The 144,179-nt window shown below is 39.3% G+C and overlaps 1 long non-coding RNA gene across 2 annotated transcripts; it reads left to right on the plus strand.

The window, feature by feature from the left end:
* Positions 1 to 8,232: 8,232 nt before the first annotated feature.
* On the plus strand, positions 8,233 to 64,835 carry LOC123327569. Of its 2 annotated transcripts, XR_006550444.2 has the most exons (4): positions 8,233 to 8,290; positions 8,387 to 8,445; positions 59,601 to 59,683; positions 63,499 to 64,835. It is a non-coding gene; the product is annotated as an uncharacterized LOC123327569 (long non-coding RNA). The 2 variants fall into 2 exon arrangements; XR_006550443.2 differs by lacking the exons at positions 8,233 to 8,290; positions 8,387 to 8,445 and adding an exon at positions 57,747 to 58,069.
* Positions 64,836 to 144,179: the final 79,344 nt, after the last annotated feature.

Genomic DNA, 144,179 nt, shown 5'->3' on the forward strand with positions numbered 1-144,179 from the left:
CAACATAACAATGTAATATGAATATTATCTACAAGATAAGTCTTTTCCTGCCTTTTAAAACTGGCATTGTTGAAGGCAGTATGTAGATACCATTGAGATGGCAAACTCCCTCTCATTAAGTAGCTCTCACCAGAGAAAAGTCTTGAAATGATGCCTGAGGGATAAAGTTGAATAGCAGGATCCTGTTTTCAGGCCTGTATTTTTCTTTTTTCAGACCTAGAACTCAGCTGAGGGGTTCATCACCTGCTTTGGTTAGACTTATTCTTCTGACATCCTTCTAAAAGGAGCTCCAGAATCTCCATCTTCCTCCATCTCTAGGCACCTTCTTTAGTAGTCTGGCACTCAAGAGCTACATGAGTCTGGTCGTTGGCAGGCTGGGTCCCTGTTGCTGCCTTTGAGAAGGCAATGGCAACTCACTCCAGTAGTCTTGTCTGGAAAATCCCATGGCCAGAGAAGCCTGGTAGGCTGCAGTCCATGGGGTCGCTAAGAGTCGGGCACGACTGAAAAACTTCACTTTCTCTTTTCACTTTCATGCATTGGAGAAGGAAATGGCAACCCACTCCAGTGTTCTTGCCTGGAGAATCCCAGGGACTGAGGAGCCTAGTGGGCTGCCATCTATGGGGTCACAGAGAGTAGGACACGACTGAAGCGACTTAGCAGTAGCAACAGTGTGGCAGCCACTTGCTGGTAAGAGGGCAACTTCAGCATCCAGGGGAAGTTCCCCTAAAATTCTGACCCACTGTTGGTCAGAACAAGGAACTCCACTTAGTTTAACATTTATTTAACATGCACACCTTCTGGATTCCTTGAAGCTTTTTGCTAGGTTTTGTTGTTTTGCATTTTAGAATGATATTCAAGAGCAAGTGCTTTATTGGGGGAAGAAAAGGAGAGGAGAGATTCTGAGCGCACAGGGTATCTGAAAGAGCAAGGCGGGCCAGGGAAGAGAGGAAAGGTTGGAGAGCCTTTGTTTACTTCAAAATTTTGCTGAACGCCTTGCCCTGACAGCAGGGGCGATAGATATGCAGGTAGGTCCTGCATTGCTGCTCGCAAATCACACCAGCATTGCAATAGTGGCCTTCTACTATCTGTGCACCCACCTTTGTTGTCTGACACAGGGGAATGACACAAATGGTAGGAATGTCCAGCCAAATAAGAGAGTTTATTACACATGGGAGTTAAGAACGAGTTTTGGGCAGGTGGTACCTGGTGGCACCAGAGAAAAGATGCCTTAGGTGGCTTCCCTTTCACTCATGCATTCAGAACAAACTTACTGAACTTGGAACATGACCAAAATGTCCTTAACGTTGCCCTCAGCCTGATTAAACTTCAGACAGATTTCTTTCTTCCTGACTATAAGGTCACCGTCACCTTATAGAGCATTTACTTTAGAAAACTTGCAATCGTAAATTCTTTGCCTATTTGAGATGTAAATGTCTTCCTAGCCTCTTGACTGTTTTACAGTCCAGGACCACCTTTGTCAAGGACCTGTGAGCCATCCTTTGAAATATTGATGTAATCAGCAAGAAAGATGGCACCCAGATCTCCTAATTTCCTTGGGAGTGTAGGAATCGCCTAAACTTGATAAACAGAAGTGTCAATTAGCAAACACAGCTTAATCACAATGACCAACCTCCCTCCTACATCCTTTAGTACTTTTCCAGTAGCACACCCCAGCACTTAAAAACCCCCTTGCTTTTTGTTTCTAAGGAAGTTAAGTTGTCTCTCTCCTCTAGTGCAAGAGACTTGACCCCTATTGCAATAGTGAATAAAATATTCTTCCTTGCCAGTAAACTCTATTCTCTGCAATTTTTCTCTGATATGTAGAAACTTGAACAGTATTTTATCTGAACTGAGTCTGAATAGCCATTGACCAAGAGGACAGGATAACTTTATCACAGTACACTGTTATTTGGGCTCATTACTAGGGGTTTTACACATAAAACATTTCATGTGCTATTCAGCTCAGTTCAGTCCCTCAGTCGTGTCTGACTCTTTGCGACCCCATGAATCACAGCACACCAGGTCTCCCAGTCCATCACCAACTCCCAGAGTTCACTCAAACTCATGTCCATTGAGTCGGTGAGGCCATCCAGCCATCTCATCCTCTGTCGTCCCCTTCTCCTCTTGCCCCCAATCCCTCCCAGCATCAGAGTCTTTTCCAATGAGTCAACTCTTCGCATGAGGTGGCCAAAGTACTGGAGTTTCAGCTTCAGCATCATTCCTTCCAAAGAAATCCCAGGGCTGATCTCCTTCAGAATGGACTGGTTGGATCTCCTTGCAGTCCAAGGGACTCTCAACAGTCTTCTCCAACACCACAATTCAAACCAATTCTTCAGCACTCAGCTTTCTTCACAGTCCAACTCTCACATACACACATGACCACTGGAAAAACCATAGCCTTGACTAGACGGACCTTAGTTGGTAAAGTAATATCTCTGCTTTTGAATATGCTATTTAGGTTGGTCATAACTTTCCTTCCAAGGAGTAAGCGTCTTTTAATATCATGGCTGTAGTCACCATCTGCAGTGATTCTGGAGCCCCCCAAAATAAAGTCTGACACTGTTTCCACTGTTTCCCCATCTATCTGGCATGAAGTGATGGGACCAGATACCATCATCTTAGTTTTCTGAATGTTGAACTTTAAGCCAACTTTTTCACTCTCTACTTTCACTTTCATCAAGAGGCTTTTTAGTTCCTCTTCACTTTCTGCCATAAGGGTGGTGTGATCTGCATATCTGAGGTTATTGATATTTCTCCTGGCAATCTTGATTCCAGCTTGTGCTTCTTCCAGCCCAAGGCTTCTCATGATGTACTCTACATATAAGTTAAATAAGCAGGGTGACAATATACAACCTTGACGTACTCCTTTTCCTATTTGGAACTAGTCTGTCGTTCCATGTCCAGTTCTAACTGTTGCTTCCTGACCTGCATATAGGTTTCTCAAGAGGCAGGTCAGGTGGTCTGGTATTCCCATCTCTTTCAGAATTTTTCACAGTTTATTGTGATCCACACAGTCAAAGGCTTTGTCATAGTCAATAAAGCAGAAATAGATGTTTTTCTGGAACTCTCTCGCTTTTTTGATGATCCAGCAGATGTTGGCAATTTGATCTCTGATCCCTCTGCCTTTTCTAAAGCCAGCTTGAACATCTGGAAGTTCACGATTCATGTACTGCTGAAGCCTGGCTTGCAGAATTTTGAGCATTACTTTACTAGCGTGTGAGATGAGTGCAATTGTACGATAGTTTGAATATTCTTTAGCATTGCCTTTCTTTGTGATTGGAATGAAAACTGACCTTTTCCAGTCCTGTGGCCACTGCTGAATTTTCCAAATTTGCTGACATATTGAGTGCAGCACTTTCACAGCATCATCTTTCAGGATTTGAGATAGTGCAACTGGAATTCCATCACCTCCACTAGCTTTGTTCGTAGTGATGCTTTCTAAGGCCCACTTGACTTCACATGCCAGGATGTCTGGCTCTAGGTCAGTGATCACACCATCGTGATTATCTGGAGCAGCGGCTGCGCTTTGCTGGAGCAGCCATAAGGAGATACCCCACGTCCAAGATAAGAGAAACCCAAGTAAGACAGTAGGTGTTGTAATAAATTCTGAATCAAAGCCAGAATGCTTCTCATTTTTCTTTGCCATATACATACATTTGGGCTACCTTATATGCATATATGTATGCATGCATGAAAGCATGCTCAGTTGCTTCAGTCATATCTGACTCTTTGTGACCCTGTGGATTGTAGCCCTCCAGTCTCCTCAGTCCATGGGATTCTCCAGGCAAGAATACTGTACTGGGTTGCCATGCCCACCTCCAGGGATTGTCCTGACCCAGAGATCGAACCTGCTTCTTCTGCATTGCAGGTGGATTCTTTGCCCAGTGAGCCACCTGGAAAGCCCATATCTATGTATACACACACACAATTGTATATGTACACAAACACACACAATTAGTAATAGCTGTCATTTTTTGTAGGCCTATATTGTGCCAGGCACTCTGTACTTTGTATATGCAGTACTTTACAAGCATCTCCTTATTTAATCTGTACAGCATTTCTATGACTTAGGTACCATTATTTATTTCACAGTAGAGAAGCTGAGGCTGAGAGAGTTAAGTAACAACCTCAAATTGCTGTCAGTGGGATTTGAACACAGTCCATCAATCTACAAATCATGGCATCAAGGTTTTAATGGTTGCCCTTCAAGGGGTCACTGAGTTATCTCATTAGGATTCTGGCCCAGAGGAAAACTTTTGGCAAAGTAATGTCTCTGCTTTTTAATATGCTGTCTAGGTAGGTCATAACTTTTCTTCCAAGGGGCTAGTGTCTTTTAATTTCATGGCTGCAGTCACCATCTGCAGTAATTTTGGAGCCCCCCCCAAAATAAATTCTGTCACTGTTTCCATTGTTTCCCCATCTATTTGCCATGAAGTAATAGGACCAGATGCCATGATCTTAGTTTTCTGAAGGTTGAGTTTTAAGCCAGCTTTTTCACTCTCCTCTTTAACTTTCATCAAGAGGCTCTTTAGTTCTTCACTTCCTGCTCTAAGTGTGGTGTCATCTGCATATCTAAGGTTATTGATATTTTTCCCGGTAATCTTGATTCCAGCTTGTGCTTCATCCAGCCCAGCGTCTCTCATGATGTACTCTACATATAAGTTAAATAAGCAGGGTGACAATATACAGCCTTAACATATTCCTTTCCTGACTTGGAATCAGCCTGTTGCTCTGTGTCCAGTTCTAACTGTTGCTTCCTGACCTGCATACAGATTTCTCAGGAGGCAGGCCAGGTGGTCAGGTATTCCCATCTCTTGAAGAATTTTCCGCAGTTTGTTGTGATCCACACAGTCAAAGGCCTTGGCATAGTTAACAAAGCAGAATTAGATGTTTTTTTGGAACTCTTTTGCTTTTTTGATGATCCAGCAGATGTTGGCAATTTGATCTCTGGTTTCTCTGCCTTTTCTGAATCCAGCTTGAACATCTGGAAGTTCATGGTTCATGTAAGGGAACCCCATCTCAAAGTATGCCCCAGCCCCCCATTCCCCTCTACCAGTCACCTGAATTTCTGCTTTGTGGTCTGGCCCAATCTCTTGGAGCAGCCATTCTGATCTTCATTTCAGGGTTGCTTTGACAAGGACAGTGGCATTCTCCCCTGGTGCTTCGAGCACACACTATGTATTCCCTCAGTGGACTTTGAGGATAGTAGCAATTTCCTCTCTGACTCGTGCCTAGGAGCAGGCTCCAACATTTTCTCTGTCATTCTTTCAATGGTCTGTTTTCTTATCCGCACTTGGGTGATGAATACAACTCAAACAATGCACTGTGATATCACCAGCCCACAAGTGATGATGTCAGAAGGCACAGCAGTAACCAGAGCATCAAGAAGCTGACAGCAATGGTTTCTATTTATTTCAAAATATCAGCAATGCCAGAGAAATAAGTCCCTGTTAAGAAAACCTAAGTCTTTCTAGTTTCTCATTTTTTAATGAGATTGAAGGAAAAAGGTTTAGCTGGAACTAACTTCAGCACTGTTTGTATCAGTATCTGTGCTTAAAAGAATCACAAAATTTCCATACATCTCACCCTCTCCTCCCCTCCAAAAAATATTTTTTTAAAAAAATCACAAAATTTCAGAAGCATCGCACTGCCTAGAAAAAGTATCTCAAATTATAAATGGTTGTTACCAAAAATTCAAGTCCATGTGCCTTGATGCACAATGAGGCCAAACAATACCGAAACATCAGACTTTGGAACAGAGGTTTATTGATGGCCATGCAAGGAGATGGGTGCCTCATGCCTTAAAAACCCAAAACTCCCTGAAAGCTTTCAGCAAAACCCTTTTCTAGGAAAGGTGAGGGAGGGGTGTGGTTAGGTGTTGCAGACTTCTTGGTGTCAGATTCTTTGTTCTTGAGATCAGGTCATGGTCAGGTAATGATGTTCTTTTAATTCTCTACCAAATGAATGCTATTCTTTGTTCTGACAAGAAAGGGCAAGGTCCCAAGGCAAAGCTTTTACCCTCCAAGGTCTTGGTTCTGGCTAAAAGGAGGTAGATCTCAGTTGGCAGCTTCCTCAGGACCATGTCTCCAGACTCTGCCCAGGTGTCATCACTGAGGGAGCCAGGCATCCAACCCAGCTGGCCCTCAGGCTCCTCAGACTGCCCAAACAGGGGCAAGGGGGTGCGGCTGGTGGAACCAGGTACAGTAGACTTGACCCAGGCAGATGGCCACTGCTCTTAGGTCACAGAGACGGGTTGGGGAGAGGTTCACCGCTGCCTGAAGGCCTAGGCCAAGGCCAGTGGATGGCCATGGAAGGGGTTCTGGAGTCCCACAGGACAGAGCCCCAAGCCTATTCCCTGAGTCCCCCAGTTTATCCACTGGCCTAAAGCGAGGGAGAGGGCTGGGATCTGCCTCTTACCTCACTCTCTACCTGAGGACCACTACACCACACACTGTTGCCTGAATCCGTCACTAACTGCCCCCGATTGACAGTTGGTTGCTTGTGGGCGGGGCCCTGCCTTGCCGACCAATGGCTGAGCAGGACCACAAACAGTTGCTCACTAATAGCTGATTGCTCCTGGGTGGGAACCACTGTGGTGCTGACCAATGGCTGAGCAGGACCACTAAGGGCAGCTCACTGACAAGCTGGTTGCTTGTGGGTGGGACCCACTGTGGTGCTGACCAATGGCTGAACAGGGCCAGTAACAGTGGTTCATTGACAGCTGGTTGCTTACAGACAGGGCCCATTGTGGCACCAGCAGCAGGGAGAGCTGGGGGCATTGCCTGGTCGTAGTGTGGGAATGAAGCTCAGCGATGTCTGTGTGCTAAGGGCCGCACTCCCCTGTGCTCTGTCACAGGGCTATGAATGTCTCCACACACTGAGGCAGGTGGTAAGTCATGTTTTTACTTCACAAACCACCCCACTCATGTGGAACACAGTGAGATTTTATTCTGTGAACCTATGGAAAGCACCTTGCATGTTTGTGAATCAGGGCCATTTGGATTGAGGGGACCAATGGTGAGGTCATGAAAAGGTTTTGCCTCCAAGTTTTCTCCTTCCTCCCTGTTGCAGTGGCTGTCCTCTCAGTTCAGTTCAGTCACTCAGTCATCTCCTACTCTTTGTGACCCCATGAACTGCAGCACGCCAGGCCTCCCTGTCCATCACCAACTCCTGGAGTTTACTCAAACTGATGTCCATCATGTCGCAAACCTCCATCCATAGTTCTTCAGGCACTCGGTAAGATCTAATCCCTTTAATCTATTTCTCACTTCCACTGTATAATCATGATTTGATTTAGGTTGTACCTGAATGATCTAGTGGTTTTCCTATTTTCTTCAATTTAAGTCTGAATTTGGTAATAAGGAGTTCATGATCTGAGCTACAGTCAGTTCTTGGTCTTGTTTTTGCTGACTGTATAGAGCTTCTCCATCTTTGGTTGCAAAGAATATGATCAATCTGATTTTGGTATTAACCATCTGGTGATGTCCATGTGTAGAGTCTTCTCTTGTGTTGTTGGAAGAGGGTGTTTGCTATGGCTAGAAAGGGGAATGGCAGAGAAGGGAATGGCAAGCCACTTCAGTATTCTTGCCTTGAGAACCCTATGAACAGTATGAAAAGGCAAAAAGGTAGGACTTTGAAAGATGAACTCCCCAGGTCTGTAGGTGCCCAGTATGCTACTGGAGATCAGTGGAGAAATAACGCCAGAAAGAATGAAAAGACGGAGGCAAAGCAAAAACAACACCCATTGTGGATGTGACTGGTGATGGAAGTAAAGTCTGGTGCTGTAAAGAGCAATATTGCATAGGAACCTGTAATGTTAGGGCCATGAATCAAGGCAAATTGGAAGTCGTCAAACAGGAGATGGCAAAAGTGAACATCAACATTTTAGGAATCAGCAAACTAAAATGGACTGGAATGGGTGAATTTAACTTAGATGACCATTATATCTACTATTGTGGGCAAGAATCCCTTATAAGAAATGGAGTAGCCATCATGGTCAACAAAAGAGTCTGAAATGCAGTACTTGGATGCAATTTCAAAAACGACAGAATGATCTCTGTTTGTTTCCAAGACAAACCATTCAATATCACAGTAATCCAAGTCTATGCCCTGACCAGTAATGCTGAAGAAGCTGACGTTGAATGGTTCTATGAAGCCTACAAGACCTTCTAGAACTAACACCCCCAAAAGATGTCCTTTTCATTACAGGGGACTGGAATGCAAACGTAGGAAGTCAAGAGATACCTGGAGTAACAGGCAAATTTGGCCTTGGAGTACGGAATGAAGCAAGGTAAAGGCTTTCCTCTCACTAGGCCTGTATGTAACACATTCAGCACTTGCCTCAGATTTAATGTAAGAATTCTATTTCTATTTATTATTGTTCCAGATATTTTTCAGTGCTGAAGAAATTTTTTGCAAAAATCAACATATATTATCCTAGACAAGGTAAGTTAAAGTACCTAAAAGTAATAATTTTCCCGAATTGTAAACACTTTGTGGAAAATTTGAAGTGTAGGAAATTACTGATAATCCCATTAACCCAGAAGCAACCATTTCTAGCTTTTTTTTTTTTTTTCTTTAAGTCTTTCATTCTGAAGCTCTGTTGTTTGCAAATTAAAAGACATGGCCCCTGCCTGATAGGAACTTACAACTTTAAAGGTAATACAAATGAGAAAAATTTAGACAAAATAAGATAAAAAGCAGATTACATATAAAATAAAGATGATGCTAGGAGATAGAAACACCAATTTTTCTATAAACATATCTGTTCAATTTTTATACTAATATAAGAAGCTTGTAAGAATCCATATACAGAGCCAATTTAAGAAAACAGGTGAGTTTTTCTCTGAAACTAGTTAATTAGTGGCTCTAAAACAATAAGTGAATGAGCATCATGAAAACAGTTAATGAGTAAATTGGGGATTAAGTAGGAGCCTAGCAGGGCTTTCCAGGTGGCTCAGTGGTAAAGGATCCACCTGCCAATGCAGGAAACAAAGAGATGTGGGTTCAATCCCTGGGTCAGGAGGGTTCCCTGAGTAGGAAATGGCAACCTGCTCTAGTATTCTTGCCTGGGACATCCCATGGATAGAGGAGCCTGGGGGCTACAGTCTATGGGGTCACAAAGAGTTGGTCACAACTGAGTGACTGAGGACACACACAAACACACAGGAGCCTAGGAAGTCAGAAAACAAATCTAAGATATTTAGTACATATTGTATCTTTGATAGGCTCACTGATTTCTGCAGTGTCACTGAGACCTACACTGCCTGGAATCAGCCACTTTCTGCCTTATCTGCTATTTACATTTGCAAGCAAGCTGCTTCTCCTTTCTAGTGTTTCCTCATTTAAAAAAACAGGAAAGATAGTTTGTTGTGAGTATTAAGTGAGATAATTCATATTAATGTATTTAATACAGTCCCTGGTATGTAATAAGTGCTCAAGAAATATTAAGCCTTGTTAAAGGCACTGTAAGGAAGTGGATGAAAGATCAAATTCTGATCAGATTGCCTTGTCACTCTTGTGGCTTTTTTCTACTTGCTTGTAGGATCAAATCATCAACAGCAATCTCTATTTAACAACTTTTTGTCCTAAGAGTTTGAGAATGAACCAGTTTTTTCTTTGAATTGTTTTAAGATAATCATGAATTTATCAAAGTAACCATTCATGATTTGCTTCTGGGAAGTCCAGAGTTTTCTAAGGAAGACTTTTACATCATAAAGCCTCTGATAAAGTAGTAGTTATTTATTATTAATGAAATCACATGCATTTTCACCATTAAGATGGAAAACCCCCCAAAAGAATTCTTTATCTTAGAAACAATAATGTTGACAATAATGTTGGATACATTTGAAGTCCATTACAACTTGGCATTTTGCAGCCCTCAGAGATGCCCCTATGGTGAGATGATGGAGAAAAGAAGCAGATTGAACGTTAACATGTGTTACACTCCATAAATATTATATATTTATGGAAAAGTAAAAAACCTTTTACCCACTATTCAGTGTTTAGCACGAGATTAGGATAATTTTTTAAAACATACATTTTATTTTATTTTTAACTTTTATTCTTATTGGAATACAGTTGATTAACAATGTTGTATCAGTTTTCAATGTACAGCAGAGTGATTCAGTTATATGATACATATACGTGTATCTATTCTTTTGAAAATTCTTTTCCCATTTAGGTTATTACAGAGTACTGAGCAGGTTTCCCAGTGCTATAGACAGTAGGCCCTTTTTGGTTATCTATTTTAAATATAGTGGTGTGTACATGTCAATCCCAAACTTCCAATTTATCCCTCCCCATACCTTTCCCCTATTAATGATAGGTTTGTTGTCTAAGTCTGTGAGTCTGAAAAACATACATTTTAAAAACTAACATTTATTGTTTTCATATTATAAAATTAAACTACATTTATTCTAGAAAATTTAGAAAGTAGGAACAAGAAAAATTTTTAACATTTTTATATACTTATGCCAGGTTTTATATAAATGGGTATTAATGTATTTATCATTATAATATGAAGCTTTTAACTTCTAAATTCATAAAGAACCAATAAGTCAACTGACTTACTTTGGTTTGCTGGGCACTGGCTTTTATCAGAAGATCCTGTTGTGTATGTTGGAGGAGACTAGTTGTTCAAAATTACTGTTTGATTTCTTTTGAGTTTTTGCAGCATAGGATCTTGTTACAGTGTGGTCTGGGAGCCCATAGCATCAGCATCAACTGGGAGCATATTAGAAATGATGAATTTTCAGCTTTACCCCAGACCTAGTGAATCCCAACTGTATAATATGATTCCTGGGTGATTTGTATGCACACTAAATTTTGAGTAACATTAGTATAGGAACTACTTGACAAAGTATTCAATATTTTTTTTCCTCTAACAAGACAGTCATTTAAAGCCTGATTAGTCCTTATTCCCAGAACAACATCTTCTCCAACCAGACGATGAGCTGCTTCCTGGGTTCTCATTTCCACAAAACCAGTGTTGGAATGAGTCTAGTAAGAGATCCACCAAACAGCCTGCAGGAAAAGTTTTGCTAGCTCTCCCAGTCAGGAGATGAAAGACACAGAATGAACCTGGGACACACCAACATGCCAATAAAACTCCACAAATTTGAAGTCTTTGTTGTGCAGCATTTTATAACTTTATCAAAGCCCTCTTCCTGGACTCAGTGTTGAATGACCAGTAAATGGTGTTGAATCAGTTGATAAACCGATTAATGAAGTTTATCAATACCATTTTCATCAAAAGAGATTTTGATGCAGTGGTCTATTGACCTGGAGAACTGAATCTGGCTTAAAGACCAAAGAGAAAGAGAACACTCCAAAACAACACAACCTGTCAGTTGAGAAGCTTTTAAGACGGGAGTAAATGTGTGCTTTCTCACCCTCCTATTCCTTATTTGCTGGAATAGGAATGCATCGACAAAGCAGAGCTATGGCAATTTCCTGGTAGGCATAACTAATAATAATAGCCTACATTATTACTGTGGTAATATGTAGTTTTTACATATTACTACAGTAATAATGTAGGCTATTACTATAGCAGTGCTTCTCAGACTTTAATGTGCATATAAATTACTTGAAGATTTTGTTAAAATGAGGATATTGATTCCTAGTAGGTCCAGGCTGGGGCCTGAATTTGCCATTCTAACAAATTTGCAGGTGGTACTAATATTGCTGGTCCATAAAATGTATTTTGAGTAGCAAGTTCTTACCATGATCTCTTTTGAGAGTCACAGAAATTCTGGGAGGTAGGTAGAGCAAGCATTTTTTTTCCTCCTCTTCATCAGAATATTGGCTCTTTGAGGGTGAGGATTTGGATATGTTGCTCATTGCTATATCCCAAGTGCCTATAATAGTAGGCACACAGTACATTTTTATTGGACGGATGAATGGCTGAATCTTAATTTTATAGAAGAATTTAAATAATGCTTTAACCAAAGTCACATTCTATTAAGTGGTGAAGCTGGCATTTGAGGCTAAAAATCTACTCAAATCTGAGTTCAGTAAAAAATGAACCTGTTTAGTGAATTGACTTTGTTTTTGGTAACAGAAAATTTTTTTAAAGGAACTTTAAAAATTGAAGTATAAAGGAATGGCCAAATCATAAGTGTGTAATTAATTAATTTATGCAGAGGAGCATTCAGAACCATCTCTCAGATCAAGGAATTACCAGTTCACCAGGAATGTGCCTCCCACTTCCCTCCAGTCATGATCCTCTCCTTTAGACGTGGGTGCTGTTATGACTTCTATCACCACAGAATAGTTTGAACTTGATAGAAGTAATATTTTATAAGAGATACTATTTAGTGTTTGCTTCTTTCACTCAATATTATATTTGTGTTCTTGAAGATAGCAATGATTTACTCATTTTCATTTTATAGTATTCCATTGTGTGTATTGTGTTTGTTCCACAAATATACCAGAATTTGTCATATAGTTCACTGTTGATGGGCATTAGAGTTGATTCCTGTTTTAGGCTAATATGAATAGTGCTGCTACAGATATTTTTGTACATAATTTTTGGTGAACATATGTACATATTTCTATTGGATGTATTAGTATATTAGAAATGCAACATTTCTGATTTGGAGTCCATCAGTTCTTCTTTCTTTTATTTATTTGGTTGCACTGGGTCTTAGTTGTAGCACACAGGATCTTCGTGCATCATGAGGGGTTGTTTTGTTGTATGGCGTGGGCTTCGTTGCTCCACAGCATGTGGGATCTTAGTTTTGCAACCAGGGATTGAACCTGTGTCCCCTGCATTACAAGGTGGATTCTTAACCATTGGACCAGCAGGGGAGTGCCTATTTCATTTCTGGTAGACATCACCAATTTTTCAAAGAGACTATATCAATTAATTGTTTTGTTTTTTTTCTGTGATTTTTTAAAATGGTGATTAAATTCAGAGGAAAGACTACTTTAAAAGTCATCATTAGTTTTCTCTTAGCTGTAAAAGGTTAGCATTCATGAAATAAGAACAGGTTATTTTTAAAAAAGAACAGTTAGAAATTGAAAATATGATAACAGAAATGAAAAGCTCAACAGAACAATGGAAATCTCTAAGAAATTTGAAGAAACAGAAAAAGATATGGAAAATATAAAATATTAAAAAAATAAAGGACCAATTTTAAATTAAAAAAATTAAAATTTTTAATTTAAAAAATTAAATTAAATTTAAAGGCTCAATACCTTTAATGTTTAAAGAGAGAAAAAGGAAAGAGGGAAAAGAGAAAGGAGGAAATCATTACTCAAATAGTCAGAGAAAAATTTCCTCAACATTGCTTTTTTCCTGTGTGTTTTTCTTGACCTCTGTGTTTCATGGCAAAGTCTTACCACGTTTATCTCTGACCTTGCTTGCCCATCACATTTAAGAGTGTGGCCCTGAAAGGACTGAGCCTGTGGTTGAGGATTACTACAAGCTTCACTGTACTTGTCGATCCAGTTGGACTATTATTTCTAGAAATAAACGTTAGAGTTTCCAGGTTGAAAGGATCCATAGATTTCCCAGCAGAGTTAAAAATAATTAAAAAAGACTCACTCCATGACCTATAATTTTTTACTTTCTCAAGTTCTACAAATTTCCAGAAAAAAGTCACACACAAAAGATAAAAATCAGATTACCAAGGAATTGTCAACAGCAACAACAGAGGCTAGAATATAATGAAACATTGCCTCCAAATTTTTGAGGAAAAGTGATTCCTAGAATTCTACACTCAGTGAAATTCATAAACAAATGTGAGGATGAAATAAAATCATTCAGATTTTTCGGACTCATGCTCTGAAAAATTTAATCTCCTATGAGCTTTTTCTCAGAGATATGATCTATTAAAATGAGAGAGTAAACTAAGAAAGAGAAAGACATAGGAAATAAGAAACAGGAGATTTAATATTAGAGATTGCAAAAGACTCTTCAGAATGAATGAAGGGAGAGCTAGGCATCGGGTATAGAGACAACAGGCATTAATGTCTAGAATTGTTAGAATAAATTTTATTCTAATTTTACCACTGATAGCTATTTAACTTTCTTTCTTTTTTTTTTTTTTTTTAGTGGGTAGTCTTTCCCTTCTCTAGGGGGTCTTCTCAATCCAGGGATCGAACCCAGGTCTCCCACATTGCAGGTGGATTCTTTACCATCTGAGCCACCAGGGAAGCCCAAGAATACTGGAGTGGGTAGCCTTTCCCTTCTCCAGGGGATCTTCCTCACCCAGGAATTGTACCGGGGTCTCCTGCATTGCAGGCAGATTCTTTACCAGCTGAGCCACCAGGGAAGCCCCCTTATATATATATAAATATATGCAAACGTCTTCAATAGAAGTTCACCCCAGCCCCGTCCCAGGTGGAGATGCTGAGAGTGTTGTCTTCCTCTATTTAACTTTCTTGAGGTTTATTTTGCATACATCTATTGGGCTTCCCTGGTGGCTCAGATGGTAAAGAATTTTCCTGCAATTTGGGAGACCTGGATTTGATCCCTGGGTTGGGAAGATCTCTTGGAGGAGGGCATATCAACCTATTCTAGTATTCTTGCCTGGAGAACCCCATGGACAGAGTAGCCTGATGGGCTACATACAGCCCATAGGGTTGCAAAGAGTCAGACACAGTTAAGCGACTAACACACACACATATGCAAATATATAAATGCATATATATATAATATACATTTTAATCTATAATTAGGGCTCCCCAGGTGGTTTATCAGTAAAGAATCCACCTGCCAATGCAGGAGATGCCAGAGATGCAGGTTTAATCCCTGGGTCAGGGAGATCCCCTGGAGAAGGAAATGGCAACCGGCTCCAGTATTCTTGCCTGGAGAATCCCATGGAGCCTGGTGGGCTACAGTCCATGGACTTGCAAAGAATCTGGCACAACTGAGTGAGCATGCACAATCCATGACTAAGATGTGTATTATTTTGGCCAGTTGTTCTTGTGTCTATTCCTAGTGAATCTTTTGCTGATATCCCGAGAATCTTATTTCAAAGCACCTTCAATCATTTCTCCTGTGTATGCAAAGATACTGGGAAACAGTGGAGAGGACAAAAGAGAGGAAGCAGGAAGAAGGAAAACTTGAATATTCCCACAAATGCATGATTAGTCTATGAATTAAGGAGAGTCTTTGTCCCTGGATAATTCAGGATGAACACACTTCCCCTTCACCCCGAGTGAGGGCAGCAAGTTTACTCTGGGAGGCTTATATGGTGACCAGTGCAGAAAAGGAATCCTGTAATACAATTAAAGACCCATAGCTGTTTAATTGACACAGATGTTCAGGTATGAGTCACTGGAAAATGATCGTCATTTTTACTGTGAAATGAGACTGGTCCAGGTGAGGCTACTCCCTCAAAGGAAAACCCAATGTGGTGCAATGTGCCCAGGTAAGGCAGTGGGTGTATTTTGAACACCAAATTGCCTCTGGCTCAAATTTCCTTAGGTTTAAGTCCCATATCTTGTTTGTAACCCCTCTGTTACTTGCTGCTGTTACTAAAAACTGTTCTCACATTTGAGTGAGCCTCCGAATAACGTGGAGGGCTTATTAAAACACAAATTCATGAGTCCTACCTCCAGATATTCTAGTTCAGTGAGAGACTCAGAATTTTCATATTTAACAAATTCTCATGTGAGTCACACTTTTTGTGGCACCAAGAACAGAATTTTGAGAGGTTCAGATAAGCAACAGATGAGTTCAATGGGAAAGAGGCAGTGTGTCAGGTGCTTCCAGCAATTGTTTTTGTTTTTATAATGAAATATAGCATCTGGTCCCATCACTTCATGGGAAATAGATGGGGAAACAGTGGAAACAGTGTCAAACTTTATTTTTTGGGGCTCCAAAATCACTGCAGATGGTGATTGCAGCCATGAAATTAAAAGACGCTTACTCCTTGGAAGGAAAGTTATGACCAACCTAGATAGCATGTTCAAAAGCAGAGACATTACTTTGCCAACAAAGTAATAGTCTAGTCAAGGCTATGGTTTTTCCAGTAGTCATATATGGATGTGAGAATTGGACTGTGAAGAAAGCTGAACACTGAAGAATTGATGCTTCTGAACTGTGGTGTTGGAGAAGACTCTTGAGAGTCCCTTGGACTGCAAGGAGATCCAACCAGTCCATTCTGAAGGAGATCAGCCCTGGGATTTCTTTGGAAGGAATGATGCTAAAGCTGAAACTCCAGTACTTTGGCCACCTCATGCAAAGAGTTGACTCATTGGAAAAGACTCTGATGCTGGGAGGGATTGGGGGCAGGAGGAGAAGGGGATGACAGAGGATGAGATGGCTGGATGGCATCACCAACTCGATGAACTTGAGTTTGAGTGAACTCTGGGAGTTGATGATGGACAGGGAGGCCTGGCGTGCTGCAATTCCTGGGTCTTAAAGAGTCGGACACAACTGAGCGACTGAACTGAACTGAGCCAATAAACAGAAGAGTGTACAAAATGTACTTAAGCAAATATGTATTTGTTCCATTTAAAGGATAATGTTTTAAAAAACCCAGGAACTCACCAGTCAGATCAAGGCATATAGCTTTCTAGCACATTGGAGCATCCTTGGGGTGACTTGGCTAGCTTTTATTTTGCTTGCTTTTTGCCATATATGTTCATGAGTGAGACGGGCCTGTAATTTTCTTTTGTGGGTGTTGTCTTTGTTGGCTTTTGTAATCTAGGTTGTGCTCATAAACAGAGCTTAGTATTTTTTCTCTTTTGTATTCTGGAATAGTTTGTGTTAAATTAGAATTCAATTATATTTAAGGACAAATTTTTATGCATTCAATAGCCAAATATTCCTGCCCTATATGAAGAAAAATATGTCATAGAAGCCAACATAAGTGACTAAAGTTCTGATTCAGTATCTTTTTTAAAAATTAATTTTTTATTGTTGTACACCTGGTTTACATTTGTGTTTTCTGCTGTACAGCAAAGTGAATTGCCACACATATACATATATGTACATCCACCATCTTCCAAACTCTATTCCTGTATAGATCATTCAGTTCAGTCACTCAGTAGTGTTCAACTCTTTGAGACTCTATGGACTGCAGCATGCCAGGCTTCCCTGTCCATCACTGACTCCCGGAGTGTACCCAAACTCAGGTCCATTGAGTTGGTGATGCCATCCAACCATCTCATCCTCTATCGTCCCTTTCTCTTCCTGCCTTCAATCTTTACCAGCATCAGGGTATTTTCAAATGAGTCAGCTCTTTGCATCAGGTGGCCAAAGTACTGGAGTCTCAGCTTCAACATCAGTCCTTCCAACGAACATTCAGGACTGATCTCCTTTAGGATGGATTGGTTTGATCACCTTGCCATCCAAGGGACTCTCAAGAGTCTTCTCCAACACCACAGTTCAAAAGCATCAAATCTTCAGTGCTCAGCTTTCTTTATAGTTCAACTCTCACATCCATACATGACTACTGGAAAGACCATAGCTTTGACTGGATGGATCTTTGTAGGCAAAGTAATGTCTCTGCTTTTTAATATGCTATCTAGGTTGGTCATAGCTTTTCTTCCAAGGAGTAAGCGTCTTTTAATTTCATGGCTGCAGTCATCATCTGCAATGATTTTGGAGCCCCTCAAAATAAAGTCTGTCACTGTTTCCATTGTTTCCCCACCTATTTGCCGTGAAGTGATGGGACCAGATGCCATGATCTTAGTTTTTTGAATGTTGAGTTTTAAGCCAGCTTTTTCATTTTCCTCTTTCACTTTCATCAGGAGGCTCTTTAGTTCTTCTTCTCTTTCTGCCATAAGAGTGGTGTCATATCTGAGGTTATTGATATTTTTCCTGACAATCTTGATTCCAGCTTGGGCTTAATCCAGCCTGGCATTTCTCATGATGTACTCTGCATATAAGTTAAATAAGCAGGGTGACAATATACAGCCTTGACGTACTCCTTTCCCTATTTGGAACCAGTCTGTTCCATGTCCAGTTCTAGCTGTTGCTTCCTGACCTGCCATATGGGTTTCTCAAGAGGCAGGTCAGGTGTTCTGGTATTCCCATCTTTTTAAGAATCTTCCACAGTTTATTGTGATCCACACAGTCAAAGGCTTTGGCATAGTCAATAAAGCAGATGTTTTTCTGGAACTCTCTTGCTTTTTTGATGATCCTGCAGGTGTTGACAATCTGATCTCTGGTTCTTCTGCCTTTTCTAAATCCAGCTTGAACATCTGGAAGTTCATGGATAATGTACTGTTGAAGCCTGGCTTGGAGAATTTTGAGCATTACTTTGCTAGCGTAGGAGATGAAAGCAATTGTACGGTAGTTTGAACATTCTTTGGCATTGTCTTTCTTTGGGATTGGAATGAAAACTGACCTTTTCCAGTCCTGTGGCCACTGCTGAGTTACAGAGCACCAAATAGAGTCCTGTGCTATACAGCAGATTCTTATTAGTTATCTCTTATATATAGTAGTGTGATTCAATATGTTTAATGATAATCAAACTATTAAATTTTCCCAGTTCTTTAATCAGATTTTGTAAGTTGATATATTTCTGAGATTTTTCTATTTCACCAAAGTTTTCGAAGGTATTTTCCTTTAAAATTTCCTCTTGGGGATGTAATTGATATATAACATTGTGTAAGTTTAAGGTATATAATGTATTTATTTGATACATTTATATATTGCAATATGATTCCCACTGTAGCTTTATAACACTTCTATCATGTCACATAATTACCATTTCTTTTTTGTGCTGAGAACTTTTAAAACTTGATCTTTTAGCCGTTTTGTATGTGTGCCTGCTATGTGTGCATGTTGCTTTAGTCTTGTATGACTCTGTGTGAGCCTATGGACTGTAGCATGCTAGGCTCCTCTGTCCATGGGATTCTCCAGGCAAGAATATTGGACTGGGTTGCCATGCCCTCCTCTGGGGGATCTTCCTGATCCAGGGATTGAACCTGCATCTCCTATGTCTCCTGCATTGGCAGGTGGGCTCTTTACCACTAGCACCACCTGTGAAGCCCCATAAAACAGTATTGTTGACTATAATCACCATGCTGTGTGCATCAGATCTGCAGAATTTATTCATCATCTAGTTGCAAGTTTGATTCTTAAACATCTTCCCAGTCCTTCCACCTCCCACTCCCTCCTAACCATCATTTTGCCATCCATTTCTACGACTTTGATTTTTCAAGATTCTACATATAAGTGATATGCAATATTGGTCTTTCTCTGTCTAGCTTATCTCACTTAGCATAATGTCAGCAAGCTTCATCCACGTTGCTGCAAGTGGCAGGATTTCTCTTTTTTTCATGGATGAATAATGTTCTGTTGTATACATATGTCCACCACAGTGTCTTCATCCATTTATCCACTGGCAGACACTTAAGTTGTTCCCATATCTTGGCTGTTATGAATAATACTGCAATAAACATGAGGGTGCAGGTATCTTTTCCATATTCTGTTTTCATTTTCTTTGTATATATACTGAGGAGTGGGATTCCTGGATTATATTATTTAGAAAGTTTTTAGCAACCTCCACACTGTTTTCTGTAGCGGCCAAATCGATTTACATCGCACCCACAGTGCACAGGAGTTCTCTTTTTTCACATTCTCGCCAACGCATCTCTTGTCACCTTGGTGACAGCTAGTCTGACAGGCTTTTGGAGGTCATGGAGAGGATGTGACCACCAGTTGACCCAGGAGCTGACTCGGGCAATCGGGGGCTCCTTCCCACCTCCAGGTCCTTGGAATGTATCCTCCACCCACTGTTCCCACAGCCTTGAGGAAGGCAGGCTTGAGAAAGCAAGGTGTGGTTGAGACACGTTTGGACAGTATACATGACTGAACCCAGGTAAGGCCTGTGTATAAACCGTAAGATGCTGTCTGGTGGGTGCAGAGATCTACTCGTCCTGCAGCCGCCCACAACTAGCCTCATGTGTGAGTTCCTTTGTTTACTACACCTGCCACTTTCCAATCTCGAGTGGTCTGCTTCCTTCTTAAGGCTCTCTTTGCTCTCTGTGTATAGGGGCCAGTTTAGGAGCCAACACAGGTGTGAGATGATATCTTGTGTTGGTTTTTCATTTCCCTGATGGTGAGTAATGTTGAACATCTTTTCATGTGCCTGTTGGCCTTTTGTATGTCTTCTTTGGAAAAACGTCTGTTCCGTTCCTCTACCCAGGTCGATACTTAGAACTTTAATTTTCATAACTTTCTTCTTTTCTAATACAGGCTTTTATTTTTTTATTTTATTTTTATTATTTTTTTAATTTTATTTTATTTTTAAACTTTACATAACTGTATTAGTTTTGCCAAATATCCAAATGAATCCGCCACAGGTATACATGTGTTCCCCATCCTGAACCCTCCTCCCTCCTCCCTCCCCATTCCATCCCTCTGGGTCGTCCCAGTGCACCAGCCCCAAGCATCCAGTATCCTGCATCGAACCTGGACTGGCAACTCGTAATACAGGCTTTTAAAATACCAATTTCTATCTAGTTTCTACTTTAGATGTCTTGCCCCAAGTTTTGTTTGTGGTGCTTTTATTGTTATTCAGTTATAATTTTTTCTATTTTCCAATTTAATTTGCTTTTTGATTCAAGAGCTGTTTAGAAGTTTATTGAATTTAAACATGAATATTTCCTGGATATCTTTCTACTAGTGATGTCAAGTTTAATAACATTGTGGTGTGGTCAGAGACTATGCTTTGAATGAAACCAATATTTTGGTTTGTTTTTGAAATTCGATTTAAGGATCAGTGTGGGTCAATCTTTGTGTTTCAAGTGTTCTTGAAAGGGAAGTATATTCTGTAGTTGGGGCTAATTGTTCTACTATGTATATATTTTAAATCTTAATTATGCTTTAAAATTTTATAATTAGGTAATTAAATACCTTGTATGTTCTTGCTGATTTTTTAATATTCTTTTTTCCTTTTTAAAATTTTTATTGAATTATAGTTGATTTATAATGTGTTAATTTCTTCTGTACAGCAAAGGAACTCAGTTATACATATATATTGTTGTTGTTGTTCAGTCACTCAGTCGTGTCTGACTCTTTGTGACCTCATGGACTGCAGCATGGCAGGCTTCCCTGTCCTTCATCATCTCCCGGGTCTTACTCAAACTCATGTCCCATTGAGTCGGTGATGTCGTCTGACCATCTCATCCTCTGTTGTCCCCTTCTCCTCCTGCCTTCAATCTTTCCCAGTACCAGGGTCTTTTCTAATGATACATATATATATATATATATTTATTCTTTTTCATGTTCTTTTCCAATATGACTTATTATAGATATTGAATATAGTTCCCTGCGCTACACAGTAGGTCCTTGTTGTTTATCCATCCTATATATAATAGCTGACATCTCCCAATCTCAAACTCCCAATCCTTCCTTCCCTCCCTCTCCTCCTTGGCAACCACAAGTACATATTCTCTATGTCTCTGAGTCTGTTTCTGTTTTGTAGATATGTTCATTTGTGTTATAAGTGACATCATCTAGTATTTGTCTTTCTCTTTCTGACTTTGCTTAGTATAACAATCTCTAGGTTCATCCATGTTGTTGCAAATGGCATCATTTCATTCTTTTTAATAGCTGAGTAATATTTCATTTTATGTATGTACACACACACACACACACACCAGATCTTCTCTATCCATTTATCTGTCGACGGACATTTAACTTGTTTCCATGTCTTGGCTATTGTAGATGGTGCTCTAGGAACATAGGGGTGCATGTGTCTTTTAGAATCATAGTTTTGTCTGTTTTTTTATATTCTTGGTCTATCAGATATAGAAATATTTATTACACTATCACTGTATGATATTGTACATATCTATTTTTTTTCTGCTATCTTTTCCTTAAGTATTCTGAGGCTGTGTCAAAAGTTGCATAAACGTTTTTTTTGTTACATGAAATGTACCTTTTGTCATTATGAAGTGACACTATCTCTAGTGAAGTTTTATGCCTTAGAGTTTATTTCATTTGATATTAATATAGTTGCATAATTACATAATTAATCTATATAGTTTGCTGATCCATTCCTGGCCCTGTACACTGTTCACCTCCTTCTCCCTTCCCTGCTGCTCCCTGGTCCCACCAGGTGTGACACTGAACAGCTGGAAGATGACTGTGGGGGTGAATGGTAACAGGAGTCCTTATTTGTCTTCCCCTCCTCCAGTCATTCTTCCCCACCCAGAGGAGTCAGAATAGGTATACAGGACAGGGGTAAAATTGCCCCATACATTCAACACAGGGATGACTATTCAGCTCTGGTAATTTTCTGGTTCCTTATTTCTGTGGTGATGTGTAAGGACTGAATCATGGTAGCCCCGTGGTGTTGACAATGGAGTCACATATGAAGAATTGTTACTCCAAAGGGCCATGGAGCCCTAAGGAAGGTCTTGAAGAATGCACATTAAGAAGCTTAGTTCCAAGTAACAAAGCTACCACGTGGAAATTAGATCTGGAGTTTTCCTGGAAGCGTTCCAGTGAGAAGATTACACTGGTAAGGACTGTCCTCTCATTTAGCTCATATATACCTATGGGTTCCTTTCCCTATTCCCCACTCCCCCCTGTGCTCCTAAATACAATCTGCCTCTCTGTTGATAGTGACATCTTATGTGGAAGGTAATGGGGACAGTTTAACAAGGTTGCAATCTTTTGACATTCCTCCCAGCAGGAGGTGGGGTCTGTGTCTCTTTTGCTAAAATCTGGCTGGCTTTGACCACATGAAGTGATGCTAGCTGACCTCTGAGGCTGGATCAAATAGGCCATGCAGCTTCCTCCTTGCTCATTGGAATGCTTGTCCTTTGAGCCCTGAGCCCTCATGTCATAATTCAGATTGCCCTGAGACCGCCAAGCTTGAGAGGACACATGTAGGCACTCTGGTTGACAGTCCCAGCTGAGCTTGTCTTTCACCAATCCCGGGACAAGTGCCAGACATTTGATTAAAGAAACCATATTGAAAATGGATTCTCCTGTCCCTCCATACCAGCCATACTTTTTGAGTCATCTCACAGCCTTTGGAGTCATCATAGCTGAGGCCCCAACCAAAACTGAGCAGAAATGAGTCATCCCTCTGTGTTCTGTTAAAGTTCCTGACCTCCAGAATGGGACAATGTAAGAGTATGTTTGTTGTTTTATACAGCTCACTATATTTCAGAGTCACAGGGCTTCCCCAGTGGCTCAGATGGTAAAGAACCCACATGCAATGCAAGAGACCTGGGTTCGACCCCTGGGTTGGGAAGATCCTCTGGAGTAGGGCATGGCAACCCACTCCAGTATTCTTGCCTGGAGAATCCCCATGGACAGAGGAGCCTGGTGGGCTATAGTCCATGGGGTCTCAAAGAGTTGGATACAAATGAGCAACTAAGCACATATTTCTGAGTGGTTTGTTATGCTGATAGATAACTGAAACAATAATGCCAACAAACAGGCAGTTGGGAGCTCAATTTTCTCAGTCTATCATTGAAGTGAAGTCGCTCAGTCGTGTCCGACTCTTTGTGACCCCATGGGCTGTAGCCTATCGGGCTCTTCCGTCTATGGGATTTTCCAGGCAAGAGTACTGGAGTGGGTTGCCATTTCCTTCTCCAGAGGATCTTCCTGACCCAGGGCTTGAACCCGGGTCTCCTGCAGTGTAGGTAGATGCTTTACCTTCTGAGCCACAAGGGAAGTCTCTATTTATTCACAGTTACTTACTTGCAAAGATCAGAAAATTAGGATTATATGGTTGGATATAGAAATGTGTACATAGTAACAACTGCCTTCACTTTGGTGCTTGGCTTAAGATCTTTGTAAATTAGTTGCCAGACTGAGCAGAATCAACCATTTTAAGGCATAAAATGTGTCAAGGCTTTTCACTTGAAACACTTGGAAGATTATTTCTCTCCATCAGTGGACAGGGAAGCCTGGCATGCTGCAGTTCATGGGGTCACAAAGAGTCGGACACAACTGAGTGACTGAACAACAACAAAAGGGCTCATTCGTCACAAGTAGATTTCCTCTACTTGTGGTTAAATGCCTCAGACGATAATCTGAGGAAATTTGGTGTCTCTAGCCTAATCCTGATTCTATTCTGAAAAACAAACAAAATAGCACTTCAAGTCTTCTTCCCTCTGACATGGACTATTTGTTTTAAAATGTGGCTCTGAGGCAGTTTGCACTGTCTTTTGAGGACATCCCAGGAGAAAGACAGCTTTATAGATTAGCTAAACATTATACCTGCCAGATTTCAGATGGTGCCAAAACTTTAGCCTTTTCTTTTTCTATTGAAGTACTGGAAAGTATTGTAATACTTCATTGAGAGTGATGGATGGGGTCTATTTAATGAGGACTTTAGTACTTTTATTTTATCCTCATTGCTTTGTAAAGTAGACCTTTATTTTTTATACTTTTTATGGATGAGTTTCCTCTTTATTACCATAAAACCCAGGTACCCAAATCCTTAACTAAACTCATTGGCAATGTTTATTCTACTTATGTATAAGCAAATAAAGGAAGGCACTCTGGTACAGCTCTCTGAACTTGGATTACATACAGAGTTTGGAAGTATTATAAGCACAGGGAAAATCTTAGAGTTTATTAACTAAGAGTTGATAAGAAAATTGGACAGTGAAAAGGCTGAGAGTATCCAGTTGACTCTATCTCTGACATGTCCCTTGAGTTTCTTTCAGCTTCACCATTTTCTTCTTAGACTGTTACAGAAAGCTGCTGCTGACTTTTTGTCCTTAACCTTGGCTCCCTACCAGCTGCTTTCCCTGCGGCAGTTACACTGGAGGGGTGCAGTCAGTCAATCAGTGAGTTCAGTCGCTCAGTTGTATCCAACTCTTTGCAACCCCATGGACTGCAGCACGCCATGTTTCCCTGGCCATCCTCTATTTTCCCCTTTTCTTCCTGCCTTCAATCTTTCCCAGTATCAAGGTCTTTTCCAGTGAGTCAGTTCTTCACATCAGGTGGCCCAAGTATTGGAGCTTCAGCTTCAGCAACAGTCCATCCTGGAGGGACACAGGCTACATCTTATTTGTGGTTGTCCATGCATTGCCTAGCACAGTGCCTATTTCATGGTTGGTGTACAACAAGTGTTGGAATAAATATTGAAAAATTATATTACTTCTATGAAATATTCAGTGGACCCACATGGCTTAAAAAATCGAGCCTACTTTCCTTGGCATGACACCAGCAGCAAATAGATAGACTCAGGCATCTGAGTGCCACTCAATGATCAGAATGGGAGTGTGATGGCAGTGAGAGGAGCTAAGTGCTGGGTTGCCAGAGGATTTAAATACAAATATGCCAGGAAAAAGTAATAAAATTTACATAAATGTGTACCTATATGTATATGTGTGTGTCTCTCTCTATATATATACACATACACATGCTGCTAAGTCGCTTCAGTCGTGTCTGACTCTGTGCAACCCCATGGACTGCAGCCTACCAGGCTTCTCCGTCCATGGGATTCTCCAGGCAAGAACACTGGAGTGGGTTGCCATTTCCTTCTCCAATGTATGAAAGTAGAAAGTGAAAGTGAAGTTGCTCAGTCGTGTTTGACTCTTAGCGACCCCATGGACTGCAGCCTACCAGGTTCCTCCGTCCATGGGATTTTCTGGGCAACAGTACTGGGGTGGGGTGCCATTGCCTTCTCCACACATACACATATACGTATATAAATGAGAAATGGAGAGTTCAGTGATAATAATTTGCTCTCTACATTGTATTTTGCACTAAATCAGGTGCCCCTTTTCATTTTTAATTTAGAAAACCTTACTATTCACCTCTAAATAAGTCTAAAGTAAAGTTAAAAAATTAAATACTTCTTACGGGTTTAAAACTCAATCTGTTACATTCACAGATTTTTTTCATGGCACTAAAAGCTATTGTACACATATTAAGGGCTTCAGAAGTGAATTTACAACCTGTATTAAAATGTACATTGCTTTATTTGTAGAAACACTTTTTTTTTTGTTTGTTTCAAGCTATTATGATTTTTGATAAAGCTGCCAGAATCTCTGTGTAAAAAAACACAGTGAAAAGGTAGAATCCTGTATTAGTAAGAGGGTGGTATTCGGTGACTCTCTGTGGCTTCCAAGGCCCTGAAGGGGCCTGTGCACCAGGGAGCTTTGCTCTCATGGCAGGTTTGAAGCAGACTTGACAGGGAGTCAGACCTAGAGAGCATGAGACAAGGGCTGTGTGAAAGTTTCACAGTTTGGTAAAAAACCAGAAACCACTTAACTAGAAATCTTTTCTCACTTGCTTTTCCTGACAGGAAAAGCAAATACTGAGAAACACTAGTTTGAGATACTAGGCAGTGCTAAGGGCTTAGGGGAGCCTCCCAGGCTCCTGTCTTTCTCTCTCTACAGGCGCCGCCCCACAACTCTCCACAGAACATGGAGAAATCCTTCTGAGAAATGCCTCAGGTCATGCTGTACTGTGCTTAGTTACTCAGTTGTGTCCAACTCTTCATGACCCCATGGACTGTTTCCCGCCAGGCTCCTCTGTCAAATGGAATTCTCCAGGCTAGAGTACTGGAGTGGGTAGCTGTTCGCCTCTCCAGGGAATTGTCCCGACCCAGGGATCGACCCATGTCTCCAGTATTTTAGGAGGGTTCTTTACCATCTGAGCCACCAGGGAAGCCCAAGAATACTGGAGTAGATAGCCTATCCCTTCTCCAGTGGATCTTCCCAACCCAGGAATAGAACTGGGGTCTCCTGAACTGCAGATGGATTCTTTACCAGCCGAGCTACCAGGGAAGCCCCCAGATCATGCTACCTCCCTACAAAAAGATCTGTGGATTAGGGTTTTGCATAACACCCACAGATAAAGGCCAAAGTCCTGGATTCTGGCCAAATTGAAAACTTATCTCATGCCACTCTTCTCTTTGAGCTTTTGGCTTCACCCATCCTGGAAGTTTCCTGGTTGTTTCTGGAAAACTCCAGTGCCATGCTGTTTTCAAGGCCTGTACACTTGCTGCTTTCTCTGTTGTTAACATGGTTCCCCCAGATATCCACATGGCTTGTTTCCTTGCTTACTTAGGTCTTTGCTCAAATGTCACTTTTTTAGAAGCCTTGTCTGACTACCTGATCCCCCATATTTAGCACTCAGTCCTTCCTGATAATAGTGTCTTAGGGATATGCCTACTTGCTGTCTACCCCACTGGAAAGTGAGTTCCTTGAGAGCAGAGACTTTGCCTGTTGTGAACACTGATGAAATCCCTGTGCTTGGAATAATGTTTGGTATGTAGCTGGTGCATAGTGAATATTTGTGGAATGGATGAATGAATGAGTATATGAGAGCAATACAAAGTAATAGGTTTGGTGGAATAAAGTCAGGCAAATGGGTTTATAAATATTTCTTGAGAACATTTCCTCATTATAGTAGATTTTCCTGATAGGAACAATTGATTTATCTGAGCTGAACTTTGTGGAGATAAAAGGAGAGAGGAAAGGAGAGAAAGGATAGGATAGAGGTGGAAGACAAAAAGGTGGCAGAAAGCTGAGCGCCGAAGAATTGATGCTTTTGAACTGTGGTGTTGGAGAAGACTCTTGAGAGTCCCTTGGACTCCAAGGAGATCCAACCAGTCCATCCTCAAGGAGGTCAGTCCTGGGTGTTCTTTGGAAGGAATGATGCTAAAGCTGGAACTCCAGTACTTTGGCCTCCTCATGTGAAGAGTTGACTCATTGGAAAAGACCCTGATGCTGGGAGGGATTGGGGGCAGGAGGAGAAGGGGACAACAGAGGATGAGATGGCTGGATGGCATCACTGGCCCAATGGACGTGAGTCTGAGAGAACTCCGGGAGTTGGTGATGGACAGGGAGGCCTGGTGTGCTGTGATTCATGGGGTTGCAGAGAACTGGACACGACTGAGCGACTGAACTGAACTGAACTGAACTGAAAGATTGGGATGAGTGGTGGTGTGGTTCTCTACTCCTGTAGCAGATTCAATCAAGCCTGAAATATTAATAGTCAGTGCCTTTGGTAGGAATTCATGGAAAGATTGTACTGAATAATTTTAAGGGTTTCACTGACCAATAATAAATATGTAAAACAGATTTTCAAGGAACTTGGTAAGTGGATAGTGAAGATACATTGATGTGGTCAATGTAGGAATTGAAAAATTAATCAAAAGCCCCAGAGGAACATTAAAGAACTGATAGTATCACCTCCTGAGGACATTGAATGCTGTAGGGCACTTAAGGCTTTTTCAAGGGTAATTTGAATTACACAAGATTTTCACTTTATGGGCTGAGCCACCTAACCCTGGAGCAAGATGTGACTCTGTTGTGAAGAGAGAAGGAAAGACCAGGATCTGATCTGGGTGTGCACTAAAATTGGTAAAGGCTGAAAATGGAGGATGTGTCACAATGGAAGTGGTTCTGTGTATCTATCTTTCTAGCTGCTAAGTGTTTAGGAAGGGCCTTGATTTTGACCAAACTCAAACTATTAGGAGTTGTGAAATCCAAGTACTTCTTTCTAGTTTATTGTCACCTCCCCATGACACAGAGTAGCAAGATTGGATATGGGCTGACAGTTTCCCTGTTTGTAATATAGGTGATGATTCATTAGGATTTTTCCAGTGAGCACAACATTAAATTAATGAAACTTCTTGTCTTGGTGCACGTCAAAGACATTGGAAACCATTACATGCTTTGCCTGTGATCGGTAGCCTTGGGACTGGCCTCTGCGAGGGTTTTACAAATCCACTCAATCATCTGTCCATTCTTCACATAACCTTACATGGCAGGGCTGAAGTAGAATGCACGTACAGTGGGGGTAGTGACGATAGGGGTGAAGAGGAGTTCAGAGGTCTAGATGATCCACAGTTACTTGTAAGCTTTGGTATACTCTGGGATACACAAGAATACTTTTTGAAAATGAGTTAGAAGTTGAGATCTGCATTACTGACATTTACTTTCATCTCCCTCTCCTTTTGTCTTGGTGGTTGGCTCACATTGACCTGTGTTTTAACCCTGAGAAATTGCTGAGTTGTTTTTTTTTTTTTTTTTTCCAAGAGGAGAATGGGAAATAGATAAGCAACTGTGATGTCATCAGGGTTTAGGAAGCTTCCTCAGTCATACAGAACTGTGTTATTGACCTGGGCCTGCTCTTTTTGCCTTTTACTGTAAGAGGTCCTAGCTGGTTCTGTTTGCTTATTTGTCTTCATGGAATCACTTTCTGAAGTGAAAAGATACAGCCTTTTGTTAACCTCTGAAGGGCACCCAATGAAATGAAAATAATAGCACAAGTTTAGGATTGAGGGTAGTCTTTGTGGGAAAATTATGAGATCGAATCTCTAATTTCCTCCATGATCTAGGTTTGTAAGGAAAATAGTTCTCTCACTTTATTTCTTCTGTTTCAAAGTCACTTTTATTGGTGTGGGGAATTGCAGATTTTATTGCTGGCACAAAGATGAACTATTTTGACAATCATCTTCTAAATTAAAATGGGTGATAAAGAAGTTCTGGTGGAGAAATATACAATGCAGCTTAATGATGGAAAAGACCCAGCCAGTTTTTAAAATACTGGGATTGAAATTTTATGGTTTCTGAAGATGACTCACTGCTTAGCTGTGTCATGAGTTTCATTTTGAAATGAAAGACACTATGCGGTTTTCATTTGAGGCTTCACGTTGATGCAAAAAGGAAATGAGCCCGTATTGGGAAGTTAACTTGAAATACATATAACTAATGATAAAAAAAAAACGTGTCAAACTGTTGTTCAGCCATCCTCCTCAACTGTTTTCTGGCATTACCAGGCTGTTCTACAATTATAAAATACCTGATGTCTTCTCCTCTTGTCTGAGAACTCCTAAAGGGCAGGAACCAGCTTAAGCAATAAAGCTGTTGAGTGAACAAGTGAACATCAGCTCTAAGGGAGTGAAAACCTCAGCTCAAATTTTTCCGGGTCATTGATGATGAGAAGGCTCTCTGACCTCTATGCATCCACACACTTGACTTATGCACAGCCTTGGTTAGAGAAGCTGTTTTACAGGGTTATTTTCACAATAATATTCACATTCCCACACTTGGATATTCTCTTGAAACCAATATGGGAAAAGGGGTGGTGAATATAGGAAGTGCGGGGGAAACAAAGCAAATGTGATAAAAAACAAATAAGCTTAATTATTTTAAAGTTGATTTAACTTATTTCAATTTACTTCCACATAGTCTGAAGAGGTACAGTATTCTGGACTCTTGTGATAACAAACTCTTGTGATGAGGAGGGAGGCAGAAAGAAGATGTCTTAGATAACCAAAGGAGTTGTGAGGTGTTACAATTTAATTTTAGATGTATGGGCTCTTAAGTCAGACCACGACTGAAGCTGGTTCTACTGTTATTAGCTCTGAGAACTTAGAGAAGTTAAGAAGTTAACTGAGCCTAATGCTCAGTTGCCTTTTTTTGCAAAATGGGAATAATAAAAAAAATATACTATAAGGTTATTATGAGGATTAAATGATACATTCATGTATATCATACATCCAACTTGGATTACCAGATCAATCAATATGAGCACTTAGTGATTAAACAGCAGAATGGAAAGAGCTAGGAAGATAGCTCTAGTAACTGAGTTTACTTTAAAGTTTCTGTAGGATACAGCATTTTGTTATGAGATGGCATTTATTACAGGTAGACCAATCAAAATCACCATGTACTTAATAGCCTTTGAAAATAAACATTGATATCAGCACTTGCTTTCCCCAGATTTACTGAAGTAAATTTATCTTGAAACTTCTCCTCTAAAGAACACAGATGAGAGTATGAACTGCTTCATTTCTGACAACCAAAAAAGCTGTCTTCATTGTCCAAGGAAGATATATTCCCTTTTTGGAGAATGGCAGTTTAGATTCTGGAAAAAATAGAATAAATGCTATAGAGAGTGGCTGAAGAAATTGTTGAAGTCTGGTAACGTTTCAAAACTGAATTTCCATTTTCTGACCTATGAAAACATTTCTCTTTCTTTTAAAATGTGGGACTCCAAACTTGTGGGGGAGAGTCTTTTTTCCTGTTTAGCAGTCTTATGTTTTATTGAGAATGAGGCCATTCCATATGAAATCTCTCATCTCCTGGAGGGTAGTCTCTGCTCCCTTTTTCTACTTCAGAAGGAGGTATCTTGTTCTTTTCCTTACCCAGAACACTGCTTTTGATTCCGTTACTGCTCCCCTCCACTCAGTTTGGCTCCATCCTTTAGGTACCATCTTTCTTCCATCTTTAATCTTTATTCCTCTGCCTACAAGTAGGGTGAGGGCCCTTCCTATCCTAAAATAACCCTCCTCCGACTCTGCTACTTGAGCAAACTACTACTTATCTTTCTTCCGCTCACCACCAAACTTCTAAAAGAGTTTGAATTCTGCTTTCACTTCTTACTCATGCATTCACTTCTTAACCCTTTGCAATATGGTTTCCACCTCTAGCCCTCTATGAAACTGCCTTCTGGAAGGTCACCTGATCGATCTTTCATATGCAACATAATAAGCATTTCTTAGTCCTCTTTCTCCTTGTCTTCTCTGCAGAAATTTCCCTTCTTGGAACATTCCCCTCCTATGGCCTCTATGATACTGTGATCTGCTGGTTCTTTAAACTTTCTGAGAACCTTTCTTTTGCCTCCGTCACCAGCTGCTCTTTCTTCCTACTTCTGCTCCATAATGAAGATATTCTCTTCTCCACAGGTAACTCCTCATCCTCTCACTGTGCTTTGCATGCTGATCTCTTAAATCTCTTTTCCCTTCATCTCAAAATCTCTCTCTCCTGATGATTTCAAAATCAGCAATTTCAAACTGTTGTTAGGATTCCCTTATTCAGACAATCAGCCAGGTTTCAAACTCAGCATATTTAAAACTAAAGTTATTTACTTATATTCATTAAACTCCAAACTCAGATTGTCTTTATTTTGTTTTTATTAATGACACCACTATTTTATTAATTTATTTTTTAATTGATGGAAAATTGCTTTACAATGTTGTGTTGGTTTCTGATGTACAACAACATGAATCAGTCATAATTATATATATATATATATATATATATATATATATATATGCTCCTTCCCTCTTAAGCCTCTCTCCCCTCCCTCCATCCCACCCCTCTCGGTCATCACAGAGTGCCAGGCTGTGCTCCCTGTGTTATACGGCAACTAATGACACCACTATTAATGTCTGATCTTTCAAAACTCCTCTCACTCTCTTCTTCCCTCTCCCATCCTCCTTCCCTCCCTTTCTTCCTTTCTTTTTTCTTTCTTATTTATCATCCTGCATGCCTAATACATTATTGGGTATTGAAGATCCCATAGGTTTTGTCGTACAGAGGGTAGGGAGAGCATCTATTTTGGAATTACATAAGTCTGGGTTCATGTCATGGTTTTACTACTTAATCCCCTTTTGGCCTTGAGCAAATTACTTAAGCTCTTGGAATCTTGGTATCCTTATTTGTAAAATGGGGAAAATAACATCGCCTCCATGGCCAGTTGAGAGCATTTGAAAAGAGCTGCACATTTTCTACTTCTTAATACATAGTAATTTAATTCTTTTCCCTGGGTCTGGTTCTCTTATACCCACTTTTCATTTCCATTAAATGCAATGACCCTTGTAGAAGTACTTCAAGAGGTTCCTGACAAGTAGGTGTTTATCACATGTTGTTTTTTTCCCTTTCCTACCTTCTGTTATATTTCCTCCATTCAGACCTACATTGTTACTTGTCTGAACAATTGATGGGGCTCCTCCATGACCCTGGCTCCTGCTGGACATCGGGACTCACGCTCCCCCCACACCACTGCTGGTAGGTTGACCTTCCTCGGGCTTCCTCAGATGAGGCCACCCTCTTGCTCAGAAACCTTTGCTGCTTCATTATTTTCCAGAAAATGAAATAGGAAAACACAAGGTCCAAGTTATTTTCACAGACCTATATGTCACAGTTTTTTTATACATGGTCTGCATGCCTTTAACCTGTCCTTACTTTTCTCTTCGGTTTCCTTTCCTCCTAGGTCTGGAATGACATCAAACCAGACCCTGTCTACCACACGTGCTTCTATTATGATCACCCAAACACTTTCCCTCATCACCCAAACACTTGGAAGTTCTCTCTCCTTTGACTCCACAAAGACTTTGCACTTCTCATCCTCAACTTATTTCCATTTTAGTGGTCATTTATTCATTTACACTTTCCAGCTTCTCCCTCCCTGAAAGCATAACTCTAAGACTGTAGCCAGTTACTGTATTTATGTTTTGAAGTAGCCGGTCTAGTGGATTCTCAGTATGTTTTGGCTTAATGAGAATAATAAACCTTTGCTATACAGACCCACTTGTGAAAGTCTTTTAGACAACAGAACCACTGTTTATGAGAGGAGAAAGAGAAATAGAGAAGAGGGATAATAATAAGAAAGAAGAATGAAAAAGAAAGGCAGTTCATTTGGGGGGAACAAAGCTGTCATTTTCTGATCGGGTCAGAAAAGTATGAAATGTAAAGAAATATAAGTCCCCTCAAAAGTCACAAAACTAGGATTGTGCTGACAGAGCAAGGGAGTTTTGAAAGCAGTCTTCATTCTAATCCCATTCTAATTCTTGGCATAGTATAATGATTAACATCCCTGACAGAAGATAGGCTGGCAAATTGCCCTGTATCTGAAAATAAAGGAAATGCCCTGGAAAGAATGAGATGTGGTAAAAAGAGGAAATGACAACATTGTAAAAAGTCTAGCTCTTAGTCATCGCAGGAGCACCCCAAATCTCTGCATTTGCTGAGTAGCCTGAGGGGATCCTAGCGTCCCTCTTGTCACTGTGTCAAAGGCAGTCGCTTTGACATAACCAGAGATAAAGCAACCTAGGTACATGGAGGTGGCCTAAAATTTTGGGACTGTAAGTATACAATATATAAGATTTTGGGGCTGAGTATACAAATGACACTCAATAAAAGCCTGTTAATTGATGTACCACAGTTTGTGACAGAACTTCTCAGTCATCTTAGGGTGACAGAACTCTGGGATCTGATCCAAGAATAAGGTAAAGTGAGTGAGTGAAGTCACTCAGTCGTGTCCGACTCTTTGCGACCCCATGGACTGTAGCCTACCAGGCTCCTCCCTCCATGGGATTCTCCAGGCAAGAGTACTGGAGCGGGTTGCCATTGCCTTCTCCAGGGGATCTTCCTGACCCAGGGATCGAACCCGAGTCTCCCGAATTCCAGGCAGATGCTTTAACCTCTGAGCCACCAGGGAAGCCCAGAGTAAGGTAAGCAGCTCAGAAAATGTTGGGGTTTGCCACATCAGTCAGTAACATCAGGACAAGTAGGACTGTCTTGGCTAGGATATGATAAAAAGTCATATGTTCTCTTGTTTTACAAGTTTAAATCATAGGTGAGAACTTGATGAATTTCAAGAAGGTCTTTGGGGAGCCAAATTTAGGACGATTTTAAAAGTTAAGATGAGAATTAGTTTTTCCCCGGCGAGGCTTTTCTTCTAGCTAAGAGAGTTTATGTCTGTGTGGTTGATAAACTTCCATTTCATCGTGAATTTTTCAAATACAAAGAATATTTAAAACCTATTTTTAAGTCTAATCTAGAATGTTAATTATCCCCTTGGATACATTTGGAAAATCAGCACAAGTCTCTGAGGAAGTGTGTTTTTGGTGAACTTTGCAGAGATTGCTTGAGCATTCAGAGTTTGTGATGTCTCAGGCCATGATCGTCACCCCTTCATTTGTGGGTCTTAGATTCGCCAGTCTTAGATATGCCAGTAACTTAGTGAAAATTTATTTATTCATCATTTTACCATCAAATACACCATTATAAGTATAGCAAGCAAAGACGAAGGAAAGGACCATATTATTAATATTGGGGTTTTTAATTCTAATGCAAGGTTAAAAAAAAAGATTGACTTCAGTTTCCCAAAACAGTCATTTATGCTTTTTGAGCCATGCTGCTGCTAAGTCGCTTCAGTCGTGTCTGACTCTGTGCGACCCCATAGACGGCAGCCCACCAGGCTTCCCCGTCCCTGGGATTCTCCAGGCAAGAACACTGGAGTGGATTGCCATTTCCTTCTCCATAGAAATGAGTTATTTGACATGATGATTTTTCACTTGCTTTCCTCTCTTCCTCTCCAGTTTCTACTGGTATGAAGGCTTCCCTTTCTCAGGATGTTCTAAAACTGCCTTTGAGGGAAACTTCAAGTTAGCCTTTTTGATTGTACTTTTTTCATTGAATTCTGGTGCTTGTCCTTAAAATTTGCAAGATTGGTTCTTAAAGAATTCTGCTAACATGATGGTCTCAGGCAGTGATTATTCCAGGATTTCTTGAATAAAGATAAGCAAAACTTCATTAAATTTCCAAAATACTAAGGAAGCCCCTTTAAATTCACATGTGAGAACAGCCTGTGACTGCTTTCTGCTGATTTACTACTCGTTTGACAGGATATTGCAATCACGCTTTCACCACCAGGTTCATGTGGGAACTCTTAGGAATGGCTCCATAACTGTCATTATCACATCTGTGGACAATTTCAGGTTTCTCTGAATTTCCCTCATTATCTTTTGAATTTTCACTGGTTTCAAATTTGCTCATCAAACTTCCTGTTTTTAACCACTGATCCATGCTCCCAGTTGAAAATATAATTTGAAACTATTCAGTTGAAAAAGTTAAGTATAACTTTACAACACAAAAAAATCCCCTCAGAATTTGGGGTTATTTTGTGTTATGGGAGAATTCACTGTTTGGAAAAAGACATAAACATGGATATATATTTATAAAAAAGTATTTAAATGTCATAATTGTAGTGGTAATTTAACTGGTCTATGGGAAGTGTGTGTGTAAGTGTGTGTATGCAGAAGTTAGAAAAGCCCCACTGACTCTAAACAGGACAAATGCATTAAAAAATATATCAACTGTAAAGACTGGACTTGCCCAGAGATTATGTAACCTGATAGACTACCACTGTTCTTCTCATTAGGTAGTGAAACTGCCATAAGCGTGATCTCATCTAAGACATGTTTTCAGCTTTCCTTACTGGAGGAGCCATACTTGTGTTACATGAAGTTGGCCAGTTTGATTGGAGCAGAGGTGGTAACTTGACTAGCCTGGACCAATCAAAGACTCTTTTCTATAATAAGGGAGTTGGGACGAAAACTTTCCAGTTTAATCTAATTCTATTTTCTTGTGGTCAGAATTCTAAGATGACTCCAATCTCTCTTTAGGTAGATGTAGTGCTAACCTGCAGCGACTTTGGAAAAGAGGTACTGTCTGGTAGTACCCAGTGATATCCTGAGTTATGCAGAACGATTGGCTCCTTTGAAAAATGAGCAGAGACCACTATGTATTTTTGAGTTCTTATATTTACTTTTTATGCTTTTCTGATTCTTCTCTCAGGCTTTTAGTTGTCATTTATTTTTGCAGTTTTGTTGCCTATAGAAGAAGAGAAAAATAGTTATGCTGTTACCCAGTTCTGCCCCTTCTGGGTCCATATTTTCTATACTGGCCCTTCTGAACTTTTTAGTTGAAGATGTACCACAAATACATCTGATCATTGGGAACATATTGATTTCCCAGCATATCTTGGCAGAGTTGTAGCCTTTTTCCTTTTGGTTCAGCTGTGATAATGTTGGACTTTTCCAACAGGAACTTTGGCAAAAACTAAAGATGGAGTAGGGTGGGAGTGGAAGGGTGAGATGGTGGGAGAGCATAGACATTAACGAGTTTGCATAGTTCACAGTTCTGATCTGTTTCTTATGTACAGCCAAGATCTAGTATGGTTAACATAGCAAATCATCTCTCTCCTAAAGAATTTGTGTTCAGTATATAAAGAGTACTTCTAACAAAAAGACAAATTATCCACTTATAAATGAGAAAAGGAATTGGATAAACATTTCGCCAAACGACATATAAATGGTCAATAAGCACATGAAAAGATGCTCAATATCATTAGTCATTCAGTTCAGTTCAGTCACTCAGTCGTGTCCGACTCTTTGCTACCCCATGAATTGCAGCATGCCAGGCCTCCCTGTCCATCACCAACTCCCAGAGTTCACTCAGACTCACGTCCATCGAGTCAGTGATGCCATCCAGCCATCTCATCCTCTGTCGTCCCCTTCTCCTCCTGCCCCCAATCCCTCCCAGCATCAGAGTCTTTTCCAATGAGTCAACTCTTCTCATGAGGTGGTTAGGGAAATGAAAATCAAAACCACAATGAGATACCACTTATTATCCAATAAGATGGCTAAATTAGAATAAAAAACAACCAGGCAATGACAAGTGTATGTGCACGTGTATGTGTGTGTGTGTGAACATGCATGTGTGTACTTTTTGCTGGACTGCTGTTTCTTCATAATATTCTGCATACTACTGGGCCACACTGAACTATATTAGCTATATTTGGGTTTTGCTGTTACAGCATTTTATAGTTTACTGTGATGTTTACCATATGTTATTGACCTCATTTAATCCTTGCAACTATTTAAGGTTGTCAGAGTAGATCATTATTTCCTCGTTTTTGAAGATAAAGAAGTTCAGGCTCAGAGATGAAGTGGATCCTGTAAATGGCGTATGTACTCAGTCGCTTCAGTCATGTCCAACTCTTTGCGACCCCATGGACTGTACCCACCAGGCTCCTCTGTCCATGGGATTCTCCAGGCAAGAGTACTGGAGTGGGTTGCCATGCCCTCCTCCAGGGGCTCGTCCTGACCCAGGGATCTAACCTACATTTCTCCATCTCCTGCTTTGGTAGGGAAGTTTTTTTTTGTTTGTTTGTTTTTGTTTTTTTACCACTAGCACCACCTAGGAAGCCTATAAATGGTTAAACTGGGTCTTGACTTCGGGTTGTTCTTATAGGATACCATGCTACTTCTCAAATAATACTGCCTTACATTTCATTGCAGTATTTAGATAACTTAAAAACAGTGCATTCTTCTATATTATTTCATTTTTTTCTTGGCTGTACTGCACAGCTTGTGGGGTCCTAGTTACTGGACTAGGGATCAAACCTGGGATCTCAGCAGTGAAAGTGCAGAGTCCTAACCACTGGACCACCCTATATTACTTCACTTTAAACTTTACAACCAACCAGTGACCTAAATAGGCCCTGTAACATATAAATGAATTATATTTATTTAAGATAGAAAAAAATGACACTCAGAATGATCATAAGTTGTATTTCAAGCATTGCCACTCAGCTTGGACAAATTGTTTAACTTTTCTTATTCTAAGCGTTGTGACATGTCAGTTGAAGGCTCATATTACATGATATCAAAGGTCCTTTTGAAGCCTACTACTTTATGATTTATCATTTAGAATGTCCCTCCATCAGTAATGTTAAGCTCTAAACAATTAAATTACTCATAAAGTCCATAGTATTTTAATAATTTCATTTAATTGGACAAAAAGATTCCAACACATCATAGTTAACCTTTTATGGTAAATACTGTATCGAGCTTTTTTTTTTAAGCAAAAAAGTTTCTGCTATACCAGCACTTTGCAACCTGGCTGTGGAAAAAAATACCCTTAATATTTACCTCAGCAGGAAGAGTGTATCAGAAGAAATTCTTTTATTTCCTATTTACTTGTTGTACTATATATCATTTGTTTTCATTTCTTTGTAATAATGCATTGATAATGTATTTAAAAGATATGTTAAAAATGCTTCTCATAGTTTCACATTTTCTTGGCACCTGAAAATAAAGTAGTGAATTAATTGTTTTCAGAATGCTTCTCAAGAATTCTGTGACCTTTAGTTCATGATAACTTAAAGGTAAATTTCAGCTCTTTCCAGGATATTGGTTTAGGAGAATTGGTGGGTGTGAATGTTACCTAACAGTTTCAAAGTTATCTGTATAATCTTTTGATAACAATCAATTAAGTTTCATAGTCTCTCAAAATTTCCTCTACAACCCAAGAAATTAGTGATCTTACGGAGCAGCTATAGCACTTTAAAAAAAGTCTCCATCCCCTCCACTTTTTAAAAATTATTTTTCTTTTTGTCCTGTTCAAATAGGCTATAAACACACAGATAATGCTTTCTGGTCATTGACCATATGGGAAATTATCATCTTTTCATTTCCCCCAAATTGAAAGAAGTTCACTGAAAGAGGAAGACTCTCAGTGATAGGCCAAGTTAAACACAGAAAATCAAGATATATGGGAAAATCTTGAGAAATGAGAGAGTCAGTTTCAGGACAGCTTAATTTCAGTCATGTTCCTTTTGATATTATTTTAAAGGCCACCAAGATTCCAGAATAGTTTCTCCCACCAAACAATAGTTCAGAGATAAAGCCCACCAGGAGGTATATGAGTACAGAGATTTATTTGAAAAGTATAATAAACTATTAAATGTGTTATACTAAATTTCCCACTCAGTCTTATACAGCCAAAAATTAACTTTAATTATTGCATAAGAAATGGCTGTTTAGAGATGTGTTTACAAACCAGTTGTACTTCATTTAATGAGTTAAAACCTAGTTAATCAAATCACATTATGAAATATTTATTCTAATTAGTCAGACCTCATTTATTGTATTTCATGAAATGTATCCATTTCTCTTTTCTAATGATTAGAAATAAAATTTTAAAACCTATAATTAAAAGTAAAATATGTGATAAGGTGAATAGTTTTAGAAGCTGTTTTAGATGAATTGTGAGCTAAAAGGTACGTAGCTGTAATGCAAGAATGTGTTGCAGTAGGACAGTCGAGGCAGACCAGAGTTTCACCGTATCAGGAAGCTTTGGGATATTTTATAACCTTTCGAAAGGTGGTTTTCCTGGATCTTTTCCATAGAACATATTTCACTGAAGGTTGAACATAGTTCTTCAAGTTTATAGGATCTTCAAATATACTATTTGGCATTTACTGATTCCTTAAATATATGAATATAGGATGCATTTTGCTAAACTATATTCTACATGTAATTCAATGTAATAGCACCATGATCTTTTCACCTTCATCTTTACTGAGGCATAATTGACAAAAATTGTGTATATTTAAGGTATATGACTTAATGTTTTGATATAGGTATACATTTTTAAATAACTGCTGCAATCAAGTAAATTAACATATCCATCACTTCTTTTAGTTACCATTCCTTTCCTTTCTTCCCTGCTTCCTCCCTCTCTGTCTTCCTATCTCCATCCTTCCCTTCCTTTTTATGGAGGGAATACTTAAGATCTACCCTTCTTAGCAAACTTCAAGTATACAGTGTGGTACCGGTAACCACGTTCACCTTGCTATACATAAGGCTTTTAGAACTTCATCTTGCATAACTGAAACCTTGTACCCTTTAACCAGCATCTCCTCTTTTCCCCCTCTCCTGAGCCCTGACAACCATCATTCTATTCTCTTCATCTATGAATGTGACGGTTTTAGATTTCACACACATACGAGGTAATGCAATATTTATCTTTCTTTGTCTGGTTTACATCACCTGGCATAATGTTCTCCAGGTTCATGCATGTTGTTTAAATGTCAGGATTTCGTTCCCCTTTAAGGCTGAATAATGTTCCATTGTGTATAATACAAACTCCACTTTTCTTTTCCACTTGCTTTATTCATTCACTCACAAATGGACATTTAGGTTCTTTCCGTATCTTGGCTATTGTGAATAATGCTACAATGAACATGGGAGAACGTATATTAATTTGAGATACTGATTTCATTTCCATTGTTTATATACAAAAAAGTAGGATTGCCAAATCATAGGGTAGTTCTATTTTTAATTTTTTGGGAAATATCTGTACTATTTTCCAAAATGGCTATACCAATTTACATTCTCCCCAGTAGTGTACAAGGTGTAGTCTCCTTTCTGTATATTCTTGCCAACATTTGTTATCTCTTGTCTCTTGATTAATAGCCATTCTAACAGGTATGAAAACTCTCACTTGTTTTCATTGTAAATAAATAAAAATGTTGTGGTTTTGATTTGTATTTCTCTGATGATTAGAGATACAGAGCACTTTTTCATGTACCTCTTGGCCATTGGTATGTCTTCTTTTGAGAAATGTCTTTTCAGGTTCTTTACCCATTAATTTTTTTTTTTTTTTTTTGGCTATTGAGTTGTATGAATTCCTCCTATGTTTGGATATTAACCCCTTATCGTAAATATTTTCTCCCATCAAATAAGTTGTGTTTTCATTTTGTTAATGGTTTCCTCTGGTGTTTAGAAGCCTTTCAGTTTTGATGCACATCTTTTTTGGTTTTGTTACCTGTGATTTTTGTGTCATATCCTAAATATCATTGCCCAGGTACAATGCCAAGAAGCTTTTCTTCTTCTAACAGTTTTATGGTTTCAGGTATTATACTTGTTTTTGACCCATTTTAAGTTTGGAGTGAAATAGGGGTCCGGTTTCATTGTTCTACGTGTGGATATTCAGTTTTCCCAGCACCATTTTTGAAATGACTAACATTTCCCCATTGTATATTCTTGACACCCTTGTTGAAGATTTATTGACTCTACAGAAGTGGCTTTATTTCCAGCTCTCTATTCTGCTCTGTTGGTCTATATATCTGTTTTTATGACCATACCATACTGTTTTGATTACTGTAGCTTTGTAGTATATTTGGAAATCAGGAAGTGTATGTCTACAGCTTTGTTCTTCTTGCTCAAGTTGGCTTTGGCTGCTTGAAGTCCTTTGTGGTTCCATATGAATTTTATAATTATTTTTATATTTCTGTAAAGAATGATGTTGATATTTTGATAGGGATGGCATTAAATCTGTAGTGGTTAGTATGAATATTTTAACAATGTTAACTATTCAAATTTGTGTGCATGCAATGTCTTCATTTATCTATGTCTTTTAAAATTTCCTTCATCAATATCTTATGATTTTGAGTGTACAAATCTTTCACTTCTTCAATTAAGTCTAATCCTAAGTATTTTGTTATTTTTATTCCTGTTATTAATGGGATTATTTTATCAATTTTCTTTTTGGATTGTTCATTGTCTGTGTATGGAAATGTGACTGGTTTTTGTATGTTGATTTTATATCCCACAGTTTTACTCGATTTATTAGTTCTATCCTCTTTATTGGGCTTCCCTCAGCTCAGTTGGTAAAGAATCTGCCTCCAATGCAGGAGACTTGGGTTTGATTTCTGGGTTGGGAAGATCCCCTGGAGAAGGAAATGGCAACCCACTCCAGTATTCTTGCCTGGAGAATCCTATGGACAGAGGAGCCTGGCAGGCTATAGTCCATGGGGTCTCGAAGAGTCAGACATGACTTAGTGACTAAACCACCACGACTATCCTTTTTATACTGAAATTTTAGTTTTCTACACATGATTATGTCATCTGTAAGTACAGATATTTTTACTTCTTCCTTTCTGATTTTGATGCCTTCTTTTTCTTATTTAATTGCTCTGGCCAGGACTTCCAGTTAATATGTTGAGAAGCAGTGAGAATGGGCATCCTTGCCTAACTAGACCTTGGAAAAACTTGCAGTATTCTCCAGCTTAATTTCATATCGATTACGGTGTTAGTGTGGGTTTTCATGTGTGGCCTCTATTATGCTGAGGTAAGTTCCTTTTATGGGCTTCCCTGGTGGCTCAGCTGGTCAAGAATCTGCCTGCAATTCCTGGGTTGGGAATTTCCCTTGGATAAGGGATAGGCAATCCAGTGTTCTTGGGCTTCCCTGCTGACTCAGATGGTAAGGAATTCGCCTACACTGCAGGAAACCTGGGTTTGATCCCTGGGTTGGGAAGAGCCCCTGGAGGTGGGCATGGCAACCCACTCCAGTATTCTTGCCTGGAAAATCCCCAGGGACAGAGGAGCCTGGTGGGCTACAGTCCATGGGTTCACAAAAAGTCAGACATGACTGAGCAACTAAGTACAGCACAGCAAATTCCTTTTATAACTATTTTGTTGAGAGTTTTAATCATGAAAGTGTGTTTAATTTATAGTTAAATGCTTTTTATGAGAAATGATCATGTGCTTTTTTTCTTTCACTTTGTTAATGTGGTATTATTCATCCATCAATGGACAATTGATTTGCAAATGTCAAACCATCCTTGCTTCCTAGTTTTAAGTCCCAGTTAATCATAGTTTATGACCCCTTTAATGTGCTGTTTAATTCAGTTTGCTAGTATCTTATGAGGGTTTTTTGCACATGTTTTTCAGGGGTATTGCCTCATAATTTTCTTATGGTATCTTTGTTTGGTTTTGGAATCAGAGTGATGCTGGTCTCATAAAATGAGCTTGGCAATCTTTTTATATTTTTTGGAAGAGTTTTAAAACATTCAGTATTAATTCTTTGAATGCTTGGTAGAATTCACCTATAAAACCATCAGGTCCTGGGCTTTTCTTTGTTGGAAGATTTTTGATTACTGATTCAGCCTCCTTATTTGCTATTGGTCTGTTCAAGCTTTCTATTTCTTCTTGATTCAGTTTTGGTAGGTTGTATATTTCTAGGAACTTGTTCGTTTCTTTTAGGTTATCCTCTTTATTAGTGTATAATTGTTCATATTAGTTCCTTTTTATCCTTTTCATTTCTAAGGCATCTATTGTAATGCCTCCTCTTTCATTTCTGATTTTATTTAGTTGAGCCTTTTCTCTTTTTTTTAGCATAACTAAGGGTTTCCTGATTTGTGTATCTTTTCAAAATGTCAGCTTTCAGTTTTGTTGATTTTTTTCTGTTGGTTTTCTATTATTTATCTGGTTTAATTCTGCTATAATCTTTATCAGATCCTTCCCTTTTATTATTGCTGTTGCAATATCACAAAAGCTTTGATATGTTTTCATTTTCATTGTCTCAAGATACTTCTAAAATTCTCTTTTGCTTTATTCTTTGACCCACTTGTAGTTCTATAGTGTGTTGTTTAGTTTTCACACATTTGTAAAATTTTTTTTGTCTAGATGGTATTGATTTATAGTTTCATCCTCTTATGGTCAGTAAAGGTACTTGAAATGATTTTGATCTTAAATTTGTTAAAACTTGCCTTTTGATCTAATGTTATTTATTCTGACTAATGTTCTGTGTTTGTTTGAGAACAATATGTAGTCTTCTGTTGTTGTGTTGGAAAGCTCCTTATATGTCTGTCAGGTTCATTTGGTCTACATTGTTGTTCAAGTTAGTTATTTCTTTATTGATCTTCTGTCTGTGTGTTCTATCCATTATTTTAAGTGAGTTGTTTAAATCCTATACTATTTCTGTATTGCTGTTAATTTCTCCTTTTAGATTTGTCAGTATTTGCTTTATGTATTTAACTGCTCCAATGTTGCATGCTTACGTATTTATAATAGCTATATCTTCCTATCGAATTGAGACTTTATCATTATATAATGGCCTTTGTCTCTAGAGATAGTTTTTGACTTAAATTTTATTTTCTCTGATTTAATAGCCACTTCTACTTTCTTTTTATTACTATTTGCATAAATATCTTTCTTCATCCCCTCACTTTAAGATATGTGTCTGAAATAGACTGTGTTAAGCCTCAAGTGAGTCTCTTATAGACAGTATGTCACTAGACTTTGTTTTTAATCCATTCAGGCACTTTATGCCTTTTGATTGGGGAACTACATCCATTTACATTTAAAGTAATTATTGATGGGTAAAGACATTATTTCCATTTTATTAATTGTTATGTAAGTTTTGCTGTTGTTTTTGCTTTTTCTTTTCCACTTGTCTTCTTTTGTTATTTGATGATTTTTGTAGTGATTCTTTTGACTCTTTTCTTTATCTATTATAGGGTTTTTTCTTTATGGTTACCTTGAGGCTAACATAAAATTTATTGCAATTATAAGCATCTCTTACATGTTGATAGCTTAATCACAAATAAAAACTGTATTTTTACTCTCTTCTCCCACACATTTTGTGTTCTTGTAGTCAGAGTTTGCTTCTTTTTGTATTGTGTATCCATTAAAAAATTTTATCTTTTACTGTTATATTAGGGTTAAAATTAATTTAGACACCACCATTACAGTTAACATTACAATGTTAAATTATTCTGTGAAATGGAAATCCATTCCAGTATCCTTTTCTGGGAAATCCCATGGGCAGAGGAGCCTGGCTGGCTACAGTTCATGGGATCACAGAAGAGTCAGATACAACTTACTGACTAAACAGTCCATTAATAAATTTTATCTTTTTACTGTTAGGGTAGAAACTATTTTAGGCACCATAATTACAACTAATATTACAATGTCAAATTATTCTGTATTTGTCATATCTTTACTTTTGTCAGTGAGATTTATGTTTTCATGTTGCTGTTTGGTGTGTTTCAATTTGAAGAACTCAAACATTTCTCGTGTAATCAGAGAGGCTGGGTGGTCATGAACACTCTCAATTTTTGTTTGTCTGAGAAAGACTTTATATCCTCTTCAATTTTTCAGCTTTACTGAGGTATAATTAACAAATAAAATTGTAAGACACTTAAAGTGTACATCGTGGTTTGATATATGTGTACGTTGTGGAATGATTTGTCTCTCCTAATTAGTGATCACTTATGTTGATGTCTATAGTCTATTATAGACTATATGGGCTAATTTGGTGGGGGAAGCTAAGTGAACTAAGTCAGACAAAGAGACAAAAGCTGTTTAATGTCACTCATATGTTGAACCTAAAAATACAACAAACTCATAGTTATTTTCAAAATAGTGAATATGACAGAAAAGAAGCAGACTCACAGATATAGAGGACAAACTAGTGATCACCAGTAGGGAGAGAGAAGTGGGGAGGGGCAATACAAGGGTAGGGAATAAGGGGTACCAGCTATTATGTATAAAATAGGCTACAAATATATATTGTACAATATGGGGAATATAGCAGTACTTTATAATAACTATAAATGAAGTATAACTTTAAAAGTTGTGAACTTGTAAACAATGCTACTGTAAACATTGGGCTGCATGTATCTTTTCAAATTACTGAGTCATATGGTAGTTCTATTTTTAGTTTTTTTAAAAAAGCCTCCATGCTGAGGGTGTGGAGAAAAAGGAACCCTCTTACACTGTTGGTGGGAATGCAAACTAGTACAACCATTATGGAGAACAGTGTGGAGATTCCTTAAAAAACTGGAAATAGACCTGCCATACGACCCAGCAATCCCACTGCTGGGCATACACACCGAGGACACCAGAATTGAAAGAGACATGTGTACCCCAATGTTCATTGCAGCATTGTTTATAATATCCAGGACATGGAAGCAACCTAGATGTCCATCAGCATATGAATGGATAAGAAAGCTTTGGTACATATACACAATGGAGTATTACTCAGCCATTAAAAAGAATGCATTTGAATCAGTTCTAATGAGGTGGATGAAACTGGAGCCTATTATACAGAGTGAAGTAAGCCAGAAAGAAAAACACCAATACAGTATACTAACACATATATATGGAATTTATAAAGATGGTAATGATGACCCTATATGTGAGAAAGCAAAAGAGACAAAGATAAAGAACAGACTTTTGAACTCTGTGAGAGAAGATGAGGGTGGGATGATTTGAAAGAATAGCACTGAAACTTGTATATTACTATAAATGAAATAGATCACCAGTCTAGGTACAATGCATGAGACAGGGCACTCAGGGCTGGTGCACTGGGATGACCCTGAGGGATGGGGTGGGAGGGAAGTGGGAGTGCGGTTCAGGATGGGGGACATATGCACACCCATGGCTGATTTGTGTCGATGTATGGTGAAAGCTACTACAGTATTGTAAAGTAATTAGCCTCCAATTAAAATAAATAAACTAAAAAAAAAAAGCCTCCATACTGTTTTCCACAGCAGCTTACACTCTTACTAACTTACACTCCCACTAACAGTATTTTAAGGTTCCCTTTTCTCACATCTTCACCAACATTTGTAGACTTTTTGATGATAGCTATTCTGAGAGGTGTGTGGTGATATCTCATTGTGGTTTTAATTTGCATTTCCCTGATTATTAGCAATATTGAGTATTTTTTCATGTGCCTGTTGGCCTCTGCATTTCATCTCTGGAAAAATGTCTATTCAATTAAAAAATCTGCCTATTTTCTAATCTGATTGTTTGTTTTTTGATGTTAAGTTGTATGAGCTGTTTATATATTTTGTATGTTAATCCCTTGTCGGTATAATTTGTAAATATTTTCTATCATTCAGTAGGTTATCTTTTCATTTTGTCAATGGTTTTCTTTGCTGTGCCAAAGCTTTTAAGTTTGATTAGGTCTCATTTGTTTATTTTTGCTATTCTTTCCTTCACTTTAGAAGACGAATCCAAAAATATTACCATGCTTTTTATCAAAGAATGTTCTGTCTATGTTTTCCTCTAGGAGTTTTATGGTTTCAGGTCATACATTTAGGTCTTTAATCCATTTTCATTATTTTTGTATATGGTGTCAGAGAATGTTTTAATTTCATTCTTTTACAGCTGTCCAGTTTTCCCAGCATCACTTATTAAAGAGACTGTCTTTTCTCAGTGGAATATTCTTGCCTCCTTTGTCATAGATTAATTGGCCATAAGTGCATGGATTTATTTCTGGGCTCTCTATTCCATTCCACTGCTCCATGTGTCTGTTTTATGCCCGTCCCATACTGATTACCTTAGTTCTGTAGTATAGCTTGAAGTCAGGAAGCGTGGTTCCTTCAGTTCTATTCTTCTTTTTCAAGATTGTTTTGGCTATGCAGGGTCTTTTGTGTTTTTCCATACAGATTTTAAAATTATTTGTTCTGTTTCAGTGAAAAATACCATTGGTATTTTGATAGGAATTGCACTGAATCCATAGATTGCCTTGGGTAATATAGTCATTTTCACAATATTGAGTCTTCCAATCCAAGAACATAGTATGTCTTTTCATCTGTTTTGTGTCATCTTTGATTGCTTGAATCAGTGTCTTATAGTTTTTGGAATGTAGGTCTTTTGACTCCTTAGGTAGATTTATTCCTAGGTAATTTTATTCTTTTTCATGCAATGATAAATGGTATTATTTCCTTAATTTATCTTTCTGATAGTTCATAGTTTATAAAAATGCAACAGATTTCTGTATATTATTTTTGTATCCTGCAATTTTACCAAATTCATTGATGGGTGCTAGTAGTTTTCTGGTGGCAACTTTAGGATTTTCTGTGTACAGTATCATGTCATAAACAGTGACAGATTTAGTTCTTCCTTTTCAATTTGGGTTCCTTTTATTTCTTCTTATTGCTATGGCTAGGCTGTCCAAAACTGTGTTGAATAAAAGTGGGGAGAGTAGCATCTTTCTCTTGTTTCTGATCTTAGAGGAAATGCTTTCAGCTTTTTGCCATTAAATATGATGTTAGCTGTGCTAAGGGCCTTTATTATGTTGAGATGTGTTCCCTGTCTGCCTGCTTTCTGAAGAGATTTTTGTTTTAATCATAAATGGGTGTTGAATTTTGTAAAAACCTTTCCCGAATCTATTGAGGTAATCATATGCTTTTTATTCTTCAATTTTTTAATGTAATGTATCACATTGATCAGATTTGTGGATATTGAAAAATCCTTGCCTCTCTGGAATAAATCTCACTTGCTCATGGTGTATGATTCTTTTAATGTATTATTTGGTTCCATTTGCTAGTATTTTATTGGGAGTTTTTGCCTCTATGTTCATCAGTGATATTGGCCTGTAATTTTCTTTTTTTGTGTGAGATCTTTGTTTAGTTTTGGTATCACAGTGATGCTGGCCTCAGAATGAATTTGAAAGTGTTCCTTCTTGTGAGGTTTTTTGGGATAGTTTGAGAAGAGTAGGTGTTCGGTAAAATTCACTTGTGAAGACATCTGGTCCTGGATTTCTGTTTGTTGGATGTTTTAAAATTACTGATTCAATTTCATTACTGGTAATTGATCTGTTCATATTTTCTATTTCTTCCTAGTTCAATCCTGGGAGATTATACCTTTATAAGAATTTGTCCATTACTTCTAGGTTGGCTAGGACCTATATTCCTAACTAAAGCCCTGTTTTACCTCATTCTAGAATTGCACCCTACTCCAGTACTCTTGCCTGGAAAATCCCATGGATGCAGGATCCTGGTAGGCTGCAGTCCATGGGGTCGCTGAGTCGGACACGACTGAGCAACTTCACTTTCACTCTTCACTTTCTTGCATTGGAGAAGGAAATGGCAACCCACTCCAGTGTTCTTACCTTGAGAATCCCAGGGACGGGGGAGCCTGGTGGGTTGCTGTCTATGGGGTCGCACAAAGTTGGACACGATTGAAGCGACTTAGCAGCAGCAGCAGCAGCTGTATTAGCAGTATGTCATAAATCTGAATAAAGAGTATAGCTGTTTTGATCAATCTCTTTGGGAAAACAATGGATCCAAGCATTTTCCCCCTCAATTTCATTAAACTGAATCACCATGAGAGGTTGATATTTCCATTATAACTGGATTTTGGGAGAAGAAATGATAGAAATTATATTTTTGATGCCACATTTTCTCAATAATCTTCCAAAATAATATTTTAAAATGTCCATGATTTTGTGACTTGACTTTCTTGGTTAAATAGTGGTGTTGATTTATTTATATATACATTCACTTCATTTCCCATCTATGTGGATTGCTTTGTAGATTAGCTTGTGTAGGGGGGATACTGTGGTGCAACATCTAGATTTTCCACTTCAAGACTGAGGCACTCCTTTTCTCATTTCCCTGAGTATTGGCTGCAGTCAGCTTTCACACAAGTCCTTATCTGGGGATTGCTTTCAGTCTAAGGGAGCTTCTTTGCCCAAGTCTATAATTACTGTTTGAAAGTAGCCTGCATCCAATGACTAAGTGTTATGAAAAATGTTCTAGGTTCCCTTGCTTTCATTTGTAACAACTCTGATGATTTATTATTGCACCTTAGGTCCCCATGGTATTTGGCAAGAACTCTGATGTTTCTTCCTTTCTTTTTAAATATATATATATATGAATGAATGAATGAATGTGAAGTCGCTCAGTCGTGTCCGACTCTTTGCAACCCCATGGACTGTAGCCTACCAGGCTCCTCTGTCCATGGGATTTTCCAGGCAATAGTATTGGAGTGGATTGGCATTTCCTTCTCCAAGGGATCTTACCGACCCAGGGATCGAACCCAGGTCTCTCACATTGTAGACAGATGCTTTACCATCTGAGCCACCAGGGAAGTCCATATATATATATATATATATATATAAATGAAGTATAGTTGACTTATAGTGTTTCAGGTGCACAGCAAGGTGATTCAGTTATACAAATACATATATATTTTTTCAAATTATTTTCCATCATCAGTTATTACAAGATAGTGACTACAGTTCTCTATGCTATACAGTAAACCTTTGTTGCTTGTTGCATATCTACATTTAAATTAGAAATCTAGCATTCTGTTCATACTAAGTCAAACAAATTGAATCAAAAAGTCATAATTTTTGTAGACAAAAATTCATATTTTCTAAAATAAATATTATACATGTGTATACAAAAGCTTTTCTACTATATTGGATAAAGACTTGAGAAAGAATATAAAAAAAAGAGATGGAGAAATTGGAGAACATAAATTAAATGAAATGGGAGCACTGAATATGAAAGAGAAAAAGTGAAAAAAAACTAGATAAAAGTAAAAGATCATCATATAGTTCAGTTGTTTTTAAACATGACTTCTCATTAGAAACATATCTGGAGCTCTAGAGAAAAAAGCAATACCTGAGCATTTGTATTTTTCAAAAAATTTCAAGATAATTCTGATATGCATCTGGATTTTAAAAAGTGATTACAGGTTTTTCTATTTGATCCTAGTTTGGTAATATATAGTTCTATTATTTTTTCTGTTGACCAATCATGATACAATGGTATTAAGTGAATAATAGTTACATAATCACAATAGTAAAAGATGTTTATCAGTTTTAAGAATCCATTAGTGAAGTGAAGTCACTCAGTTGTGTCCGACTCTTTGCTGCTCCAAGGACTGTAACCTACCAGGTTCCTCCATTCATGGGATTTTCCAGGCAAGAGTGCTGGAGTGGAGTGCCATTTCCTTCTCCAGGGGATCTTCCCGACCCAGGAATCAAAGCCGGGTCTCCCGCATTGCAGACAGACGCTTTACCGTCTGAGCCACCAGAGAAGCCCTTCATAATTCATAGCCAGACAAAAAATAAAAGATAATTACAATTGCAACCCTTAATGGGAGCATGATTAACTTAGCAATATAAAATAATTACATACAATTTGGGGGGGATCAAGCTCCAAAATCACTGCAGATGGTGACTGCAGCCATGAAATTAAAAGACGCTTACTCCTTGGAAGGAAAGTTATGACCAACCTAGACAGCATATTAAAAAGCAGAGACATTACTTTGCCAACAAAAGTCTGTCTAGTCAAGGCTATGGTTTTTCCAGTAGTCATGTATGGATGTGAGAGTTGGACTATAAAGAAAGCTGAGTGCCGAAGAATTGATGCTTTTGAACTGTGGTGTTGGAGAAGACTCTTGAGAGTCCCTTGGACTGCAAGGAGATCCAACCAATCCATCCTCAAGGAGATCAGTCCTGAATATTCATTGGAAGGACTGATGTTGAAGCTGTAACTTGAATACTTTGGCCACCAGATGCGAAGAACTGACTCATTGGAGAAGACCCTGATGCTGGGAAAAATTGAAGGTGGGAGGAGAAGGGGATGACAGAGGATGAAATGGTTGTATGGCATCACCGACTCATTGGACATGAGTTTGGGTAAACTCCAGGAGTTGGTGATGGACAGGGAAGCCTGGTGTGCTGCAGTCCATGGGGTTGCAAAGAGTCAGACACAACTGAGTGACTGAACTGAACTGAACTGAACTGAAGCAGAGTGATGTGGTAAGTGGAAGAGTATACATGCACATGTTTTCATCAGTCTATGTCTTTTGATTGGTGCATTTAATCCATTTATATTGAAGGTAATTATCAACATGTATAATCCTATTAACGTTTTCTGAATTGTCTAATTGGGTTTATTTTCTTTAGGTCTTTTCCTTCTCTTGTGTTTCCTGCCTTTGTTGAAAAGTTCCTTTGGCATTTGTTGTAAAGCTGGTTTGGTGGTGCTGAATTCTCTTAACTTTTGCTTGTCTGGAAAGCTTTTAATTTCTCCATTAAATCTGAAAGAGAGTCTTGATGGGTAGAATATTCTTGGTTGTAGGTTCTTCTCTTACATTGCTTTAAATATACCATGCCATTCCATTCTGACTTGTAGAGTTTCTGTTGAGAAATCAGCTGATAGCCTGATGGGAGTTCCTTTGTATGTTATTTATTGTTTTTCCCTTGTTGCTTTTAATATTTTATCTTTGTCCTTAATTTTTGTCAGTTTGATTACTATGCGTCTTGATGTGTTTCTCTTTGGGTTCATTCTTCCTGGGACTCTCTGTACTTCCTGGACTTGGTTGACTATTTCCTTTTCCATGTTTGGGAAGTTTTCAGCTATCATCTTTTCAAATATTTTCTCAGGTCTTTTCTCTCTCTCCCCTCCTTCTGGGACCCCTATAATACAAATGTTGGTGCATTTAATGTTGCCCCAGAGGTCTCTTAGGCTGTCTTCATTTCTTTCCATTCTATATTCTGTTCTGTGGCAGTGATTTATACCACTCTGTCCTCCAGGTCATTTATCCGTTCTTTTGCTTCAGTTATTCTGCTATGGATTCCTTCTAGTGTATTGTTCATCTGTTTGTTCTTTAGTTCTTCTAGGTCTTTGGTAAACATTTCTTGCATCTGTTCTATCTTTGCCTCCATTCTTTTCCTGAAATCTTGGATCATCTTCACAATCATTATTTTGAATTCTTTTTCTGGAAGTTTGCCTATCTTCACTTCATTTAGTGTTTTTCTAGAATTTTATCTTGTCCCTTGATCTGGGACATAACTTTCTGCTTTTTCATCATGATTAACTTTCTGTAATATGGTTTTTGTTTTGGCCAGTGTGAGACTGTGCTTCTTTTTGCTTCTTCTGTCTGCCCTCTGATGGATAAAGCTAAGGTGCTTGTGTAAGCTTCTTAATGGGAGGGACTGTATTTTTTTGGGCTCCAAAATCACTGCAAATGGTGATAGCAGCCATGAAATTAAAAGGCGCTTACTCCCTGGAAGGAAAGTTATGACCAACCTAGATAGCATATTCAAAAGCAGAGACATTACTTTGCCAACAAAGTCCGTCTAGCCAAGGCTATGGTTTTTCCAGGGGTCATGTATGGATGTGAGAGTTGGACTGTGAAGAAAGCTGAGCACCGAAGAATTGATGCTTTTGAACTGTGGTGTTGGAGAAGACTCTTGAGAGTCCCTTGGACTGCAAGGAGATCCAACTGGTCCATTCTGAAGGAGATCAGCCCTGGGATTTCTTTGGAGGGAATGATGCTAAAGCTGAAACTCCAGTACTTTGGTCACCTCATGCAAAGAGTTGACTTACTGGAAAAGACTCTGATGCTGGGAGGGATTGGGGGCAGGAGGAGAAGGGGACAACAGAGGATGAGATGGCTGGATGGACGTGAGTTTGAGTGAACTCTAGGAGTTGGTGATGGACAGGGAGGCCTAGCGTGCTGCGATTCATGGGGTCGCAAAGAGCTGAACACGACTGAGTGACTGAACTGACTGACTGTAGTGTACTGTTAGTTGCTCAGTCATGTCCCAACTCTTTGGGATCCCATGGATCATAGCCCACCAGGCTCCTCTGTCCTTGGGATTGTCCAGGCAAGAATATTGGAGTGGATTGCCATTCCCTTCTCCAGAGGATCTTTCCAACCCAGGGATCAAACCTGGGTCTCTTGCATTTCAGGCAGATTCTTTACTGTCCAAGCTTCTTGATGTGAGGGACTGGTGATGGGAAAAACTCTGTATTGCTCTGGTGTGCAGGGCCTTGCTCAGTAAAGTTTAAATCCAATTATCTGCTCATGGGTGGGGGGGTGTTGCACTCCCTCCCTGCAAGTTGCTTGGCCTGAGGCCACCCAGCCCTGGGGTCTGTGGGCGCTATAGTAGGGTTAATGGTGAACTTCCAGATGTTCAAGCTGGTTTTAGAAAAGGCAGAAGAATCAGAGATCAAATTGCCAACATCTGATGGATCATTGAAAAAGCAAGAGAGTTCCAGAAAAACATCTATTTCTGCTTTATTGACTATGCCAAAGCCTTTGACTGTGTGGATCACAATAAACTGTGGAAAATTCTGAAAGAGATGGGAATACCAGACCACCTGACACGACTCTTGAGAAACCTGTATGCAGGTCAGGAAGCAACAGTTAGAACTGGACATGGAACAACAGACTGGTTCCAAATAGTAAAAGGAGTACGTCAAGGCTGTATATTGTCACCCTGCTTATTTAACTTCTATGCAGAGTACATCATGAGAAATGCTGGGCTGGATGAAACACAAGCTGGAATCAAGATTGCAGGGGAAATATCAATAACCTCAGATATGCAGATGACACCACCCTTATGGCAGAAAGTGAAGAAGAACTAAAGAGCCTCTTGATGAAAGTGAAAGAGGAGAGAAAAAGCTGGCTTAAAGCTCAACATTCAGAAAACTAAGATCATGGCATCTGGTCCCATCACTTCATGGCAAATAGATGGGGAAACAGTGGAAATAGTGTCAGACTTTATTTTTTTGGGCTCCAAAATCACTGCAGATGGTGACTGCAGCCATGAAATTAAAAGACGCTTACTCCTTGGAAGGAAAGTTATGACCAACCTAGACAGCATATTTAAAAGCAGAGACATTACTTTGCCGACAAAGGTCCATCTAGTCAAAGCTATGGTTTTTCCAGTAGTCATGGATGCATGTGAGAGTTGGACTATAAAGAAAGAAAGCTGAGCGCTGAAGAACTGATGCTTTTGAACTGTGGTGTTGGAGAAGACTCTCGAGAGTCCCTTGGATTGCAAGGAGATCCAACCAGTCCATTCTAAGGGAGATCAGTCCTGGATGTTCATTGGAAGGACTGATGTTGAAGCTGAAACTCCAATACTTTGGCCACCTGATGTGAAGAGCTGACTCATTTGAAAAGACCCTGATACTGGGAAAGATTGAGGGCAGGAGGAGAAGGGGATGACAGAGGATGAGATGGTTGGATGGCATCACCGATTTAATGGACATGAGTTTGGGTGGACTCCGGGAGTTGGTGATGGACAGGGAGACCTGGCGTGCTGTGGTTCATGGGGTCACAAAGAGTCAGACAAGACAGAGTGACTGAACTGAATTGAACTGAATGGTGAACTCCAAGACAGTTACATTAAGGGGAACCTTCTGGTGCCCTGTCCCTGGGGTGAGCCCCTGCCGACCCACGCCTCCACAGGAGGCCCTCCAACACTAGCAGGTAGTTTTGGTTCAGCCACCTGTGGGGTCACTGCTTCTCTCTTCTGGGTCTTGGTGTGCACGACATGTTGGTTGTGCCCTCCAAGACTGGAATCTGTTTCCCCCAGTCCTCTGGAAGGCCTATAATCAGATTCCCTGGGGATTCGCAGTCCCCTTGTCGAATCCCCAGGCTAGGGAGCCTAATATGGTGTTCAGAATCTTCACAATAGTCTGAGAACTTCTGGTACTATTGTTCTCCAGTCTGTGGGTCACCCACCGAGAAGGTATGGGATTTGATTTTTTTTTCATGATTGTGCCCCTCCTACCATCTCACTGTGGCTTCTTCTTTGTTTTTGGATGTGGGGTATCTTTTTTTGGTGGGTTCTAGTGTCCTCCTGGGGCTTCTCTGGTGGCTCAGAGGTTAAAGCATCTGCCTGCAATGCAGGAGACCCCGGTTCGAACCCTGGGTCGGGAAGACCCCCTGGAGAAGGAAATGGCAACCCACTCCAGTAGGTCTGATGAGGTCTTTACAACCTCCAGACATTCTTTGGATTATATAACCTCATTGTTAACACTAGCAAGCGGGTACTCTTTCTGCCCCCTTCTGATGCCTATGTCAGAAGCTTTCTCTATCTCCTTTATACTTTAATAAAACTTTATTACACACACACACACACACACACACACACATACACACAAAGAAAATCCCATGAAGGGAGGAGCCTCGTAGGCTACCATCCACGGGATTGCAAAGAATCGGAATCGACTGAGCGACTTCACTTCACTTCAGTGTCCTCCTATCGACAATTATTCGGTAGCTAGTTGCAATTTTGGTGCTCTCACAGGAGGAGATGAGTACACATCCTTCTACTCTGCCATCTTGAACCAGAAAGTCTGACGTTTCTGTATCAGAGTTCAATCTCTCCTTTAACTAATCCTTCAGTCCTCTCCCCATTACAGATGTACCTGAGATGAATGAAATGTTGATGCAGTCTCCACCAGTCTTTTTCTTAGGGAACATGACCTAAAATAGGTAGGGAAGAGTTTCAATTCCAAAATGATTTCTTCTTGTTAGTCATTCAATATTCTTCTGGTGTATCTTCCTCCTTCTAACAATAGTGTATCCTGGGAAATCAAGCATTTTGATAATTAGCATAGTACAATATAAATCAGAAGGCGAGTCCATTAAAAATAAAATTTAACAGAAGTCTGGATTCTTGCCAGTTCTTTCTCTGCATTAAGATGCTTAAAGATCTTTCCACATAATGGCACATGACCAGAAAATTGAAGCCATTGCTTCAGTTTCAGGTGCCCACTATACAAAAGGCATTTTGAAAAATTAAAAAAATAAGACATGATTCCTGCCCTCAGGAAAAAAAACAAAAACAAACAAAAAACTATAAAATAGAGGAAGAGAATGGTAACATTAGTGTTTCTAAGAAAGTGTTATGACTTCTGATTAGTGAGGGATTAATCAGTTTTATCTGGGGTAATCAGAGCAGCCATCTGAAAAATGTGATATTAAGAGGGCAGAAGGGCTCCGTGTGATCAAGGATAAGATCTTAGTCAACTCAGTGTTTTAAATCAGTTAGCTGCCTTTTTAGGCACTCTTGACTCTCTGACATTTTGTTAATTCTGGATGGCCCAATATGAGTCAGTGCATGGTTAATTGTTTTTTCCAGTGAACTCAGGTCAGCTGACCTTTATGTGACTTCAAACTCCCATTTCATTCTTTTCATAATCCAGCCATAAGATCAAGTGACCTTCTCAATAACTTAATTTTTCAGGCTTTGCCAAAAGTGTTTTCACTGGTTTCTTGTAACTCTGTATGGGATAAATCATGAGACAATTTAACAAGGGCTTGTGTATCCACTTAAGTTGATGAATCATTTGCTTCTAGTCCTGGATTCTTCTACCTCTTCCTGCCTCATTAACTCTAATTGCTTCTATTTTGTTAACAAGTGGTTTTGTCTGCATTTTTGTTGGAAGCAAAAGATCCTGTGAAGGTGGAATCTGTCATGACTAAAAATTATGTCAATTGAAGTGAAATATAATTTCTTTTCCTTTAAATTGAGACTTGAAATTATCATTTCAACATAAGGATTCAATAATCTGAGTTGGAACCAGTTCTGAGTCAATGTTGTACTGAGGGATGTCCCATTCCTGAACAGAGCAGGGGATTTAACGGCAATCTGTCAGCTAAATTATAATCTTTGAAAATCTCCCCAAAATGCTTTTTTCTAGGTTCCTTACATACTTCTCAGGATATATTTGTACCCAAAGCAGCCTAATGAGCCTGAAAAAACTGTGGATTTGCCATTTCCATTGATTTGTGGCCATTAAATAGAAACCCCTGAATCTACTAGTGGATGTGAGTCAGCTGCTAGGATTTGCTCATGAAGAGCCTCTCCATCTGCTCATCCGTCTTGGGCTAGGGGGCAGCTCTGAAGATGGTCCTGAGAAGTCCAGTGTTACAGAGCTATCTTCTAGGGCCTCAACTTGAATCTTGTGGTTGTGGTTGCCTGAGGGTCTACTACTACTACTAAGTTGCTTCTGTTGTGTGCGATTCTGTGCGACACCACAGACGGCAGCCCACCAGGATCCACCGTCCCTGAGATTCTCCAGTCAAGAACACTGGAGTGTTGCCAGTGTTGCCATTTCCTTCTCCAATGCACGAAAGTGAAAGTGAAGTCGCTTAGTCGTGTCCGACTCTTCTCGACCCCATGGACTGCAGCGTACCAGGCTCCTCTGTCCATGGGATTTTCCACGAAAGAGTACTGGAGTGGGGTGCCATTGCCTTCTCCGGCCTGAGTGTCTAGGCTTGTACTATAAATTCACCTAGAGGGAAACTGACTCAAAATCACATTACATGTTGGCTCTGTGATAATTATGGAGATGATACAATATGTAAAAATACATACAGAAACTGAATAAGCTGGACCCCAATTGAAGTTCTGATTATGATGGGAAGTTCTCTTCAAATTTTACAAGTCTTTTGGGATTAAGTGAATTATGGTAAATTAAACCTTTATCAGTGTTTGGGACATAGTAGGTGCCAAGTACATGTTTTTCTCCTTTGTCTTCCCTTCCTTTCCCTGTGAATGTAAAAACAATGATCATGTAAACTGACAAACATACCAGTCAATTAATTACCAAGCAAATCATTTTTAGGTACCTTACTGTGTGTCTGGTGTTACAGGATTTGTGTAGGACACCAGAGATGTTATATAATGGCCAAATCCTTAAAAATATGTTATTATAAATTATTTTTCAATGTTTTAAAATGTATATCACATAAAAATGACTATTTTAAAATTAACAAAAATTTTAACCAAAATAAGTGTATAATTCTGTGGCATTTAATATATTCATAATGTTGTGCAATAATCACCCCTATCTGCTGAACTGTCTTATTTTCTCAAGCTGAAACTTTGTATCCATTAACCAATTATACCCCATTTCTTCCTTCCCTAGCCTCTGGTAATTACCATTCATTTTACTTTCTGTTTTTATAAGTTTGACTCTTCTGATATCTCAAATAAGTACAGTTATGCGGTAGTTGTCTTTTTGTGACTGGCTTATTTCACTTAGCTTAATATTCTTAAGGTTCATCCGTGTTGTAGCATGTATCAGAATTTCCTTCATTTTTAGGGTTGAATAACATATCATCGTATTTATATAGCCCATTTTGTTTATTCATTCATCTGTTGATGGACATTTGGCTATAGTGAACAATGCTGCTATGAACAGAGAGGTACAAATGTATGTTTGAATGCCTACTTTCAGTTCTTTTGGGTATATATCTGGAATGGAATTGCTGGATCAAATGGTAACTCTATTTTTCATTTTTTGAGGAAATGCCAAACTGTTTTATGCAGTGGCTGTACCATTTGACATTCCTACCAGCAATGCACAAGAGTTTCAATTTCTCCATATTCTCATCATACTGTTATTTTCCACTTTTAAGAAATAATAGCCATCCTAATGAGTGAACGATTATCTTTTTGTGGTGTTGCTTTGCATTTTTTCTAATGACTAGAGGTGTTGACATTTTCTCATGTGCTTATTGACTATTTGTATATCATGTTTGGAGAAATTCCTTTTCAAGCCCCTTTCCATTTTTGAATTGGGTTGTTTATATTTTCATGCTGAGTTGTAAAAGTTCTTTAACTATTCTGAATATCAATCTCTTACCAGATACCTGACTTGCAAATATTTTCTCCCATTCTGTGAGTTGTCTTTTCACTCTTTTGATAGTGTTCTTTGATGCCCAAAAGTTTTTAATTATTATGCAGTCCAATTTATCTGTATTTTGTTTTCTGTGTTTTTGGTGTTATTTAAAGAAATCATTGTAATTCCCATATAAAGATTTTCCATTATTAAGAAACATACTTTTTTTTTGTAAAGAAAAGTCTTAATGGAACTAGACCAGTGGATAATCATTTCTAATTGAAGAGAGTAGAAACTAAGTATATAGTTGTTCAGAAAAGGAGAGAACAATCCAAGTTCCTGAAAGAATCTTAATTTTCCATTGATTCGCTTCCAGCAAGAAGAGACAAATTGGAAAAACAGAAGACGCAGTGTTTGCCCAATCAAAAGGGAGCTCTAGGATGAAGACAAACACCTGGAGTAAGTGATTGTTGGATAATCATTTCAAAGAAATAATTTGGATTTGTATAGTACTCTGTTTATATTTATTGATTACATATGCTTTTATCTCCCTAATCCAACCTTCAGGAACAGGAAAAAGCTTGTTTTGAGGTAGAAGGCCGATGGTGCATGGGAGTAAATGGTTAAGCAATTTTTGTAAGCAAGTAAATCTAATTTTGCAATCCAATCTGGGAGCTCCTTCACTTGTCACTGAAAATTTCCATTTGTATGGTTTTGTTTCATTGATGAAAAGAAAATATTTGCATCCATGTGTCTTAAATTTTCCAGGGCACTTGCAATTTTAAATTATTTTGTACTAAGACAGGAGACCTTGGTTTTTGATTTAGAAAGGAAGGATTTCCAACATATTCTAGTTAATATTTTTTAATGTCATGCCAATCATTCTATCAAATACCTTTCACATCACAGAATGAATTTGCAATAAAATACTGAGTAGTTCCTTAAGATTGTATGGGTTTGTTAAAAATTCCAAACTGAATTTTATTGCATCCCAGTAGTTCAAGGCTAACTCTCAATTTCTGTTTGTTATATAATTTTTTGTTGGACTAGTATTCAAACACACAATTCCTTTATCCTATTCCTTTATTTTTTGGGGGCTGAATTTTCTTCTTAGGACTAATTGATGCCCATCTTTGGGAGGGGCCAGATCATGCAGGGTCCTCTGTGTCTAGACCAGATGTAGGCATTTTATCTGGTATGGACTGGGCACAGGATTATATAGGTTTGTAGGAAGGCTCGCTCCGGCAGCACTATGGAAAAGGGACTCAAAGCAGGTAGGATGGGGCCGATGGTTTAATTCTTCTCTTTTCCTTTCATATCCCAACCTCACTGAGGAAAGGATCCTTATATTGGGTATCATAATCCCACGCTGAAAGAGGGAGAAAGGGGCTTTCCGAACAGAAATACAACCAACATCCAAACACAAACATGTTCCTATGGGTTTCTACTGTCAAAATCCTGAGATGTCTTTTATAATGTTTACCAGGCAGCCAGCCTGTCAACCAGGCTCACTAGCATTGAGGCTTCACTTTCCTTTTTTTGTAAGCTGGCAGGTTTCTTCACTTGCAGTTTGCTTATCTTCTCTATAGAGCAACTGCTCAGATGCTGAACATTGGCAATTGGGACATGCAATTTATATTCTGAAATGAAGGCTCTATATTTGTAATTTCCCCTTGAAAAATTTCAAATATATACAACAAGAGAGATGATGTTATGATCTCTCCCATACATTCCCAGCATCTGTGTTCAGTAATTAGGAATATTTTGCCATATTTGCTCTATTACTAAACACATTTTTTGCCAAATAATCTTAAAGGTAATTCCAGACCTCATGTCATTTCACTCCTACATACTTCTGTGGGCATCTTGTAAAAATGTAAACATTTTCTTATGTAACTACAATTCCATCATCATGTTGAATGATATTAAGAAGAATTCTTTGGTATTCTCTAATATACAGCCTAAATTCAAATGTCCCTGATTGTCTAAAAATATCTTTCTATAGTTGGTTTGCTGAACTAAGATCCAAATAAGATCAAATATATTTTATAAACATTCCGTTGTACTCCAGATATTAGGCTTCCCCCCTCTGCCTAAGAACTTCCTTAATCCCAGCCTTTTCAGTTTGCATTTGGGTAAACTACAATTTTGGAAGCCATTCAAATTCATTTCATTAAAATAGTTACTATGTGTTATAGGCTGAATAATGACCCCTGGTAATAAGTTCAGTTCAGTCGCTCGGTCGTGTCTAACTCTTTGTGACCCCATGAACTGCAGCATGCCAGGCCTCCCCATCCATCACCAACTGCTGGAGTTTACCCAAACTCATGTCCATTGAGTCGGTGATGCCATCCAACCGTCTTATCCTCTGTCGTCCCCTTCTCCTCCGGCCTTCAATCTTTCCTGGTATCAAGGTCTTTTCCAATGAGTCAGCTCTTCGCATCAGGTGGCCAAAGTATTGGAGTTTCAGCTTCAACATCAGTCCTTTCAATGAAAACCCAGGACTGATCTCCTTTAGGATGGACAGGTTGGAGCTCCTTGCAGTCCAAGAGACTCTCAAGAGTCTTCTCCAACACCATAGTTTAAAAGCATCACTTCTTTGGCGCTTAGCTTTCTTTATAGTCCAACTCTCATATCCATACATCACTACTGGAAAAACCATAGCCTTGACTAGATGGACCTTTGTTGGTAAAGTAATGTCTCAGCTTTTTAATATGCTGTCTGGTAATAAAACGGGTCCTAATCTCAGGAAGCTGTGAATGTTACCTTCTACTGCAAAAGAATCTTTGCAGATGTGATTAAATTAAGGCTCTCTCCATGAGAGCATCCTGGATTAACAGGTGGGCAATAAATATAATCACAAGTGTCCTTTTAAGAAGGAGGCAGAGGGAGATTTGACACAGATTGGAAGACCATGTGATGGAAGCAGAAGGAAAGAGAATGGTAGAGAGAAGATACTATACTACTGACCTTGAAAATGGAGGAAGAGGTCACAGGACAAGGTATTCAGGTGGCTATTAGAGATAAGAAAAGGAAAAGAATTCTTCCCTAGAAACTTTAGGGAAGGGGCATGACCCTCCTGGCACCTTGATTCTGTCCTAGTGAAACTGACTTCAAGTTTCTGGCCTCCAGAATTATAAGAGAATACATTTGTGTTGTTCTAAGGAACTAAGTGGACAGTAATTTGTTACAGAAGCCACAGGAATCTAATATTCTATAGTTCAAAGGTATTTACTAAGAAAGAATTCCATTCTCTGTAGAAGATGAAATAATTCAGAGATCAGAGCTTCTGGAGAGGCAACATTTAGTAGAGGGAAGGGTAATGACCTGGGAACTGAATTCTTGATTTCATCCTGCCAGGTTTTTGGCCAAGTCACTTTTCTGAAATTCTGTTCCCACATATATAATGATCGAGGGAATGAATGGCATAAATAATACTCGAGGGCCCTTGATTCTCCCTACCCTGTTTTACCAGATGAAATCAAGTAGGGGCAGAGGAAAACAACAGAGTTCTTATAAAAGGCCTTGAGGCTGTAGGAGATGTGGGGAAGGGAGGAAGGAAGGAAACATTGCTTGGCAACAAAAGTTACTTTACATCAATGTTTGCCAATGTTTGCGCAGACTTCGGATATGTTTATGTGCTGTGGATGGTATTGCCTTGGGTCTTACTGAGAGCAGGGCACTGGCCAGTCCGCGTTTTCTTCCGTGAATCACAGTATAGCCACAGCCACCTGATCTCCAAATCAGGGGTGTAAGGGGCTCCAAACCTAGAGGCTGAAGACAATATCTTTTGAGATTTCTCATTCCAGAGAAGTCTCTGAATGCAGAACTTGGGCACCTCTGAGCTTTTTTTTTGTTTTTTTTTTTTTTATGTAACAGTTTTCCTAATAAACCTGCAAGAGGTTTCTTCATAAATAAACATTTAGTAAGTATGTAATGGTCCCTCTGCCGGGTTAAAAGGTTTTTATGTAAAATCATTCAGTCTTCACTAATGTCTGTCTCTGTGAAGTAGTTATCAGCGCCTCTGTTGTGCTGGTAGAGAAACTGAGGCTCAGAGAGGATATGACTTTCCCCATGGTGAAAATAGCTGGTAAGTGGCCAAGTCCGAAATTGGTCGCAGGCCACTTGGGACCAATGGCCATGTATGGGAGATGCTTTTCTCTTTGAAAGGTAACTTGAGGTGATGCGGATGGGCACATAAGGCATCTAGCTGTGTGTCAGACTCCCAGTCTTCCTTTTCTCTAAACTGTTGCTTTTCCGTGTTGTCTTCTTAGATGAAAGAACAATGAGAAAACTTTGTGCCTGGGCTTAGAAATTCCATAAAAGAAGTACAGTCACTTCTCACCTACCACCTGGAATCACTTTATTAGTGCCTAAGAATTTGGAAAAATCTGAACTTGTGTTGCACTGGTAATCTCTAAGATATACTTTACTATTTACCTAAATACTTGACTCTTTTTTCTTGGATATTGTTCATAAGTCTTCCTTAGATTATATGTCCTTTCAGTCCAAGAATGATTTTATTGCTTTTTTTTCTATACCCTCCCATTTCTCCAGAGTGTTGCTGAGCATATGAAATAAGTTTTAAAGATTATTTACTTTCAGTGGATCATAGAAAGGTGCATGGAAGAATATATATTTTTCCCCCATCTTAAAGTGGAGATAATGATATTCACCCGAATAAAAAGAAATTTTATTTTGACCACATTGTTTTCCTAATACAAAGACTTTGGTTTCTTCTGAAACCAGTCTCTGAACATACCTTTTGGGATCCATGAGAATCTTTTCCTTTAAAAGGAGTCAATACATTTCCTGACGTTGAAACCAATTTAGCTTTTCCTATGTTCAGGATAACTTAGCTCACTCTATAATTGATCAGGGCTTCCCTGGTGGCTCAGATGGTGAAGAATCTGCCTGCAATGCGGGAGACCTGGGTTCTATCCCTGGATTGGGAAGATCCCCTGGAGGAGGGCATGGCACCCCACTCCAGTATTCTTGCCTGGAGAATCCCCATGAACAGAGGAGCCTGGTGGGCTAGAGTTCATGGGGTTGCAAAGAGCTGGACATGACTGAGTGACTAAGCACAGGATAATCGATTAAGGTGGATCTGTGTACACACGCATCCTACCTGTACAAAATATTATTTTCTGAACCAATTGAAAGTAAGTGGCAGACTTAATATCTATTTTACCACTAAATATTTCAATGTATATTTCCTAAAAAGAACTTTATCTTATGTAAATACTGTATAATTATTAAAATCAATGGATTTTTACATAGAATAGTTTATTTAATTATTGATACAAAACTATTTTATAAACAACAGACCTTATTCAGATTTTTCCAAATGTTTTACTAATGTCATTTATAGTAAAAGAAGCAAAAGAGTTTTTTCCTGGTCCAGGATCTGATTCAGAATAACAGGCTGCATTTAATTGTTGTGTCTTTTTTGTCTCCTTTAATCTGGAATTGCTTGTTAGTTTTGCTTTGTCTTTTATGACCTTGACCCTTTATTTTTAAAGGCACAGACCATTTGTTTTGTAAAATTGCCCTCAATTTGGATTTGTTAAATTTCATCTCTATGATTCAATTAAAGTTATGTATTTTTGGTTGGAATACCATCGAAGTATTTTTCTGTCCTGCTAAGATTGTGGGTTTGTCTGTTTCCTTTTGAGTTTTGTAATTTTTTTTTTTTTTTTTTGCTTTATATTCCAATGCTGTGCTATTAGGGGTATATGAATTTGTTATATATTTCTTCGTGGGTTAAAACTTTTATAAAGTGTCCCTCTTTACCTCTAGCAGTGCTTTTTGCTTTGAAGTCTATTTTATTTATTTTTTAAATATAAATTTATTTATTTTAATTGGAGGTTAATTACTTTACAATATTGTATTGGTTTTGCCATACATCAACATGAATCTGCCACGGTATACACGTGTTCCGCATCCTGAACCCCTCTCCCACCTCCCTCCCCATACCATCCCTCTGGGTCGTCCCAGTGCACCAGCCCCAAGCAACCAGTATCATACAATTGAACCTGGACTGGCGATTCGCTTCATATATAATATTATACATGTTTCAATGCCATTCTCCCAAATCTATTTTAAATATGTATCAGATCCTGTCAGTACCCTCATTTTTCCTTGACTCTCTCCGTTTTATGCACAGTGGTGCTTACTGCGATCATCTGTGGCTCTCCATCTGAGGGCTTTCTCTGGTTAACTAGGCTTGTGTGCAGGGCAGATAGGCCATTAGTTCTGGGAAGTTGATGCCCCAGTAGCAGTCCTTATCTTAGGATAGATGGGAACTGGAGGATAAATACCTTAGCTTCATTGAGTAGGGCAACTCTGAGGAGTATTCTACCTCTCTCAGAGATCTTTGATGGGGTTGAGTCCCAGTTTCCTATAAGGTAATCTGATCACTAATACATCCAGTATTGCTTCCTTTCTTTATCACTTGTCATCCTTTCCAGTTCTCCTTCTGGAGCTTCCTGGAATCACTTCCCAAATAAACTATGTGTTTTCAAATATTTGTCTTAGATCTGTTTCAGAGGGAACACAACCAAAGACAGTTTTAAGTGATTCAGTGTTTGCACAACGTATCTCTTTTGATTTCCAGTCTTTTTGTATCCTTTTATTGTATATATCTGGAGAAGGGCGTGGCAACCCACTCCAGTATTCTTGTCTGCAGAATCCCCATGGACAGAGGAGCCTGAGAGTCGGACACCTCTGAGTGACTAAGCACAGCACATTGTGTATATATTTCAAGGAAGCAGTACATAGTATTTTGTTTTCTTTATTTAATGATACAGTCATTTGTGTTTTAATTGAACTATTTAGTTTATTTCCATTTAATGTAATTACAGATGTATTTGGGTTGAAATTTTAACCTTTGCTTTCTATTTCCCCTTTTAAGCTGTTTGCCTCTTCTTCACTTGTTTTAGATTGATTTAATGTTTTTCATTATTCTATTTTGGTCTGTGTTAGCTTGATATTTGCACACCCCCTGATAGCTCAGTTGGTAAAGAATCCATCTGCAATGCAGGAGGCCCCAGTTCGATTCCTGGGTCTGGAAGATCCGCTGGAGAAGGGATAGGCTACCCACTCCAGTATTCTTGGGCTTCCCTTGTGGCTCAGCTGGTAAAGAATCTGCCTGCAGTGCGGGAGACCTGGGTTTAGTCCCTGGGTTGGGAAGAGCCTCTGGAGAAGGGAAAGGCTACCCTCTCCAGTATTCTGGCCTGGAGAATTCCATGGACTATATAGTCCATGGGGTTGCAAAGAGTCGGAGGTGACTTTCACTTTCTTTCACTTTACTACTATTGATTAGAAATCACCATATCTATCCTCAGCTTATGAATATCAACTGTGCTAGTTGAAGCTGTGACTCATTGTTCACAGCTGACATTCATAGTTGTGTGGTTTTATTGCTATCAGTAGCTTATGTCAATTCTTTCCTAGATTTTATTACTCTTTTCTTTTTACTTGGGCAGAGCTGACCAATAATCTTACAGAGAGCTTAAAAGCAGGAGGGAGTAATAGTGAGAATGGTGAGGTTAGAGATCAGGGGAGGTATCATCATGGAACCAAAGAAACTATTTTTGATTTTTGGGGTTTTAATGACATCACCTTTTCCTTTGCTCCAGTTACGTTTCCTTTAGAATTTTTCAGCCTCTGATTCTTTGCCTCTAATCTTCCCATAACCGTCCTTCCAACTCTATCCTTCCTGCTGTCTCCTCCTGTTCCTTTCTCTAACTCTGTATTAGTTTATTAAATCAACTGTTACAAAGTACCATAAGCTTGGTGACTTAAAAACAAATTTATTGTCTCACTAGTTTGGAAGCCAGAAGTCTGAAATCAAGGTGTTGGTAGGGCCATGCTTCTTCAGAAGGGTCTAGGGAAGAATCCTTCCTTGTCTCATTCTAGCTTCTTGTGGTTGCCAGCAATCCTTGGCATTTCTTGGCTTGCAGAAATATCACTCCAATCTTTGCCTCCATGTTTGTATGTTTTGCTCTGTGGTTTCACATGGCAGTCTCCCCTTTGTGAATCTCCCTCTTCTTTTCCAGATACCAGTTATTGGTTTAGGGCCCACCCTAATCCAGTATGACCTCATCTTAACTTGCTTACTTTTGTAAAGACCATATTACCAAATAAAAGTCACATTCTGAGGTTCCAGAGAGATGTAAATTTTGGAGGAACACCATTCAACCCAGAAAAAACTTACCCTATTGTGCAGTAAAAGTAGCACTGGCCTAAAAATTGGAATAGTCCTAGGTACTCTGCCTGTGCTACTAATTTTAGGGGTGGAGACGTTAGAATTCACAGGCAGAGGTTCAAATCTCAGCTGTCATTTAAACTCACTGAGCCTCAGTGTTTTCATCTGTAAACCAAGGATAATTATACCTATGTTTTAGGTTGGACTAAATAAGATCATACTTTTTAAGTGCTAGGCATAGCGCTTAGCACATTGTTGGTGTTTAACAAATGCTGGTTTTCTACCCACATTCCTTAGTTTCTCCATGGTAAAATTGTGAGGTTATTTTCAAGATTTTTCCAGCTTCAAAGTTATGATAGCTTCTTTAAACTGTTTCTTCTTCATTCCCTGCCTGGCCGATTTCTCTCTCACCTTTTCTTTTTGACAAGTTAGCCTCTTCATTCCAGTGTTTTGTGCTTTCCCCCCTTCATTCTCTTCCTAATTCTCTTTTCCCCATTTTTATTCCTTGTGGATATTCATCTGCTTTGGCCAGTAACAGTCCCAGTTTATGCCTGTTGTACCAATGTAATTATTGAAATTCATTCATAGTACTCTGACTTGGATCATGAGTTATATGGTCACCAGCTTAGAATGTTTTCATAGTACTTGGACCTTCCTGTACCATTGCATGATCTACAATACATCATGTGTATTTTACTTTGTTTTGTGGGTCTGTTTCTTTGGCAGAATTGAGGGAAGCAATTGGGAATGTTTTCTCCATGTTTCCCCAAAGTCTAGCAGGTGACTGGCTCATGGGAGCTGGTGCTCAGCAACGTTTGTTGGACATGTGAATGTCCTGGAAACCTTGCTTCTTTCCGTGTAGAGCAGGTGCTCACTAAATACTCTTTAAGTTGAAGTAGATTGCTGCCCTTTATGAAAGTGAAAAATGAACCCAATAGGAACACTATTCTTCTTTCTGCCTTCCTTTATGTGTCATCATTAGCTTAGAGATCTCGTTTTACTTCCAGATTTGTGACTCAAAACAGCTAGCCTCACCCCTAGTGGTTTTGATTCTTTGAAAACTGAAGTTATCCTTTTCACGACTCCAGTGGGCGCTGTGGTGACCTGCTTTCCAGTTGCTGTGTGCTTTAGGCAAGTGTGGTGGAGGTGGTTTAGTCTATAAGTCGTGTCTAACTCTTGTGACAACGTCAACTGTAGCCGCCAGGCTCTTCTGTCATGGGATTTTCCAGGCAAGAATTCTGGAGTGGGTTGCCATTCCCTTCTCCAGGGGATTTTTCCCACCCAGGGATTGAACCTGGGTCATTGCAGGCAGATTCTTTACCACCTGAGCTACCAGGGAATTCCCTTAGCCAAGTGTACCTCCATAATTAAAATCTTCCCATCAGCCTGGGCTCCTGAGGCTTTCTCTACTCTGTTGTCTGTTTCAGAAGCACTTTATCTGCCATCTTATTTCTAGCTTTGAGGCCACACCCTCTGCTGATTGCTTCATTTTGTGGCCATGTCTGTATAAGTGAAATTAAGTGGATAATTAAATCAACAATGGGTTTAATTCAGCCTCAAAGCCTGACACTTCTGTTGCTCAGTTCAGCACCCCACCCCACTTTTTTAATTTGTGGGCTGGGATTTTCTATGCCATGGGAACATTTTCTGGGCCTTGGCATTTAGTTCAAATGGTGGAATACATTTTCTCTCTTCAGGAATTATGAAATCAAATCCACCTGGATTGAGTAAATGGTTTGCTCTTTTATCTAATGGCTGAAAATCAGCACTTACTCAGTTTTCAATAAACAATTATGGAGAATTTACTAACTATAGTTAATGATACCAATAATTTTTGATTTTGGGAGTTCTGTAGAGACTGTGGAGGTATGCTGCTCAAATCAACCTTCATGAGGACCTCCTGTTAGGAGTGTGGTTTGTTTATTGTCTACAGCTGCAGCCTCTTTGGGACCATCCCCTGCTCTCACACTGCCAGACCCCACTCCTCCTGGGCTCTTCTCAGCTAGTGATTGAGTGTGGCCATTTCTGCCCAACACAGGACCACCCTGCCATGGGTAATCTTTGCCTAAGGACTCCCAGTTGGCCTGACTTAGACTTTCTCAAAGCTGTTCTTTAGTCTGATCTTCCTATTATCCTGTCTTTTTTCCCTTGTCTCTTCTTTCCGAAGAGTCAGACCTGCATCATGGTCTGCATCTGAAGACTCTCCCCATCAAGAGTGCTGCCTCTTCTCTTAATTCTTCACAGGCATTTCTCCCAAGAAATATCCTGCATGACTCATTTCATCTTGACACCCTGCTTCTTGGAAGAATCAAGCCAACACAAAATCCCATCCAGTAATGTAGATGAAATGTGTGCACAAGTAATGCAGAATACTAATCATTCCATTCCTCTCCAACACTAATTGGTAGGATTAAAGTACGATAGGGACATACAACCTTAGATGTAAAAATATGTACATTTCCCATAGTGTGTCATTTCCTTGAAGGCAAGGATGATGACCAATATAATTCTTTGTTCAGTTTACAGGACACATGACATGGGTGATTAAAAAAAGCATTTAACAGGAGAATAATAATAGAAGAAGCAGCAATAATAATAGTAATTTGAAGGCTGTCTTTATGCCAGGCATTAGGTGCTTCATATAATTATTTTTAGTCCTCATAACAACCTCACAAAGAATATATTGTTGTCATACTCATTTTGTACATGAGAAAAAATGAAAATATAGTAGTTAGATAAATGGTTCAAGGTCAACTTGGAGCTAGTGAATGACTTTGCCAGGGTTTGGATTCAGGGTCCTCTGAAGCCCTTAGGTTTCTCATGATATCCTGCTTAGTCCTAGGGGTGATCTTTAAACTTAGGCCAGACCTAAATCAACCTGGTAAGTTTGAGTAGTATTCCTTCCTATGGTCTAGAGATAGGTTAGACTAGAGTCTTGGTCTATTGAGTTATTTATTCTAAACATTTAGTGTGGTATTTTAAAGGAATTAAAAAAAATTAAGATATCTTTCTCCTTTCTTATTATGTTTGTGATCTAGAGTCGTGGAGCAAGAGAGTAGCCAGACAGAAAGAAGCCAGACACAAAAGCTCATGTTATATGACTTCATCTGTATAAAAATGTCCAGAAGAGGCAAATCTACAGACATAATAGATCAGTGGTTGTCAGGAGCTGAGGGGAGACTAGGAAGTGACTGCTAAAGAGCTGCAGTTTCTTTTTTGGGTGATGAAATGTTCTGAAATTAGATGGCAGTGATAGTTGTACAACCCTTTGAATATATTAAAAACCATTGAATTATATGTATACTTTAAAAGGGAAAATTTTTATGATGTGAAATATCTCTAAAAAATTATACATATACACAGAAGACTCTCAGACTCTTCAAAAACTCATAACTGTTGAGTTAGATGAAGCTTCTTACATTATGAATGTTTTTTTTCTTAATTTCTCTTTCTGATAGTGAATAACATTTTGTTACTAGTGTATAGAAATGCAACAGATTTATGTTTAATGATTTTATATCTTATTTCACTGAACTCATTTATTCTAATAGTTTTTTGGTGGAATCCTTAGAGTTAGCTATATGTAGTATCATGTCAGCTGCAGATAATAACAATTTTACTTCTTCCCTTCCAATGTTGTTGGTGGTGGTCAGTTGCTCAGTCATGTCTGATTCTTTGAGACCCAATGGACTGTGGCATGCCAGGTTTCCCTGTTCATCACCAGCTCCCAGATCTTGCTCAAACTCATATCCATTGAGTTGGTGATGTCATCCAACCATCTTGTCCTCTGTGGTCCCCTTCTTCTCCTGCCTTCAGTCTTTCCCATCATCAGGTGTTTTCTAATGAGTCAGCTCTTTCCATCAGGTGGCCAAAGTATTGGAGCTTCAGCATCAGTCCTCCCAATGAATATTCAGGACTGATTTCTTTTTTTTTTTAATTTTATTTTATTTTTAAACTTTACAATATTGTATTAGTTTTGCCAAACATCGAAATGAATCCGCCACAGGTATACCCGTGCTCCCCATCCTGAACCCTCCTCCCTCCTCCCTCCCCATACCCTCCCTCTGGGTCGTCCCAGTGCACCAGCCCCAAGCATCCAGTATTGTGCATCGAACCTGGACTGGTGACTCGTTTCATACATGATATTATACATGTTTCAATGCCATTCTCCCAAATCTCCCCACCCTCTCCCTCTCCCACAGAGTCCATAAGACTGATCTATACATCAGTGTCTCTTTTGCTGTCTTGTACACAGGGTTATTGTTACCATCTTTCTAAATTCCATATATATGCGTTAGTATACTGTATTGGTGTTTTTCTTTCTGGCTTACTTCACTCTGTATAATAGGTTCCAGTTTCATCCACCTCATTGGAACTGATTCAAATGTATTCTTTTTAATGGCTGAGTAATACTCCATTGTGTATATGTACCACAGCTTTCTTATCCATTCATCTGCTGATGGGCATCTAGGTTGCTTCCATGTCCTGGCTATTATAAACAGTGCTGCGGTGAACATTGGGGTACACGTGTCTCTTTCCCTTCTGGTCAGGACTGATTTCCTTTTGGATTGACTGGTTTGATCTCCTTACAGTCCAAGGGACTTTCAAGAATCTCCTCGAACACCACAGTTCAAAAGCATCAATTCTTCGGCACTCAATCTTCTTTATGGTCCAACTCTCACATCCATACATAAGTGAAAGTGAAAGGCGCTGAATCGTGTCTGACTCTTTGTGACCCCATGGACTATATGATCCATGGAGTTCTCCAGGCCAGAATACTGGAGTGGGTAGCCTTTCTCTTCTCCAGGGGATCTTTCCAACCCAGGGATTGAACCCAGGTCTCCCGCATTGCAGGTGGATTCTTTACCAGCTGAACCACAAGGGAAGCCCGTACAGACTGCTGGAAAAACCATAGATTTGACTAGATAGACCTTTGTCAGCAAAGTAATGTCTCTGCTTTTTAACATGCTCTGTAGATTTGTCATAGCTTTTCTTCCAAGGAGCAAGCATCTTTTAATTTCATGGCTGCAGTCACCATTCGCAGTGATTTTGGAGCCCAAGAAAAGAAAATCTGTCACTGTTTCCATTGTTTCCCTATCTACTTGCCATGAGGTGATGGGACCAGATGCCACAATCTTAGTTTTTTGAATGTTGAGTTTTAAGCCAGCTTTTTCACTCTCCTTTTTCATCTTCATCAAGAGGCTCTTTAGTTCCTCTTCACTTTTTGCCATAAGGGTGGTGTCATCTGCATATCTGAGGTAACTGATATTTCTCTGGCAATCTTGATTCTAGTTTGTGCTTCATCCAGCCTGGCATTTTGCATATGATGTACTCCGCATATAAGTTAAGTAAACAGGGTGACAATATACAGCCTTGACATACTCCTTTCCCGATTTGGAACCAGTCCTTTATTCCATGTCTGGTTCTATCTGTTGCTTCTTGACCTGCATACAGGTTTCACCAGGAGGCAGGTATGGTGGTCTGGTATACCCATATCTTTAAGAATTTTCCAAAAAGTTTGTTGTGATTCACACAGTCAAAGGCATTAGCATAGTCAATGAAGCAGAAGTTTTTCTGGAATTCTCTTGCTTTTTCTATATCTAACAGTTGTTCACAATTTAATCTCTGGTTCCTCTGCCTTTTCTAAATCCAGCTTGAACATATGGAAGTTCTCGGTTCACGTACTGTTGAAGCCTAGCTTGGAGAATTTTGAGCCTTACTTTGCTAGCATGTAAAATGAGTGCAATTGTGCCTGGAGAATCCCAGGGACGGGGGAGCCTGTTGGGCTGCCGTCTATGGGGTCGCACAGAGTCGGACACGACTGAAGCGACTTAGCAGCAGGGCAATAGTTTGAATATTCTATTTCTTGTCTGATTACTGTAGCTAAGACTTCTAATTCTTTTTTGAATAACAGTGGTGATAGTATCCTTGTATTTTTCCTGGTCTTAGAGGAAAAGTTTAAACTTTTCACCATTGAGTATGATGTTAGCTGTGGACTTATCACATACAGCCTTTATTATGTTGAGCTACAATTCCTCTATATCCACTTTGCTTAAGGATTTTAATAGTAAATGGATGTTGGATTTTGTCAAGTGCTTTTTCTTAATCTATTGAAATGATCATGTGATTTTTATTCTTCATATTGGATAAACCATATCCTTCAGATATCCTTCATATCTTCAATATGGTATATCACATTGATTTTGCAGATATTGAACCATCTTTATTTCTTGGAATATGTTCCATATGATCATTATATATTATGTATTGTTGATTTTGGTTTGATAATATTTTCTTTCTGTTTATCAAGTATGTAATATGTAATCTCCTTTTTTTTAAATAGTGTCTTTGTCTGGTTTTGATATCAGGGTGATACTGGCTTTTAGAATGAGTTTGGAAGTGTTCCTTCCACTCCAATTTTTTGGAGCAGTTTAAGAAGGAAAGCTATTAACTCAACTTTAAATGTGTAGCAGAATTCTCCTGTGAAGCTGTCTGGTCTTGGACTTTTGTTTGTTGGAATTTTTTTTCATTACTTGTAGTCAATCTGTTCAGATTTTCTGTTTCTTTCTGATTCAGTCTTGGAAGATTGTATGTTTCTAGGAAGGTATGTATCCATCCATTTCTTCTAGGTTGTTCAATTTGTTGGCATATAATTGTTTACAGTAGTCTCTTATGATTCTTTGTATTTCTGTGGTGTTGGTTGAAATGTCTCTCTTCTCATTTTTGATCTTACGAATTTGGGACCTCTCTTTTCTTGATGACTAAAGGTTTGTCAAAGAAAGCTGAGCGCCAAAGAATTGATGCTTTTGAACTGTGGTGTTGGACAAGACTCTTGAGAGTCCCTTGGACTGCAAGGAGATCCAACCAGTCCATTCTGAAGGAGATTAGCCCTGGGATTTCTTTGGAAAGCATGATGCTAAAGCTGAAACTCCAGTACTTTGGCCACCTCATGCGAAGAGTTGACTCTTTGGAAAAGACTCTGATGCTGGGAGGGATTGGGGGCAGGAGGAGAAGGGGACGACAGAGGATGAGATGGCTGGATGGCATCACTGACTTGATGGACGTGAGTCTGAGTGAACTCCGGGAGTTGGTGATGGACAGGGAGGCCTGGCGTGCTGTGATTCATGGAGTCGCAGAGTCGGACACGACTGAGCGACTGAACTGAACTGAACTGAAACGTTTGTCAGCTTTGTTTATCTTTTCAAAGAGCCAGCTCTTTGTTTCATTGATCTTTTGTATTGTTTTCAGTCTCTATTTCATTTGTTTATGCTCTGATCTTTATTATTTCTTTCCTTTTTACCAACATTGGGCTTTTCTTGTTCTTTTTCTAGTTTCTTTAGGTATAAATTTTTAGGTTATTTATTTGAAAATATTCTTTTTTTTTGAGGTAGGTGTATATCACTATGAGCTTTCCTTTTAGAACTGCTTTGCTGCATCCAAGAGATTTCAAAAAATTGTGTTTCCATTTTCATTTAGCCCAAGTATTTTTTGATTTAGGGCTTCCCCAGTGGCTCAGTGGTAAAGAATCAGCCTGCAATGTAGGAGCTGCAATTTTGGTCCCTTAGTCAGGTAGATCCCCTGGAGGAGGGCATGGCAACCCACTCTAGTATTCTTGCCTGGAGAATCCCATGGACAAAGGAGCCTGGCAAGCTATAGTCCATAGGATCACAAAGAGTCAGACATGAGTGAAGTGACTTAGCATCCATGCACACATTGTTTTGGATTTATTCACTGATCCACTGCTTGTTCAGTATATTGTTTACCCTCCATGTGTTTGAGTGTTTTCCAGTTTTTTCTTGTTGACTTCCAGTCTTATAGTGTTATGGTAGGAAAAGATGTTTGATATGATTTCAGTCTTCTTAAGGTTATTTAAGAGTTGTCTTATAGATAGCATGTGATCTATCCCATGGAATGTTCCATGTGCCCTTGAAAAGAATGTACATACCTCTGCTTTTGGATGGAATGTTCTCTACATATCTATTAAAGTTCTCGGGTCTAAGGTGTTGTTTAAGGTTAATATTTCCTTGTTGGTTTTCTGTCCATTGATGTAAGTGGGCTATTAAAATCCTCACTAGTGTTGCTACTGTCAATTTCTCCCTTTATGTCTGTTAATGTTTGCTTTATGTATTTAGGTTCTCCTATGTTGGCTAAATATGTATTTTTGAGTGTTACATCCTCTTCTTGGATTGATCTCTGATCATTATGTCCTTTATCTCTTGTTAAAGACTTTAAATTCTGTTTTGTCTGACATGAGAATTACTGCTCCAGCTTTCTCTTTCTTTCCAATCATATGGAGTAATTTTCCCATCTGTTTACTTTCAGTCTCTGTGTGTCTTTTAGATCTTGTACACTGCATATATATAGGTCTTGTTTTTTTGCATCTGTTCAGCCACTCTATATCTTTTGATTGGGGCATTAGGTCCATTTACATTTAAAGTAATTATTGACAGGTTTGTTCGTTTGTCATTTTGTTACTTCTGGTTGTTTTTCTAGTTCTTCTCTTTTCCTTTCTTCTTTAAGTCTCTTCCCTATAGTTTACGATTTTCTTAAGTATTATATTTACATTTCTTTATCTTTTTTGGGGAGTACTTATTATAGGTTTTTGCTTGTGGTTAACATGGGATTCACATCTATCTATCTATCTATCTATGGCTCTATATATTCCCTCTAGTGCTTGTTTAAATTGATAGTCACTTAGGTTCAAATACATTCTATTTTTTTTTTAATTTACAATATTGTATTGGTTTTGCCATACATCAACATGAATCCACCACGGGTGTACATGTGTTCCCCATCCTGAACCCTCCTCCCACCTCCCTCCCCGTACCATCCCTCTGGGTCATCCCAGTGCACCAGCCCCAAGCATCCTGTATCATGCTTCAAACCTGGACTGGCGACTCGTTTCATATATGATATTATACATGTTTCAATGCCATTCTCCCAAATCATCCCACCCTCTTCCTCTCCCACAGAGTCCAAAAGACTGTTCTATACATCTGTGTCTCTTCTGCTGTCTCTCATACAGGGTTATCATTACCATCTTTCTAAATTCCATACATATGCATTAGTATACTGTATTGGTGTTTTTCTTTCTGGCTTACTTCACTCTGTATAATAGGCTCCAGTTTCATCCACTTCATTAGAACTGATTCAAATGTATTCTTTTTAATGGCTGAGTAATACTCCATTGTGTATATGTACCACTACTTTCTTATCCATTCATCTGCTGATGGACATCTAGGTTGCTTCCATGTCCTGGCTATTATAAACAGTGCTGCGGTGAACATTGGGGTACACGTGTCTCTTTCCCTTCTGGTTTCCTCAGTGTGTATGCCCAGCAGTAGGATTTCTGGGTCATATGGTAGTTCTATTTCCAGTTTTTTAAGGAATCTCCACACAGTTCTCCATAGTGGCTGTACTAGTTTGCATTCCCACCAACAGTGTAAGAGGGTTCCCTTTTCTCCACACCCTCTCCAGCATTTATTCCTTGTAGACTTTTGGATAGCAGCCATTCTGACTGGCGTGAAACGGTACCTCATAGTGGTTTTGATTTGCATTTCTCTGATAATGAGTGATGTTGAGCATCTTTTCATGTGTTTGTTAGCCATCTGTATGTCTTCTTTGGAGAAATGTCTGTTCTTTGCCCCATTTTTTGATTGGGTCGTTTATTTTTCTGGAATTGAGCTGCAGGAGTTGCTTGTATATTTTTGAGATTAGTTCTTTGTCAGTTGCTTCATTTGCTATTATTTTCTCCCATTCTGAAGGCTGTCTTTTCACCTTGCTTATAGTTTCCTTTGTTGTGCAGAAGCTTTTAATTTTAATTAGGTCCCATTTGTTTATTTTTGCTTTTATTTCCAATATTCTGGGAGGTGGGTCATAGAGGATCCTGCAGTGATTTATGTCGGTAAGTACATTCTAGAAGGACTTCATTTTCCCTCCTCAAGCCCTAGGTCTCTTGATTTGATGTTATGTTTTACATCTTTTTACTTTGTGTATCCATTAACTACTTACTGTAAAGTTGATTTATGATTTTGTCCTTTAATCTTCATGTTGGCTTTTTAATTGGTTGATCCACTGCCTTTACCATATGTTTGTCTTTACCAGTGAGATTTTTTGCTTTCATACATTTTTGCATTTCTAGTTATGACCTTTTCTTTTCCCTTTAACATCCTTGTAAGACCAGTAATGCAGTTTTATCATTTTTGTTTGTTTTGGAAACTCTTTCTCTCTCCCTCAATTTGGAGTGATAGCCTTACTCAATTGTAAGTTTTTTTCATTTCAGCACTTTAGATACATTATGCTGTTCCCTTATGGCATGCAGTTTCCACTTTAAAAGCAGTTGATAACCTTACAAAGCTTCCCTTGTATGTGACTCACTTTTCTTCTCTTCAGTTCAGTTCAGTTCAGTTCAGTCACTCAGTCGGGTCCGACTCTTCGTGACCCCATGAACTGCAGCACACCAGGCCTCCCTGTCCAACACCAACTCCCGGAGTTCACTCAAACTCACGTCCATCTAGTCGGTGATGCCATCCAGTCATCTCATCCTCTGTCGTCCCCTTCTCCTCCTGCCCCCAATCCCTCCCAGCATCAGAGTCTTTTCCAATGAGTCAACTCTTCGCATGGGGTGACCAAAGTACTGGAGTTTCAGCTTTAGCATCATTCCTTCCAAAGAACACCCAGGGCTGATCTCCTTCAGAATGGACTGGTTGGATCTCCTTGCAGTCCAAGGACTCTCAAGAGTCTTCTCCAACACCACAGTTCAAAAGCATCAATTCTTCGGTGCTCAGCTTTCTTCACAGTCCAACTCTCACATCCATACATGACCCCTGGAAAAACCATAGCCTTGACTAGACGGACCTTTGTTGGCAAAGTAATGTCTCTGCTTTTGAATATACTATCTAGGTTGGTCATAACTTTCCTTCCAAGGAGTAAGCTTCTTTTAATTTCTTTTCTTGCTGCCTTTCAAATTTTCTCTTTAAAGTTTTCCATTTTAATTCTGAAATGCCTTGGTGTGGGTTACTTTGGGTTCATTTTGTTTGGTGTTCTCTGTGATTTCTGGACCTGGATATTTGTTTCCTTCTTCAGTTTAGGGAAGTTTTCAGCCACTTTTTTTGGAGCTGCACATGACTTGTGTGATCTTAGCTCCCCTACCAGGGATTTAACCTGGGCCACATAAAAGTGAAAGTGGTAAGTCCTAATCACTGGACTACCAGGGAATTCTCATCAGCCACTATTTCTTCAAATAATTTTCTGGCCCTTTCCCTCTTCTCTTTCTGGGACTCCTATAATACAAATATTAGCATGCTTGATGTTGTCATGAGTTTCTGAAAGTCTCTTCTTTTAAAATCTTTTTCTTTTTATTGTTTTGATTGGATGATTGTATCTTCCAGGTCACTTATACATTCTTATGTAGCATATAAGCAATTCCTTCTAGTGTATTTTTTCTTTTTTTACATTTCTGTATTCTTCAGCTCTGGTTGATTCTTTTCTCTATTTTCTAACTCTTTGTTGAAGTTTTCACTGTGCACTTTCATTTTTCCCCCAAGTTCTGTAGATCTTTACGACTGTGACTTTGAAGTCTTTATCATGTAAATTACTTATCTCTGTTTCATTAGGCTTTTTTCCCCTGGGTGTTTTTGTCTTTTCTTTTAGAATAAACTCTTCTTTCTCCTCATTTTGTTTGATTTTCTGTGCTTGCTTCTATGAATTAGGTGAAATAGTTACCTCCTCTGGTCTTGAAGATGTAGTGTTGGGTTGGAGCATTCCCTATGTAGACTGTATGTGCTGGGATCACTTTGGCAGGCCAACTGGGGCTGAAACAGGCATGGATGAGGGGGAGAGTTGCAGGGTGCACTGGGTTGGATCAGGGTTACCTTGGTTGAATGGCAAGAAATGGAGCAGGTTCAGGTTAGAGCTTTCCTAAGGCAGGCCAAAACTACTGTCCTGGTGGGATGGCTGGAGCTGCAATGGGCACAGTGTGTGCCTGGGCTGCTGCCTTGGCGGGACAGCTGGCATTGGAATGCGTGTAGGCCAGGAGCATGTTGGGGTGGTTGGTGGCTTTGGTGAACTAGCTAGGGTGCTAGGTTTACAAACTCATACCTGAGCTGGAACTCAGAGAGAATGAGTTTATGTGTGAGACCTTTGAAAGCAGAGTCTAGATTTCCTTAAGCTCTCGGACCCTCCCAGACTTAAGCCCTACTGTTTTTCAAAGCCAGTTTTATGGACTCGTCTTCCCAGTGCTTGTCTCCAGAGCTGAGGTACCCAGTGTGGGACTTGAACCCTTTGTTCCTTAGGGAGTAGCTTTGCATTTGTGACATCTCCTTCTGCGTGTGGGTCACTGTGCTGGGGTTTGGGTCCTGACTAGATTATGGGTCTTCCCTTCCTACCTATGGTGATAAAGAAAAACCCATTGTTTTTCTTTGTATTCTTAATTGTAGATGAGCTGTTCTGCTAGTCTTCAGGTCCTTTTCAGAGAGAGTTTTTCTAGAAGTAATTAATTTACAGTATTTCTGTCAAAGTAATTGTCTAAATGTAACAGTTTTGGTGTCTGTGGAGGAGATGAGCTCAGGGTCTTCCTATTCTGCTGTCTTGATCCTGCCTCCTGAGTCTTGATTCTTACCTTGTCTTCTGAGAAGCTGAATGGACTTTAGTCTAAAATGTATGCATACAATCCATGCTTTTAGACTTATTTTCAAGATTTCAATGTTCTCTATTTGGATGTGGGTGTCTGAACCAAATGATCAGTCAAACTCTCAACTCTGGATGTGGTCCTGGATCTAGTTGTCAGCCTCCGATGATGTCTCAGTGATTACAACAAACAAGATGACCTAGACAAGACTCCTGTTTTCATCGGTGGATCTTGAGCAATTTCTGTCCCCAGGTGCCTGGCAGGAACATAGATTAAGACATCCTTGCATGTCTATTTGGAACACAGGAGGATGTGCTGACTGCCAACACTATATGCACTCATTTGGCTCCCATGGGTGTGGGAACTTCATGTTCTTGGCAGAGGACAGAGAAGCTTTGATTTTCCCTGCAAGTCCCTTCTGCCACTAAGTACAGGGTGCCTCTGCAGGGATGGGTTCCGGGTGGGGAGCTTTTGCTTCCATGTTCCACCTTTAACTATGGCAACCAGTTGTTGTAGGGCTCTGATATGAGTTTTTGTCTCAGTTTTTCTAGCTGTAGGGTGAGATTAATGAGAGTAGATCCAGTGTTGTGCTGATATGGGACAAGTTGGAAAGAATCTTATGAATCATTATATCCCACACAGACTTACAGACAGTAAATGATAGTTCATGGCACAGCTGGGACTAAATCCAGGTCTCTAGATTTCTAGTCTAGGATTGTTTCTGTCTTGCTTTGACCTCTCCTAAGTAACTGTGTTCAGAAAAGTGGAAGCCAAAATAGAGCGTGGATTGATTTATGAACTCAGAATCTTATGCTTCGCTCTATTATATATGCAGCAACTTTCCAAACTGGGCTTTGTGTTTCCTTCCTCTGTCTTTCTCTTTAGGCTATTTTCTAGCCATTTTGGGGATAAGTTTCCAAATATTTCTGATGTAGAACCTCAGAATTCAGCTTATTTTACTTGTAATCTATTTCACATTTTTGAGTACATTTTCAGCATCATGGAGGTATTTGGTGGGCAGAAGATGAACAAGACCTACCACCTGGCCTGGAAGCATGCACAGCCTAGAAGAGCAACAAGCATAAACACAACACAGAGTGATAGTTGCCATAATAGAAATCTACCTAAAGTACCAGCAGAGAAAATGTGCTGACTGAGCAGCTTCAGGGAATGGAGCATGGAAGGTAAGGAGATGGAAACTAAGTTGGAATTTGAAGAAAAACTGAAATTGGAATTGAAAAACTAACTGACTTTTAAAAAATTGAAATATAATTGATTTACAATATTGTGTTAGTTTCAAGTGTGCAGCAAAGTGATTTGGTTATACATATATATATAATTTTAAAAATTCTATTTTCAAATTTTAAAAATTAAAAAAAAATTTAAATCACTTTGCTGTACACTTGAAACTTTCATAACATTGTTACTCAACTATACTCCAATATAAAATAAAAAGTTTTTAAGAAATTGAAGAAAAAACTTGATTAAGAATGAAAAAAAAAACTTTTCCATTTTAGGTTGTTATGAGATATTGAATGCATTTCCCTATGCTAAACAGTAACTCTTTGTTATATACCTATTTTATATATGGTAATGTGTATCTGTCAATGCCATACTCCTAATTTATCCCTGCTTCCCCTTTGGTAACTGTAAGTTTGTTTTCTATGCCTGTGAGTCTGATTCTGTTTCATAAATAAGTTTATTTGTACTATTTTTTAGTTTCCATGTATTAGTGATATCATATGGTATTTGTTACTGACTTACTTTTTAATTCATGCTTCTACTCTGGTACTACTTTATTTAGCATAACAAAATTGTATTGCAAATGCTTCCAAAAGATAACATCCAGACTGGTACAAGTTGGAACTTAGGCTACATGCAGAACAACTCACCAGGAAAGTTTAGGACTTGGCTCAGATACAGTTTAAGTAACACACCATTATTTTTTAAAATTTTATTTATTTTTTAATTGAAGGATGATTGCTTTACATAATTTTATTGTTTTCTGTCAAACATCAACATAAATCATCCATAGGTATACCTATGTCCCCTCCCTCTTTAACTTCCCTCCCACCTCCCTTCCCATCCCATCCCTCTAAGTTGATATAAAGCACCTGTTTGAGTTCCCTGAGACATACAGCAAATTCCCATTGGCTATCCATTTTACATATGGTAGTATAAGTTTTCATGTTACTCTCTCCATATATCTCACCCTCTCCTCCCCTCTCCCTGTGTCCATAAGTCTTTTCTCTATGTCTCTCCATTGCTGCCTTGCAAATAAATTCATCAGTACCATCTTTCTAGATTCCATATGTATGCGTTAGTGTACGATATTTACCTTTCTCTTTCTGACTTACTTCACTCTGTATAATAGGCTCTAGGTTCATCCACCTTACTAGAACTGACTCAAATGTGTTCTTTTGTTGGCTGAGTAATATTCCATTGTGTATATGTACCACAGCTTTTTATCCATTCATCTGCTGATGGACATCTAGGTTGCTTCCAAGCTCTAGCTATTGTAAATAATGCTGCAATGAGCATTGGGATACATGTGTCTTCTTCAATTTTGGAGTAACACACCAGTATTGATAAAGCTAAAGACAAGCACTGCTGTCCCTATAGCCAGAAAACAGATAGATATGGCTCTTAAGGTTAAATCGGTAACATTTGTTAGTATTTTTTGAGCATTTATTGGGTGTTGTGATTTGTGCATGTTACAAGCACTACATTATTTAATTCTTACACTAATGATATAAAGCAGGCACCAGTATTTTTTACAGGTGAGAAAACAAAAGCTCAGAGAAGTAAAGAAGTAATTTTGCCCAAGGTCAGAGAGTAGAAAGTAGTAAGCCAGAATTTGAACTCAGGAGTGCCTCGTTCCAGAGACTGAACGCTTAACTCATATGTGTATGTGTGTGTGTGTGTGTGCTCAGTTGTGTCCAACTCTTTGCTACCCCATAGACTGTAGTCTGCCAGACTCCTCTGTTCATTGAATTTTCTAGGCAAGAATACTAGAGTCGGTTACCATTTCCTACTCCGGGAGTTCTTCCTGACCAGGGAACAAACCTGCGTCTCTTTAATCTCCTGCACTGGCAGGTGGATTCTTGACAACTGCACCACCTCAGGGTTGTATCAATTTCCATCCCTCTAGCAATACATGAGATGCAACTTGCTTTCCTATGACAATACATAGAAATTTGCTACATTCTTCTTGGTCCCCCACAGAATGGCTGCCCCATAGTTTAAGTAATCTCTTACTGGTTGACATTTATTTTATTTCCAGATTTTCAGTATTACAAACAATGCATCCTTGAACACTTCATGTATCAATTTCTGAGTCTGATTCTAGGAAATACTTACAAATGGAAACCCTGCTTCAAAGGCTATGCACGTGTAATTTTTGCCACTCTGACAGTTAGATGAAAATGAAAACAAGCTTTGAATGTTTATTTTTTCTGGTACTATGTCTTCATATACTTACTGCCTGAAAGGAGTAGTCATTAAGAGCAAAGTCCTGGAATGAGATTGTCTGGATGTGTCCCCAGTGTTCTCATTTGATGACTCTTTGTAAGGAGCCAGCTAAGGGCAGATTACTTAACTCTCTCTGCCTCACAGGGCTGTTAGGAGAGTTTCATGGGCTAATACTTGCAAGGTGCTTCTACCATAATTTATGTGATTCTCCTAATTAATTTAATTTCACTGGAGAGAATGTATATTTAGACAGTATATGTCCTACTATTCAGTTATGGTGACTTCTCTCATCTTTTCAGTTCCTTTTTAAATGCCCTTTACTTTATTTATACTTTACACATTTTTTTAACCTTACTCCTAAGCTTTTCTGATTACCAAAGAGAGTTGAACACACTATAATTAAAGAAGAAATAATTTTTAATAAATTAATAAACATTCCTGATATTTAGTTGAGTCATTGTGTTGAGAGTTTATACAATGTTACAGATTTCAGGTTACTTCTATTGTTACATTATATCCTAGCACTAGAGCCCACTATCAGTATAATTAGGTCTGGATTCAAATTCTAGTTCTGATTTTAATTAGTTTTTTAATGAGTTTTTTGACTATATAATTTCACCCTTCTCGTCTAAGTTTCCTTACTAGAAGTAAGGGAATTAGACTATGCTATTTTAAGCTCTCTTCTTACCCTAAAATTTTATTATTCTTTATATTCAAAAGACCTAATTGCCAGAGAGCCTGACCTGCAGGCTGGGGTCATGTTACACAGTAAAGAATCTGCCTGCAATGTGGGAGACATGGTTTGATCCCCGGGTTGGGAAGATCTGGAGAAAGGAATGGCAGCACACGCCACTATTCTTGCCCGGGAAATCCGCTGGACAGAGGAGCCTGTCAGGCCATGGTCCATGGGATTGCAAAGACTTGGACAGGACTGAGTGGCTAACGCTAACAGTATCACAAGTTCTTCAGAAGGAAATCCTATGAATGTAGGGTACAGTGAATAAGAGATTAAAAATTCACCTTCCCCACAATTCTCCCTAATAGTATGTGTACTTTTTTTGGGGAAATGATTCCTTATTTTCTTCTACAAATTCATGACATACCTCAGAGAGCTAGTTCAAAGCCCTTCTCTGGAAGTGAAGTGAAAATTGCTCAGTAGTGACTCTTTGTGACCCCATGGAATATACAGTCCATGGAATTCTCCAGGCCAGAATACTGGAGTGGGTAACTGTTTCCTTCTCCAGGTGATCTTTCCAACCCAGGGATCAAACCCAGGTCTCCCACATAGCAGGCGGATTTTTTACCAGCTGAGCCGCAAGGAAAGCCTTCTCTGGAAGGCACTTTTTATTGGCCTCCTTTGATGTGGCAAATGCCATACTGAGGGAAGAAATTCACTGTACAAATTCCTATACAATAGAGTGTTGAAATTCATTGCTCTGGGGGGAGATATAGACGTTGATAGAGTTTCAGTCACAGGAAAAACTTGGAGGAGGCTGGAAATAAAATGCCACACTGTATGAAACTTGGGTCAATGACCTTTTTCTGGGGTTAGTTGGTCCAATAGCTACAAATATTATGTTAACTCAAACTGAACTGAGCAAATGATCTTTAATAAAACTGGCACACTGGAACATCCTCAGATTACTTTTATAATTGTTTGGATCTGTAAATGGCTACTGTGTAGGGACTGTGGTAGAGAGGCATACAGGAGGAGGAACTCTGGAGAGTAGTGATGAGGCAAGATGTGACCCCAGGGTATATCTCCTACTTCAGAAGAAAAACCTTTGTGTCCCTGGGGAGGAGTAGCAAAGAGTTAGTTTCTCTGAAGCTGGGATGTGTTGGTTTGGCATTTGCCCTGGGCTGTTGTATTCTCTCTCCAGAGTGGTCTTGAAGCTAGGAAGTTGAACAGATGGTAAGGACCCAGTAAGGTGTCTGAGAGACAGAGAGAATGAAGAACAGAGGTAACAGGTCAAATAGGACAGGCAAGATGAGTCTGGAACGATAAGCCACACCTGCTGAGACGACAGAAGAATGAGGAAATAATAAAACAGCGTGTTGGGTGGGACCCACATACTTTTCAATCAACTATATAAACGCTTTTCTTGGAGTGGAGACTAGGTGTTATCTAGTTAGTCAAGTTTTAACTGCAAGCTGGGCTTTCTCACTCCTGCTCATAACTTCCCCTCCCCCATTTATTCACTAAAATGCTTCACATTTATACACCATCAGCAATGTATTGTTTAGTAAGATAGAGTCTGATCTTAAAGAGCTTATAGCCATATGTTCAACCAACCAGCTGCTGCAGCTGCTAAGTCACTTCAGTCATGTCCGACTCTGTGCGACCCCATAGACGGCAGCCCACCAGGCTCCCTCGTCCCTGGGATTCTCCAGGCAAGAACACTGGAGTGGGTTGCATGAAAGTGAAAAGCGAAAGTGAAGTCGCTCAGTCGTGTCTGACTCTTCGCAACCCCATGGACTACAGCCTACCAGGCTCCTCCGTCCATGGGATTTTCCAGGCAAGAGTACTGGAGTGGGGTGCCATCGCCTTCTCCAGAGCAGTATATAATTTTGCTTGTTCTCATCTTTCCTTCCCAAACCCCACAACCTTGTTTATTTATTAAGCAAACTCTCATGTGTTGTGCCATGTTTCAGGTAGTTTTCCAGGCATTACAGACGCCTACACATTTCATGTTCATAAAAACCCTATGGGGTAGGGGCTGTTACTATTCTCATTTTATCTATAAGCAAACTGTGGGCATGGAAGTTAAATAACTCTCCCAAAGTCATATAGTTAGTAAGTGGCAGAGCTGAGATTTGAACCAGTGACTCTGGCTCCAGAGTCTATGGTCTTAACAATTTTACTACATTGCATGGTCTTGATTTTGAATTGGTTGCTGCTGCTGCTCTTAAGTCGCTTCAGTCGTGTCCGACCTGTGCGACCCCATAGATGGCAGCCCACCAGTCTTCCCTGTCCCTGGGCTTCTCCAGGCAAGAACACTGGAGTGGGTTGCCATTTCCTTCTCCAATGCATGAAAGTGAAAAGTCAAAGTGAAGTTGCTCAGTCGTGTCCGACTCTTCGTGACCCCATGGACTGAAGCCTACCAACCAGGCTCCTGCGTCCATGGGATTTTCCAGGCAAGAGTACTGGAGTGGGGTGCCATCGCCTTCTCTGTTTGAATTGGTAGTTGTTCACAAAAAAGAAAAATATTTGAATGATGAACACAGGATCTAATTTTAGCCAATTTCCTGTTGGAGAGGAAAAGAGTTCATTTTCTTTTCTAAAATAAGAGCCAAAAAAAAAAAAAAAAAGAGTCAGTTGCTTCTAATTAGTTTAGGACCTACATCATTTTTTCACTGTGCAAGAAATGACTTGAGAGAATAGGGTGCAATGAGGGAATGATTTAATTGTCCATTAGGGTTTCTTCCAAAGTTCAGGCTATTTCTATGAAGCCAAAAGAAAAGAGGCTGTCCTTGTGTTCACCGGGGCCAAAGTGATCGCCAAATCTGCTACCCTCCAGGTGGTTCTGCTCTTTTACTTATTAAACAGCTGCTGCTGGGATTCCATTTATGTGCTGTTACTGGGCCAGATAAGATGGACATCCATAGAAATACACGCGTGGCATCTGCCATTAATGAGCTTATAATTTAAAGAAGGAGACTAAACACACACATACCATCTTTAAATAACCTTCACAAATCTAGCAGCATGTGAGCAAGCATTCAAATAAAGATTTCAGGGGTGAAGATTAGTGGGGAAACTTTATGGAAAGGCCAACTTTGAATAGATGGGGAGATGGCATATTGAACCTATACACCTCTGCAGATTCTCTTAGTCTTATCTGGTTCAAGGGCTTTGACCTCTTCATCCATCTGCTCTGCCTCAGCTGGGAGCCTGACAAAGTCTGTGGTCTTTGACATTCTACCACCCAAGACTGGCCAGCTCCATGCCTGGACTCTCTGCTTCCTTCCACACTTTGAGACTTGTGTGATACATCATGCTACTAAGCATGGGCTCTATCTACCTAAGCAGCTCTTCAGGGGTCCAGAAGACACAACCTAGAAGAGAGTTGACTTGGGCAAAGACCAATAAGAGCCGGAAAGAATTTGGGCAGGTAAGTACGCTTTCCTTTTCATCCTTCAGTGGACTCATTTAAGACAGTTTCTCTGACCAGCCTGTCTGGAGACATTCTGGGTAGCTGAGTAGGTGACCTGTTAAGTGACTGAGATTCGTCAAGCTCATAGTGAAGTAGAGGCCATTGCTGTTATGTTATCTTTTATTGCTTGTCATCATTCCCTGTGTCCCTCTTTTTCCTTCACTTTTGTCCCATGATTGCATTTCCCTAAAGAAATATCCCATAATTTTTGCCACACTTTCTGTTTTCTAGAAGTTTTGGAGTAAGACAGAAGAGATGAAAATCTTTGTAGAGTATAGGATATACAAAGGAATGATCTGGATTAAGAACATATATGTTGGGAATGCTGCTGCTGCTGCTGCTATGTTGCTTTAGTCCTGTCCGACTTTGTGTGACCCCATAGACGGCGGCCCACCAGGCTCCCCCATCCCTGGGATTCTCCAGGCAAGAACACTGGAGTGGGTGGCCATTTCCTTCTCCAATGAGTGAAAGTGAAAAGTGAAAGTGAAGTCCCTCAGTCGTGTCCGACTCTTAGCGACCCCATGGACTGCAGCCTACCAGGCTCCTCCATCCATGGGATTTTCCAGGCAAGAGTACTGGAGTGGGGTGCCATTGCCTTCTCTGATGTTGGGAATAGCCATGGTCAAATTTTAGAGGGCCATGATGAGAGACATATAGATTCTTGGAAAGCTTTTGAACAGAGGAGTGCCATAGTGGAAGTTGGGGTTTAGGAAGGTAGATCAGTTCAATTCAGTCACTCAATCATGTCTGACTCTTTGCTACCCCATGGACTGCAGCACACCAGGCCTCCCTGTCCATCACCAACTCCTGGAGTTTACTCAGACTCATGTCCATTGAGTCAGTGATGTCATCCAACCATCTCATCATCTGTCGTCCCCTTCTCCTCCTGCCTTCAATCTTTTCCAGCATCAGGGTCTTCTCCAATGAGTCGGTTCTTCATATCAGGTGGCCAAAGTATTGGAGTTTTAGCTTCAGCATCAGTCCTTCCAATGAATATTCAGGACTGATCTCCTTGAGGAAAGACTGGTTGGATCTCCGTGCAGTCCAAGGGACTCTCAAGAGTCTTCTCCAACACCACAGTTTAAAAGCATCAATTCTTCGGTGCTCAGCTTTCTTCATGAGGCTTCCCTGGTGGCTCAGAGGATAAAGCGTCTGCCTACAATGCCAGAAACCCGGGTTCAATCCCTGGGAGGAAGATCTCCTAGAGAAGGAAATGGCAACCCAATCTAGTATTCTTGCCTGGAATATCCCATGGACAGAGGAGCCTGGTAGGCTACAGTCCATGGGGTCGCAAGAGTCGGACACGACTGAGTGACTTCACTTTCTTTCTTCATAGTCCAAGTCTCACATCATACAAGTGATGGGGGACTACTGGAAAAAACCATGAGGGTAGATCAGGTTGAAATAAAAACTGGGGTGGTGGAGGTGGAGAGAACTGGAGGCAAGAAGACTATTTATGATTTAAATGTGAGGTTGAATATAGGACCATGCTGTAGAAATTAAATGGTGGATGAGGAACCTTAGGAAGGCTTTAAGCTATCTTAGTAAAATAAGAAGTCATTCACTAGACATGAGTAAGAGGAAGGTACAATGAGAAGATTAGAGGAGGGGGGAATGCCAGTGAGTATGACACTCCTGAGGTCATGCTACTGAGCAGCCATGGTTTAGACTGGGTCATAGTGCTTTATGCTGAGCCTGGCTATGTGGCTGTAGTTCTTCCTGCTCTCTATCAATATGCTTCTAGGGCACATATGGGAATTCTCATTTCATGATGAGTTTGTGTACTATAAAAATTGCCAGAGTACTGATGAGATACTTACATGGTCTATTCAGTATGTATCTTGTTAATTATGTTTTGTTAATTTTATAAATTAATTTTTTAACAGGTTAATATTAATATGTTAAAATTTTGCTAATTAAAATGACTACTATGAAAATCGTTATTTACAGTACTTTTTAAAGAACAAAGAAATGAACCCTGTGGTTGTATATCAATTGGCTTTTCTTGTAAAGCCAGAGTAACCACACATCACTCATGTAGTCATGACTTTTGTCTAGATCTTGCTGTTCATAAGAAGGCAGAAGTGGGTGGAGCAAGCCATGTATTCATTCTGGATCTGAAATGCAAATGCGTAAGCTCCATTTTATTAATTTTGTGTAATCCTCAGCTACATTTAAAAATACTTCTGAATACTTTTTGAGTTGTCATGTACTTTATACATTGGCTAGTTATTGAACACTTGAGTTTGTGTTGAAGTTCCCATGTCCAGGATTGTTTGTTTGCCTGGAAGAGAGAATAATTAATATTCCAAAGCATTACTTGAGTACAGTTTATATGCTAAGGCAGGTAGGCAGAGGTAAACTATAAACCAAGGGAGATAATATAGCTACCCAGACTCTGAGATAAGGCTAGCAAAGAATCTTTAAGTTAAAACAAACAAAAAAACCCTGAAAACATGAAGTTTTTGATTTGTTGTGCATGATATTATGGTTTCCAGGGACCTGAAGTGTTGTCTGGCTGGTGACTCAGGAGTCTGCTTTTGACTCAGCTAGTTGGTCTTTCCGTGGTGGCACAGGTACCAAAGCGCGTCCTTTTTCAAGGGGTGGTATTCCAGTAGAGGTGCCCCATTTGTCTTTATGTTTATGTGATCATCATGCTTATGATAGGATCTCATTTCCTTTGAACCCTCAAAATCTATCTTGCAGAGTTCAAGCCTGATCCAGAGGTGAGTATCTCAGCTGCTTTTTTGTCTGAGTTTATTGGTAGGGAGTCAGCTGCTAACTGACTACTGAGAATCAGTCGTCAGTAACCAACTGGTTTCAGTTTCATCACAGGAAGATGTGAGCCAGAAACAACATTTGGAAATCAACCAAGGGCTTGTGGGAGTCCGACCAGTGTCATAGGTAGAAGGCTGAACAGTGCTGAGGAAGTTTCAGAAATGGGGGGAATTTAAAAAGTGGACGGAGTGTCACATTTTGAAGTGATGGGGGAGGGGCAAAAAGACCCAAACCATTTCGACAAGGAAGTGTGAGTACAAGGAACACGTGGAGGAAAGCTGAAGAAGACACAGACTTAAAAAAACCCCAAAAAATGGTTATCCTTAGGGGAAAGTATGTGCTATGAGTTAGCTCTATTAACCACCAAGATCCTTATACCAGAAGATTTGAGCACTGCTTAAAACATTGCTATGAGGTCATAGAAATTCTCTTGGCTTACTTTCTGTCAAATTATTTCCAGTCTTTCTACACATGAACTCACCTCGGTCCCCAGATGTGCTTGACTGTGTCGCCTTGTCTGGGCTCGGTGGCATTTTGCTTTGGTCTTTTTATCGTGGTTCTGACCTATTAGCCTCACACAATGTGGCCTGCAATGAATGTGTCTTGTTCATAGGTTTGATGTTTCCTATATATATGAGCTGTCCATTCCTCAGGACACAGATGTCCGGTATTTATTGCTCTATCTGGCCTGTTAAGAAAACTCTCTTTCTATGAAAATAACATAAAAACAAAATAAAACAGAACTTGACCAACAAACTAATCAATCAGCCCATCCCCCCCAACCCCCAAAGATTCGCATGTCTGGAGAGTAATTGCAGGGACCCCAAAGCAAGCTGCCTGGATTCCCAAGGCAAATGCCCACTGAAGAGTCTCCCAGGCTGTAGCCACTGATCCCAACTTCAGCTGCGTGTGAGAAAGTGTGGCTGAGCCAGCAGGCTGCTTCACAGATGCTCAGCTGGCCTCAGAGCCTTGCTGATGCCAGCTTTTCACATGACCTGATTATGTCTCTAAATGTACAGAACTGATATCTGAAGGTTGTCTGAGTTGCTCTGCAAAGTGCTGGTATTTACTTTGGGTTCAAGGATTTGCCCTTCTGTGTCTTTTTGTAATATAGGAGAATGAGACATAAAGAAATGTAGCTTCCACCAGCACCTCTTGACAGACAATCAGTGTTGTCCTTGCCACATCCAATGGTGTTTAATTCTTTTCTAAACTCCTTTACTTTATCTTTCTATACTTTCTTCCTTTGAGACTAGGTTAATTTTGATCCCAACTTTCACTTCTCTGAAGAGAATGCTTGCCTCCATTTATTGAGCTCCAGATTTTCACCTGAACTCTAGTACTCATTTATAGCTGCCTACTAGATGCCTCCAGTGTTATGAGATGATGTGGAAATCATTATGTTCCAGGTTAAAGTTACTTTCTTTAAAGTTTCCCCACAGAGAAAGACAAATATATCACTTATATGTGGACTCTAAAAAAATGATACAAATGGACTTATTTACAAAACAGATATCGACTCGTAGATATAGAAAACAAACTTATGGTTATCAAAGGGGAAGAGAGCAAGAGAGATAAATTAGGAGTTTGGGATTAACAGATACACACTACTACATATAAAATAGATAACCAACAAAGATCTACTATTATGTTGGTGCAAAAGTATTCGCAGTTTTGCATTGTTGAACTTTGCTGTTTGATATTGGAATACATTCATAGATAAATGTGGGTTATATTATACACCACTTTAATGTGCATTTCTCACTTTATGTTTTTCTGTTAATGACATTATTTGCTCTTTATTTTATATTTATTTCAGACTAGGGAAATGATGTTAGACAAAAAGCAAATTTGAGCAGTTTTCTTATTCAAGTTCAAAATGGTCATAAAGTAGTGGAGACAACTCACAACATCAACAACACATTTAGCTTATGAACTGCTAGTAAATGTACAGTGCAATGGTTGTTCAAGAAGTTTTGCAAAGGAGATGAGAACTTTGAAGATAAGTGTAGTGGCCAGCCACTGGAAGTTGACAACGACCAATTGAGAGCCATCAGTGAAGCTGATCCTCTTACAACTACATGAGAATTTGTTAAAGAACTCAATGTTGACCATTCTACAGCTGTTCAGCATTTGAAGCAAATTGGAAAGGTAAAAAAGCTCAAAAATGGGTGCCTCATGAGCTGACCACAAATTTAAAAAATCGTTGTTTTGAAGTGTCATTTCTCTTATTCTACGCAACAACAATGAACCATTTCTTGATCGGGATTGTGACCTGTGATGAAAAGTGGATTTTTATACAACTGGTGATGACCAGCTCAGTGATTGGACTTAGAAGAAGCTCTAAAGCACTTCCCAAAGCCAAACTTGCATAAAAAAAGGTCATGATCACTGTTCGGTGGTCTACTACTGGTGTGATCCACTACAGCTTTCCTGGTGAAACCACTGCATCGGAGAAGTATGCTCAGCAAATCGATGAGATGCACTGAAAACTTCAATGTCTGCAGCTGGCATTGGTCAACAGAAAGGGCCCAATTCTCCTCCATGACAATGCCCAACTGCACATCGCACAAACACTGCTTCCAAAGTTGAATGAATTGGGCTATGAAGTTTTGCCTCATCAGCCATATTCACCTGACTTTTCACCAACTGACTATACCACTTACTCAAGCATCTCAACAACTTTTTGCAGGGAATACACTTCCACAAACAGCAGGAAGCATAAAATGCTTTCCAAGTATTCATCAAATCCAGAAGCATGGATTTTTATGCTACAGGAATAAAACAACTTATATCTTGTTGGCAAAAATGTGCTTATTGTAATGGTTCCTATTTTGATTAATAAAGATGTGTTTGAGAAGAAATGGTATTGACTTAACAGATGCAGAAGATATTAAGAAAAGGTGGCAAGAATACACAGAAAAACTAAACAAAAAATATCTTCACAAGCCAGATAACCATGGTGGTGTGATCACTCACCTAGAGCCAGACATCCTGGGCCTTAGGAAACATCACTATAAACAAATCTAGTGGAGCTGACAGAATTCCAGCTGAGGTATTTCAAATCCTAAAAGATGATGCTATGAAAGTGCTGCACTCAATATGCCAGCAAATTTGGAAAACTAAGCAGTGGCCACAGGATTGGAAAAGGTCAGTTTTCATCCCAATCCCAAAGAAAGGCAATGCCAAAGAACGTTCAAACTACTGCACAATTGCACTCATCTCACACACCAGCAAAGTAATGCTCAAAATTCTCCAAACTAGGCTTCAACAGTACATGAACAGAGAACTTCCAGCTGTTCAAGCTGGTTTTAGAAAAGGTAGAGGAATCATAGATCAAATTGTCAACATCTGCTGGATCATTGAAAAGGCAAGACAGCTTCAGGAAAACATCTACTTCTGCTTCATTGACTGCACTAAAGTATTTGACTGTGTGGATCACAATAAACTGTGGAAAAATTTTCAAGAGATGGAAATACCAGACCACCTTACCTGCCTCTTGAGAAATCTGTATGCAGGTTAAGAAGCAACATTTAGAACCAGACATGGAACAACGGACTGGTTCCAAATTGAGAAAAGGGTATGTCAAGGCTGTATATTGTCACCTTGGTTATTTAACTTATATGCAGAATATATCATGTGATGTGCCAGGCTGGATAAAGCACAAGTTGGAATCAAGATTGCCGGGAGAAATACCAATAACCTCAGATATGCAGATGACACGAACCTTATGGCAGAAAGTGAAGAGGAACTAAAGAGCCTCTTGATGAAAGTGAAAGAGGAGAGTGAAAAAGCTGACTTAAAACTCGACATTCAAAAAATGAAGATCATGGCATCCAGTCCAATCACTTCATGGTAAACAGATGGGGAAACAATGGAAACAGTGACATATTTTCTTTTCTTGGGCTCCAAAATCACTGTGAATGGTGACTGCAGCCATGAAATTAGAAGATGCTAGCTCACTGGAAGAAAAGCTGTGCCAAACCTGCACAGCATATCAAAAAGCTGAGACATTACTTTGCCAACAAAGGTCTGTCTAGTCAAAGCTATGGTTTTTCCAGTAGTCATGTATGGGTGTGAGTGTTGGACCATAAAGAAAGCTGAGTGCTGAAGAATTGATGCTTTTAAACTGTGGTATTGGAGAAAACTCTTGAGAGTCCCTTGGACTGCAAGAGCATCAAACCAGTCAATCCTAAAGGAAATCAGTCCTGAATATTCAAATATTCAGCTGAAACTCCAATACTTTGGCCACCTAATGCGAAGAACTGACTCAGAAAACACCCTGATGCTGGGAAAGATTGAAGACAGGAGGGGAAGGGGATGACAGAGGATGAGATGGTTAGATGGCATCACCAACTCATTGAACATGAGTTTGAGCAAGCTCTGGGAGTTGGTGATGAACAGAGAAGCCTGGTGTGCTGCAGTCCATGGGGTTGCAAAGAGTGGGACATGACTGAGTTGACCGAACTGAACTGATAATGATTTAAAATTTGGAGTCCAAAACCACAATTACATTTGCTGCAACCTAATTACTTTGCCAAAAAAGGTCCATCTAGTCAAGGCTATGGTTTTTCCAGTGGTCATGTATGGATGTGAGCGTTGGACTATGAAGAAGGCTGAGCGCCAAAGAATTGATGCTTTTGAACTGTGGTGTTGGAGAAGACTCTTGAGAGTCCCTTGGACTGAAAGGAGATCCAACCAGTTCATTCTGAAGGAGATCATCCCTGGGATTTCTTTGGAAGGAAAGAAATCCTTTTCAGTCCATGGGGTCGCAAAGAGTCAGACATGACTGAGCGACTGAACTGAACTGAACTGAATATATAGCAAAAAGAACTATATTCAATATTTTGTAATAACCTATAATAGAAAATAATCTGAAAAATGTATATAACTAAATCACTTTGCTTACCTCTGAACCTAACACAGCATTGCCAATCAGCTATATGTCAAATAAAGAAAAAAGCTTTCTCAATTTGCTCCCAATTTTATATTTCTAAGTCTGGAATTGATAGATTATCTTTTAGTCCCTATATACATTTAATACCTTGTTATATCAAACCCTATTTTATATAGTTCTTTACTTTGTTTTCTTTCTCTTTAATTTTCATTGCCACCCTCCAAGTCTCATGTTCTTAAATAATAACCTTGACTAATCTTCCTACTGCTAGGTGTATCCTCTTCAAACATCATCTTTACTGTGAAACTGTTGCTCTCCATAGTCTACAGTGCAAAGCAAGCAATCCTAGTTGAGTCTGCTCTAATGTAATCTACATACTTAACCTTAACTTTTCCTACTAGGTTTGGGAGAATCTGAATTCTGGGTAGGCTTGTAGAGAGTTGGATTGATAAGGAGGAGATGGAACATGTTATAAAAGCAGCTGTCAGGTCACCAGTGCAGGTTTCTCAAATTCCATATTGAGTTGGAAGGCAATGGCAACCCACTCCAGTACTCTTGCCTGGAAAATCACATGGACAGAGGAGCCTGGTGGGCTGTGGTCCATGGGGTCGCTACGAGTCAGGCACGACTGAGCGACTTCACTTTCACTTTTCACTTTCCTGCATTGGGGAAGGAAATGGCAATCCACTCCAGTGTCCTTGCCTGGAGAATCCCAGGGATGGAGGAGCCTGGAGGGCTTCCGTCTATGGGGTCGCACAGAGTTGGACATGACTGAAGCAATTTAGCAGCAACAGCAGCAGCAGCAACTGTCCTATCAATGTTGGGCATAAGAAATGAATTAGATACCTGGTGAAGCAGCCCGGTTCAAATTTCAGATAAATACTTGGTCTCTCTTGTGCTGATGCCAAGTGAAATGAGAAGGCAGAAAATGGAAATTGGATTATGCTATAGCAGGCTGGATTTGAGTCAGACAAAGAAGGGAAAAGTAACAGTAAATATTTGAATGCATTTAACTCTAGTAGAACTTTTCTGATGAAGATTGTATGTGCAGTAAACCAATGAAGGACTAAATATATTTGCAAATATAAATTCATACATAAAGTATTGTGGAGAAATATATGCTTTCTATTTAAGAATAGACTTAAAAAATTATTAGCTGACCATAGAGACTTGGGAGTAGCATGTGAAAGAGAATTCTGGGGCAGCTACTTTGAAAACTAGAGGAATGTGGTATCATTTTTACTTCTTTCCCATGGTAATTGCATTAGATGTGACAAGTAAAGACTGACTTCCACACAGAGGTGGAGCATTTCCCAAAATCTAAGGAGATCAATTTCACAATGATCTAGTATAGATTGATGTTCTTCCTCCCTTTATTCAGCTTTTAGAAAATGGCTTATAACTTTTGCCTTCAGAGATGTAATGTTTGCTTTCCATGAACAATAACCTACTAGGCCAGGTTTGGCTTAACCTTCTCAAAGATTCCAGCTATTGCAGAGGTAGAATAATCCATCACCTAAGGGCACATGAGGCTGCATCTATTTGAAGAATAGACGTCAGGAACAATCAACGGGCATGTAGATACTGGAATAAAGTGCTGATTTGGAAACCAATTTATACATGGGTGTTCCTGGCCTGGTATAAAGACAGGCCCCCTGGGACAAATTTCATCCTTTTATCTTTGAAATAGACTATGAGAAAGGGTCTGTGGGCAGCTTCCTTTCCAGACAAAGAGAAGCTGGTAGAAGTTGGGTAGATGACTCTCATGGCCAAAGAGGCCAACAATTCTGGGTACATGAGTGATGCAAGATGAGGAAAAGCAGGTGCTTCACACACTGAACATCTTAACTCTCAGCATGGGATCAGAAGCTACCTTTGAACCTTTGTCTCTTCCAAATCAAATACTAGCAATTTCACTTTGATTACAAGGACAATTACTTTCTCTTACTATAATTATTCAGCTAGACTATGTAAAACTGCCATTAACAATCTGTGAGGTCAATTTGCTGATGCTCAAAGTCTATATATGTGTTCTAGTTTCTAGTTGTTGGATAAGTTGGAACTGATGATAAACTATAAACTGAAATAAACTATCTTAATCCCAATTGACATTTTAAAGATGTCCATTTATCATTCCTACATTATTTAAGTAAGTAGTTTAATGAGAGGGCAAGATGGGGTCTACAGGAATGCATAGTTTTTTGACTAAGGAAGAAGACAGCAGTTGATTGCCTCTCATATTTTTATCCCTATGGTATATGATGAAGCAATACATGTTGTGAAATTGATATGATAAAAACTGAGACACTGTAACGTATTCTGAGTGTCTTATATGGATCTGGGTCTAACCCAGGCACAATTTGAAGCAAAGATAATAATGTTATATTCTTACTCACCCCCAACCCCCAACCATTCCTTTTTGTTGTGAACAGAGATTTTTTTAAATCCAAAAGCAGGACTCACTTAAATGAGTTAATATAGATTTGTTTTTCTCTTTCTGACTTCACTCTGTATGGTAGTCTCTAGATCCATTGACATCTCTTCAAATGACACAAAGTCGTTCCTTTTTATGGCTGGATAATATTCTGTTGTATATATGTATCACATTTACATTTATCCATTCCTCTATATTCAGGAAATGTAGAAAAATGATATAGATGAACTTATTTGCAAAGCAGAAATAGAGACATAGATGTAGAGAACAAATGTATGGATACCAAGGGAGGAAGAAGAGTGGGATGGATTGAGAGATTGGGATTTGCATGTATACAGTGCTGTGTATAAAACAGATAACTAGTAAGAACCTACTATATAGCATAAGAACTGCTCATTGCTCCGTGGTGACCTAGATGGGAAGGGAATCCAAGGAAGAGGGGACATGTGCATATGTGTGGTGGATTCACTTTACTCTACAGTGGAAACTGACACAACATTGTAAAGCAGCTATACTCCAGTTAAAAAAAAGTCGGATTCACTTGCTTGAATCTGGACTCCTAGGTCAAACTATACCCACTGTGTTTTCCATGGAGCAGTCCCTGGGCAGCTGTGCCAAACAAATTCATTTGTTTTTACCAAGAATGGAAATGACCCAGAATTGACCAAAGTTTGGACTTGCCACTCTAGAGGAGGGCCAATCTCTCAGTTAATGTGGAATCTCGAGTTTCTTTGGCTTTGCTGGTTCTATGAGGTTGGGAGAATTTATGAATCTGAAAAAAGAATCATGTTCGCCTAGAAAGAAGTGAAGTTGTTCTTACCTTGACTCATTAGTATTCCATTCATCAGAGGGTTATGTATTTCCCCAAGGCAGGGTGGGAAAAGTTTTCTGAAGGCAGGATGAGAAAGAAACTGGGCGAATGAAGGATGTAGAGTTTGCAGAGGTAAAAGGAGAAGGACTAACTTGTGGGCTGTTTTCAAGAGAAATGAATGCAAAGTATTAGCTTTCTCTGTTGTTTGTGTTTTTCCTTGCAGATACCTCGACTATGAGTATTGGTTTCAATAAGGAAGCAAAATGAATTCTGACAGGAAGGTTGGGAGCTGTGACTGGCAGAAGAAAAATGAAGCCCAACAGCATGGAGGTGTGTCACTCTTACTCACCACTGGGTTTTACCTTGATCTACACTCAGTTATCAACATCTTTTCAAAATGCCTGGCACTCATTCGTGAAATAGGATACAGGTCCTGACATTGAAGTGATGGATGAACTTTCAGGTACATTGTATTGAAATAAGCCTCTCTCCTTTTCCTTCCACACTGTGAATTCATTACTATATCTGTCCATTCAAGAGTCATCCACTGAGAGCTCATTATGTGATAGGCATAGTGGTAAGCACTATAGATTATCAAACACTTAGTTCCTAGAAATGTTATAACAGTAAACAATTTGCTTTTTTTTAAAATTTGCTTTTATTCTAAAATTTGTTTTGGTTTTATGACTCATGCTAAAGGTTTCAAACCAAGAATCCCCAAATGAATAAAGAAGGTGGAGATATTTGTGATGATTTATAGCTTTTTAGATCTGCATTGCATTGAACTCATAAAGGCACTACCTTATTCATTATTTAAAATATTGCAAGGCAATTATGAGTAAGATAGGTTCCTGACTGACTCCAGAGGTGCCCTAGTTGTTGCTCAGAAGTCAAAGTACTAGCCTTTTTTGTTCTATTCTCTCTGTGTTATCTTGTATAACATTTACAGCAAATGAACCCTTGTATTTGTCAGTATGAATTTTATGCTTATTACTATTTATGGTGTAATGCTACAGTAATACCTGCATAAACTCACAGGCATGGATTTAGGAAATGTGAAGGGAAAAGAAGACCATGAATCAAAAAAGAAATCTTGAAATAACTCAGAAAGAAACTGACAAAAACAAGAAGTACACATCCTTTGGTGGGAGGATGGAAGAGAAACAAAATTGTCATTATCATTTAAAGGACTCATGAATAAGTTACCCTTTTCATGGTCACAGTGAAAGAAATACAGGTGATGAGGTCTTCCAGTGGAAAGGAAGAATGGCAAGGAAGGGTTAGTAGGTGACTTGTCTCCCTCCTGAGAAGGAAAAAAAAGTGAAAACTTGAGCGATGGTGGTCAACGTCAGTGTTAGTAGAGAGAAGAGATGGTGGTATGGCTATGAGGCTTGGGAAGGATTCTCTGACCACCTTCAAGGCTGAGTGTATGCCATGCAGGAGGGTATTTTATGGAAAGAGTGGGCCAGATACCAGTGAAGATGTGGCGAACACAAATGTGGGAGGTGTTGGGGAATCAGATTTAATTTCTGATTTCTGTGATAGTTTGGAATTTTAATTAAACACCTTAGCAAAACTTCCTGGCAGGAGGATTTGGCCCATATTTCAAATGTTTCGCAAGTGCTGGGGAATGGAAGTTTCCAACTGGCAGCATTTCATAATTCTGATAACCTGGGGAAATTAGTATAGCAAGTATAGGTTTCATTCTTGAATCACACACTCCCCTTCCCCTGAAAATATCAGTTTAATCATATGGTTACTTGAGGTGTTAGTTTCAGAGAAGGTTGAGCTATAGCATAGCCTATATAGGAACGATGCATTTTGAAGAAATCTAATGTGTGCTCCTACACTCAAGTCTCAGAGAATCAAAATAAGGACCTCTTCATTTGTAATAAATAATCAAATCTCAAATGAAGTCTATAGCTGTTTGAAAAACATTCTGCTGTCCTTTCTTCAGAGGTTCATGCTAATAGATGCCTTGGATCATCTCTCGACTATGGGTGTCCAATGGTCTTAGAATAAATGGTGATAATAACTCAGCCAATCAGTGCTTGTCTCAACAGTCTCCTGAGAATAGGTGCTGTGAAGTACAGAAAGAAAGGAAGACTGGGTTGTGAAGGAGGATGAATTTACTGTCAGGAGTAGTTGGATTTGGACAAATACAAGACAAAAAAGAAAGGTCATTCATGTATTCCAGTGATGGGAGAAGAGAAAAGCAAAGTGAGGAAGTGAGGGGAAAAAAAAACCCCATTACCAAATTGACAAAAAAAAAACAAAAACAAAACCATCTAACAAAAACTAGATTGATGAATGACCTTTAGCTGTGGAAAGATACTATTCTGTTGAAACATGAACTGAAAGGATTTCTTTTGAGGGCTAATTTACATTTTTTCTTTTTTAGTCTTCAACCTATTTGAGTAGATGCGTGGTTCTGCATGGTTAGTATGTTTGTCTCTCTGAAAAAGAAAAATGGATCAGCTTGATATAGCTTGATGTAAGCAGTCAGGTGATCCCTGTGAGAGACATGACTAAAGCCAGACTAAGCCTCATTAGAAGAGGGGACATTTGGGGGCTTGCCTTGAGATGGTATTTTATTGATACAATTTATGGAGGGATTTTCCTTCCCAGCTGAGTATGCCTGACAGTGGTCTTGTTTCAGGGAAACAGGACCCTTTAAGAGGTGCTGAGGGCATAGGCCCAATATAGTCCAGTGGTACTTGAAGACATTTGGGGTGGGCAAAAAGATCTCCCCAAAGATAGCCTTATCTGAAAACTGTGGATTATATTACTTTACCTGTTGCATATGTGATTAAGGTAAGGATCTTGACATGAGAGATTAAGCTAGATTATCTAGGAGGTTCAACCTAATCACACATGTCTTTAAAAGTTGAGAAACTTTCATAGTTGGGTCGGAGAGAGATGTGATGATAGAACAAGGATCAGACTGACATACTGTGAGAAGGACCCATCCACTGTTGCTGGCTTTGAAAACGGAGGAAGAGGTCTGTGAGCCAGGGAATGTGGGTGGCCTTTAGAGACTGAAAAGTCCAAGGAAATGGAGCTTCCAGAAATAAACATGGCTGGCCTCTAGAACAGTAAGAAAATAAATTTATGTTGTTTTAAGGCACTAAGTTCACAGTAATTTATTTTAGCAGCAAAAGAAAACCATCTCTTTGTTGTCTCTTGCTAGTTCATTTCATGGATTCTGTCTAAATAATAAAGTGCTGTGTTAGGCTAGCTCCCTAAGGAGAATTTTGACCATAGAATATGATTTTAAAAGCTGAATTAGGTAAATAGGTCTTTCAGTAGATACTTTAACAAGGTAATATAGTCACTCTTTTTACTCATTAATACTTTTTGAGCCCTAATTATCAGCCAAGCATTTTATTAGGTTCTTGGAGTAAAATCTGAGTGAAGATAGGCTCTATCCTGCTCTTGAGGAGGAGCTTATGGATTTGTTGGGGAAGATTGACTATTAAACCAGAAATTCCAATGTGTAGAGTGGATAAACTTGCTTTTCTTTGTTGTCCTCACTATGGGAATTTAGAGTTCACCTTCCTTTACTAAGTTAAACTAGTCACCACTCCTTCATCCAATTTTAATCTTCTGCAAATTTGTTTAAATCAGGTTTATTGCCATTTCTCTGGTTATTTTTATCTGTTTTTAGGGGGCTATGAGGCTTATATCTTGTGTGTATTATTGGCCTTGATTTTTCCCTCAGGAACTGGTGCAGCATGACCTTGCATTATTCCTCTGGAAAAATGAACCATAAAGCAATCCCTCCTTGCACTAGTGCTGAAGTAGGAGAAAAAAAGAAAAAAACAAATAAGGCTACAGCCTCGATTTTAGGAGGTGAGAGAGGTACACACAGAACTTGCAAATAATTTAGCATTTCTTTCTGCTGAGCTGGTTCAGAATAAGTTGGAACAAATGATGAGCAGGAGTTATGAGTAAAATAATTCAGGTCATGGTTATTTGTTGCTACCAATTATTTTCTAAAATTAGAAGTCCTAAAGGTGTTGGCAAGTTCTTCTGGTGAAGGTATATCAAGCCACTGGTGATCAGCTCCCTAATTCTGACAGATACATCTGCCCAGGCAAGTACCTGGACCACGAATAACTAGGTTAGTTTTTCTTCTTGCCTCTCGTGCCCCTCCTTTTGTTAACTCTACCAACAAAGGTAGGATATCAGGCAAAGGGAACGATACATGTATTACTAAGCAAAAATGTTTGGAAGACTTACAGCTGTAGAGTTCTCTACCTGTTAACATCTAGTCAGATATTTTCATCTGAAAGGATGGTCTAAACCCTTTCTGTGTTTTAAGGTGATGCCCTTTTAAAAACACGTGTACCCCAATGTTCATCGCAGCACTGTTTATAATAGCCAGGACATGGAAGCAACCTAGATGCCCATCAGCAGGTGAATGGATAAGAAAACTGTGGTACATATACACAATGGAGTATTACTCAGCCATTAAAAAGAATACATTTGAATCAGTTCTAATGAAGTGGATGAAACTGGAGCCTGTTATACAGAGTAAAGTAAGCCAGAAAGAAAAACACCAATACAGTATACTAATGCATATATATGGTATTTAGAAAGATGGTAACAATAACCCTGTGTACGAGACAGCAAAAGAGACACTGATGTATAGATCAGTCTTATGGACTCTGTGGGAGAGGGAGAGGGTGGGGAGATTTGGGAGAATGGCATTGAAACATGTATAATATCATGTATGAAACGAGTCGCCAGTCCAGGTTCGATGCACGATACTGGATGCTTGGGGCTGGTGCACTGGGACGACCCAGAGGGAGGGTATGGGGAGGGAGGAGGGAAGAGGGTTCAGGATGGGGAACACAGGTATACCTGTGGCGGATTATTTCGATATTTGGCAAAACTAATACAATATTGTAAAGTTTAAAAATAAAATAAAATAAAATGTTAAAAAAAAAATAAAAACATGGCCCTGATTCATACAGATTAAATGGATGTTCTTATTTGTTTCTGTTGGTCCTTTATTCATATTTCAGACATTGTGCTTCTGTGGCAAGTCTAGTCTCTGGCCTCTGCAGGAAGGGTACAGTGACTTTAAAAGGGAGTATGCAGAAGTGGCAGATGAATGAGAGAAAAATTACGTTGAGTTAAATCCTTTCAGGGAGGTGATCTGTGACTATGTGATCAAATGTACAGAGGTTAATTGCTCTTCCTCTTTTCACACATGGCTGCCTTGCTGCCCAATCCTGTCTGTATGTGCCTACAGAGAGCAAACTATAGCTGTTAAAAATTGGAGGTACAGGAGGGTGCAGTGTGAGAACAAAGGTGTTGGGAGTGGGCATGTGACAAATTGAGGGAAGAGCAGGTGACAAGCCTGGGCAGAGACAAGAAGCAACATTCAGGCTCTGCTGTGCTTAGTCACTCAGTTATGTCTGACTGTTTGCGAGGCAGTCAGACATACATGATGCAGACTACATGAGGCAGATAACCAGAGCCTGAGAATATCACAAAGCTTCAAAGTCAAGGCTGTGAATTGATAAGGGATTTCTCTGTCTTCCATTTTACACATGAAGAAATCATCTTACCTATTCTGTAGATTCAGGTGTCTAACCAAAAATTCCATTTGGGCGGGAAAAATGTCAGAATTCTTCCCCACCCTCTAACAGATTTGTTCACAGCAATTTTTATACCAAGGCAATGTATCAGGTTTGGTGCAGATGACCTGGGTCACCTAGGGAGAAATTATTCCCATGATTCAGCCATGCCTGACACACTCAAAATTTAGATATATAGAGGGGATAAGGAGCCTGCATAGAATATTTAACAGGCAAAAACAGTGGAGTCAAAGAAAGAAAAAAATCATGAAAACAGTGGTCTCATAAAAGCCAAGGAAGAGAGTTTCATGGAGTGAACTGTGGACTCATGGGGAAAATAGCATAAAAGTGTAAAAAGATGTGTCTCCTGGATTTGGAAACATGAAACAAAAGGAAGTCAGGTTAGAATGGGTTTTTCATTAACTAATTCTTGATGTCCACAACACACTTTTTTTTGAGGACTTACTATGGCAGAAAGTGAAGAGGAACTAAAAAGCCTCTTGATGAAAGTGAAAGAGGAGAGTGAAAAAGTTGGCTTCAAGCTCAATATTCAGAAAGCTAAGATCATGGCATCCGGTCCTATCACTTCATGCCAGATAGATGGGGAAACAGTGGAAACAGTGTCAGACTTTATTTTTTTGGGCTCCAAAATCACTGCAGATGGTGACTGCAGCCATGAAATTAAAAGACGCTTACTCCTTGGAAGGAAAGTTATGACCAACCTAGATAGCATATTCAAAAGCAGAGATGTTACTTTACCAACAAAGGTCCGTCTAGTCAAGGCTATGGTTTTTCCAGTAGTCATGGATAGATGTGAGAGTTGGACTGCGAAGAAAGCTGAGTGCTGAAGAATTGATGCTTTTCAACTGTGGTGTTGGAGAAGACTCTTGAGAGCCCCTTGGACTGCAAGGAGATCCAACCAGTCCATCCTGAAGGGATCATCCCTGGGATTTCCTTGGAAGGAATGATGCTAAAGCTGAAACTCCAGTACTTTGGCCACCTCATGTGAAGAGTTGACTCATTGGAAAAGACTCTGATACTGGGAGGGATTGGGGGCAGGAGGAGAAGGGGACAACAGAGGATGAGATGGCTGGATGGCCTCACTGACTCGATGGACATGAGTTTGAGTGAACTCCAGAAGTTGGTGATGGACAGGGAAGCCTGGTGTGCTGCGATTCATGGGGTCACAAAGAGTTGGACACGACTGAGCGACTGAACTGAACCGAACTAAACTATGTAACAGACATTATTCATTGGGTGTTTGAGGATTGATGGATGAGAAAACAGACCTGATGTCTACTTTTGTGGTAACTTATGGAGGGAGGCAAATAAAAAATAAAGCAACAATTGCAAAGGCAGGGATGACCTTTGAATATTGGAGGAAGAGAAAAAAGATCTTTTCATCTGAGGCATAGTGACTAAATGGGCTTCCTTGGTAGCTCAGCTGGTAAAGAGTCTGCCTGCAATGCAGGAGACTCAGGTTCAGTTCCTGAATCAGGAAGATCCCCTGGAGAAGGGATAGGCTACCCACTCCAGTATGCTTGGGCTTCCCTGGTGGTTCAAATGGTAAAGAATCTGCCTGCAATGTGGGAGGCCTGCGTTTGATCCCTGGGTTGGGAAGATCCCTGGGTTGGGAAGATCCCCTGGAGAAGGGCAATGGCAACCCACTCCAGTTTTCTTGCCTGGAGAATTCCATGGACAGAGGAGCTTGACGGGCTCCATGGAGTCCCAAAGAGTCGGACACAACTAAGTGACTGAGCACAGCACAGCACACAGTGATTTAACAGAAGGCAGGATACAGGAAGCTTGGGGCTGGTGCCCTGGGATGACCCAGAGGGATGGTACGGGGAGGGAGGTGGAAGGGAGGTTCAAGATGGGGAGCACGTGTATACCCATGGCAGATGCATGTTGATGTATGGCAAAACCAATACAATATTATAAAGTTAAAAAAAAAAAGAAAAAAAATTAAATAACAGAAGGGAAAGATTAAGAGAAAACATGAGATGACCAGGGGCCAGATCACAAGGGAAAAGTCTGCTAGATTACATGGTAAGGGACTACAAGTTTATCACATATGCAATGGGAAGACTTTAGAGAAGTTTTTACATGGGTGCAATGCTATTTGATTTTAAGAGTGAATGAGAGGTGAGAAAGTGAAGACTATAAGTAGAGTCAACTTCTTCAAGATATCCTGCTGGGTAGAGTAGTGACTAACACTTATTTAAGGCTTGTCATGACCCAGTCAATATTTTAACTATTTTTATCATCACTAATTTAATACTACCTACTCCTATGTTGTACAAAGCTAGTGGACGTGATTGAATTGCAGTTGAGCTATTTCAAATCCTAAAAGATGATGCTGTGAAAGTGCTGCGCTCAATATGCCAGCAAATCTGGAAAAGTCAGCAGTGGCCACAGGACTGGAAAAGGTCAGTTTTCATTACAATCCCAAAGAAAGGAAATGCCAAAGAATGTTCAAACTACCACACAATTGAACTCATCTCACACGCTAGAAAAGTGTAATGCTCAAAATTCTCCAAGCCAGGCTTCAACAATATGTGAATGTTCAAGCTGGATTTAGAAAGGGCAGAGGAACCAGAGATAAGATTGCTAACATCCTCTGGATCATCAAAAAAGCAAGAGAATTCCAGAAAAACATCTACTTCTGCTTTATTGACTATGCCAAAGTCTTTGACTGTGTGGATCACAACAAACTGTGGAAAATTCTTAAAGAAATGGGAATACCAGACCACCTGACTTGCCTCCTGAGAAATCTGTATGCAGGTCAGGAGCAACAGTTAGAACTGGATATGGAACAGACTGGTTTCTAATTGGGAAAGGAGTACGTCAATGCTGTATATTGTCACCCTGCTTATCTAACTTATATGCAGAGTACATCGTGAGAAATGCTGGGCTGGAAGAAGCACAGGCTGGAATCAAGATTGCCAGGAGAATTATCAATAACCTCAGATATGCAGATGACACCATCCATAAGGCAGAAAGTGAAGAACTAAAGAGCCTCTTGATGAAAGTGAAAGAGGAGAGTGAAAAAGTTGGTTTAAAACTCAACATTCAGAAAACTAAGACCATGGCATCTGGCTCCATCACTTCATGGCAAATAGATGAGGAAACTGTGGAAACAGTGACAGACTTAATTTTTTTGGGCTCCAAAATCACTGAAGATGGTGACTGCAACCATGAAATTAAAAGATGCTTTTTCCTTGGAAGAAAAGCTATGACCAACCTAGACAGCATATTAAAAATCAGAGACATTACTTTACCAATGAAAGTCCATCTAGTCAAAGCTATGGTTTTTCCAGTAGTCATGGATGGATGTGAGAGTTGGACTATAAAGAAAGCTGAGTGCTGAAGAACTGATGCTTTTGAACTGTGGTGTTGGAGAAGACTCTTGAGAGTCCCTTGGACTGCAAGGAGATCCAACCAGTCCATCCTAAAGGAGATCAGTCCTGGGTGTTCATTGGAAGGACTCATGTTGAAGCTGAAACTCCAGTACTTTGGCCACGTGATGCAAAGAACTGACTCATTGGAAAACACCCTGATGCTGGGAAAGATTGAAGGTGGGAGGAGAAGGGGATGATGTGGTGCATGAGAGGGAGGGCTGGCCCAAATCGGCTTATGGGGTGTCCAAACTGGGGGTCACAGTCTTATCGAGAATCCTGGCCTGGCACCTGAAGGAGAAGAGGAAAGCTGACAGGATTCTGCTGAACTTGTGCTGCCCCGGGTGGGTGAAGACAGACTTGGGGGGCGCTCATGCCTCCAGGACGGTGGAGGAGGGGGCTGAGACTCCTGTCCACGACAAAGTTGTCCAAAACTGGTGAATATCTGTGACGGCCCTCGAGGCTTAATAAATGTCTGGGGAGTGAATGGGGAAAAAAAAAAGGATGAGATGGTTAGATGGCATCCCCGACATGATGGACATGAATTCCAGCAAGTTCTGGGAGTTGGTGATGGACAGGGAGGCATGGCGTGCTCCATCTATGGAGTCACAAAGAGTTGGACACGACTGAGCAACTGAACTGAACTGAACTGAACTCCTATGATGAAGCAGGAGCTATTACTAGTTTTACTTTGCTTACAGGTGAGGAAACTGAAGCATGAAGAGAGGACTGGGAATAAAGTGGAGTTTTCATTTTTACTTGCTTGTTTTTCTTTTGAGAGGACAGAGGTAGAGCTTTTATTTTAATGAGAGAGAAAATGGAAAGTATGAACATAAATTCAGGTAGTTTTATTGTTCGACAGATGTTATGAGTCTTCCCCCTTATGGTGTCAGTTTTCTCAGTGTTCACCAGCTGAGGAAGGAGTTTGCAGGAGGTACAGGGTGAAAAGTGACCAGGCAGGAGAGGAGGATATCAATGTGCTGGGAAATGTTTAACAACTTATTTTCTTATTTTCCCCTAAAAGCTTATCCTTTACACTGAGATCAATAATTAAGGTAAGGATCAAAATGCATTAGTTTTCAGATGGCAATCCAATTTACCCAGTAGTGCTTATTAAAATGACTGTCCTTATCCTCTTTACTAAATTGCAGTGTCATCTTTGTCAATTAGTTTATCTTATATGTCTGGATCTGCTTCTGGACCCTTAAGTCTCCTAACTCCACTGGTCAGTTGAAAACCTGTATTTTTTTCACCAACATTTTCAGTCTCTACAATGAAGGCTTAAATAAGATCTCTTGGGTTTGCTTTTACAACTACCAGGAATTTTATTGAGGTCAAGTATGAATATCTACATATGAAATACAAGGTCCTCTCATTACCTTCTCCAAATACAATATGAGGTAGATAAGAAGAGTATGATGCATCGCTCAGATTCTCCTATGGGACAGAAAATCTTATTTATTTAACTGCTGGGAATGTGGTCAACATTCAGCCCTTAGGTGCCAGTCCTCCTCAAGATCACTATATACAACTACCTTGCCCAAAGTCGCACCCTATTCCTGGGGTGGCCCACATCAAGTGGCTGCTCTTATTGACTGCCAATATCATGCGATGTGAAGCTAAAGGGTGCAGGAGGTAGAGGCACTATGGAGATTAATGGGGCTTTACCTGTGTCTCCTAGTGGAGATGTTCCTCCTTGAGGAACTGAGACCTCTAACTGTAAAGAGCCCTGAGTTGCAACAACAGGAAGCTTCTTCAAAAACTTGGGGAAACTCCCTAAGTGGGTCACTGGTAAGTGGGACCATGTCTACTTCCACTGCTTAGTTCCTGGACTCATGTATTCAACCTATTAGTGATCTATTAGAAATCATATAAAGGTCAATGATTTCTGAAGTACAATATTCTAAAGGATGGGATTCCTATCCTTGCAAGGTATTGCCTCTGATCTGTCATTTTAGTGAGTTGTCCTTTGTACAGTATGAGTAAGAGATTTCGCAATCATATGCCAACTCCTGTATTTCCTTTGCTGTTGTTCTTTTGATATGAGGTGATATGATGTGGGATGCTGGGACAATGAGTCAAATACCTTCTAAGCTTTCAGGCCTGCAAATAGAAACTAATCCTTACCTTGAATAGTTGCATATTAGTATCAGAATGAATTGTTACCTTTTCCAAGGTAGAAGGGGTCTAATGCAGTCAGCTTGTCACCAACTGGCTGGTTGGTCTTTATTATTGTATAATAAACCACCCCATAACTTAGTGACTTAAAATAATTCTATTTTTCTCTTGATGTCCTGGTTCAAGAAGTCAGGAAGGACTGACCTGGCTTTCTGATCCACATGGCTTCAGCAGGAGTATCTGAGGCTAGAGGATTCACTTCTAAGGTGGCTTTTTCCTCAGAAGTCTGATGTCTCCATGTACCTTGGTCTGTCTCTCTCTCTTTGTACATGGTGTCTCATTATTCAGGTTTCTGTAGATGGCTTGGTCTTCTCACAGCATGGTTGTCTCAAGGTAGATATCTCAAGCTGCTTGTTGGGCAGATGGTTTCTCTCAAAAAAAAAAAAAAAAAAGTTCTAGGAAAGAGCATTCCTGTAACAGTTGCAAGGCTTCTTACCCTTAGCTTTGAAAGTTACAGAATGTTTGTATTTCTACTGGTGAGTCATTAAAGCTCAGCCTGGATCTGAGATAAAGGAGGAGTGGATTCTACCTATGGATGGGGGGATGGCATGTGCATACAGGGAAGAGAGGAATTGATGGTGGCCACACCGGAGACAAACTACCCCAGTCTCATCAAGAGTCCTGTAACAGCGATTTAGGGTTGACAGGTAGGAGATCTAGCAGTAGTAGTAGCTGGATCAACTTTGATAAGTGGGAGCCCATGCTTTTCAGCTCATACAAGGCCTCATTTCTGCCACCATGGCTACTTTTTTCATGTGTTCAATGCAAGGAATGGCCAATGCAAACGAACGTATGTCAACTGTCAAATAATTTTGTCTATCTGTGAGTTAGTGATTTTTCTATCATAGATTCTCTTTAGGGATTATATGCAATATAAAACCTTTAGACTTTGAATCCATTTCCATATGTCAATCCACATCTCATGCTCCTACTATAGATTTTCTTGACCCAAATCTTTCAGTATTTCTCCTTCTAAAACCTTGATCAGCTGTGCTAAGTCATTTTGCACTGGTCACTTTTTTTTTTTTTAATTGCAAACAGATACATATCTCCCAAAGCTTGGCCCAATGGGAAGATTTCCTCTCACCATTCTCTTTCACAGTCACCATTGAATAGGAATATAATTCAAGCACTGTCTTCTTAGGCTTACACCCACATACTGAGCTGGCCGATCCATGCTGAGTCACTTCAGTCATGTCCGACTCTGTGTGACCCCATAGACGGCAGCCCACCAGGCTTCCCCGTCCCTGGAACTCTCCAGGCAAGAACACTGGAGTGGGTTGCCATTTCCTTCTCCAATGCATGAAAGGGAAAAGTGAAAGTGAAGTTGCTCAGTCATGTCTGACCCTCAGCGACCCCATGGACTGCAGCCTTCCAGGCTTCTCCATCCATGGGATTTTCTAGGCAAGAGTACTGGAGTGGGGTGCCATTGCCTTCTCCAGCCAATCCATGGTCCAAGCTTAATCATTTTGCCTTCACAAATATAGTCAATGTTCTCCAGAGAAACAGAACCAAGAGGGGATACATGTGTGTATTTAGGCCAGAAGTTGCTGTAGAACCAGGAAGAGTGGATGCCTTTGCTTGAAAGCCAACAGGCAGGAGCATTCTCATATTCAAGGGAGGATCAACCTTTTGTTCTAGTCTGGTCTTGGTTGGTTGCATGAGGCCCACCCGCATTCTGGTTGGCAGTCTGCTTTACTCAGTCTACCAGTTTAAATGTTAATCTCATCTAAAACTACCCTCACAGAAACACGCAAATAATGGTTGATCAAATATCTGGACCACCCTGTGGTCCACCCAAATTGCCACACAAACTAACCATCATGGCAAGCTAGTCTTAAAGTAATTGCTATGTGGCCATATGTTTGAACTGGTGCAATAGTGGTTGATGACAATGACATGCTGATCTAGCTACCTCCTCATGGAGCTTGCTTGAACCCTCCAGACCTTTTCATGCTCAATCTCAGATGTTCCAGTTGCATCTCATGATGGCCTATTGCTTGGGCCTTCAGACCTGATTGTGATTTTGTAGGTCTGACAGCTTTATCATCAGCAGTTCTAGCTGGTGGTTTACCTGATGTTCCAGGAACTAGCTCTGTATCTCTACTATGGTTCAGTAGAACAGCAGAATTTGTTGTTCATCAGATATATGATTTTCCATTGCAGGGGATGTGGTCATAAGATTCAAGAATCAGGGCTGCTTGTACCACAGGCTGGGTCTGCTAGCTTTCTCTTTCCTGGTTTGGGCCCTACAGGAGCCCAAGAATACTGAAGTAGATAGCCTATCCCTTCTCCAGAGGATCTTCCTGAACCGGGAATTGAACTGGGGTCTCCTGCATTGCAGGTTGATTCTTTACCAGCTGAGCCACCAGGGAAGCCTGGTAATATCCCAGGTATGGAATATAGTCCCTTCAGAACTTGAAGAAGCCCTTATGTGTTGTACTTCTTGATGAGAGATACAAAGCAAAATAATCGATCCTTTACTTTGGAGGAAATGTCCAACATGCTCTAGACCACTAAGCCTCTAAAAATTTAATTGATATGTCAGTCCCATGAATATTTGTAGAATTTATCTCCCACTTTCTTCTGTTCTGAGAGATGCCCAGGTGGTCCAGGCAAATACATATGGTTAACAACTACTGTTGTCCATTTCTAAGTGAATGTGAATTTTTTTTTTTTTTTTGGGTGATTGGAAAATAATGCATTTGCCAGATCAATTGTCCCAACAACATTTGTGGAATATTCCTTAATTTTCAGTTCAGTTCAGTTCAGTTCAGTCACTCAGTCATGTCTGACTCTTTGTGATCCCATGAATCGCAGCGTGCCAGGCCTCCCTGTCCATCACCAACTCCCACAGTTCACTCAAACTCACGTCCATCCAGCCATCTCATCCTCTGTTGTCCCCTTCTCCTCCTGCCCCCAATCCCTCCCAGCATCAGAGTCTTTTCCAGTGAGTCAACTCTTTTCGCATGAGGTGGTCAAAGTATTGGAGTTTCAGCTTTAGCATCATTCCTTCCAAAGAACACCCAGGACTGATCTCCTTTAGAACGGACTGGTTGGATCTCCTTGCAGTCCAAGGGACTCTCAAGAGTCTTCTCCAACACCACAGTTCAAAAGCATCAATTCTTCGGCACTCAGCTTTCTTTATAGTCCAACTCTCACATCCATTCATGACTACTGGAAAAACCATTGCCTTGACTAGATGGATCTTTGTCGGCAAAGTAACATCTCTGCTTTTGAATATGCTATCTAGGTTGGTCATAACTTTCCTTCCAAGGAGTAAGCGTCTTTTAATTTCATGGCTGCAGTCACCATCTGCTGTGATTTTGGAGCCCCAAAAAATAAAATCTGACACTGTTTCCACTGTTTACCCATCTAGTTCCTGTGAAGTGATGGGACCAGATGCTATGATCTTAGTTTTCTGAATGTTGAGCTTTAAGCCAACTTTTTCACTCTCCTCTGTCACTTTCATCAAGAGGCTTTTTAGTTCTTCTTCACTTTCTGCCAGAAGGGTGGTGTCATCTGCATATCTGAGGTTATTGATATTTCTCCCGGCAATCTTGATTCCAGCTTGTGCTTCTTCCAGCCCAGCGTTTCTCATGATGTACTCTGCATATAAGTTAAGTAAGCAGGGTGACAATATACAGCCTTGACATACTCCTTTTCCTATTTGGAACCAGTCTGTTGTTCCATGTCCAGTTCTAACTGTTTCTTTCTGACCTGCATACAGGTTTCTCAAGAGGCAGGTCAGGTGGTCTGGTATTCCCATCTCTTTCAGAATTTTCCACACTTTGTTGTGATCCACCCAGTCAAAGGGTTTGGCATAGTCAGTAAAGCAGAAGTAGATGTTTTTCTGGAACTCTCTTGCTTTTTTGATGATCCAATGGATGTTGAAAATTTGATCTCTGGTTCCTCTGTCTTTTCTAAAACCAGCTTGAACATTTGGAAGTTCACAGTTCACGTATTGCTGAAGCCTGGCTTGGAGAATTTTGAGCATTACTTTACTAGCGTGTGAGATGAGTGCAATTGTGTGGTAGTTTGAGCATTCTTTGGCGTTGCCTTTCTTTGGGATTGGAATGAAAACTGACTTTTTCCAGTCCTCTGGCCACTGCTGAGTTTTCCAAATTTGCTGGCATACTGAGTGCAGCACTTTCACAGCATCATCTTTCAGGATTTGAAATAGCTCAACTGAAATTCCATCACCTCCACTAGCTTTGTTCGTAGTGATGCTTTCTAAGGCCCACTTGACTTCACATTCCAGGATGTCTGGCTCTAAGTGAGTGATCACACCATCGTGATTATCTTGGTCATGAAGATCTTTTTTTGTACAGTTCTGTGTATTCTTGCCACCTCTTCTTAATATCTTCTGCTTCTGTTAGGTCCATACCATTTCTGCCCTTTACTGAGCCCATCTTTGCATGAAATGTTCCCTTGGTATCTCTAATTTTCTTGAAGAGATCTCTAGTCTTTCCCATTCTGTTGTTTTCCTCTATTTCTTTGTATTGATTGCTGTTAGTTCATATATGCATGAGTTGGATGGATGTCCAACTCTCTGCTAACCCTGGGATAGCCAGCCAGGCTATTCTGTCCATGGAATTCTCCAGGCAAGAACACTGAAGTGGGTAGCCATTCCATTCTATAGGGGATCTTCCCAACCCAAGGATCAAACTCAGGACTCTGGTATTGCAGACAGATTCTTTACCATCTGAGCCACCAGGGAAGCCCATAGGTCCTAGCGGTTTTAAATAGAAAATTTGATTAAAAAAAAAACCAAATATAAGATATTCAGATTTTCTATTTGTTTTGTTTGTTTTTTTTTAAAGCTTTTTCCTTAAAAAATTATCATTTCTTTTATTTTTTTTGCCATACCGCACAGTGCATGAAATCTTAATTTCCCAACTGAGGATCCAAGCTGTGCCCTAGTGGAAGAACAGAGTCCTAATCACTGGACCACCGGTGAATTCACTTGTTTTGTCAGTTTTGATAAGTTATGTTGTTGTGTTCTCCCAAACTACTGATGGTGATGTTTTTGGCTGGGAGTCCCTAAGGCACTCGCCCAGCCTTACAACCTTAAAGAACCCTCCCCTATCCTTACTAATATTGTGGCTAGCCTGGCCCTTGTGGTTCTATTATGAATGCTGGATGCACTTCAGCAAGAAAGGATCAGGGAACTTTTAAGAACGAGATCTATTACTCACAGGTCCTATAGTGTACACAGCATGCCTGAAAGCCACACAGCAAAGTCTTAGAGACACAGAGAGAAAACCTGGAGTTCTGCCTTTATTAGGGTCCAAGAGTAAGGTGTCTAGGGCGTTGTGAGTTCACTGTTTATTGGTGACTTTAAAGCATAAGTGTGGGAATTCAATAAATGAGGAGTCACTAAAGTGGTCAGTTATCTAGGTTACCCAGAGCTTTATAAAAGGAGTATTTCATGTGTAGGAGTGGACTAGTTTCTTATCTAGTTGTTTTGTTCTGTCATACAGCTGGCAGTACATTTATTTGAGATGCATATCTTTGAAATGGATGCCTCAGCAATCAAAAGCTCAATGTCAGGCACTTACATTGTAATTAAAACTTAATGTCAGGCCTGTTTATGACATGTTTTTCAAGATATATGTATATTTCATGTAAGTTGTGCTATTTATTGGCAAAAAGTTGTTCAAAATAGCACTTTTTATTACTTTTAATATCTATAGGATCTTTTATCCAGGTCATTAAGAGCTTTTCTATACAGTTCTGTATATACTTGCCACCTCCTCAATCTGCTTCTGTTAGGTTCCTGTGTTTCTGTCCTTTGTGCCCATCTTTACATGAACTGTTCCCTTGATATATCTAATTTTATTGAAGAGATCTCTAGCCTTTCCCATTCTATTTTTTTTCTCTATTTCTTTGCATTGAGCACTGAGGAAGACTTTCTTATCTTTCCTTGCTAGTCTCTGGAACTCTGCATTCATTTGGGTGTATCTTTCCCTTTCTTCTTTGCTTTTCATGTCTCTTCTTTTCTCAGCTATTTGTAAGGCCTCCTCAGACAACCATTTTGCCTTCTTGCATTTCTTTTTCCTGGAGATGGTTTTGGTTACCATCTCCTATACAATGTTACAAACCTCCATCCATAGTTCTTCAGGCATTCTGTCTACTAGATCTAATCCTTTGAATCTATTCATCACCTCCACTGTGTAATCATGAGGAATTTGACTTAGGTCATACCTGAATGGCCCCTTGGTTTTCTCTACTTTCTTCAATTTGAGCCTGAATTTTGCAACAAGGAACTGATGATCTGAGTCACAGCCAGCTCCAGGTCTTGTTTTTGCTGACTGTATAGAGCTTCTTCATCTTCAGCTACAAAGATTATAATCAATCTGATTTCAATATTGACCATTTCATGATGTCCACGTGTAGAGTCATTTCTTGTGTTGTTGGAAGAAAGTGTTTGCTATGACCAGTGTGTTCTCTTGGCAAAACTCTGTTAGATTTTGTCTTGCTTCATTTTATACTCCAAGGCCAAACTTGCCTGTTACTCCAGGTATCTCTTGACTTCCTACTTTTTCATTTCAGGCCCCTGTGATGAAAAGGACACCTTTTTGGTGTTAGTTCTGGAAGGTCTTGGAGGTCTTTATAGAATCCAGCTTCTTCGACATTAGTGGTTAGGGCATAGACTTGGATTATTTTGATGCTGAATGGTTTGCCTTGGAAGCAAACTGAGATCATTCTGTCATTTTTGAGACTGCATCCAACTACTGCATTTCAGACTCTTTTGTTGACAATGAGGACTACTCCATTCCTTCTAAGGGATTCTTGCCCTCAGTAGTAGACATAATGGTCATCTGAATTAAATTTGCCCATTCCTGTCCATTTTAGTTCAGTCAGTTCAGTAGCTCAGTTGTGTCCAACTCTTTGCGACCCCATGAACTGCAGCATGCCAGGCCTCCCTGTCCATCACCAACTCCTGGAGTCCACCCAAGCTCATGTCCCTTGAGTCGGTGATGCCATCCTCTGCTGTCCCCTTCTCCTCCTGCCCTCAATCTTTCCCAGCATCAGGGTCTTTTCAAATGAGTCAGCTCTTCGCCTCAGGTGGCCAAAGTATGGGAGTTTCAGCTTCAGCATAATTCCTTCCAATGAACATTCAGAACCAGTTTTCTTTAGGATGGACTGATTGGATCTCCTTGCAGTCCAAGGGACTCTCAAGAGTCTTCTCCAACACCACAGTTCGAAAGCATCAATTCTTCTGTGCTCTGCTTTCTTTATAGTCCGAGTCTCACATCCATACATAACTTCTGGAAAAACCATAGCTTTGACTAGACGGACCTTTGTTGACAAAGTAATGTCTCTGCTTTTCAATATGCTGTCTAGGTTGGTCATAACTTTCCTTCCAAGGAGTAAGTGTCTTTTAATTTCATGGCTGCAGTCACCATCTGCAGTGATTTTGGAGCCCCCCAAAATAAAATCTGACAGTTTCCACTGTTTCCCCATCTATTTCCCATGAAGTGATGGGACCAGATGCCATGATCTTCGTTTTCTGAATGTTGAGCTTGAAGCCAGCCTTTTCACTCTCCTCTTTCACTTTCATCAAGAGGCTCTTTAGTTCTTCTTCACTTTCTACCATAAGGGTGGTGTCTTCTTATCTGAGGTTACTGATATTTCTCTGATTAGTTCACTGATTCCTAAAATGTCAATGTTCACTCTTGCTGTCTGACCATTTCCAGTTCACCTTGATTCATGGACCTAACATTCCAGGTTCCTATGCAATATTGTTCTTTATAGCATCAGACTTTACTTTCACCACCAGACACATCCACAACTGGGTGTTTTTTCCTCTTCAGTTCAGCCTCTTCATTCTTTCTGGAGCTATTTCTTTGCTCTTCCCCAGTAGCTTATTGGACAGCTACCAACCTGGGGGTCTCATCTTTCAGTGTAATTTTTTTTTTTTTTTGCCTTTTTGTATTGTTCATGGGGTTCTCAAGGCAAGAATACTGAAGTGGTTTGCCATTTCCTTCTCCAGTGGACCATGTTTTGTCAGGCCCTGACTAGCAGGGACAATCCCTTCAGCTGCTCCACATAGCCAGAGGACATGTCCTGTGCCCTGGTTGTCCCATTGCTTGTCCTCTTGAGTGTGTAAAACCTTCAGTGGCTGCTAGGTGTTGGTCAAGATACTGCCTAGGGGCCTGGGAAAAGGCCCTACTGGATAACCATGATGGTGTGGTCACTCACCTAGAGCCAGACATCCTGGAATGTGAAGTCAAGTGGGCCTAGGAAAGCATTACTACAAACAAAGCTAGTGGAGGGGATGGAATTCCAGCTAAGGTATTTCAAATTCTAAAAGATGATGCTATAAAAGTGCTGCACTCAATATGCCAGCAAATCTGGAAAAGTCAGCCGTGGCCACAGGAATGGAAAATGTCAGTTTTCATTCCAATCTCAAAGAAAGGCAATTCCAACTAATATTCAGATTACCGTACAATTGCACTCATTTCACTAGCTAGCAAGACTATGCTCAAAATACTTCAAGCAAGGCTTCAGCGGTATGTAAACCTAGAACTTCCAGTTGTCCAAGCTGGATTTAGAAAAGGCAAAGGAACCAGGGATCAAATTGCCAACATCCACTGGATCATAGAAAAAGCAAAGGAATTAAAAAAAAAAATCTACTTATGCTTCATTGACTACACTAAGGCCCTTCACCGTGTGGATCACAACAAACTGTGGAAAATTCTTAAAGAGCTGGAAATACCCAACCACCTTATCTGCTTCCTGAGAAACATGTATGCAGGTCAGGAAGCAACAGTTAGAACCAGACATGAAACAATAGATTGGTTCAAAATTGGGAAAGGAGTATGTCAAGGCTGTATATTGTCACCCTGTTTACTTAACTTCTATGCAGAGTACAGCATGTGAAATGCCAGGCTGGATAAACCCCAAGATGAAATCAAGATTGCAGGAGAAATATCAATAATCTCAGATATGCAGGTGATACCACTTTAAAGGCAGAAAGCAAAGAGGAACTGAAGAGCCTCTTGATGAAGGTGAAAGAGGAGAGTGAAAAAGCTGGCTTCAAACTCAACATTCAAGAAACTAAGATCATGGCATCTGGTCCTATCACTTCATGGCCAAAAGATGGAAAAAGTGGAAACAGTGACAGATTTTATTTTCTTGGGTTCCAAAATCATGGTGAATGGTGACTGCAAGCCATGAAATGAAAAGATATTTGCTCCTTGGAAGAAAAACTATGACAAACCTAGACAGCGTGTTAAAAGCAGAGACATCAGTTTGCTGACAAAGGTCCACATATGGAATGGTATGATTTTCCAGTAGTCATGTACGGATGTGAGAGTAGGACCATAAAGAAGACTGAGCACAAAAGAATTGATGCTTTCAAACTGTGGTGCTGGAGAAGACTCTTGAGAACTGCTTGAACAGCAAGGAGATTAAACCAGTCAATCCTAAAGGAAATCAACCCTAAATATTCATTGGAAGGACTGATGCTAGAGTTGAAGCTCCAATACCTTGGCCACCAGACCCTGATGCTGGGAAAGACTGAGGGCAAGAGGAAAAGGGAGCAACAGATGATAAGATGGTTGGATGGCATCTCCAACTTTATGGACATGAGTTTAAGCAAACTCAGGGAGATAGTGAAGGATGGGGAATCCTGGTGTGGTGGAGTTCATGGGGTCTCAGAGAGTTGGACATGACTTGGCAACTGAACAGCAACAACAACAACAGGATCTTTAGTAATATACCTTGTTTCTTTTCTAGTATTTGGATATTATATATTCTTCCTTTTTCTTAATTTCTCTTGCTAGAGATTTATCAATTTTATTAATCTTGACTTGTTAGTTTTTTCTAATGTTTTGCCATTTTCTGCCTTTTTTCCCTACTCTTATTTTTTATGTCTTTGCTTTTAGCTATTTTGAAGTTTCTTTTTTCTCTCTCTTTTTTAAAACTAGCATCTTTGGGCTTCCCTGGTGGCTCAGACAGTAAAGAATCCACCTGCAGTTCAGAATACCAGGGTTCGATCCCTGGGCTGGGAAGATCCCCTGGAGGAGGGCATGGCAACCCACTCCGGTGTTCTTGCATGGAGAATCTCCATGGACAGAGGAGCCTGGTGGGTTACAGTCCATAGGGGTCGCAGAGTCAGGCATGATTGAGTGATTAAGCACAGCACAGCATCTTAAGGTGGATATAGATTTTTATACCTTCCTTCTTTTCTGTATAGTACTGAAAATAGCACATTTTAAATTAAGATTCAGTGAAAAAGTTGGCTTAAAACTCAATATTCAGAAAACAAAGATCATGGCATCTAGTCCCATTACTGCATGGCAAATAGAGGGGGAAGCAGTGACAGACTTTATTTTTTGGGGCTCCAAAATCACTTCAGATGGTGACTGCAGCCATGAAATTAAAAGATGCTTGCTCCTTGGAAGAAAAGTTATGACCAACCTAGACAGCATATTAAAAAGCAGAGATACTACTTTGCCAACCTTTGTTGTCAAAGTTAAAGTCAAAGTCTGTTTAGTCAAAGCTATGGTTTTTCCAGTAGTCATATATGGATGTGAGAGTTGGACTATAAAGAAAGCTGAGTGCCGAAGAATTGATGCTTTTGAACTGTGGTGTTGGAGAAGACTCTTAAGAGTCCTTTGAACAGCAAGGAGATCCAACCAGTCCATCCTAAAGGAACTCAGTCCTGAATATTCATTGGAAGGACCAATGCTGAAACCCTAAAACTTTGGCCACCTGATGCAAAGAACTGACTCATTTGAAATGACCCTGATGCTGGGAAAGATTGAAGGCAGGAGGAGAATGGGATGACAGGCAATGAGATGGTTGGATGGCATCACCAACTCGATGGACATGAGTTTGAATAGGCTCCGGGAGTTGGTGAAGGCAGGGAAGCCTGGTGTGCTGCAGTCCATGTGGCCGCAAAGAGTTGGACACAACTGAGTGAACTGAACTGAACTGAATTAAGGTTCTAAGTTTATTTACTGTTAGTATCATTATAAATCTGTTAGGCTTAATGCTATCAACTTGTGTTTTTGTTCTATTTTCCTTTTATGATCTATTTTCTTCTTTCCTTTTTTATATCTCTTCTCCTAAATTGAATAGCTTTAGTATTCCATTTCGCCTCGCTATTGACTTTAATATATTACTGCTGACTTTCAAAAACTGTTCTTCTACTTCTCAAATTTTCTTAAAACTTTATAGTTTCCACTCCCGCTTTTTTTTTTGCTTTTGTATTATATATTTTATTTATACATAGACACTAAAGGCTACAATAGCATATTATTTTTAACAATCAAGCCTATTAAAGAGATTAAAAAATATCTGTATGAATAATCTTTTAAAAGTAATATGTTTTCCAAAGTTTTTACTTTTTTGGTGTTTCTCATTCCTTCTTGCTGAACTGGATTTCTATTTGGAATCATTTCCTTTCAGTCTAAGAAATTTCTTTTAGCATATCTTGTAATTCAGGTGTGCAGGTGAAACATTCAAGTATTGCGTGTCAAAAAATGTCTTTGTCTTTATTTCACTTTCACTTTTGATGAATAATTTTTCTGGTCATAGAATGCTAAATTAACTTATTTCTTTTAACATTAAAAAAAATTCCATTGTCCTGTGGATTCCATTATTTGGGGTGGAAAATCACCATTATTGATTATCTGCCCTCCTAGCCTGAATATTGATAATTACTTTCAGTTTAGTGATTTTTTTTTTCTGGTATGTCCATTCTGCTGATAAGCCTATTGAAAAATACCTTTATTTTTCTAATTTTATTTTTTATTTATAGCATTTCCACTAGCTTTTAAAAATTGTTTTTAATTAGAGTATAGTTGATTTACCATGTTGTGTTAGTTTCAGGTGTAGGTCAAAAGTGTGTCAGTTATACATATACATGTATCCAGTAGGTCAATACAGAGTGCTGAGGGTTCCCTGTGCTATACATTAGGTCTTTATTAGTTATCTATTTTATATATAGCAGTGTGTATATGTCAATCCAACTCTCCCAATTTTTCTCCCCTGTCCCCACTTTCCCCCCAGTAATCATTAGTTTGTTTTCTACATCTGTGACTCTGTTTTGTAAATAAGTTCATTTGTACCATAGTTTTTAACACAATTTTCATATCTCTTCTGAAATTCCCTGTCTGTACATGTATGCTGTCTTCCTTTTTCTTTAGATCTTGTAATATGTTCATTCTAGTTATTTTAAAATCCCTGTATAAACAAAGATCAAACACAAAGAACAAATATTAAAAGCAGCAAGGGAAAAACAACAAATAACACACAAGGGAATACCCATAAGGATAACAGCTGATCTTTCAATAGAAACTCTTCAAGCCAGGAGGGAATGGCAAGACATACTTAAAATGATGAAAGAAAATAACCTACAGCCCAGATTATTGTACCCAGCAAGGATCTCATTCAAGTATGAAGGAGAAATCAAAAGCTTTTCAGACAAGCAAAACCTGAGAGAATTCTGCACCACCAAACCAGCTCTCCAACAAATACTAAAGGATATTCTCTAGACAGGAAACACAAAAATGGTGTATAAATTCAAACCCCAAACAATAAAGTAAATGGCAACGGGATCATACTTATCAGTAATTACCTTAAACGTAAATGGGTTGAATGTCCCAACCAAAAGACAAAGACTGGCTGAATGGATACAAAAACAAGACCCCTACATATGTTGTCTACAGGAGACCCACCTCAAAACAGGGGACACATACAGACTGAAAGTGAAGGGCTGGAAAAAGATTTTCCATGCAAATAGGGACCAAAAGAAAGCAGGAGTAGCAATACTCATATCAGATAAAATAGACTTTAAAACAAAGACTGTGAAAAGAGACAAAGAAGGTCACTACATAATGATCAAAGGATCAATCCAAGAAGAAGATATAACAATTATAAATATATATGCACCCAACATGGGAGCACCGCAGTATGTAAGACAAATGCTAACAAGTATGAAAGGAGAAATTAACAATAACACAATAATAGTGGGAGACTTTAATACCCTACTCACACCTATGGATAGATCAACTAAACAGAAAATTAACAAGGAAACACAAACTTTAAATGATACAATACACCAATTAGACCTAATTGATATCTATAGGACATTTCATCCCAAAACAATGAATTTCACCTTTTTCTCAAGCACACATGGAACCTTCTCCAGGATAGATCACATCCTGGGCCATAAAGCTAGCCTTGGTAAATTCAAAAAAATAGAAATCATTCCAAGCATCTTTTCTGACCACAATGCAGTAAGATTAGATCTCAATTACAAGAGAAAAACTATTAAAAAATCCAACATATGGAGGCTGAACAACACACTGCTGAATAACCAACAAATCACAGAAGAAATCAAAAAAGAAATCAAAATTTGCATAGAAATGAATGAAAATGAAAACACAACAGCCCAAAACCTGTGGGACACGGTAAAAGCAGTCCTAAGGGGAAAGTTCATAGCAATACAGGCACACCTCAAGAAACAAGAAAAAAGTCAAATAAATAACCTAACTCTACACCTAAAGCAACTAGAAAAGGAAGAAATGAAGAACCCCAGGGTTAGTAGAAGGAAAGAAATCTTAAAACTTAGAGCAGAAATAAATGCAAAAGAAACAAAAGAGATTATAGCAAAAATCAACAAAACCAAAAGCTGGTTTTTTGAAAGGATAAATAAAATTGACAAACCATTAGCCAGACTCATCAAGAAACAAAGGGAGAAAAATCAAATCAATAAAATTAGAAATGAAAATGGAGAGATCACAACAGACAACACAGAAATACAAAGGATCATAAGAGAGTACTATCAACAATTATATGCCAATAAAATGGACAACGTGGAAGAAATGGACAAATTCTTAGAAAAGTACAACTTTCCAAAACTCGATCAGGAAGAAATAGAAAATCTTAACAGACCCATCACAAGCACGGAAATTGAAACTGTAATCAAAAATCTTCCAGCAAACAAAAGCCCAGGTCCAGACGGCTTCACAGCTGAATTCTACCAAAAATTTAGAGAAGAGCTAACACCTATCCTGCTCAAACTCTTCCAGAAAATTGCAGAGGATGGTAAACTTCCAAACTCATTCTATGAGGCCACCATCACCCTAATACCAAAACCTGACAAAGATGCCACAAAAAAGAAAACTACAGGCCAATATCACTGATGAACATAGATGCAAAAATCCTTAACAAAATTCTAGCAATCAGAATCCAACAACACATTAAAAAGATCATACACCATGACCAAGTGGGCTTTATCCCAGGGATGCAAGGATTCTTCAATATCCACAAATCAATCAATGTAATACACCACATTAACAAATTGAAAAATAAAAACCATATGATTATCTCAATAGATGCAGAGAAAGCCTTTGACAAAATTCAACATCCATTTATGATAAAAACTCTCCAGAAAGCAGGAGTAGAAGGAACATACCTCAACATAATAAAAGCTATATATGACAAACCCACAGCAAACATTATCCTCAATGGTGAAAAATTGAAAGCATTTCCTCTAAAGTCAGGAACAAGACAAGGGTGCCCACTTTCACCATTACTATTCAACATAGTTTTGGAAGTTTTGGCCACAGCAATCAGAGCAGAAAAAGAAATAAAAGGAATCCAAATCGGAAAAGAAGAAGTAAAGCTCTCACTGTTTGCAGATGACATGATCCTCTACATAGAAAACCCTAAAGACTCAACCAGAAAATTACTAGAACTAATCAATGACTATAGTAAAGTTGCAGGATATAAAATCAACACACAGAAATCCCTTGCATTCCTATACACTAATAATGAGAAAACAGAAAGAGAAATTAAGGAAACAATTCCATTCACCATTGCAACAGAAAGAATAAAATACTTAGGAATATATCTACCTAAAGAAACTAAAGACCTATATATAGAAAACTATAAAACACTGGTGAAAGAAATCAAAGAGGACACTAACAGATGGAGAAATATACCATGTTCATGGATTGGAAGAATCAATATAGTGAAAATGAGTATACTACCCAAAGCAATCTATAGATTCGATGCAATCCCTATCAAGCTACCAACAGCATTCTTCACAGAGCTAGAACAAATAATTTCACAATTTGTATGGAAATACAAAAAACCTCGAATAGCCAAAGTGATCTTGAGAAAGAAGAATGGAACTGGAGGAATCAACCTACCTGACTTCAGGCTCTACTACAAAGCCACAGTTATCAAGACAGTATGGTACTGGCACAAAGACAGAAATATAGATCAATGGAACAAAATAGAAAGCCCAGAGATAAATCCATGCACATATGGACACCTTATCTTTGACAAAGGAGGCAAGAATATACAATGGATTAAAGACAATCTCTTTAACAAGTGGTGCTGGGAAAACTGGTCAACCACTTGTAAAAGAATGAAACTAGAACACTTTCTAACACCATACACAAAAATAAACTCAAAATGGATTAAAGATCTAAACGTAAGACCAGAAACTATAAAACTCCTAGAGGAGAACATAGGCAAAACACTCTCTGACATACATCACAGCAGGATCCTCTATGACCCACCTTCCAGAATATTGGAAATAAAAGCAAAAATAAACAAATGGGACCTAATTAACCTTAAAAGCTTCTGCACATCAAAGGAAACTATTAGCAAGGTGAAAAGACAGCCCTCAGAATGGGAGAAGATAATAGCAAATGAAGCAACTGACAAACAACTAACCTCGAGAATATACAAGCAACTCCTACAGCTCAACTCCAGAAAAATAAATGACCCAATCAAAAAATGGACCAAAGAACTAAATAGACATTTCTCCAAAGAAGACATACAGATGGCTCACAAACACATGAAAAGATGCTCAACATCACTCATTATCAGAGAAATGCAAATCAAAACCACTATGAGGTACCATTTCACACCAGTCAGAATGGCTGCGATCCAAAAGTCTACAAGTAATAAATGCTGGAGAGGGTGTGGAGAAAAGGGAACCCTCTTGCACTGTTGGTGGGAATGCAAACTAGTACAGCCACTATGGAGAACAGTGTGGAGATTCCTTAAAAAACTGGAAATAGACCTGCCTTATGATCCAGCAATCCCACTGCTGGGCATACACACTGAGGAAACCAGAAGGGAAAGAGACACGAGTACCCCAATGTTCATCGCAGCACTGTTTATAATAGCCAGGACATGGAAGCAACCTAGATGTCCATCAGCAGATGAATGGATAAGAAAGCAGTGGTACATATACACAATGGAGTATTACTCAGCCATTAAAAAGAACACATTTGAATCAGTTCTAATGAGGTGGATGAAACTGGAGCCTATTATACAGAGTGAAGTAAGCCAGAAAGAAAAACACCAATACAGTATACTAATGCATATATATGGAATTTAGAAAGATGGTAACAATAACCCTGTGTACGAGACAGCCAAAGAGACACTGATGTATAGAACAGTCTTATGGACTCTGTGAGAGAGGGAGAGGGTGGGAAGATTTGGGAGAATGGCATTGAAACATGTAAAATATCATGTATGAAACGAGTCGCCAGTCCAGGTTCAATGCACGATACTGGATGCTTGGGGCTGGTGCACTGGGACGACCCAGAGGGATGGAATGGGGAGGGAGGAGGGAGGAGGGTTCAGGATGGGGAACACATGTATACCTGTGGTGGATTCATTTTGATATTTGGCAAAACTAATACAATTATGTAAAGTTTAAAAAAAAAATAAAATTAAAAAAAAAATAAAATCCCTGTATAATAATTCAAATCTCTGATTTATATCTGGATCTGATTTTATTGTTTTCTCTCTATATTAGTCAGCTCAGCTGCAAACACAAACCACAGACTTAAATAACGGACATTCATTTTCTCAAAGTTTTGGAGGCTGGAAGCCCAAGTTCAAGATGCTGGCAGAGTTGGTCTCCAGTGAGTCTTCTCTTCCTCGCTTGCAGGTGGCCATCTTCTCATGGTGTTCTCACATGGTGACTTTCCTCTGTAAGCATGGAGACAAAGTAAGGTGTCTGGTGTCTCCCGTCTTCTTATGAGGATACCAATCTTATCAGAGTAGAGCTTGACCATTATGAAGTTGTTTAACCTTAATTATCTTCTTAAAAGCTCTCTCTCCAAATATTAATACAATTACGTTAGGTTAGGGCTTCAATATATGAGTTTTTTATTTTTATTTTTGGTGGGGCAGGAATGGGGGATACAATTCAATTCATAACACTTTCCTAGGGATAAGTTATATGATCTTACCTCTTTATCTGTCTAATAAATTTTGATTGAATTTTAAACTCTTAAGTGTAAAGAACACTGGGCTTCCCTGGTGGGTCAGTGGTAAAGAATCCTCCTGCCAATGCAGAAGATGTGAGTTCAATCGCTGGGTTGGGAAGATCCCCTGGAGAAGGAAATTGCAACCCACTCCAGTATTCTTGCCTGGGAAATCCCATGGACTGAGGAGACTGGAGGGTTACAGTCCATGGAGATGCAAAGAATCAGACATGACTTAGCAACTACAAACACACAGACAAAGAGTATTAGATCTTGAAGTAAATAATATTTTTGCCCAGGAAAGTCATATCTCTTCTTTTGTCAGGCCACCAGGAGACCGAGTTAATCTTGTTTGGGATTTAGTGGTTATGTTAGTTGGATTCAGTTCACAATGGCTTTAAAGTATTTGAAGGTGAGATAAGGATCTTTCCTGTAGCAAGCTTGGGATATATGTGCCTGGATCTTTCCTTGTTCTTGGCATTTAGCAGCCCCATATACCTGCATGTCAGGGAGTCTTTCTCATTTATATTGTTTTCCCAATGACAAGTCACTGCTGCCGAGGCCCAAAGTGGCCGCAGAGTGTTTTTCTCAGTTCTTTAGCCCTGACGTCAAACTTGATCAAACCCCTTGTATCTGAATCTCAAAGGAGTCTCTCTCAGTTGTTCTGTCCATTTTTCAGTGATACACTTTTATTGCCTTGCACTCAGTGTGAGGAACATTTCTGTTACTTTTCCTGTTCTCAGACTTCACATGCTCATTTCACAGCAGGCCTCACGCTCTTGCACGGCGTGGTTTCCTCCGGTCTTTTGCCACATTCCAGCTACAGGTGACCCTGTCTTCATACTTAATGAAGGCTTAGAGTTGGTGATGGACAGGGAGGCCTGGCGTGCTGCGGTTCATGGGGTCACAACGACTGAACTGAACTGAGAGTGCCTGAAGGATTTCTGTTAGTTCTTCTGCTTTTCCTTCAGACACCCATGCCCCTTCTGCCTAGGCCTCAGCATTCTTTCTCAGTGCCTCTGGTCTCATTCTAGTCTTTCCTGTGAATGTGTAGAGAAGGCCTATGGACAAATATTGGCAGATGGGTGGAGATTCTCTTTGTGTCTGGGCATTTTAGAGATTAAAGCTTTATTTAAATAAAGTTCAGCTGTTTTTTTTTCCTCCCATGTCAAAGGAAGCCTCCTTTTTCTTCTGCTCTGCGAGGGATGACAGCAGACATAGGACCATTCATTTCTAGGAGTGTGAGCTAAAACAAAGAATCAGATTGTCAAACAGGCTCACAAGAATCAGAAATTATTAGCCAGTATCAAATTTTACTAATTATTTCAGTTAGAAATGATAAAGAGTCTCAGACAGAGCAGCAAGAGATCTGAGATGCTAAGGGTGGTCAGGTTTTTCCCTTCTACATCAAACACATGCTGTCTAGTTCAGAGTAGACAAGATCTCTGAGTGACGTATTGGGACACTATCTCCTGGAGTGGAAATATTTAATCTAAAATACACCTGCATTTAATACCCTGGTTTATGTGACACTTTCTAGAGGGCATGGCTCGTAAATCTATAGATTCTAGGTTTATTATTTTTATTTTATAACTGACACATAGCGTTAGATTCAGATATACAGCATAATGCTTAAATGTATGTATACAATGTGAAATGATCATCATAATGTCTAGTTGACAGTCATTACCATCCTTGGTTGTAATTTTTCCCCTTGTGATTAGAACTTTAAAGATCTATCCCCTGCCTCTAGCAACCACTAATCACTTCTCTGTATCTGTGAGGTTTTTGTTTTGTTTTTGGATTCCAGATTATAAGTGAGGTCAGGTAGTATTTGCTTTTCTTTGACTCATTTCACTTAGCATAATGCCCTCAAGGCCCATCCATGTTGTCATAAGTGGCAGAATTTCCTTTTTTTAATGACAATAATATTCCATTATATATCAAATTATTTATCTATTCATCCATCTATAGACCCTTAAATGAGCATGCAGTGAATAAAAGGGTGCAGATATTTTTTTGAGCCTGTATTTTTATTTTCTTTAGCTAAATACCCAGAAGTGGGATTGTTGGATCATCTGGTAGTTCTATTTTAAATTTTTGAGGAACCTCCATACTGTTTTCCAGTGGCTAGACCAATTTGTAGTCCCAACAATAGTGCAGGAATGTTCCCTTTTCTCCACATCCTCGCCAACGATTGTTATTTTTTGTCTTCTTGATGATAGCCATTCTGACAGGTGTAAGGTACTATCTCATTGCATTTTTGACTTGCATTTCCCTGATGATTAATATTCCATCCAGCTTGCTGACTCTATTTCCCAAAGAATTATGTTGTGCCACCTAAACAATCTGGTAGGCTCCAGATGGGCATTCTCTGGGCCTCGTATAATCCCTCTGTTATATAACTCACTCTCAGCAGTCATTAAAACCAATGAAGCTGCTATGAAGAAAGTATTCATTTGTTACTTTAGGGGGAAAGAGGATATTGATTATGAAACTTGCCCTTGCTACATGATATATTTGATTTTCCACTTGATAACTATGTCAGCTTTTTTGGGCAGGCTCATCTGCTGTCTTTTAAAAATATAGTTGTTACATAAAAGAGAGTATTGACAGTAATAGAAAACAGCTTCTAAAGAGGAAATGATTACAGGAAAGAGGAAGTTCATGGGCATCAAATAATGGTGTCAGCAATTTCATGCAAGAGTAATATAATTAATGTCTTAAGCTTCTGAAGTCACAAAGAATTCAAGAGAGAAAACCCCTTATCTATTCTTCTTCCTCTTCCCCAGCTGGACAAAAAATAATTTGGGAGCATTACGCCATAGTTTTGTGGCTTAGGTTAGAGGTTGGGGTAGGGTACAGACTCTCAGTTATCATTTACTGTAACCATGTTCAGAAAAAAAAATCTAAACAGTATTGCTGCCTCTGAAACTGCTGGAATTTCTGAGTTAAATAAGGTCTGATTTTTTCAGGGATTTATTCTACCCACAAATTAAAATATACCTAAGAAAATAATTCTGGTATTTTCGTTCCTGGAGAAGATGGTAAATCACAAAGATCTGCTACTCTTTCCAAGGGGAAAAGTCTTTTTTTCTGATGTACTTTTGCTAAAGTAAAAATAAAAATGACTGGCTCCTTTCTCTTTTTATTTTTCTAATTTATTAAAAAAAATTTTTTTTTGGACGTGAACTATTTTTTTTTTTTTTAAAGTCTTTACTGACTGGACCATGAAGAAAGTCTCCTCCCTTCTGACTCCATGGACTGTAGCTCACCAGTCTCCTCTGTCCATGGAATTTTCCAGGCAAGAATATTGGAGTGGGTTGCCATTTCCTACTCTAGGGGATCTTCCTGACCCAGGGATGAAACGCATTTCTCTTGTGTCTCCTGCATTGGCAGGCAGACTCTTACCACTAGTGCCACCTGGGAAGCCCTTTTAATAACTAGTACATATTAAGTGACAAATCCAATAGGTGACCAAAGCAAAAAATCCGAACAGATGAAACAAAACTTACTTAGTGAAGAAAGTGAAAGTGACAGTCGCTCAGTCGTGTCCAACTCTTTGGGAACCCATGGACTACACAGTCCATGGAATTCTCCAGGCCAGAATACTGGAGTGGGTAGCCATTCCCTTTTTCAGTGGATCTTCTCAACCCAGGGATTGAACCCAGGTCTCTCACACTGCAGGTGGATTCTTTACCAGCTGAGCCACGAGGGAAGCCCAATTGTACCCTAAATAAGATTTCATGTCATCTGCATAACATTTTTTAGCCAGGAAGAAACTAAAGGTTGGCATTTTACTGAAATGTAAAGCTTCTGGGACCAGAAGCATGGCTGTTTATCTTGGAATCCTTAGAATCTTGCACAATGTTTGGAATATAGTAAGTTTTTAAGTGAATGTTTGAATAAACAGATGGTTGAATAAACCAGAAGAAAATCTGGAACTGACTGTTATAAGGTAGCATGCTGCCATAGGGACATGATGACCATAGTCATCATGCTCAAGTGAGCATCTGATAATTTTGATTCTGGCAAAGCCCAGCATTTATTGTTCCCGGGCAGTTGCCACCAGCTCCACCCACCAGGGGGACAAAGATTACGTAATCTAACTTTAACTTGCCCTTCCAGCTTTATTTCTCAGTATCCTGTATATGAATTCTCTCCTTTGGTCAAACTTTTCTAATCATTCTCTGAACACTTCATCAGATCAGATCAGTCGCTCAGTCATGTCCAACTCTTTGCAACCCCATGAATCGCAGCACGCTAGGCCTCCCTGTCCATCACCAACTCCCAGAGTTCACCGAGACTCACGTCCATCGAGTCAGTGATGCCATCCAGCCATCTCATCCTCTGTCGTCCCCTTCTCCTCCTGCCCCCAATCCCTTCCAGCATCAGAGTCTTTTCCAATGAGTCAACTCTTCGCATGAAGTGGCCAAAGTACTGGAGTTTCAGCTTTAGCATCATTCCTTCCAAAGAAATCCCAGGGCTGATCTTCAGAACGGACTGGTTGGATCTCCATGCAGTCCAAGGGACTCTCAAGAGTCTTCTCCAACACCACAATTCAAAATCATCAATTCTTTGGCGCTCAGCCTTCTTCACAGTCCAACTCTCACATCCATACATGACCACAGGAAAAACCATAGCCTTGACTAGACGAACCTTTGTTGGCAAAGTAATGTCTCTGCTTTTGAATATGCTATCTAGGTTGGTCATAACTTTCCTTCCAAGGAGTAAGCGTCTTTTAATTTCATGGCTGCAGTCACCATCTGTAGTGATTTTGGAGCCCAGAAAAATAAAGTCTGACACTGTTTCCACTGTTTCCCCATTTATTTCCCATGAAGTGGTGGGACCGGATGCCATGATCTTCGTTTTCTGAATGTTGAGCTTTAAGCCAAGTTTTTCACTCTCCACTTTCACTTTCATCAAGAGGCTTTTGAGTTCCTCTTCACTTTCTGCCATAAGGGTGGTGTCATCTGCGTATCTGAGGTTATTGATATTTCTCCCGGCAATCTTGATTCCAGTTTATGTTTCTTCCAGTCCAGCGTTTCTCATGATGTACTCTGCATATAAGTTAAATGAACAGGGTGACAATACTCTCCTGCTTCTCTATGCCTTTGTTCACACTGAACTTGAAATCTATTTCTCTGCATCTTTGCTTACAAAATCCTACCTATTCTTCCAGGTCTTATCTTAAACACAAAATAATTCAAGAAGATAACACCCCACCCCATCCTCAGTCATCCTCAGTCTAAGCAAGACTGCTTTAAAGCACATTATCTCTTCAACCACACACATCATTTACATATTCCTTCACTGAAATTATTTGAGAGATCAAGTAATCCACTTCACAATTCATTTGTCCCTTTATAAGGCATTAAAGTTTGATGAATTGACTGATTAATTTGGCATTATATACTTATTGATTACTTACATATTTATTAAGCATTAGGGGTCAGAGGCAGAAAAAGGAGTCTGATAAGTAAGTAGAGAGATTGTTTTGTAGATGTGGGAGGAACACTGAAAGAATGCTGTGTCATAAAGACAACAGAGGAGGAGACTCTTAGGAAAGGATGATTTGTTATGTTAAATGTTGCAGAGTTATAAAGGTGAAAGAGATTTGGTTTGTTACTACATGATCAGATAATGATGTCTGAGATAATCTAGTTTCAGACTATTCTATAGTGTGTAAATTAATACAGGGCAAAAGCCAGATTATAAGGAATTTGGAATGAGTAGAGGATGAAGAAATAGAGGTTGCAAACATTGGGAAAAGTTTAATGATGAGAAAGAGAAACACAGGATAGCATCTCAGGAAAGGAAGAAGATTTCCTTCCACTTTTTTTAAATTGTTGTGGTGGTGGTAGCTTTGTTTTGAGAACAAAGAAACTATTGACAGGTTTAACTGAAGGTGAAGATGGAGGAGAGGAGAGTCATTTGAACAGTGCTTTCCAAGGGTTGCCTCATTGAGGAAATTTCTATGACTATCCATCACCAAACTATCATGACAGCAAGTCTTTCAGACTTTTGCATTATGAAATAGAATGCTTAATAGTAGTACCTGAACATCTTGTTTGTAAAGAGAGAAATTAGAAGGTGACACCACTCACCTTGTAAAGGGATTACAAAAGGATTGTTGGGTTGTTTTAAGTGCTAATTTCTCAAGTATTTTTTACAAGTCATTAAATGCTCAACAATGGTAAAAACTAAAAACTATAGTACTCTAAACCAATGCTGATTAAGTAATTAATCAGAAATTAATATTAAAAATTAAAATAATGCTTTTTAGCATTATTTAAGGACATTATTATTCAGAGATACTTACATTTCTGGTTTAATTTTTTTACTTCACCACAAAGGAAGCTAAGTTACCATTCTGTCCTGTTAAATATAAAGTACTTGAGTCTCTGATGATGGGAAAGATTGAAGGCAGGAGAAGGGGATGACAGAGGATGAGTTGGTTGGATGGCATCACCGATTCAATGGACATGAGTTTGAGCAAACTCCGGGAGATAGCGAAGGACAGGTAAGCCTGGGGTGCTACAGTCCATTGGGTTGCAAAGAGTCAGAAATTACTGAGCCACTGAACAACAGCAACAATCTGGGTCCCTGAATGGGATCCTTAATTGTTTTTTGTCTTGTGGGAAAGTCCTATCAGAAAAGTCATTTGAACCACTTAGGTGGGCTGGAACATGGTCAAGGAATGGACAAGGAGATGACTCATCATACTAGGAAGTTCTGAATGCACATGACCTAGAAAACTAATGTTACACCTATAGTCAACATTTTATTATGAGAAGTGCTGTATGAGATAAAAATGAAAATCTTTATGTTCTGTAACATTTTTTTAGACCATCAAAGGTGATATAGCACCTACTTAGGGAAAGTATTCTGATTTTAACTACTATACACACTGATGGAAGAGCCTTAAGGATTACAGCAGTATAGTGCTGAGATATTTGATGGGGGCAAGACAATTCTTGGGTTCCTTAGAATGAAAGTATTTTCAGATACTTGAATCCTGCAGAGCTGCAGAAGGACCTGATGAAGTATTTATTTGTGTTCTGACCAGCACTTGCATTTGAAAAATTATTCAGGCTTGGGGGGAAAAAGCACTGAAAAGGAGTAGAGGGAACAGTACCCAGTACTCACACAGGGCTAGGAATAATGTGTTCCCACCAGACTGTAAAATGTCATAATTCACAGGTGGGGTACTTAGAGATTCTTGCTTCTTTAGTGAGAAATAATTAGATTTAAAATAAACACAGCTCTGGTCTTGCCTAACAGATTTTAAGAGCAAGACCTAAAATGATCAAACTGTTTCAGAATAACTTAACTACATCCTAGAACAAAGCTCAGTAGTATTTTTAGAATATCAAAATACTCAGTATTCAACAAGACAAAATTTATAATGTCTGTCACCCCATCAAAAATTATCAGGCATGCAAAGGAGCAGGGAAATATGACCCACAATGGTGAGAAAAATCAATCAAAACCAATCCCTAACTGGTACAGATGTTAGAATTAGCAGATTGACATTTAAACTGTTATTATAACTATATTATATATGTTCAATAAAATTAGAACATAGAACACATAGAGTCCCAAATCAACTTCTAGAGATTAAAATGACGATGCCTGAGATAATAAATATAATAGATAGAATTAATGGCAGATTAGACATCACAGTTTCTTTGGCATTACTGGTTGGGGCATAGACTTGGATTACCGTGATATTGAACAGTTTGCTTTGGAAATGAACAGAGATCATTTTGTCGTTTTTGAGACTTCATCCAAGTACTGCATTTCGGACTCCTTTGTTGACTATGATGGCTACTCCATTTCTTATAAGGAATTCTTGCCCACAGTAGTAGATATAATGTTCATCTGAGTTAAATTCACCCATTCCAGTCCATTTTAGTTCACTGATTCCTAAAATGTCGACGTTCATTCTTGCCATCTCCTGTTTGACCACTTCTAATTTGCCTTGATTCATGGACCTAACATTCCAGGTTCTTATGTAATACTGTTCTTGACAGCATGGGACCTTGCTTCTATCACCAGTCACATCCACAACTGGGTGCTGTTTTTTTATTTTTTGCCTCCGTCTCTTCTTTCTTTGTGGAGTTATTTCTCCACTGATCTCCAGTAGCATATTGGGCACCTACTGACCTGGGGAGTTCATCTTTCAGTGTCCTATCTTTTTATCTTTTCATACTGTTCAAGGGATCCTCAAGGCAAGAATACTGAAGTGGTTTGCCAGTCCCTTCTCCAGTGAGCCACATTTTGTCAGAACTTTCTACCATGACCCATCCATCTTGGGTGGCCCTAAATGGCATAGCTGTTTCATTGAGTTAGACAAGGCTGTGGTCCGTGTGATTAGATTGATTAGTTTTCTTTGATTGTGATTTCAGTCTGTGTGCCCTCTGATGCGCTGTCTCAGCACCTACCATCTTACTGGGGTTTCTCTTACCTTGGATGTGGAATGCTCCTCTCGGCTGCTCCAGCACTTCTCCCCTTTTCTTTATAAGGGAATGGAATACAAAAGTAGGAAGTCAAGAAACACCTGGAGTAACAGGCAAATTTGGCCTTGAAGTACAGAATGAAGGAGGGCAAAGGCTAATAAAGTTTTGCCAAGAGAACGCACTTGCCATAGCAAGCACCCTCTTCCAACAACAAAAGAGAAGACTCTACACATAAATATCACTAGATGGTCAACACTGAAATCAGGTTGATTATATTATTTGCAGCCAAAGATGGAGAAGCTCTATACAGTCAGCAAAAACCAGACTGGAACCTGTGGCTCAGATCATGAACTCCTTATTGCCAAATTCAGACTTAAATTGAAGAAAGTAGGGAAAGCCACTAGACCATTCAGGTGTGACCTAAATCAAATCCCTTACAATTATACAGGGGAAGTGAGAAATAGATTTAAGGGACTAGATCTGATAGACAGTGTACCTGATGAACTATGGATGGAGGTTCATGACATTGTACAGGAGATAGGGATCAAGACCACCCCCAAGAAAAAGACATGCAAAAAAAAAAAAAAAAAAAAAAGGCTGTCTGAGTAGGCCTTTCAAATAGCTGTGAAAAAAAGAGAAGTGAACAGCAAAGGAGAAAGGAAAGATACACCTATTTGAATGCAGAGTTCCAAAGAATAGCAAGGAGAGAGAAGAAAGCCTTCTTCAGTGATCAGTGCAAAGAAATAGAGGAAAATAATAGAATGGGAAAGACTAGAGATCTCTTCAAGAAAATTAGAGATACCAAGGGAACATTTTATGCAAAGATGGGCTCAATAAAGCACAGAAATGGTATGGACATAACAGAGACAGAAGATGTTAAGAAAAGGTGACAAGAATACACAAAAGAACTGTATAAAAACATCTTCATGGCCCAGACAATCACAATGGGGTGATTACTCACCTAGAGTCAGACATCCTGGAATGTGAAGTCAAGTCGGCCTTAGGAAGCATCACTATGAACAAAGCTAGTGGAAGTGATGGAATTCCAGTTAAGCTATTTCAAATCCTAAAAGATGATGCTGTGAAAGTGCTGCACTCAATGTGCCAGCAAATTTGGAAAAGTCAGCAGTGGCCACAGGACTGGAAAAGGTCAGTTTTCATTCCAATCCCAAAGAAAGGCAATGCCAAAGAATGCTCAAACTACTGCACAATTGCACTCATCTCACATGCTAGTAAAGTAAAGCTCAAAATTCTCAAAGCCAGGCTTCAATAATACATGAACCGTGAACTTCCAGATGTTCAAGCTGGATTTAGAAAAAGCAGAGGAACCAGAGCTTTGGCATATTGACTATGCCAAAGCCTTTGACTGTGTGGATCACAATAAACTGTGGAAAATTCTGAAAGAGATGGGAATACCAGACCACCTGACCTGCCTCTTGAGAAACCTGTATGCAGGTCAGGAAGCAACAGTTAGAACTGGACATGGACCAACAAACTGGTTCCAAATAGGAAAAGGAGTATGTCAAGGCTGTATATTGTCACCCTGCTTATTTAACTTCTATGCAGAGTACATCATGAGAAATGCTGGGCTGGATGAAGCACAAGCTGGAATCAAGTTTGTAGGAAAATATTAATAACTTCAGATATGCAGATGACAACATCCTTATGGCAGAAAGTGAAGAGGAACTAAAAAGCCTCTTGATGAAAGTGAAAGAGGAGAGTGAAAATGTTGGCTTAAAGCTCAACATTCAGAAAACTAAGATGATGGTATCTGGTCCCATCACTTCATGGCAAATGGGGAAACAATGGAAACTGTGGCAGACTTTTTTTTGGTGGGCTCCAAAATCACTGCAGATGGTGATTGCAGCCATGAAATTAAAAGACACTTTCTCTTTGGAAGAAAAGTTGTGACCAAACAAGATAGGTTATTAAAAAGCAGAGACATTACTTTGCCAACAAAGGTCTGTCTAGTCAAGGCTATGGTTTTTCCAGTAGTCATGTATAGATGTGAGAGTTGGACTATGAAGAAAGCTGAGTGCTGAAGAATTGATGCTTTTGAAACTCCAGTACTTTAGCCACCTGATGCTAAGAGCTGACTCATTTGAAAAGACCCTGATGCTGGGAAAGATTGAAGGAGGAGGAGAAGGGGACAACAGAGGATGAGATGGTTGGATGGTGTTGCAGACTCAATGAACCTTAGTTTGGGTAAACTCTGGGAGTTGGTTATGGACAGGGAGGTCTGGCGTTCTGTAGTCCATGGGGTCACAAGGAGTCGGACACGACTGAGCAACTGAACTGAACTAGACATCACCAAAAAAATAATAAATTTGAAGACACAGCAATAGAAGCAATCCAAAATGAAATACACACTGAAAAAAGGATAAAAAATGAACAGCATCAGTGAGCTCTCAGACAACTTGAAACAGATTAATGTAGATGTAATACAAGTTCCTGAAAAAGGAAATACAGAAAAGTATTTGAAGAAATAATAGTTTAGGGTTTTCCAAATTTAGTGAAAATTATAAACCTACAGATTAAAGAAGTATATTGAAATGTAAACAGAAGCAACTTGAAGAAAAAAATACCAAAACACATTATCAAACTGTTATAAAATGATAGAGAAAAATCTTATAAATGGTAAAAAGAATGATATAGTATGTATAGAGGAACAAAGATAATGATGGTAACAGATTTTTTTCATCAGAAACAATGCAACTGAGAAGACAATGACTCATCTTGATGTATATACCAAAAATAAAAAGCTGTTACCAAGAATTGCATACCCTGTAAAGATATATTTTAGAAGTGAAGCGAAGTGAAATTGCTCAGTCGTGTCCGACTCTTTGCGACCCCATGGACTGTAGCCTACTGGGCTCCTCTGTCCATGGGATTTTCCAGGCATGAGTACTGGAGTGGGCTGCCATTTCCTTCTCCAGGGGAACTTCCCGACCCAGGGATCAAACCCGGGTCTCCCACATTGTAGGCAGACGCTTTACCGTCTGAGCAACAAGGGAAGCCGTATATTTGAGAAACACAAGTGAAATAAGAATTTTTAGACATGCAAAAGCCTAAAGAATTCATGAACAGAGGTATACAACAAGAAATGTTGAAAAAACTTGTTCAGTCAGAAGGAAAAAGATAGCAGACAGAAATATGGATGCTCACAAAGAAATGAAGAGCACTAGACGTACTAATTACATTGGTAAATATATAAGATCAGTTCAGTTCAGTTGCTCACTCATGTCTGACTCTTTGCGACCCCATGGACTGCAGCAAACCAGGCTTCCCTGTCCATCACCAACTCCTGGAATTTACTCAAACTCATGTCCATTGAGTCAGTGATGCCATCCAACCATCTCATCCTCCGTTGTCCCCTTCTCCCCCTGCCTTCAATCTTTTCCAGCATCAGGGTCTTTTCAAATGAGTCAGCTCTTCACATCAGGTGGCAAAAGTACTGGAGTTTCAGCTTCAGCATCAGTCTTTCCAATGAATATTCAGGACTGATCTCCTTTAGGATGGACTGATTGGATCTCCTTGCAGTCCAAGGGACTCTCAAGACTCTTCTCCAACACCACAGTTCAAAAGCATCAATTCTTTGGCGATCAGCTTTTTTTGTAGTCCGACTCTCACATCCATATATGACTACTGGAAAAACCATAGCCTTGACTAGACAGACCTTTGTTGGCAAAGTAATGTCTCTTCCTTTTAATATGCTGTCTAGATTGGTCATAACTCTTCTTCTAAGGAGCAAACATCTTTTAATTTCATAGCTGCAGTCACCATCTGCAGTGATTTTGGAGCCCCCCAAAATAAAGTCTGTCAGTTTCCACTGTTTCCCCATCTATTTGCCATGCAATGATGGGACCAGATGCTACGATCTTCGTTTTCTGAATGTTGAGCTTTAAGCCAACTTTTTCACTCTCCTCTTTAACTTTCATCAAGAGGCTCTTTAGTTCTTGTTCACTTTCTACCGTAAGGGTGGTGTCATCTCCATATCTGAGGTTATTGATATTTCTTCCACAATTTTGGTTCCAGTTGTGCTTCATCCAGTCCAGTGTTTCTCATGATGTACTCTGCATATAAGTTAAATAAGCAGGGTGACAATATACAGCCTTGATATACTCCTTTCCCGATTTGGAACCAGTCTGTTGTTCCATGTCCAATTCTAACTGTTGCTTCCTGACCTGCATATAGATTTCTCAAGAGGCATGTCACATGGTCTGGTATTCCCATCTCTTTAAGAATTTTCCAGATATTTTTCTTATTTAAATATTTTGAAAGAAAATTAAATATTACAAAGATAATAACAATGTGATGTGTGGTTTATAACATATTGTGTTAGGGAGAATTTTAAAAAATTGTCCCCCAAGAACCATGCTTTAATCTCTGATACCTTTGAATATTATAATATTATTATCATTGTGTTATATTCTAATGTTATTCCAAAGTTATATTTTACAGCATAGTTGACCTTGAGTAGAGAGATTTTCCAATTGTACCTACCTAATCATAAGTGTACTTTTAAAAACAAGACATTTTTCTCCATCTGGTGGTTGAGAGGAAGATGCAGAGATTGAAAGCACAAGAAAGATTTGATGTCCTGGTGCTGGCTTTGTAGATGGAGGGGTTCTTGTACAGAGATTGGAGAGTAGTCACAAGGAGCTGAGAATGACTCCTTGTGTACCATCAACAAGGTGGTTTGGAGCTGAGGTCTTCAGCTCTAAAATCACAAGGAATTGTCAGTAAGAGGAATGAGATTGGGAGGAGACTCCATACAGATGAGAGTCCACTGGGCTTATATCTTGATTTCAGCCTGTGAGACCTCAAGTTGAAAATCTAGCCAGGTCACCCCAGACTTCTTATAGAATTGTGAGATAATAAATGGGTATAGTGTTAAGCCTCTAGTGAGTGAAGTCACTTCAGTTGTGTCTGACTCTTTGCGACCCTATAATATAATATAGACCCTAGCCTGCCAGGCTCCTCTGTCCCTGTGATTTTCTAGGCAAGGATACTGAAGTGGTTTGCCATGTCATCCTTCAGGGGATCTTCCCCACCCAAGGATCAAACCTGTGTCTCTTATATCTCTTGTATTGGCAGGCAGACTTTTTACCACTAGCCCCACCCGTCACCTAGGAGTTCATAGTAATTTGTTATGCAGAAAACTAGAAAATCAATACACATATGTAGAAACTAATATACATATGTAGAAATAAAATATGTGACAGAACACAGAAACTGAAATGGGCAAATGAATGTATACCTTTGAAACAGAAGTTTTAGTTAATACTGTCAACAAAGGAGATAAATTTCAGTTATCGAAGATATTCAGTTAATTTAGAAAGATAGAAAATTAAAAGAACAAATATCATGAGACAGAAAAAAGAAGTGGGATGATAGGCTTAAACCTAACCATATCCATAGTTACATTAATTGTAAATAGACTAAACACCCCAATTAAAAGGTAGAAATTATTGCATTTGATTAAAAGGAAGCTCTAACTATATGTTATCTACAAGAAATGCACTTTAAATACAAAGACACAGGAAAATAAAAAATAAAAGGTTGAAAAATAATATGTTGACAGTCAAAAGAAAAATGAAGTGGTTATAGGGTATATTAATAACATAAAGCAGATTTCAGAGCAAAGACAATTACTTGGGATAAAGGAGATCGTTACATAATAATAGAGGTGTCAATTTATCAGGAAGAAATAACATTCCTGAGGGCTCATGCTTTCAGTAAAAGAGCAGAGAGCTTTGCTTCAAAATATATGGAACAAAAACAGAACTGTAAGGAGATGTAGACAAATCCACAGTTATAATCAGATATTTTAATATAATTATCTCAATAGTTGATAAAACAAGTAGACAGAAAACTAGTTAAACTGTATACCTTGAAAGACAATTAACCAGCATTTAACTAACTGGCATTTATAGAATACTTCATCAATTCTAGCAGTTTATTTTCAGATGCAGACACTTATTTTCAAGTGCATGTTGAGTATTTACAAAGATCATATTCTGGCCCCAGAAGTCTTGGTATCTTTAAAAAGATAGTAGTCATCTGATATGTGTTCTCTGGCCACTAAGTTAGAAATCAGTAACAGAAGGATCTCTGGAAAATGACCAAATAGTTGGAAACCAAATGACACATTTCTAAATTACTCGTGAGTCAAAAAAGAAATCAAAATGGAAATGAGAAAGTACTGTGAACTGATGAAAATGAAATCACAACATATGAAAATCTATCTGTTGGATGCTACTAAATTAGTAGTTATGACAAAATTTACAGCACAAACCAAAGGAGAAAAAAGACATTCAGCTTGGAAAAGAAGAAATAAAACTGTCTTTATTTGCAGACAACTACTTAGAGAATTCAGTGTCTTAAAAAAGCTACTAGATCTAATAAATGAGTTAGCAAGGTTGCAAGATGCTTCCCATGAGGTGCTAATTATAAAGAACTTGTCTACCAATGCAGAAGACATAAGAGACGTGGGTTTGACCTTGGGTCAGGAAGATCCTCTGGAGAAGGAAATGGCAACTCACTCCAGTATTCTTGCCTGGAGAATCCCAAGGACAGAGGAGTCTGGTGGGGTACAGTCCATAGGGTTACAAAGAGTCAGACATGACTGAAGCGACTTAGCACATAGAAAAAATTGTATAAGCTAGTAAAGAGCAATCAGAAATTGAAAAAAAAATATGAAAATACTTAGAGTTATATTTGACAAAAGATAAGACCTGTATATACTGAAATGTGCCAAACATCATTGAGAAGAACTTAATAATGGAGAGATATACAGTGTTCATAGGACAGTAGAATCAATGTTGCCATAATGTCATTTCTCTTCAAAATAAGCTAGAAATTCAATATAATCCCAATCAAAATCCCCACACAGACTTATACATATACATTGCAATATAATTATAAAATTCAAATGAAAAAAATGAAGACCCAAAATAACCAAGACAACTTAGAATAAAATTGGAGGATTAACATTATCTGCTTCCAAGTCATAAATTAATATAATCAAGACAGTGTGCTAATGGTACACAGATGGACAAATAGGTAAATATAATAGACCAGATACTGTGAAGATAGATTCACACATATATGGACAATGAAGGGCACAAGGCAATTCAGTGGAGAAAGGCTGGGCTTTTCAACCAGTGGTGCTAGAACAATTGGATATTTATGTGCAAAACAAAGGACTTTAATTCTCGTCTTACACTACATATAAAGCTTAATTCAAAATGGACCATAGACTTAAACATAAGAACTAAAACTATAAGATGTCTAGAAGAAAATACAAGAGAAAATCTTTTTGACCTTAGATTAGGCAAAGATTTTTTTAGACATGGCACCAAGGCCCAGTTTATAAAAGAAAAAAATTATAAATTGAACCTAATCAAAATGAAAAACTTCAGCATTTTGAAAGACTCTGTTAAGAGAACAAATAGAGAAGCCACAGACTGGCATAAAATATTTGCAAATCATATCTAATAACAGTTTCATATTCAGAATATATAAACTACTCTTAAAATCCAACAATCAAAACACAAACCCAATTTAAAAAGTGGAAAAAACTTGAAAAAACACTTCACCTAAGAAAATTTACTATTGGCAAAGAAATACATGAAAAGATGTTCAACATCATCTGTTATTTAAGATGGGTTTGTGCTTAGTTGCTCAGTTGTGTCCAACCCTGCGACCCCATGGACTGTATCCGCCAGTCTCCTCTGTCCATGGGGATTCTCCAGGCAAGAATACTGGAATGGGTTGCCATGTATTCCTCCAGGGGATCTTCCCAACCCAGGGATCCAACCCAGGTCTCTGGCTTTGTAGGCAGATTCTTTACTGTCTGAGCCACCAGGGAAGCCCATTATTCAAGAAGTGCAAATTAAAAGGACAATGAGATTTTAACGTGAACCTGTTAGAATGGTTAATATTAAAATGTCTAACAAGTGTTGATAAGGATGTGTAGGGGCTGTAATCCCTTATCCCGCTGTTGGGGATGTAAAATGATACAACCTCTTTGGAAGACAGATTGGTAGGTTGAATAATGGCTACTCAGAGATGTTCATATCTTAATGTCCAGAACCTGTGAGTAGATTTCATCATAAAGAGACTTTGTAGATGTGACTAAGTGAAAGATCTTAAAGATCCAGGAGATTATCATATCCACATGAGTATAATATAATCACAAAGGTGTCCTTATAAGAGAGAGTCAGGAGAATAAGAGTCAGTAGTAGGATGTGTGATCACAGAAGTAGGAAGTTAGTGTCCTGGGAAAGAGGCCAAGAACCTGGGGAATACAAGCAGACCAGCAGTTAACAAAGGAAGGAAAATAAAATTTCCCCTGAATCTTCCAGAAGGAACAGTCTGGCTAACACTTTAACTTTGAAATTTTGACCTCTAGAGCTATGAGATAAATTTGTGTTGTTTTTAAGCCACTTAATTTTTTTTTTTTTTTTTGTAATTTGTTACAGCCACAATACAATGCGCAGATCCTTTACATTTAAGCATATATCTAACCTAGAGGTAACCTAGTCTTTCCTCCCCTAGATATTTACACAAGAGAAATGAAAGCACATGCTCATCCAAAAACCTATATCTGAGTCTTTAAACTGCTTTATTGAGTGCAGCACTTTCACAGCATCATCTTTCAGGATTTAAAATAGCTCAACGGGGA

The sequence above is a fragment of the Bubalus bubalis genome, chromosome 1, assembly GCF_019923935.1.
Source record: "Bubalus bubalis isolate 160015118507 breed Murrah chromosome 1, NDDB_SH_1, whole genome shotgun sequence".
Lineage (NCBI taxonomy): Eukaryota > Metazoa > Chordata > Mammalia > Artiodactyla > Bovidae > Bubalus > Bubalus bubalis.